Here is a 143,606-nt window from a genome sequence, read left to right as displayed (position 1 = left end):
CGAGATATGGCCTTCCTGTCTTGAAGTTCACGTTCTAGAGAGAGGAGGAGCCTGATAAAAAACAAACAAAGCAAGAAAACAACAGGTACTGAAAAGTGCTATGCTAAACATAAAATGGTGTTACAGGTGTCTGAGGTGACACACTTACCACAGAACCTGGCTTATGGGTGCTTAACGGTTCCGTTCCAGCTCTCTTCCCTGTCCAGACAACCTGTATGATCTCTCTCTTCCCCATGAGTTTCATTCTTCTCTCCCTTTTTGTCTTGGAGTCTGGAGTCAGAGAAACTTGGGTTTGAATCCCAGTTCTGCCACTCTAATGCGTCTCTGAGCACTTTGCTTGATGAACCTGAGCCTTAGTTTCCTTATCTGTGAAGTGGGTGTAAGGACAGCACCTGCCCCTCAGGACTGAAGTGAGGACAGTACTTACACAATGCCTGGCATATATTAGGCACTGAGGAAATATTGAAGTGAGTGAATGATCTGAATCCTACTTGTGCCGTCAACTCAAGCCTCACCTCCTCTGTGGAGCCTTCTGGTTGCTTCCCTGCACCCCATCACCACCGCTGCACAGTGCCTTTGCCATTCTAGAGCCAAGCAGTGTATTGCTGATTTATTGTACCTGCTAATCGTCAGTCTCACCAAATCTAAGCTCCTTCGTGTCCTTTGCAACCCTGACTCCCATGTACCTAACACCCCTCTAAGCCCTTGACAGGCAGGTGACACATGTTTATGGATTGCCAACGTGCACACACGTTGATTTTCTTTGTGCTGATGCCTAATCATTTTCTGTAGACCAGGTGAAGGGGAGACCTGTGTGTCCCGGTGTTAGCGTCACATTTGAAACCCCCTCACTTCTTATAATGATGCTGACACCCACGTGTATAAGGCTGTTAGGACCATAGTCCTCAGATTTACAAAGACTGAAGGCAGTGGATAAAACCCACCCTTCTTGCATGAAGGAGAAATAAAGGATAATCGCACGGCTTTCCTCAGCTCCGTGTGTGTGTGAGCAGCGTTACACTGGCAGTAATTACAGAAAGGAAAGGAAATGGAATAAGTAGCAAAGGAAGAATTAGTTGTACTCGACCTAATTAAAATCCTGTAGGAAGAATTCTTCCCTTATTTGCAAAGGTGCTCTAACATGACCTTGAAGCCATTGTATTAACCACTGTACTTTTCGTTTTAAGGGGAAAAAATGGCAGAAAGATCACCTAGGAAAGGCAACCCTTTACTTGCATTTCAGAAATTAAATGACCTTGATTTCTGAACCACTTCCTCCCAATGAAATTAAATTGCATTGAGCCCTGTCAGTGAACCAGGGAAAGATAATCAAACCGGAAGAGGAGCTCATCCAACAGATTCTCTGCCAAGAGGTGAGGCCTTTGGGGACGAGAAAACAAGCAGGGAGGTGAGGGCCTTGGGCCCTTGGTCAAAGTTGATTGAGCTGTTTCACTTTGTTTAAAAAACACACTTTGAAGAAACAAAGCCTTTCTTCGCAGGTAGTGTTTATACTGTATCACGTGTCTTCGTGGTAGAGAGGTATTATTCTACAATCTACCACAGTTTAGAAAAGTTCCAGGCAGATTATCTGCGCAGAGAGAAGTTGCAGTCAGAATATGACAACCTCCAGCACGAGAGCTGTCATTTGTGTATTTTTTATCATGTCGAGCCTTTTGTACACATTATCTTATTTAATTCTTACAACTATTCATACTAGCTGCTAGTATTCTCCCTGTTTTGCAGATAAGAAAATGAACACACAGAAATGTAAGCTGCCCAAGGTCACACAGCTTAACTGAACGGCGGGTAGGGGCTAGAATCCAGGCTTGTCAGATTCTGAAACCACTGTGGGTCTTTTGTCCCAACTAGGCCATGCCTCCTACAGGAGTGTTTTTCTCAGGCAAGATGTCAGAGGCCCTTTCATCCCATATGGGAGGTGTCTTTGGCCCACATTGCTCTGGTTTGGTAATGGTGGTATATTCTGTAACCTGTACTCTATAGCTGTTTATGACTGTGTAAATTGGCAGATGTCTGAGAAATGCCTTAGGTAAGGTCACAAGAGACAATGTGAATCTCGCCCTCATGGACTGATAAGAGCTTGTCCATCCAAATATGGAGAATGGAGCTAACAGCTGAGGTAGCTAAGGAGACATAGCAGCACAGTGCGGTCATTATGATTATGGGCCCTGGGGTCTAACTGCCTGAGTTTAATCCTGGATCCACCACTTTGTAGTGGTGCCACTTTAGGCAAATTATTTAAGGTCTCTGTGACTCTGCTTCTTAATCTTCATGGAATGGAGAAAATAACAGTACTTACCTTGTAAGGGAATCGTGAAGATTAAATGAGATAGTTATATATCTAGCATACAGTAAGTGCCTAGTGTATATTAACTATTAAGATAAATTTGGTCCCTGGTCATGGGACAGCCTGAGCTTCTGGAAGAAGACAGAATTGGGCTTCCCTGGTGGCACAGTGGTTGAGAGTCCGCCTGCCGACGCAGGGGACACGGGTTCGTGCCCCGGTCCGGGAAGATCCCACATGCCGCGGAGCAGCTGGGCCCGTGAGCCATGGCCCTGAGCCTGCGCGTCCGGAGCCTGTGCTCCACAACGGGAGAGGCCACGGCAGTGAGAGGCCCGCGTACCGCAAAAAAAAAAAAAAAAAAGAAGGCAGAAGTGGTTAGTTCACTGGAAACTTATCACCAAGGGAGACTTGTTTAGGGATGAATTGAGCTGGCAGGAGGAAAAGAGAACTCGGAGCCAGGAAGTGGAAGGGTTCAAAGGACTTGCTACATTCTCAGTAGATGTCCCAGGTAGGTGTCCATGGAGAGAAGGCCTTGCTAGGAAAGGCCAGGCCAGAGGGAAGAGGAGAAAGCAACTTAGGAGAATCCCTACATTCTTCCATCCTTCAGTCCATTCATCCTTCCATCTTTATCCTTCTATCTTCTACTCTTCCATCCATCCATCCATCCATTCCTTTCATTCCAGAATCTGCAATCCTTTCTAGACTTCCATCCATCCCCCAATCTTTCTCTGCTTTTGTTATTCCATCTGTTCATCCAACTATCCCTCCTAACCACCTATCCTTTCACCCTCGGTATAGCATAGTGGTTAAGAGGCCAGAACGTGGAGATCCAGAGCCTGGACTCCAATCTTATGTTATTTACTGCTTGTATGACCTTGAACAGATTTCTTAACCTCTCCGAGCTCCACATTCCGTGTTTGTTGATTGGGGCTGTCTCCTGAAAGCAGAGGGGAGTGACTGGAAGGTTTTGAGCAAGGAGTGACACAATCATATTTGTGTTTTGGAAAGTTTGCTCTGTCTGCTTTGGGGAGAATGGAGTGAAAGAGGGCAAGACCAACAAGTGAGAAGTCACCTGGAAGACGTTGCAAATAAACACGGCAAAAGATGGTGTGAGCGTGAACCAAGTAACGATCGCTGTCACTTCTTATGTGGTTAGGAGGTGTCGTAAGCAGTGCTGCCTGCTTTGCCTGAATTACCTCACTGAACTCTCCTAGTAACCCTAAGAGTTAAATACTGTTTGATTATTTCCATTTTACATATGTGGAGAATGAGGATTAAATGTTTCAGGAACTAACTAGGATCAGACAACTGCTAAGTAGCAGAGCTGGGATTTGAACACAGGTCATTTGACTCTGACATATGCTCCTCAGCTCCAGGCTGCCCCCGGTGCAAGGACAGTGGAATCAAGGATTAGGAGGAAGGGGCTACTTCCAAAAGACACTGCTGCTGCCCAAGCGGCAAGATGACTTGATCAACAGATTGCCTGAGGCACGGGTATGCTAAGCTGGCTCTCTGGGGGGAAAAGCCCTGGTTGGTAGCTTTCACCAATGTATATGGTATAAATACTCCCACCATGGCCAATTTGAAGTTACTAATGTGATGTCACCGAATGTGGAGCTGGGAGAAGACAGTGGCTGTAGGAGAGAAGAGCCAGGAAGGCCTTGGGAGTTTTCAGCTTGTGGTTGTGTGCAGGGAGGTGCGGTTAACTGTTGCAGGTGGTTTCTAATTTCCCTTGAATCGGACACAGTTTTCAAAATCCCCTGAAACCTGGGAAACTATTTCCCAGAAAATTGCTTATTGTCCCCAAATTCTCAAAGCATTTCAGGGTTTTCATTGTTATACCAAAGCCCTTATACTCCATTAAAAAAAAACCCAAAATCCCAGTGGCACTTAATAAATAAATCAGCACTAAGCATTTATTTAGCTTTCATATTTGTGGCTTGGCTGGGGTCCAGCTGATCTAGGCTGGGCTTGACTCAGTGCGTCTGCCATGTGTCTCTCCTTCTCCACCTGGGACCAGCAGGCTCGTCCAAGCATGGTCACATGGCAATGGCAGAAACACAAGATGGTAAATAGAAATGTTTAAGGTCTCTTAAGCCCTAGGCTTGTAGCTGGCAGCCCGTCACTTCCACATTATTCTGTTAGCCAAAGCAAGTCACGTGTTCGGACTCAAAGTCAAGGGGTAGGGAAATATATTCCGTCTTTTTAATGGAAAGAAGTGAAAGTCATACGGCAAAGAGCCTGGATACAGCGAGGTGTTGGGGCATTGAGGCCGATGATTCATCTACCACTGGAGCATCTCTCCAGGTGAGCAGAGCAGACTCAGTGCCTGAGGACCATAGTCAGACCTTACCATTTCCTCCCCCAGGGTATGCCTCTAGCCTCTACACCCCTCTGTTTTTCCTTTACCTTGGTGAGGAGAAGATGGGGGCCCCTAGAGGCTTGGGCCTCCTTGGCTTCCTCCTCTGCTGCTGGGAAAGTGGGTTTTGTCCTGCAGTTTAGAGACCTGAGCATTACATCATCCCTCCTTTGCCACTTTGACAAGCCAAGCTACTGTCTCCTCACTTAGGGTTTCGAGCGAGCCCTTCAGAAAGGTGCTGCAGATGCAACTTTTCCTATTGCATGTTAAAATTAGTGCCCTTTTTTAACAAATAGGCCTTAGTTATACCACGCACACACAACAAAAGAAGGAAGATAATTAGGTGTACACACTGCAGTCAAGCGTATTGGGTTCGTTGCAATCATTAAACTTAATTACTTTCACTTGTTATTCCTGGGGGCTATAATATCGGTATTAAATGTCAATGGAATCTGCAGTATGTTTGATTTAGCTGAAACAAGGATTTGGTAATTTACTGCCTCTCTGAGAGATATTTATCAAAGCGAGGAACATGTTGAGTGCTTCCTCTTGCTTTTCATGGGGTCTGCTGGAAAACACCTTTGCTGAAGACTGGGAGGTTGCCTTGCTACCTTTCTCAATGGCCTGAGAGATTCTCTTCCTTTGAGATTCCTGCCCACCTCCAAGTGAAATTAACCCCAAGTGCTAACCAATGGGCATATCTTATTTAATCCTCATAATTTCCCCATTTTGCAGAAGAGGAAACTGAGATTCCAAGAGCTTAAGTAATTTGCCTGAGCTCACACATCTTGTCAGAGGCAGGTCCAGGACACTGGCTAATGGGGAAAGTTCCCGAGCATGAGATCAGTGTAATCACTTCTTTTGTGGTTCCCAAATCTTGGTATTGATTTCTCTTCCAACTTCTTGGTAAGTCTTATCAAAGACTTCTTGATAAGTCTTATAAACCCTCCCAACCTCAAATTCTAATAAAAACCAAAGTACATGAATGTCTGTCATGTGCCTGTCATTGTACTAAGAGCTTTAACCACTTTATCTCATTCAGTCCTCCTGACAATGCTGTCTATAGCATATGCTCATTGTATTTTGTCATTCTCGCTCCTGTTACGACTATACATTAGGCTCATGTCGGCATCTGTATCAGTCAGGAGTTTGTTCAGATGCAGGTAATAGCTGCCCACAGTGGTTTTTACCAAATAGAACTTTATCGTCTCACATAGCAACAAATCCTGAGAGGCAGCCCCAGCTGTTACGGCTGTTTACAGCGCCATTAGAGACGCAGACTCCCTCCGTTTTTCATCTCAGTCGTCCTCAGAGGTCGGCGTTTTTCCTTCACGGCTGCAGAACGGTCGCCCCACTGCCAGGCATGGCATCTATCATCAAGAGAGCAAAAAGGAGATTACGGACCCGAGGCAAAAGCTCCCTCCTCTGTGGCTCCCCTTATTATCTGTACAGGGTGACTCTCTCTGATGCCTACTCCCAACATCTCACTGTCCTGGGGCCGCTCCTCACTCAGGAGAGCCTGGGAAAGACATTTTATTTGGGTTGCACGCGTGGATGCCATGAACAAAAGCAGGGTTTCTATGTAAAGTGGAGGAGAACAGATATGGGCAGGAGAGGGAGAACAAGCCATGTGTGGCACAACGACCTCTGAGGACTAGATCAACAGGCTTTGCTTATCGAACCAGGTTGAGGTTTTTCCCCTTGCAAAAGCTCCTTTTCACTATTATTTTCTGCAATCCTCACACAACCTTTTGAGGAAGTTGGTCCACTTTCATTCCCAGGTGCTCAAAAACATTTTCCTAGTCCGTTTTTTCAGCCTCAGAAACGAGCAGCAGGCGGAGGGGGAGGGGCTGCCCCGGCCGAGGACAGACCAGAGCAGGGCTCATATCTCCCCAGCAACAAGCAGGATGGCAGGCCGGGAGAGCCTTTTGAATTGGGAACTGGGATGGAGGATGGGTGGAGATTTAATTATGCGATTAGCTAGGCTTGGAGTCAAACCTCTCAATATGCTCCTAATTAATTGATCAGATGCACCACCTGCCAACCTTCTCTCCTCTGAAGGCTCCCAGAATGCACTGTGGGCACAGGAGGGAGCAGAGTCTGCTCGCACTTGGGGAACTGGGGACTTCCCCATGAAGTGGGTGTGCAGTCAATGAACATATGAGCCCAGGGACCCCCGGAGCATGCCTTTTAATGATCAATTAGGGTGAGTAAATGAGGGCTGCTAGGAAGAGGGAACTTAATTCATTGATTATGTGCATGGGGGGAGGGGGACATGGTATACAGTGAAGATTTCCAACAGCCATTTCCGGCACAGGTAAATCCCGTATTCCAAGCAGCAAGAGAATGAGAGAACAAGAGTAGCAACAGAGTTCAATGATAACTGACATATGACATGAGGGTTTTTGTTTGTTTTGGTTAAGAATTTTTAATTCTAGGGCTTTCCTGGTGGCGCAGTGGTTGAGAGTCCACCTGCCGATGCAGGGGACGCGGGTTCGTGCCCCGGTCCGGGAAGATCCCATGTGCTGCGGAGCGGCTGGGCCCGTGAGCCATGGCCGCTGAGCCTGCGCGTCCGGAGCCTGTGCTCTGCAACGGGAGAGGCCACAACAGTGAGAGGCCCGCATACCGCAAAAAAAAAAAAAGAATTTTTAATTCTAAAAATCACGTATGCTAAAAATAATGTAGAATAACATTTCTTGAGTGATTACTATGAATGAGACACTGTGCTCAATGCTTTAGTTACGTTGTTTCATTTACTGCTTATAAGAGCTTATGAGAAAGCTACCACCCCACCTGCATTCCAGAGGAGGAAAGAGGGGCTCAGAGAGTTGAAGGCAGTTGCTCGTGTCACATGGCTAGGAGGTGGAAAAGCAAGGATTTGAAGCCAGTTTTGTCTGACTTCCGAGCTTGTACCTTTAAACACTAGTCATTCTATCTCCAACTCAAGCATTTTAGGAAAATTGGACCATGCTAACGTTATAAAGAAAGTAACTGTTCATAATCCCAGCACTGAGGAACAGTCTGTACAAGCTATACTGTTCTTCTCCCCCAACTGTCTTAGCCTCCAGCCCCATTTTCATTTCCCTTTCATCCACCTCACTCCCTTTCACTATCACCAGCAGTGTTTAAACCAGGGGTAAATAGGTGACTCAAGCTAGGCCATTCACATCTGTCCATCGCAAATTTAGAATAGAGTCACAGAGACTGTTAGCTGGGAAAAGGAGGGTTGCAGAACAGCCGAGGTACCTGGACCATTGGGGCCTCCACGATGGATCTTGTGGAAGGAGATGAAAGCACAAAGAGCTGTTCTGCAGGGAGTGAGGCAGATTTGAGGGAGCATGTAGTTCTGATAAAGAGCTAGCGGAGAGAGTCGCCAAGATTACAGCTCTTTGAGGGCAGCCTGAGTTGTCTACAGTTGTGTCCATAAGACCAGCCCTCTTTTAATTTAGTTTCCTTGAGTGAGTTTCTCTTCCTGGTAGCCAAATGCTCCCTGACTATACAATGATTGTTAATATTTTCTAGTGTTTCCTCCTAGTTTCCTTCCTTCCTTCTTTCCTTCTTTTCCTTCTTTCTAGTGTGTATAATCTCAGATGCAAAGACCTGAGTTACTCCTACTTCTGGGGTCATCATTGGTCTATGCAATGCCCCTCTCATTTTACTCATCGCCTCCACCCTGTTCTTTCCCAGTCCCTCTTCCCACCCCCTCCCTCACAGGCACCTGCTCTGATGTTTTTGATATATGTCTCTAATGCATGTTTACCTGTAAAATGTTCAGGGTTGTTTTCTATGTGTATGTGATTTTAATATACTTAAATGGTGGCCTGTGATAAATCTTCATCAGTTTTCTTTTTTTTTTTTTTTTTTTAGTTAGCATTACATTTTTTTTTGTTTTTTGTTTTTGCTGTACGCGGGCCTCTCACTGTTGTGGCCTCTCCCGTCGTGGAGCACAGACTCCGGACACGCAGGCTCAGCAGCCATGGCTCACGGGCCCAGCCGCTCCGCGGCATGTGGGATCCTCCCGCACCAGGGCACGAACCCGTGTCCCCTGCATCGGCAGGCGGACTCTCAACCACTGCGCCACCAGGGAAGCCCAGCAGTACGTTTTAAGCCATTTTCCCCTTATGTATCTTCTCATGGTTTAATCATACTTCACATATAATTTCATATCCACTTTTATTTATTTAGCACTATAATGAGAGGGAGTTTTATTTATTACAAGGTCAGGTACTTAGCTGTCCACAATACGCCTTTCTCCTAAGAACTCATATTGGAGAATAGCTCACAAAATACCCAGTTTTGTGAGGTAGTCTTTTCTTCAAGTCATACAAGGAGACACGTCTCTCAACTTTTTCTTTGAGTTTCACTGAGGAAGATGATGGAGTGAATTGACAGAGAGGATTCTGGGGCTGAGACCAAGTGAATTCTTTGCTTTGCTGCCTGAATGGAGAGCTGGCGAGCTGGAGGGGATTTTAGGCTTACCCAAGTCTCAGCTCCAGCCTCTAGGAGCTCAGGGATAAGACTGGTGGATGTACTAATTAGGACTCTTTTGACTGAAATAACAGAAACCGAATTCAAGTTAGCTTAAGCTAAAAAGGGCATTTACTGCCTCCTGTATTGACAGTCTGCGGTAGTGCAGGTTTGGTTCATGGCTGTATCCAGTACTGAAAATGAACTGAAAAGGGTGTCAGAACCAGGTTCTTTCCATTTCTTGGCTCAGTTTTCTCTTTGTTGACTTTGTTCTACGCCAAGTTCCCCCCAAAGAGAGGCAGAAATGGCCAAGGACAGCTTCAGGCTTACACTTCTCCTCCTTAGCAACCCCAGCCAACAGAGAGCAGCTGTTGCCCGGCAATTCCAGCAGAAGGCCCCACATTCATTCCAGTTGGGCTGGGTTGGACCACATGCCCATCCCTGAATCAGTCACTGTGGCTGTGCTTGCCTAGGGTTGGGTCACGGGAGTGGGATCAGCTCCATCTGAGCATGCGGATGGAAAGAGGGAAAGGGATACCAGGGTTCCACTAAAAGAAGAAAAGGGAATGGGTGGTAGGCAGGCAATGACCAAAAGAGTTCCAGCAGCATGGACCGAGGGCAACGCAAGCATTTCTTCAAGTGTGTGTCTAGGGAAGGGGAAGAGTAGGAATAAGGAGTTGAAGCAGGTAAGTAGGGGGATCTTGAAGTGTATCAGCTTCCCAGTGCCGACCCTGCATGGAAGCCCATGCCCATCTTGAAGGCCACAGTAAAACAGGAACCAGAGAATAAAGCACAGTCTTTAGATTCAGACAGACCTGGATTCAGATCTCTCACTGTTTGATGGCCAATAGGCACGTGGAAAGACGCTCAACATTGCTAATTATTAGAGAAGTGCAAATCAAAACTACAGTGAGGGGGCTTCCCTGGTGGCGCAGTGGTTGAGAGTCCGCCTGCCGATGCAGGGGACACGGGTTCGTGCCCCGGTCCGGGAGGATCCCACATGCCGCGGAACGGCTGGGCCCGTGAGCCATGGCCACTGAGCCTGCGCGTCCGGAGCCTGTGCTCCGCAACGGGAGAGGCCACAACAGTGAGAGGCCCGCGTACCGCAAAAAGAAAAAAAACAAAACAAAAAAAACAAACTACAATGAGGTATCACCTCACACCAGCCAGAATGGCCATCATTAAAAAGTCTACAAATAACAAATGTTGGAGAGGGTGTGGAGAAAAAGGAACCCTCCTACACTGTTGGTGGGAATGTAAGTTGGTGCAGCCACTATGGAGAACACGATGGAGGTTCCTCAAAAGACTAAAAATAGAATTACCATATGATCCAGCAATCCCACTCCTGGGCATATATCCAGACAAAACTATAATTCAAAATGATACATGCACCTCTATGTTCACAGCAGCACTATTTACAATAGCCAAGACATAGAAACAACCTAAATGTCCTTCGACAGATGAATGGGTAAAGGAAATGTGGTACATGTATACAATGGAATACTACTCAGCCATAAAAAAGAATGAAATCATGCCATTTGCCGCAACATGGATGGAACTAGAGATTATCATACTAAGTGAAGTAAGTCAGAAAGAGAAAGACAAATATGTGATATTACATATGTGGAATCTAAAATATGACACAAGTGAAACTATCTATGAAACAGAAACAAACTCAGAGATATAGAGAACAAACTTATTGTTGCCAAGGGGGAGGGGCAGTGGGGGGAGGGATGGATTGGGAGTTTGGGGTTAGCAGATGTAAACTATTACATATAGAATGGATAAACAATAAGGTCCTACTGTGTAGCAGAGAACTATACTCAATATACTGTGATAAACCATAATGGAAAAGAATATGAAAAAGAATATATATAGACACACATAAAACTGAATCATGTTGCTGTACAGCAGAAATTAACACATTGTAAATCAACTATACTTCAATTAAAAAAATCTCTCACTGTTTGACTCAGGCAAGTCCCTTCCCCTCTGTGAGCTTCATTTTCCATAATTGTAAAGTGGAGATACACATGTAAATACAAGACGGTGTAATAAAGACAGCACCGTGCCTGGCTCATCATAGACTCTCAAATGTTATGGTTATTGGCCTTTCCAATCACTTACACCACTTATCACAACGTGTCAAAACTATATATTTGTGTATTCAGTTCCCTCATTCTAGTGTGAGTTCTTGAAAGGCAAGGGCTGTGGCCAATTCATTCTGTCCTGCCATGCTCAGAACATAGCAGATGTTCATTAAGTATTAATTAGATAAGTGAACGTTGTTGATTTGGGGTCTGACTCAGGACTGATTAGATGAGTGGCTAGTGATGGGAATGACCCGGAGACCACGATTCCTCCAGAAATTCCCACTTAACTTTCCTTCTCACCTTGGCCAGAGCTTCGTATCGTCACTTTAATCCAAATCTAAAGCCTACCCTGAACATCTAATGCTGAGTCCCTGGTGGATTCTAGCGAGACCTTGAGGTTTACATAGAGAAAGATCCCCCCCATAGTGAAACTGGGGAGGGTTTGGACGTAAGCAATAGAGTAAGTGGTATTTTATGAGAACCCATGTAGAGACGAGCACTCTTTGTAAATTTAGCATGGCAATATTTTAATAAATGAGGCCATTGGGATGTGTGGGGCTTTAGGTATCATGCCCTGTATTTATATTCCTGTCAACCTTCCTTGCTTAAGCAATGTATTTATTATAGTCCATTTCACCATGTCTCACAAGATAGGCACTGTATCATGTCAGACAGAAATAAGTGAGGTGGGCTTGGGTCTGAAATAATGAAAAGGCCAGAAGAAAAATTTGGAGCAGAGGGCACGGGAGTAGTTTAAGCTTTATAAAACCGTTCTCCTTTTTGCTCAAGCAAGTTGCAGAATGGTGGGCCTGGGTGCCTTGTTGTGTGGTTCCTCACCCCTACTCCCACCCCCAACTCCTAGTTTGGGCCTCAGTAAATGAGAGGTTTGAGGAATCCTCTGATAACCTGAGAAAAGTTAAGGACTGCTTGGTTCCCCTAAAATGTATACAGCATTTTACACCCAACTTGAGAACATTCCTGATGCCGGATTGGTCTGGCTCGAATCACGTGATCTTCCTCCAGACCAATCAGCTGTGAGGCCAAATTGCAACCAGCGCTGTAGACTACGGCCATGTTAAGAAGGCGGGGATGGGAGGGAGGATTGACAGGTTTTTAGAGTGAGAGGAAGGGGCTTTGCTGGGAGGATATAACCCTCTAGGCATCATACATAAAGTGTTTTTGACCATTCTCTTCCACCTCTCCCTCTCCCTCTTAGCCCTTGAAAACACTTCCTTACCATGGTTTCCAAGGTGCGTAGTGATCTGACCCTCACCCACCAATACAGACATGTCTGTCTCCACTTCTTGTTTTGCTCTACGCTCTGGACTTGCTGAACTGCCTACCTGCAAATCCCTGGACCTGACATTGTCCTTCATGTCTCTAAGCCTTTGTATGTGTTGTTCCCCAACCAGAAATACCTTTCTTCTTATTTGCACATAATGATCGTCAAAATAGCTAATGGATTGCCTAGTTCAGAAAGCTTTCCCTACCCTTGTTCCCCACCTCAGTTCCCTCCACCAAGCTGAGAAGCTGTTAGGTTTTTCCAAAGCATCTTTTTCATATTCATATTCTCTCTCTCTCTTTCCCTCCCTCCCTCCCTCTGTCTCTACCCCCATCCCCTTACATGCACACACACCATATATCCTTTGAATTGCAATTACCTGTCTATTTCTCTGTCCCACCTTGTGAGCTTCCTGAGGTCAGGGACTATCTCTTGTCTCTGTATGTTCAACACCTAACCCAGTACTAAACATGTAGGAGCTCAAGAACTGTTTATTAAATGAAAGAAATCCCTCTAGAACTGAGCCCTTCACAGATCATAGGGGAAGGTTTACAATTAGAATTCAGAGCTAGGCACCTAGTGATGCAGGAATTATGGCCCTGTAATATTTAGTGGAAAATTTTCAACAAGAGCTTCTTTGGTTCCTAATTAGGGGAATTATGTTAATAAGCCACCTTGCAAAATCCCTGATAATCATGTTCCAAACTTACCCCACTGGGTCTCATTTAGATTTAAAGGATAACAGAAACATTCTGGTGATGAGCATGATTTCTGGCCTCAATTAGCACGTGCTGCCCTTATTGTACCCCGAGGACCTCCTATCAGCTGGACACAAAGAACAAACTCAGCAACCACAGCCTTGGGGCTTTTCCAAGTGCACTGTTACCTTTTCCATTGCACAGGTGCTAAGTTTTCCCACTCTTGTGCCTCACTATGTATTTAGTCCCCTGATCATTTTTACGGTATTGTCTGACATTAATGTCAAGTGTTGATTCTTTGACTCTGCTTCGACAAATGTTCACGGAATGATTTCAGCATCTGGGGAAATAGGAATGGGATCACATGGAGGCTTTAGCCTTCAAGATATTGACACGTGATTATTAGCCAGAAATGCAAGATGATAGGTAAGGACGTGCAAAGTCACTTATTCATTTACTTTATCTGTCTTTACGTCATGTAGGAGGCATCTATGTTTACCCACTTAGTTTTAGTAGAATGTTCTTACAGCACCCTGTCTCCTTGACCACAATTGCTTAATTCAAAGTGGGCATTGGACTTCCCCAGGAGCTGTGATAGAGAACCAGTCTCTTTCCAACTGTGAGCATTGTAAAATGTATAATTCAGGGGCTATCACATCGAGAAAGAGGTGACGGGCAAAGAGAGCTGAATTGAAGATGGAGGGAGAATCTGTCCTAGTTCTCCTTGTTCTGAGGCCCGGAGTGTCCTTGCCTTTCATGAGGTTTGATTATTAACCATGTTTTAGGGATTATGTGAAGCAATAAATTGCCCACCCTTGTTCAAGGTAGTGATAATTTTCTCCTAATATTCATTCTGGCTTTACTCTTTATGACCCCTGATTTTTGGCTGTCCATGTGGCCGCCCAAATTAAAGACCATATTTCTGCCTGCCTCCTTACAACTGGGTGATGACATGACAACGCTCTGGCCAATGGATGCAAGCAGAATACAACTTCTGGGTTGTATCCCTGAACAAAAGGGATAAATCTTCACCTGCCCATTTTACTTTTCTCCCTTCCTGCTTACAGGAATGTTGATGTGCCCATAAGCTCCCTTGCATCATAAAGATGAGGGCAGCACTCAAGGGATGGTAGAGCAACAAGACCAAAAGAGCCTGGGTATGTAACATCATGGAGCTGCCACGTCAGCCCAGGAATGCTTACACCAAGACTATTACATGTCAGAGAAAGAAATTTTTGTTTTATTGAGGGTCTGGTACTCTGGCTCTCTGGTACAGCAGCTGAAGTTATATTCTAAATAATATGGTGAGTTTCTGTTGCTTGCAACCCCAAGAGTCCTAAATAATTCCACTATTTATTGAACATCTGCATGCTGGATTCTGGAGGATACAGCGAAGGAGGAAATAAACCTTGTCCCTGCCTTCATGATGGTTACAATTTAGCAAGGGGATGTAATGTCAATCAGTTAATTATACGAAAAGCGTTATAATTACATTTGTGATCAATGTGACGAAAGAATGAGTATTCTGAGAACAAATACCAGAAGAAGCGGACTAAGTCTGGACACAAAACATTATATTTGAGAAAGGGAATATTTCCTGCCATATCAGTAAACAAAGGATGTCACAGTCATCAGCAACTGCAGCCCTCCAGTGTGAGCTGGTGAGTCCTGAGGGAACTCAGGAAGGAAAGAATACCTGCCATCTAGCAGCCATCAGACGGCAGCCACTCCCTATGGTGAGCCCTGAAGAAACTCAGGATGTGGGCTTCCCTGGTGGCGCAGTGGTTAAGAATCCGCCTACCAATGCAGGGGACACGGGTTCGAGCCCTGGTCTGGGAAGATCCCACGTGCCACAGAGCAACTAAGCCCATGTGCCACTATTACTGAGCCTGCACTCTAGAGCTCGTGAGCCACAACTACTGAAGCCCGCACGCCTAGAGCCTGTGCTCTGCAACAAGAGAAGCCACTGCAATGAGAAGCCCGCACACCACAACAAAGAGTAGCCCCCGCTCACCGCAACTAGAGAAAGTCCACAAGCAGCAACAAAGACCCAACACAGCCAAAAATAAATAAATAAATTTATAAAAATAAAAGAAACTCAGGATGTGAAAATACAGGATACTGACCCCAGATAGCTGAGATGCATATCAAAGGCATGATTTCAGTGAGCCCAGACTCTTACATCTTCCCACTGATAGGAAAGTGTTAAATTCCTTAACTTGGGATATCTGGTTTTCTTTAATTAACAATAATCTTTTGATGTTCTCGACTACCTGCCCTTTGCTGCAAAACGTCTATATAACCTGGCTCCCCCCTCACCTCCTCAGAGCAGTTTCTCAGAGTTTTCTGAAACCCTGCCTCCCAGGCTTGAAGTCCTAAAAATTCCCGCGGAACAAAATATAGCTCTCAACTTATTTATTTATTTATTTTTGCGGTACGTGGGCCTCTCACCGTTGTGGCCTCTCCCGCTGCGGAGCACAGGCTGCGGTCGCGCAGGCTCAACGGCCATGGCTCACGGGCCCAGCCGCTCCGCGGCATGTGGGATCTTCCCGGACCAGGGCACGAACCCGTGTCCCCTGCATCGGCAGGCGGACTCTCAACCACTGCGCCACCAGGGAAGCCCTATTGTGCATTCTTATAGGAAATAGAAATACGTAGTATTCATGCCAACAGTCCTTGTTTCCTTACCTATGGCAGACATCACTAATCAATTGTACTCTTCCTTCCTGAGGAGTCCAGACTCAGTACTTTCAGGCATTACCAATCGATCTGAGTTGGTTGGGTGTGGTGAGATTTAATGGCCTTGCCTACCACGTGCCGGACCATGTGTGAAGCCCTTGTGTTAGTTTTCTGTGGCTGCTATAACAAATTGTCAGACTGGGGGACTTGAAACAACGGGACTGTATTCTCTCCCAGTGCTGGATCTTCTATGTTTCTTGCCTCAGCATCCTCATTTGTAAAGCGGAGATGGCAGTACCTTCGTCATGGAGCTATTGTGGTATTAAATGGTAAGTGCCCAATGCATGGTGGCTACTACTGTTTGGTGGTGCTGGGCTCCTGGGGGCGCCCCTGGGAAGTTGTTCAGGGAAGTCAGTCTGATAAGGCGCCCCCAGTTGTCTCTCACGCCAACAGTTCCAGAGAGAGGTTGCGGAAGGCAGGTTCCAGTCTTCTTCTCCTGTACAGAGCTTCCATTATTAAAGCATTCTCTGGAAGCAATCAGCTCTGGGAGTCTTGGAACTCCACCTCCATGTTCTAAAAGGCCCTTTGTTCAAGTTGGAAGTGGGGCCACTAGGACACTGAGGAGGTCAGTGGGGTGACAGAGGCCCTGGGCCCTGGCTCCATTTCCTTTCCTCACTCTTCCTCCTCTGCCTCCCCCTCCCCTCCCCTTCCCCTCCCCCTCCTCCTCACTCTCCTTATCCCCCCTCCTCCTTGCCCACCAGGGAGCAGCTGGCCGAGCTGGAGATCTGAGCATTCTCTTTGCATCTGCCAAGCTGAGGCAGCATATCGATGATTGCTTGCAAATGTGAAATAGATAGGAAGTGTTTTGCGCGTCAGCGGCATAACAGGGGTTATTCCTCCATGGATGGCGGAGGATGGAGCTGACACTTCTGCTGGGATGCAGAGGAGGTGAAGGGAGGCTCCCACTTCACCTGCGCCATTCATGATTTCTGGGCACTTGTTGTGTACCTACTGTTTTATGGTATTTTGTATAATGGCCTCCACACACAGGGACACCCCCCAACCCCAGGAAAGAAATGGTCATCCTTAAGTTTACAGATGAACTGAAGGTGCTGCGAGACGATACATCAGAGTGGGGATTTCAGCGCAGATGTATTTGATACCAAGGCCTGAAGGTTTTCCGCCACCCCACCTGGGCTTTGGAAAGACACGCTGATGGAGGTGGCATTCGGCTCGCTCAGGGAGTGCCAGGTGCCATCTCCTTCTGGTGCTAGACCAGGGGCCAGCAAACTTTCTGTAAAGGGCCAGGTGATAAGGATTTAGGTTTTGCAGGGCATATGATCTCTGTTTCAACTACTCAACTCTGCTGTTATAGCAGGAAAGTAACCACAGACAGTAACTAACAAATGGGCGTGGCTGTGTCCCAGTAAACTTTATTTATAAAAACGGGTGGCCAGCAGGTATGCAATAATTAGCACATCCCTGAAGTAAATCCCCTGAGCTTGACTCGCCTTTTCCAGTTACCAGCTGTGTGACCGTATTTAACCCATCTGTGCCTCGGTTTCCTCATCGGTAAAGTGACACTAGTGATACCTCATAATAATCATCATAATTTTAACACTCATGAGGTTGTTGTGAGGATTAAATGAGTTAAAGTAGGAAGAACTTTTACAATAGCGTCCGCCGTAGCGTCAGGGGTCAGTGCCAGTTGGCATCCTCATCTTCAGCATAGTTGAAAGGACCTGGAGCTAGAGAACGGGGATGGCACCTCCTTCACAGGTTTGCTGTGAGAATGAAGTGAGCAAATATATGCAAAATGCCTTAAGTTATGCTAGCACGTAGCAGGTGCTCAGTGACCCCGCAGGTGAATCCCCAAACTCTCATCAGGTCTCCTCCAGCTAGTTCTATAAACCTCTTCCTGGTATAAAAAAAAAAGAGGGGAAAGACCCAGTCACACTCTATTAGGCTGCTCAAGTCTTAGCTGGGAAAGACAAAAGTGTGGGAAAGATTAAGGGAAACTTCAATCACTAGGCAGAAATTCAGGGCTGCAGAGAAGAGAGGGCTCAAGCCCAGGGGAGGGGATCTCCCACTGGGAGATGTAACTCGCCCCTTCTCCTGATATCTTGCCCTGGTTCCTGCTCTGGTCTTCAAGCTCCTCAGCCTTTGACTGAGAGGAAATGACTTCATTCATAGGTGCTAACCCATGTAAATTAGGCTGATGTCTTGGCACAGAAAATCTTTCCTGCCCTCTTAATCTGTTTCACCATATGCTCTGCAGATTCCGTGACCTGGTGTTCGTAGCAGAGAACAATGTCCTTTTGTGGCCATGTCTATGATGAGTAAGCCTCACCCACCCCAAGCAGCCCTGGGCTCCCTGAGGTCACACACCAACCAAAGGCTTTGGGTCCTCGGCTTCCAGGCCAGATGTCGTTCTCACATTAATGCATAACATTTCAGAAGAGGGATTTTCTGTTCCTGCGTAGTCCCAGGTACCACTCCTGCAGCCTCCCTGGGTGGACCATGTGCTCTAGACGTGTCGGGGCAGCCGACTCAGTGCTTGGGAAGTGGAGCTTCCTAGGGCTGGGAATATCTGAACCCATGACGGCTCTTCTGACCTCAGCGCCTCCCACAGACAATGGCTGTGAGTGGGTAAACTGAGGCAGCACTGAGCTGGCCGATGAGAGTTGCTCCTCTAGTGAAAGGCCCCAGCTGAACCCCAGTGAACACCTGCTGCCTAAATACCAAAGAGGAACACTCAGTTGTAGATCGTTTGCCAACCTGTTTCTGCCCAAACATGTCTTTCCCTCACTGGCCAACATCCAGTGTGTGTCCTCTGTCAGTTATTTTATAGGGGATGTGTGGGTGTGGGAGGATTTCATCTGCAGAACTCATTGGACGTTGTTAGATGTCTCCTTAAAAGCGACATCAGCTCTTATGTATTGGAGTGGGGCAGCTCGGAGGTCAAGGCATGCTTTACCCACCCAGGGCATCATGGGACACACCACAAGACCTCAGCAGCCACCCTGACAAGCAGGAAGGCAACTGACAGTAACAGTTAAAGTCTAAAATGCGTGCAACGTGAAGTCTCTGTAAAACTTCTGATCACGCCACCTGCACTGTTACGAATGTTCATCAGCGACTCATCATTGGAGCAATAAGATCACCAACGAATAGCCAATTCACATGCTGACATATCAGTGCCAGGATGTGAATGGGAACCCAGAACATCAGAAGAAAGACAGTGGAGCAAAGTGTTTAAAAACCAGGCAAGCGTCGGTTCAAATCCTGACTCTGCCACTTCTGAGATATATGACTCGAGTTAGACTCTCTTCTCTGAATCCTAGTTTCCTAATCGGTAAAATGGAGATGATGACCGTTTCTTCCTCACAGGACTGTTGTGAGGTTTATATGAATTTGTGATTATGAATTCCTTAGCATTGTCTCAGCAGAAAGTAAGCTCTGAATAAGTAGTAAGTGTATAAAAAGAAGAAGAACCTGCACAGTTCTTCCTTTTGTGTACATTTCACAAGAGCTGAGGCGAGGCTGTGTGTCCTTGGAGGTGCTCCTTTACCACAGAGTGAACGTTTTAATCCAGGCTACCTCTCTTGCTGTTGCCTCCCTGCTTGTTCAAGGTGCTGCCGGTGTGTCTCATGATGTGTTGGGCGTGTAAAGCATGTCTTGACCTCAGAGTAGCCCCACTCAATCAGTAAGACTACAACTTACCAGGGCCTTCTATTAATGGGCATGGTAGGCTTCAGCTAGTGGAAAGATGCCCCTGCATTTTCTCCTTCTCTTCTGCATCTTAGACTCTTGTCTTAGATACGGATGATGGTATCAAGGGCTCAGAAAGGTGGCTGAGCCCTGCAAGACCGGCACACGTCACAGTGAGATGAAGTACAATGTAACCTAGTGACAGGGGCATGGGTCTGGATTCCAGCGCAAGTGGGTTTGAGTCCCTGTTCAGCCACCAACTGCCTGGGTGAACTTCAGTGAGTCATCCCGTTTCCACGAACCTCCATCTTGTGGAGAGAGTTGGAGTATTGGAGGAGTGAGATACTCGTCTAAGGTCACCCCACTAGCAAGCCAGGAAGTTTAATTCAGCCCTAGGACTGTGTGACTCTAAAACCTAGCATCTTGCTCCAGGATCAGACTATTCAGTAAAATCTTTCACTATTCAAGTATGACAAGGCCAACAGATCAGGAGATTGAACAGATTGAAACATATTGAACAGATTGAAAAGACAGTTTGTTACTCACAGTCTCCGGGAGCAGGGGGTCTGCCACCCTATGCAGGGCCACGTGGGGTAGTACCAGGGTCAGTCAGGAGGCAGTGGAGCAGGAGGAAAGCATGGCCTGAGTTGTCTAGTACCTGGCTGTGGGGTGATTAAGACAGGAGAATATGGGCATAAGTATAAGAATGCAATAGAGGAGGCGGTTGGAGGGTGGGTAGTTTGCATATGAGAAGTGCTCCCAGGAAAGCAGCTTGCTGTCTCCAGGAATCAGCTAGCTCCGGGAGGGGCAGTCTTTCCCAAGTCAACAAGCCCTCTAAATGTCAAAGCATAATAAAATACAGAAAATAAAAACCATGATTAATACAAGTATCCTTGGTGAACTTCCCAAGCCACACAACCATCCTTATACTAGTGGGGCTTCCAGAAGAGTTGGCATGATTTATGTCTATTTGTAATACAATTGCAACTATGAAGTACAGTGACATGGTTTTAACCACCAAATAACCACCTTCAAAAACAATTACACGTATAAAATATACTCTAAAATTCCCCGTAGCTTTTCTATAGATCAGTAAAAATTAATAATAAAATTATAATAAAATTCTGAGTACAAACATAAAATATCTCGATATAAATTTAATAAGAAATGTGCTATTCTATGTTGTGTGAAACTGCAAATCTTTATTGAAGGGTATAAGAGATACATAAATGGAATCTATGTTTTCAGTATTAGATACATGCCAATTTAGCCCAAATTATATAAACATTATGTGATATTAATTAAAATATTAGCAGAATTTTTATTATTATTTGACAAAATAATAAGCTCATCTGGAAGAATAAATAACTGAAAACAATTCAAGGATTTTCTGAAAAAAGAGGAGCAGTGAAAGGATTTCTTCTAACAAAGTGTGTCTACCTAACACAAATATGTAAGTAGTTTATATATTATAAATGTATTTCAAATCAGAGGGAAGAGTTAATGGTAAAATGAATTAACTTTATGGGAAAAAATAAGTTAGATCCTTACCTCATACCTTATACCAAAATAAATTTCACATTGTTTAAATACTTATATAAAAATAAGCAAATAACCACAAAATTTCCATAGAAATAGATAGGTGAAAGCTCTATTGTCTCAGGAGCGGGGAAGGCCTTTTAAACTTTGAAATCAACACCAGAAGCCAGCAAGAAAAAACCACTGATATGTCCATCAGCAGATGAATGGATAAAGACGATGTGGTGCATATATACAATGGACTACTACTCAGCCATAAAAAAGAATGAAATAATGCCATTTGCGTAATGTGGATGCAACTAGAGATTATCATACTAAGTGAAGTAAGTCAGAAAGAAAAGACAAATACCATATGATATCACTTATTTGTGGAATCTAAAATATTACACAAATGAACTTATCTATGAAACAGACTCACAGACGCAGAGAACAAACTTGTGGTTGCCAGGAGGGAAGAGGAGTGGAAGAAGGATGGAGTGGGGGTTTGGGATTAGCAGATGCATAGTATTATATGTAGAATGGATAAACAACAAGGTCCTACTGTATAGCACAGGGAACTATATTTAATATCTTGTGATAAACTATAATGGAAAAGAATATGAAAAAGAATGTATATGTATGTATAACTGAATCACTTTGCTGTACAGCAGAAGAGGTGAATCAACTATATTTGAAAAAAATAAATTAAAAAAAAAAAAGAAAAGGGCTTCCCTGGTGGCACAGTGGTTGAGAGTCCGCCTGCCGATGCAGGGAACATGGGTTCGTGCCCCGGTCTGGGAAGATCCCACATGCCGCCGAGCGGCTGGGCCCGTGAGCCATGGCCACTGAGCCTGCGCGTCCGGAGCCTGTGCTCCTCAACGGGAGAGGCCACAACAGTGAGAGGCCAGCGTACCGCAAAAACAACAAAAAAAAAACGCTGATGGACTTTGTTACACACAAGTTAAACTCTGCACAGCAAAGGAGAACAAAGTTAAAGGACAAAAGGCACATTAAGAAGAGTACTTACAGCATACAATCTTTAAGATTTAAAATGGCAGTATATCAAGTTACTCCAATGGGAAAAAATGAGCAAGATACCTAATATACAAATTCATAAAAAATGTGTTTAATGAACATTTAAACTTAATATAAATGAAATGTATTAAAAATGACAGTAATGTGATCACCATTTTTTTCTGCCATCAGATTGTCAAAAACATAAAGATGGCTCATACACAAAACTGATAAGTTTGTAAGGAAATAGGCAGGGTCATGCACTGCTTGTGAAAGCAAATTGGTCCTTTCTTTTCTTTTTTTTTTTTTTGGTAATGTGAGTCGAAGTCTTTAAAAGACCCATATCCCCTGAAACAACAGTTTCACATCAAGAAATTTATATGAAAGAAATAGTAAGAGAACACTCATCTTTCTGTGGAGGGATAATCACCACATCTTTAAATTATTTTTTTAAATAATAATGAATAAGTGGAAACAACCTAAGTGCCCAGTGATAGGGGATTGCTTAATTACTTATTTCTGGTACTTTTTTACAATGGAATATTATACAGCCATTAAAAATTATGTGCATTAGACAAACACATACACACACTCCCACACAAGAAAGATCTCCGCACTATAATTATAATTAGAAAAAAGAAGTTTGCAAAATAGTTTGCATAATACAATCCCATTTTAGTAAGAAGAAGTATAATCCTTTTTTTGGAAAAAGATCTAAAAGATTTGACATCAAATTGTTAACAATGATTGTTTCTGTGTGGTGGATTAAAGGTGGCCTTTATTTTCTTCTATATACTTTTTCTATATCCTGAAATTATTGCAAGGGATATGCATTTTTATAATCTGAAAAACACTATAAATCTATGAAAAGGTGATTTCTCAGCTGTTTTTCCGCTTAACAGGAGCCTTCAGATGGTTGGTAGTGGAGAGCATGGAGGGTGAAACTGGGTAAAAGAATTCTGTTTCCTGCTCTCCATTCTGCTTGCCGTAGATTGAAAATCAGGAGAGAAATTCCTCTGCAGAGCATTCATTGCTCTGACCTTCACTGTTGAATTAAATTAGAAGGCCTGTTGAAAAGAGAATGTTTTCCCTCCAAGTTTGCTATAAATATTTAAAGTGGAAAATATGGATTATGTCAAATGTGGTTGAGGAAACCAGCAGAGAAAGCCCAGGATCTGTGCAGACACAAGCGTGGGGAGGAGGGTAAGTGAGGGGCGTTGGCTGTCTGAAGGCTCCGCTGACTTGGGGTTACTTCCAAAGATCAATGGTGCTGATGTTGCAGAAATGACAAGCCTTGCTGTACAGCCTGCGTCTTCTTATGCTCCACCATTGGGATCCAAGCTTTGGGCTCAGGGGGGTAGTTCATGATTTATTTTGTTTGAAATACAAGCAGAAAAGGAGGACATCCCCACTGGCATAATTATGTTCTGGGGCCCCTAAGAGAGTGATTCCTGCTCATTAAGTGGCATTTGCTCCCCGAAACAAGCCAGTCTTGGGTGGCCCTCTACCATGCAGACATATTAGCACATCCTTGGGGTCTCTCTCTGCTGCTTCTCATCCAGGTAGGTGCAGAGATGTTAAACAGCTCTCCATCCTCACCAACCCACCCAGTGTGTTTATAAATCAGACATTCACCCCAATTTCCAGCTAAACCAGATTTCTGGGACTCTGGGTGCCATTTTCCCCCTTGGAGAGCTAAGATGCTGGGATGTCGGAAGCAGAATCAGAATAGTGAGATCGAATCACCATCCATCCCTCCTCTCATTAGATATTTATTGAGCATAGACGATAAGCCAGGCATTAGAACTCCAGAGATGACTGTGGTGTGATCCCGGCCCTCAAAGAGTTCACAGTCTAGTGCGGGAGATAAATATGTGAACCAGTCATTGTAGTACCACACGCACAGTAGGTAAAAGAAAGACCTACAACATGTCATCAACACCCAGAGAAAGATGAGGCGAAATAGCTTTGGAAAAAAGTGGTGTCAGACGAGCCTTCCTAGTGGAAAGGATTTCGACCTGGATCTTGAAACAAGAATAAAGAAGTACATGCAATAGTTTGATACACTGAAGTCCGCAGCATGTTTTGAACATTCCAGAAACCCGATAAGCATTTGTTGAATGCATGACTGTGCAAACAAAGAATTAATAAACGTGTGCAGGGAAAGAGGTTAGTGACGAGGAAGAAGAGTGTCTCAGGAAGGGGTTTGGAGATTTGAGGCTGGAAAGGAAGCTTAGGGTCAAGTTGTGAAGAGATCTAAGTATTTTCCTAATGAACTGGACTTTTCCTTGTTTGATGAGCTTGAGCTCGTGTAGGGTTGCAGGTAGATGCAGCCTCCAGCATCTGGAGGTGGGGAAGCCACAGCGGGTCATGGCTCTTGAAGCTCTGGACGGCGTCCACCTGAAGTGGCACAGCTCACTTCCACGCGCATTGTATTGGCCTCTGCACGTCAAAGAGCCTTATGGAGACAGAGAAGCAGAACGCTATTTTGTGCTCAGGGGGAAGAGAAACAAAATACTGGTGAAGAGCACCACAGATGGCCCCAAAAGCAGAAGAGTGCTTCCCACTTATTATTTCCTACTAATAAGGGTTATTTTAGGTAAGTCACTAAACCTTTCTGAGCTGCTTTTTTTTTTTTTTAAGTAAAAAGAAGTATAGAACTTAAAGAGCTCTAGAATTCTATTCTATTTCTCTTCCTCTCTTCTTCTGTCCTTCCCTCTCTGATGATAAGGATGGGGTGTGACATGACTGGGTACAAAAGGGTCAGGTTCTTTCACAGAGCACAAGCAGACATCCCAATGAGCCCGAGAGCAAAGGACAAAACTTAACCTCAGAGTCTATAAAAAATTTACAGAATTGCAGAGTGCCAAGCAAAAATATAAAGGGTTCTCGTTCTCTGCACTCCGGGAAATTATTGAAGCCATAAAGATTCCTACTCTTGCAGAAGAGGCAGTCGGTGTGTGGAGCAGAGCAAATCAATAATGTCATACTTCTCATCCAGATCAAAATACTCAAGGAAATAACTGCAAAGTAAGAGGGGGACAAAGTCTGTCTCAGTCGATCCCTGCACTGGGCAATGCCGTAGCAGAACACAGCCTAATAGTCTGGCCTGGAATTTTAAAAGCCAGGAAAATGCTTAATCAAAATTTGGAGCCATTGTAGCTCCTAACGGATAATTACTCAGCACTTTGGCAGAGGATAGTCTTGGAGAAAGAATCTGATGGGGGTTGTGCATATTAAAGTGAATGCTGGTTTCATAACTATGAAGGATTCTCAGGAAAGAAAGGGGCAAAAAGAGTTGCCTTTTGGAGGACTGAGAAACTAGGCATCACAAGGTGATAACTATAAGAGATTACATGTGCCTTGTTCACTGTTGTGTCCTCTGCCTTACAAGGGGCCAGGCCCATCCTTTCATTTTTGCCTCTGACATAATTTATTAAACATCTACTATGTGACAGGCACAGTTTTAAGAGCTGGAGTATAGCAATGAACTAGACAAAGTAGGTGTCTGCTTTCCTGGAGCTTACATGGTATTGAGGAAGACAGATAATAAACAAGAAAATAAATTTGATCCTAAGATAGTGGTAAATGCTATGAAGACAATAGAGTCGAGTAGTGAGCAGGGGGTCTAGGATGCCCTAGGGGGCTGAGGACTCTTCTGAGAGGAGCTATTCAAACTGAGACTGGGAAGATAGAAGGAGTCAGTCCTGACATATAGAAGGAAGAACATTCCAGGCAGAGGAAATGGCAGGCCCTGAAATGGGAACAAACTTGGCATGTTTGAAGAACTTCAAGAAGGCCAGTGTTGGGAGGCCAGTCGTGGGAGCAGAGGGCAGAGGGGTGGGTGTGGAACCAGAGGGTGTATAAACTTATAGGCTATAGGAAGACACATAGTAGGTGCTCAATAAGTGTTTGCTGAATGACAGACTAACCAAATGGCTGAAATGATTGAGTGTAGCAATTTATCCTGGGCTGTACAGATATTTGATAGTTGTGTTGAGACTAGAACTTGAGATGCAGCCCCAGGGTTTTACATAAGATCACAATAATCCCTGGTAAAGGGGAGTAGTAGGGAGGAGTAGATTTTGGCGTGATAAATACACTATCTTATATTTATTGAGCCCTTATATTCACACATGTTTAACCTTCCCACATCTCTGTGGATAACTGTTATTATTCTTTCTTGATAGATGAGGAAATGGAGGCTCAGAGTTTGACTTCAGTGATCACCAGCAGAGAATGGTCAATGGATTGGTGGTTTCCTGATAGAGAGTCTTTATTTTGTTCACTGCTATATCCCCAGCTCATAGCAACCAATCAATACATTTTGTTGAATGAACAAATAAAACCATATTTTAACAGAAATGAAATCGTACTATACGAATTGCTTCTGAACATACTTTTTCTCATTGTGAATGTTTTTTATCATCAATAAAAATCTTCATTGTCTTTTTTTTTTTTTTTTTTTTTTGCGTTACGCGGGCCTCTCACTGAGGTGGCCTCTCCCGTTGCGGAGCACAGGCTCCGGACGCGCAGGCTCAGCGGCCATGGCTCACGGGCCCAGCCGCTCCGCGGCACGTGGGATCTTCCTGGACCAGGGCACGAACCCGCGTCCCCTGCATTGGCAGGCGGACTCTCAACCACTGCGCCACCAGGGAAGCCCCATTGCCATTTTTAATGACTACATTGTATATCATTGTATAGCTGTATCTCCAATCATTTTACCAATCCCTATTATTGGATATTGGGTTGTTTCCATATTTTTGCTATTGCAAATATCTCTGCCAATAAAAAATCCTTGACATGACAGCTTTACACATCTGTCTGATTTAGTGCTTGAGATAAACCCCCTGAAGCAGAAATGCTGGATGAAATAGATGCACGTTTCAGAAGCTTTGCATACACAAACCCAAACTGCCCTTTGGAAAGGCTGGGTCTATTTCAGCATGTTCTGTTTGGGATGCTACCCTTAAGGGGCATAGGTGTAAACTACTGTGTGTTCAGAGAACAGGATCCCAAAGTATGCTTGCCATGTTAAGGGCATAACGGAAACCACACTTTATGAAAAGTAGTCAGTGTCAAGCTTAAACGGTAGAGGGTCTGGGAGACTAGGCTGGGAGTACTCAGCCACAGAGACGTTCCTGCAGAAGAAAAGGCCTCCTGGAGCAGCCATGAGCTGAAAACATTTGTCATGGAGTCATTTCATGAGTTGGCTTTGTATTTTTTTTCCCATTTGCTTTTGTTTCTCTGGGTAACAAACTGGACTTGTAGAATGAGGGTGATCTTTGGAGATGCCCAGACGTGAGTTTGAATCCAGACTGCATTTACTTACTGTATGTCCCTGAGTGGTTTTCAAACATTTCTGAACCAGGTTAAGCCCCTTATGTCCCAAATTTGTCTCCTCAGATATTTGTGAGAAGTTCTTAGGGGACCCTCTGAACCTGCAGGGTTTCTCCTGTCTCCCCTTCATGTTGCCATGCCAAAGCCCCTTAAGGGTCAATACTCTGGTGGCCAAAACTGTCCTCTGCTGCTGAGCCCTGTGTACTCTGGCCTCAGCGATGGGACACCATTCTCGTTCATTCATTCAACACATATTTATCGAGCACCTACTACGTTCCAGGTACTGTCCTAGATGCTCGAAATTGAAGAGTGAGAAAAATTGAACGTGGTTCCTGCCCTTGTGGTATTTATTGTCTAGTAGGGGAGAAAGATTCTGATCAAACAATCCCATGAATAAATATGTAATTACAAACCATGCATATGATAATTCAGGGATTATGAGAGAGCATAGGAAGAATCTACTGGGTCTGGGGGGTGAGGGTTAGGAGAGCCTGGGAGGGTTTTCTTGAGGAAGTGATATTCTAGATGATAGGTCAGAGTGAGCACGAGTGTACAGGCAAAAGGGGCAGAGGCAGGCATTCCAGGCTGAGAGAAGGTGTGTGCAAAGGCCTGGGGCAGCAAGGAATGTGGCATATTTGTCAGGGTCTGAAGGAAGGCCAGAGTGACACGTCTACTTCCTAAGTGTGGAGCAGTTACTTTGCCTTCATTTCCCCAATAGAAGAGGGACCAGGATTAGCTATTCACAGGCTTTTATGACAGCTTGGGGCTAGTTGAGAAGAAAGAAAATAGAGAATAATTAGGACCGAACAGGTCCAGATGTGTCCTCCGCTTCTCTGGACTGCCTGGCTTTGGGTGTCCCTCTCAGTATGGCTTCACCATGACTGGGCCCAAGTCCCCCCCTTCCCTCACCAGAAATACTCCTGGCATCTCTACATGGTGGGGTCCAGACCCAGCTGACCCCCAGTTCACAGAGGAGAGACCACTTTCCATCCAGCTCATTTAAGGTCTGTTTTCAGAATCCTCATTTCCTGCTCCAGGGCTGGCCGCCCTCCAGGAGGGCTGACTGCAGGAGCACCCCTTCTTTTCAGGGGAAGCTCCACAGCGCCTCCCCACCCCCAGGGCTGTGACCTGTCCCTGCCACACATGTGGGACTATCCTACATCCCGTCCTTTGGGTTATTTTATATTAAGCAAAGTTGGAAATGACGCATGCACATCCCAGTCCAGGTGAGGCTGCACCTCTCTCAGAGCATTTCATTTTCAGCCTTTTCTTATCATAGGTTCAAAAATCTTGGGGCCTGGTTTCATTTAGAATCACCTGATATGACACATATTACTGGTGGTACCCAGTACCACCATTCGTTATCTTCTGTGATAGAATTAGAACCTCTGATTTCTCACTGGGTCTATCCCACCTGGATTAAAGATTACAGTTTCCAGCCTCCCTTGCAGTTGGGTGTAGTCATTGGCTAAGTTCTGGCTAATGGGAAATGTGCAGCTATGCCGTCTATAAGTTCATGTCCTTAAAGGAAAGGGGCATTCTTTTTCTCTAGTCCTCTTCCTAGCTGGCTGGAATGTAGCAATGCACCATCTTGGACGAGGTGAATGAGGGCAACACCTAAAGATGGCAGAGCAACAAGATAGAAGGAACCTGGGAATTCTGACATCCTGGAGCTCCCATCCCAACCCTGGACAGCCTACTCCTCGACCGTTAAATGAGAGAGAAATGGGGAACTCTGTTTTAGCAACCAAACTTATAACTTAATTATATAATTTATCATTGTGTGAGATGTATGGCACATAGTAGGTGCTCACTAAATTGTAGCTCTCATTCATTTTTAGAGTTCTCCAGCTGACAGTGGGGATGAAATTGCAGGCACTTAGGAATGTTCTTATGGGGATAACCTTTAAATGAGGTACCTTAATGGTGATGGAGCAATATTGGATTAAGATAGATCTTTACAGAAAAAAAAATGCAAAAGACAGTAATACCTTTGGTAAATCTGTGTGAATGCATGAGACATATTTTATGAGGTAATGGGGATTTAAATGTGAATTTCAGCTAAAACAAAGTGAAAGCATTGATTCTCTTGCAGGGGATTGGGGCTGGGAGGGAGGAAATTGTGGAGTCTCGGGAGGCTGTTTAACTTGAAGGTGATCAGCATCCTTTGTGCTGCATCTGACACCATAGCCCAGAGCATGCCCTGCTTTCTACGTTTCTGTCTGACCTCTGTTTATCAGTCTGGGGAATAGTCATGGTGAGAGCTAAGACTTTTCTTATAGGCTCAATGACCCTCAGGGAAGGAGACAGGGAGAGGATTAGGTAGGGATTTGAGATTTTCACTGATTTACCCACATAGTCAAGCACACCAGGATGGCATTGAACCTCCTGAATGGCTGAGCCATCACCCCATACTATCGCCTTCTGTCCTAGAGGTCTTTCTTGGTGGCGTGGGCAGAACCCCAGACTTCCAGTAGAATCCTTGAACCCAGGCAAAGCTCCTTAACTACACCCAGAATTCCCTCTCGGTAGATTAGTGTATGGGTTTTGGATTCAGGGAGACCTGAGATGAATTTGTACTCTGCAAATTCCCTACCAGGTGTGAGAACCTAGACAAGTAAATTCAGCTTTTTGGAGGCTGTCTTCACTTGTAACATAGGATTCAAATCTTATTCACATCACGGTTGTAAGTGCTTATTATTAACCTCCAGCTTGGCTTGGAAGAATAGTCTCAGGATGAACTGATCAGCTCAGCGAAAATAAATATGCAAGCTCGATAGAAGATATGAAGTTCAGCTGCACAGCAAAATCTGTCATTGATCTGCCCTGTGAGAAATCAGGTGGGAATGGGCACTGGACTTAGCAGAGGGAATGGTTTCCAGACCTGGCTCTACTGCTCAGTGTTCGACATTAACTGTGTTCTTCATGTCCTCTGGGCCTTCGTTTCCTCATCTCTAAAATCCCTTCCAGGAGAGAAGATGAGCCTCACCTAACTTCTTTGCAGTTAACACTTAATGCTTTGGGGTCCTTTATTTGGCAGGAAGAGTTGATAAAGTGAATAATAAACTAGTTTTGGATGATAAAAATTTTTTAAAAATAAAATCCCTTCCATGATCTCTGTTTGTCCAGCAAAACCTAGACATCAATGGTATGACCTGGCCACAGTCCCAGTGAAAATCAGTAAAGGCCGACGTGGGACCAGAATCCCGGCCTGGAGCTTTTCTCCAGGGCTTTCAACATCTTGAGAATGCCAGCTTAGCACTCACTGCCTGCTCGGTGCGGTGGTAGGTGCTGCGGGAACAAAGATGAGGAAACAAGGTCCCTGCCCTCAAAGGGCTTAGTTTAGATGGTGAGCAGACACAAACAAGGTCATTGACCGATGCCCCCCAAATTCTTCTCCTACTCATCGTCACTTCCCTTGTGAAGGGAAGCCCTGTGAGCCTAGGACAGGCTCAGACCTTGTCTCCTGCGGCTCTGTTCTCTCTGCACCTCTGGGCTTTTGCGCATGGGACCCTCTTCCTTCTCATCTGCTAGCTTGGCTCACTAATGTTTACTGGGCACCATACCATGTTAAGTGCTTTATTTTAATGATCTCTTTAAAGCCCAACAAACACCTTATGAAATATGGACTATTATTTTTATTCCCACTTTGCAGTTGAGAAAACTGAGGCACAGAGAAATTACTTGCTGAAAACACATAGATAGGAAGAGGCAGATCTAGAATTGGAACCCAGGGAGCGTGGATGGCTGTGCTCTCAGTTGTTAGCTACTCAGCAGCTATTTCCTCTATGTTTCTGCCAGTCTCTTCTTTGGGTAACCCGGAGAGGTCCCCAAAGCTGAGGATTTAACGAGGTCGTTACTGACAGTGGTGATATCTATTTCACTGGCTGTTACCCCATCTGTGTAATAAAGCCCTTTGGGCTCTGCCGTCCCAGGTGAGGTCTCACCCAGGTTTTGCTACGAGTCCCAAAGGGGTTTCACGTGAGCTCTGAAATGATTTGCTCAGGGTGTGTTTGCCCCGGCCCCTCTCTAGTGGCCACCTCTCGCCAGCTCCTGCTGGAACCACCTTGACACCATTGATGTATATGTTAGGGTGGTGTCGCCAAGTGCTCCTGAAAGCTGGAATTCTTTAACAACAGCAACATCAAAAAACCAGCCAGCATTGAGCAAACCCTCTCTGTATACCCAGATAAGCATTCTGCATGTGAGAACTTACTTATTTCTCATGGCAGACTTAGGAGGTTTTCATGATTAATATACCCATTTTACAGATGAGAAAAACAAGGCTCACACAGGAGAAGCAACTTGCCCAAAGTTTGTTAGAAAGAAACAGAGCCAGGGTGTGAACCCAGGTGGCCAGCCCAGGGCCTGCAGTCTGCCCCACGTGAGGGGCCACATTCCCAGTCTTTCCTGAGCAGAAGCCACACTGTGTGCTGTGCTGACATGAGTCAAATGCTGCCCTCCCCCTGCACGTGCCCCACTTTGTCCCCTGGTCTCCAAAGCTGTCATGTCAGGGCCGCTTGAGCCTCAGAGATGCTCCTTTGGCATCTCTCTCCTCAGGGCTCAGACCCCAGCCTTGAGGCCCGTGAGATCCCCACATCTTTCTCCCACGTTAATCAACTCCTGCACGTGGATTGCCTTGGGGTTGCTGACCTCTCAACCTATCTGCCCTGCAAGATAGCCTGAATTCCCTTTTTCTCAGACAGAACCTGTTACATCAAACAAACAAACAACAAAAATTCCTATGAAATCTTGACTCCCCTGACTTATCATTTTTCTCAGTGTCCTCTCTTTGCAGGGAGACTGGAACCCATCAGAAAGGATATTTGCTTATCCAAAGCTTTGTGAACCTCTGCTTTTGGTCTGCTTTTCTTTCTTCTTCTTCTTTTGAATGGGCATTGTTCAATCAGGAACATCAGAAATTAACTTTTGAAGCCAAAATTGTATCCTAGGATGAACTCTGATTTCATGCTACAAAAGATCTCTAAGGAGAGGAGCCGGGAGCTTTTCATTTTCTCATGGGTGGGATGGAAGCTGACATGGTCCAGCCCGTGAGGTTTCCACCTGAAGGTTGACTCCCTCACTGGGTGAAGTCTTTGAAACTGAAGCACAGCAGAGCAAAGCACAGCGTCAGGTGGCAAGGCAGGAGGTGAAAGCCTCAAAGCTTTCTGTAAATTCCACCTGCAGCCTCGTCATCGTAGTTATGAAGTTTAAAACCTGAAGCAAGGATGTGGCAGGATGCACCTGGCAGGACCTGAGATCTCGGTGCTGGAGCCCAGGTTTCAAGGCCTCCACAGCTGGGAATGGTGACAGGGTGTCCAGGACACTTGGAAGGGGCCAAAATCTCACAGGGACCAGAGATACGTCTGCACAGCTGTGGTTGTCTGTGATCACTTCACCTCTTGCTTGGACCTCTCAGTGGTAAAGAAAGTGTGACTCCTTCCCACATGATTCTGCCCCAATCAATTTCATCAACTGTTCTTCTCTCAAGCCTCTGCCAAGAAGAGAACTCTTTAGAATCACCGGGTGAAAAATGAGGCTCAGTTGTTAGTCTGAAGGCTGGCACATTTCACCATCTCCCCACAGACAATACATCAAAGGCAGCTACAAATGGGACTCAAGCACAGGCGCAATGAATTGGCCATGCACTTAGGACTTGGAGCTGAGCTTGCAGCTCAAACTGAGTTTTATATGCATTTTTCTCTACCATGTTTGGGGCATTTTCTTACAAGCCTAGGTGGAGACTCCAAAAGGAAGCCGTGTCTTTGGACTCACAGGCTTATCGTATGGCTCAGCAATTTCACTTTTAGGTGTCTACCCCAGACATTTGGAAATAGACGTCCACACCAAAACCTGCGCATGAAAATCATGACCACATTCTTCAAAACAGCCTAAAACTGGAAACCCTACAAACGTCCATCAACTGGCAAATGGATACATAAAATGTGGCACAAACGTGCACTAGAATGCTACTCCAGAATGAGAAGGAAAAAACTACTGACGCGTGCCTGACATGGGTGAACCTAAAAATAATTACGAAACATTGTGGAAAAAGCCAGACAGAAAAGACTACATAATGTATGATTCCATTTATATGAAATTTCTAGAAAAGGCAAAATTAGAGAGTGAGGAAGCTGTTCAGTGGTCGCTTGGGACTGGAGCTGTGAGTAGGGCCTGGCAGCAAATGGGCAAGGAGAGTGATAAAAGAATTCTAAAACTGGATTGTGGGGATGGTTTCCTAACTGTGGAAATTTACTAAAACTCACTGAACTGTACACTTGCAATGGGTAAATTTTATGGGATGTAAATTATACCTCACTAAAGAGACACGGCAACTAAAAAGAATGCTCTGGACTTCTTTCTGTCCTTCCTTCATTCCTTGCTTTCTTCTCTCTCTCCCTCTCTCTGTTCCTCCCTAAACATTGGCTCAAAAATGTCCCTGGCCCAGTACTAGGCACTGCAGTCCTTCATTCGTCCACTCATTCTGCAGATATTTATTGAGCGTCTACTATGTGCCAGGCACTGGCGTGGGGACTGTGGAGAGAGCAGTGAATAAAATCAATCCCCTGACCTTACAGAACATGCATTCAGTGGGACAGACAGACTGACAAATTTAGACATCACGTTAGGAAGCCGTGATGCTTTGAACAGAGGACTAGAGAGGGATGGTGACGGTCATTTTGGATGGGGGCCGGGAAGGCAGCAGCCTGAATGACAGGAAGGAGCCAGCCATGCGGCTCCCTGCAGGAAGAGCAGACCGCAGGCCCAACTGGCCAGTGCAAAGCTCTTGGTCCGTGAGCCAGAGGAGCAAGGAGGCCAGTGTGGCCAGAGAAGGGGGCGAGAGGAAGAGGAAGGCATGGTCAGTTCACGTGGGCCACTTTTGCCCTAGTAAAGTACTGTGGATTTTACATTAACAGTGATTGGAAACCACTAGACGGTTGAGAGCAGGATAAGAGCCGATCTGACTTCTGTATTGAAGGATCCCTCTGGCGGCTGTAAAGCACAAACTGAAGGAATTGGGCACAGAACACGGAGGCCGGCAGGAGGCTAATGCCCAGGTGTGAGAGGATGGTTGCTCAGCTGGCACTGTGGATGAGTTGCAGTGCGCTCGGAAATGAGATCTGTTTTGAAGGTTAAGCCTGACAGGATTGCAAATAGAGAGCTCAGAAGCTCAAAGGAGCTAGTAATGTAGTGGGGGAAACAGCTGTAAAGGCAAGAGCTATAGTGAACACCTAACCCGCTAAACACATCTTTTAATCTTCACTATAACAAGGAGGTAGATGTTATGATTATCACCATTTCGCAAATGGGAAAATTGAGCCCCCCCCAAGAGATAATAAGTGGTAGAGCTGGGATTTGAACCCAGAGCTACACAATTCAGGCCCTACTTTCTCAATCACTCTGCCATGCTAGCTATGTGCACTGAGTGCTAGAGTAGAAGCATGCACAAGACGTGTGGATGCAAGTTTTGGATGAAGAAGGCAGAGAGAGCTTCCTGGAGGGGGAAGACTTGGACTGTGACTTGAAGGAAGAATGGGAGTTCTCCAGGGGCAGGGTGCAGATATTATTCCAGGCAGCGGTACATGTACTGGGGAGCACGTACAGTCACTGCGGCATGATCAACCTAGGCACAAGCCTAAAAGAGCACAAGAGTCCAAAAGCCTGGAGCGTAGGATATCGGAGAAATGAACGTGGAGAGGGAGGCAGAAGGTACATCCTGGCCAAGAAGTTTGGAATGTCTGGAAGCCGGTGTTTCCCTAAATAGCAGATGCATGGTACAAGGGCTAAGCAAAATGAATATAGGTGATACACAGGCAAGCATTTTCATTTCAACAGTTATGGATTACTTATCTATTTATATTAATGTCAATTTGAAAAATATACATTTAGTCCATCAAACCTGTGATTTCATAGATATCGCTTAGTACAGAAGCAAAGTTTTAAGAAACAGTTGATTGAGAGAAAGATGTTATTTCACTAATAGTATAACTGGAGGAATATTCATGCTGTATTGTTTGCAATATAAAAAGAATAGGAACCACCTAAACGTCCATCAATTGGTTGAAGAATGGGGCAAGTGAATACAAAGCAGACTTTAAAAATGAAGAAGATTTTATATTCTGATATAGAACGAGCTCTAAGGTGTATTGTTAAGTTATAAAGGCAAGTGGCACAACGTTATGTCTGATATGTTTTCTTTGTGTTTAAAAGGGTGTGTGTGTGTGTGTGTGTGTGTATTTGCTTATATATGAATACACTTTCTCTGGAAGGACACAAGCAGCTAATAATGGTTGTCTTAGTCTGCTCAGGCTGCTGTAACAAAATACCATAGACTGGATGGATTACAAACAACAGAAATTTATTTCTCACAGTTCTGGAGGTTGAGAAGTCCAAGATCAAAGTACCGGCATGGCCACATTCTGGAGAAAACCCTCTTCATGGTTCACAGCTGAAGCCTTTTCCATGTGTCTTCATATGATGGAGGGGGAAACAGAACTCTCTGGGGTCAGTTTTATAAGGGCACTAATCCCATCCATGGGGGCTCCACCCTCACGACCTAATTACCTCCTGAAGGCCCCCCCTTTTAACCCATGACATGGGGGTTAGGATTCCAACATATGAATTTTAGGAGGACACAAACATACAGACTGTAGCAATGGTGGCCATCTCTGGGAAAGGGACCTGATTGACAGGGTGGTTGGGAGAGTTTTTGCTGTATACCCTTTTATAACTTCTGCATTTTGAACCACATAAATGCATTCTAAGTGAAGTTCAATTATTTAATATTAATGAGTGCAGGTCATCTATATGATGAAGATTGTCATGGCAGTACATGAAAGGCGTGAGTCTGAGACCTGCGTGCAGGCAATGGGGAAGCAGGGAAGAGCAAGGCAGCTAAGGAGAGTTGCACGTGGATCTCCTATGTTAACCAGCTGTCTGCAGTCTTGGCACCATGTCTTTCCTTTCACCCTTTTACACATCTGTGTTCTCATTGTATTTTCATAAGAATCCTATGGGAAGGGGGCCCTCTGCAAAAGTGAGACTGTTAATCAGAACATGTGTCTGTGATTCAGGCCTGAACGACCCTGTTGTGTGCACATGGTCTAGCTGACTGGCGTGGCCCGGAGCACTTCAGGCCAGACCTGGGTCCAGACTGAGCTCTGCCTCTTCGTGGATGAGGCCAATCAAGTCATTTCCTTCCATCTCTTGAACCTCAGTTTCTTCTGTAAAACTGAGATGACGGCACGACCTCTGTCCCAGGGTTACTGTGAGAATAAAAAGAGGCAAGAGATGTAAAGCATTTTGCACAGTTCACGGAGGACATTAAGGACACGACAAATCTCAGCCCTTTTGGGTCATGGCAAGTCAAAAAAGTTTCCTCTGAATCAAGAAGCATTTGAACACTTACTGCAGATGCTTTGGATATGTAAGAGAGACCTTATCCTTGAGGATTTCACAGTTTTGTTAGAGATCCCTAATATCCTTCTGAAAACAAAACATGAAAAGTACAAACAAAACATATATGCAATGTTTGTACCGTTAATGGGACAGCAAGTCCCATTAACGTGGGACAACTAGTGAATAACAGAGTGACCATATTTCCCCTCACATGTCTTCGTTGGTCTTTCTGATGTGCCAGGAAGGATGTCTCAGTTAGTGCTGATATGTCTTTAACATCCTTCTGAAACTGGCCAGTCTCCCTTTATCACAAAGGAAGAGTCATAGCGATTACTTTTATTTACCTTTTATTTAAGGCAACTCTAGATGGGTATTACCTGGGTATAGAGAAGGTCATGAAAGTGGGATCTGAATGACAGGAAATAAGATCACAGTCGGTGCTGGAAGAATGGGGCGTAGAAATTCAGAGCATGGCCGGAGTGGTCAGAGTTGGTCAGGGTCAGGAGATGTTTCCTGGAGGGGGCCGGGCTTGATCTAGGGGTTAAATAGATGAAGGAGAAAGTTCCAGGTGGAGAAGCCAAAGACTTGGTGTGCTGTTTCCAGACCTCCTGGAAACACCTCTTGGTGTTTCCTTTCCCACTCTTGGTTCCAGGGCCCTGGTCCAGTGTTACTTCCTGGGAGAAGCCTTTCCTGTAGCTTTGCTCCCTTGTCACACGCTCCCTTTGCCTTTGCCTCTTTTTTATTTTGCTCAAAACATTTATCACAGTTTGTAATTATGTATCTATTTGTGTGATAATTGGATTATTGTTGGAGTCTGTCCACCTCTCCCACCCTCATTACACATAAGCTTTTCCAGGAGAGAAACTCTGCCTATTTTTGTTACTGGGACACCCCTGGTGCCTAGTAGAGTGCTTGGGACAAGGTAGGGACTCAATCATTTTTCTAATCAGTCAATCCATGAATTCATTCATTAATGGCTGTTTTCTACCGCAGTTGTCCAAAGGGCAAGGAAAGGAGAACTGACCTCCTAGGGTCTGAGACTGGGGTCTGAAGCTCCCAAACGCAAAATGTTTTTGAGCTTTTCTTTTATCTTAGAAGTGTATTCTGTACCATAATATATCTGTTTGCTTAAATCTAATAGCCATGTTTTCAGTTACTCATTGATGAAATAATTTAACTTTTTTTCCCCTAAAACATCTTCCGGTAAATTGACTTTCCGGGAAGACAAGCATCTTCCTCCTGTGGCTTCTATCACCCACACGGCACACTCTGTTCTGAGAAGCACGTCCTTGGAGCTTTTAAATTTTTCAGCAGATTTCATGGCTGCGATGCCAACAGACCCAGGGACGAGGCTGAGGTCGCCTCTTGATTCTCTGGGTCTCTTCTCCCATCCCTCCATTTTTCCCCCCTATCGTACCCACGCTTTCTCCTGCTCTTACCCAGTTCCTTCATCTTGTTCCTCTGATGCACACAACCTAAAAAGAAGAGGATCTTAGGGCTGGATCCTATAGCTCCGAGGTTCTCAAACTTGAAAGCACATCAGAATCACCTTGAGGGCTTTGTAAGAACCTAGGGGTAGGACAGGAATAAAGACATAGATGTAGAGAATGGACTTGAGGACGAGGGGAGGGGGAAGGGTAAGCTGGGATGAAGTGAGAGAGTGGCATGGACATATATATACTACCAAACGTAAAACAGATAGCTAGTGGGAAGCAGCCGCATAGCACAGGGAGATCAGCTCTGTGCTCTGTGACCACCTAGAGGGGTGGGATAGGGAGAGTGGGAGGGAGGCACAAGAGGGAGGGGATATGGGGATATATGTATACATATATTCACTTTCATATACAGCAGAAACTAACACAACAAGGTAAAGCAGTTATACTCCAATAAAGATGTTAAAAACAAACCCCAAAAAACAGATCGCTGGGCTCCACCTCCGAAGTTTCTGATTCAGTCGGTCCCCATGGGCCGAGATTTTGCATTTCCCCAGTGATGTTGCTGGTTCAGGGACTACATTTGAGAACCACTGTTGTCATCTTAACCCTGGGTGCATAGCCACAGCTCTGGCTGTGTAGGCCACCAGATGAACTGAATCAGAATCTCTAGAGGAGAGGCTGAGTTGCTTGTGTGTTTAAAGTTTCCCTGGGAATTCTAATGCTCTAAAGCCCAGAGAGGCTGGGATTTGCCCAAGGTCACACAGCAAGGTGAGGCAGAGGCAAGACTAGAGCCCAGGACTCCTGGCTGTCAGAACAGTCTTCCCAACACATCATCATGTACTGAAATTGCTGGGCTCTCTTAATACATCAGCATAGATAACCCTCACTTTACAGATGAGGAAACTGAGGCAAAGACCCCTGCCTACGGCAGCAAAGGTGAAGCTGGCCCCAGGGCTGCCTGCCTTCAATGCTACCCTCTCAGGGGACAGTATAACAAAGGCCTGAGCTTTGAAAGCAGAAAGAAACACCTGGACTTACCTTCTGTTTCTACCACTTGTGGAACTCAGTGACCAAGTGAACTTGGATACCTATCAACCCCTCTGTAAGCCTCCGCCCCTCATCTGTAAAATGGGTTTAATGGTGTCTCACCCAGTGGAAACGAAATGTTCTGCTCCTGCGGGACCCCATGTTGGCCCTGTGGCCTCACACACTCGCTTCCTCACACCCTCGGTGATGTGTCCTCTTCAGGCCCCCAGACCCCATTCCATTCCCTGCCCCGGACCCTGAGTTCCTAGGAGAAATCCCACTTAGCCCCTTTGCACATCGGGAATTAGAAGACAGGAGTCCTTTAACCTCCCATTCACACATCATCTCATTTAATCTCTACAGCCACCCTCCGGGCTAGTCATCCCCATCCCCGTTTTCAGAAAAAGACACTGATACTTGGAGGTTGTACAGCTCACAGGGAGCTGGACAGGAACAGAAGCCAGGATAACCTGACAGCAGAGACCATGCAGTTAAGAGGCAAAATGACCAACTGACTGCTGTGTGCAGACAAATCTGCTCATTTTCCAAGTAAAAGCAAAACTTACTCCTTTAAAAAAAGCAGGGCTTCTCTGGTGGCGCAGTGGTTGAGAGTCCACCTGCCGATGCAGGGGACGCGGGTTCGTGCCCCGGTCTGGGAAGATCCCACGTGCCACAGAGTGGCTGGGCCCGTGAGCCATGGCCACTGAGCCTGCGCGTCTGGAGCCTGTGCTCCACAACGGGAGAGGCCACAAGAGTGAGAGGCACGCGTACCGCAAAAAACAAACAAACAAAAAAAAGCAGTTTCCAAACCAAAACAGATAGCAGAAGGCTGGCCTCCGTAGGCTGTTGCTAGTTAGCAGAGCTTGCCGCCTTCTCCTCAGTTGCTGCCCTCTCCCTGACGCCCCTCGTCCCTCCCTGCAGGCCTGGCTCCCACCCACGGCCTCCCAGCCCCTGGTTCTGGTCCTGATGCTGGGGAGCCACACTGGCATCTGGTGTCTGGGAGTTTCTTGAAATCTCCTAGCTGCGCAGGGCACCTGTGCTCATGTCATCCTCCCCTGTCCCTCTCTCCTGGAAAGCTGCGCTCTGTGTCAGCTTCTTGCTTTGCTCGAAAATGTTCCCCCTCCCTGCCCCCTGCACTCCCAGGAAGCCAGACTTTGGTGAAGTTGGAAGTGCCTGGGCGGGGCTTCTCTGGACTGTCCAGGTGGGACCTTTGGTGAAATCCTGTCACCCCTGGACTAGAGAAAGGAGAACTTCATTACTTTGGAGCCAGGATTTCTTGCTCACCATTCCTTCCCTCCCTTCTTCGTTCCCTTCCTTTCCCCCTCCTTCCCTCCTTGGTTTCTATCTTCCTTCCTGGCTGAAATCAATGACAACCTGCTCACCCCTGACGCATCCCCCTGAACTTGTACTCATTCAGGAATTCTCCTTCCAGGACCCCACAGGGGGCGTGGGTAGAAGCGATCTTCAGTCTCTCACCAGCTTCATTGCCTTTCTTGCCAAAACCTCTTATGTCTTTACGCCAAGGTAGCTCCCGTGCCTGGCCCTTCTTGGACAGGAGACTCAGCTCAACAACTGTACTTCCACTGAGGACTCTGGAGTCAGAGAGTCCTGAATTCAAATCCCAGAATGGTCCTTGACGTTTGGTGTGACCTTGGCAATATACTTAACCTCTCTGAGACTCAGTTTCTTTAACTGAAAAATGGGAATAACATGACCAGCATAGTTGTTGAGATCACATGGGATAGCAGAGGGCCTGGCACTGCTCAAGGCTGTTCCCAGGTCACCACACTCACCAAAACCCCTTTCTATCAGGCTGCCTCACTCAGGTATGACTGATGATAATTTAAAATACTTACATAATGATTTCTACTTTTAAATATACTTTAATTTCTATCATCTCACTTTACCCATACTCACCATACCCCCTTGTATTATTATTTCCCCGAACAGTGCTTTTTGGAGGAGGAAACAGTCGCAGAGAAGTTGTGTAACTTGCCAGGTTCAAAGAGCCAGTGAGTGGGGACTGAGCGTTTCACCTGAGGTCTGGGCGCTCCAGGCCTGAGCCTGGTAAGAAGCTAGCACATGGCCCTGCCCGGAGAACTTGCATTTTTGTAACAGTTCGAAGGAGTGGACCCTCTAATGGCCTTTCAGACCTTCTTGCCTGCTCAGTGGAAAGGCCTGTATTGAGAGGCAGGAGGGGATCCCATGGGGTTTTTCAGTCATACCAGAAGGTGACCCCACCCCAGAAAGCCAACAAGAAAAAAGTCCTGGCTTTTAGAGCTGGAAGGAGCCTCAGAGAAAATCTAGTCTCTGCTGCCATTTGCCACATTTTGAAGAGGAGTCCTGGAAAGGGATTTGAACCCATGCCTCGGGATTCCCTCTGCAGGTTCCTTGGCAAGATTGAGGGGAGGAGGTGACACTTGGCTTCTGTACCCTTGATCCCTAATGACAGTAGCCAGGAGGCTCCCCCAGCTCTCAGGGAACCCTGTGCTCCCTTCTCACCCCATCATCAAAGGAGCTGGGAGGGAAGCAGAAGGAGCCCCTCCTATCCCGCCCTTGGCCCAATCTCTGGGGCAGGATGTGCAGTACTCAGCTGTGGGGCTCTGGGGACCCCTGTCATCACTCCAGGAAGCTCTGGGGAGTGAGGAACTATCCTCCACCCTCTCCCCACACTCCCCACTTCAGGGGTGAAAGAGGGGGAGGGAGCTGGCAGTGACTGAGAGCTCCATCCAGCGCCGAGCATCGATCTGGCTCTCAGCGTTGTCATGGCAACGGTTCTTCCACTCAGGAGAGATCAGCTCACCAGCACAAGGAGACCTTCTTTAGCCTCCTCCCCTCTTCTTCCCAGGCCACCCCTCCCTCTCCTCAGCCCCCATGGCTCCCCGCCCCCCACACTGTCCTAGTCACCTTTCCATCTGCTCTTGACAATCGTCCTGTGCTGCCACCGTCCCTCTCCCCTCCACTGTGCTCCCCCACCCTTCCCCCTCCTCTCGTCCTGTCCTCGCCATCTGTCCTCTCCCTGCACTTGGCCCAACCCCCACTGGCCGCTCCCTGCTCTCTGCCCACCAGCCGTCACCCCGGCAGGCCTTGGGGCCACCTCTCTTCTGGGCACATACAGAGGTGCAGGGACAGGAGAGCATGAAACCTCGGAGCCACGATGCTTGAGGCAGCCTCTTGCTCGTGCAAGCTCTTCTCCCTGCTGCTCCCAGCCTGCAGCCTCCTCCAGGGGAGAGCTCAAGGCCACTAGGCCATTTTGTCTGCCTGAGCGAGCCTAGACAGGAGCTCAGACGTACTGTCAGGCCCATCTGGGCTCTAGCCCCTGCTCTGCCACTTTCTTTGCAACTTCTGGCAAGTGGCAACTTCTCTGAGACGCAGCCTCCTCAGCTAAAGAAGTGGTAACACTATCCTCCTAAACCAGTTGTTGTGAGGATAAAAGGAGACGCCAATAGCTGCTCACACCGACTGAGCCCTGGCCGGATACCAGGCATCGTGCTAGGCGCCTCACGTGTGTAACCCAGTCACGTGAAGAGGCCACATTCGCTGTCTCCAGCAACAGACGAGGAGCTAGTGCTTAGAGAGATGAGGTGACTCACCAAGGTCACCATCACGGTGGAGAGCTGTAGGCGGTCTTTGATCCCAGTGAGACCACAGCCAGGGTTGTTGGGTTCAAGCTCTATACTTTCTCGTCCCCGATGTTGGCGAAGCAGCATGCAGGGGGCAGATATATATCACACCCTACCCTGACAGTTCATTAATTAAATCATTTATTATGTGCCTAACATATCCCAGGTGTTAGAAATACAATGATAAATTGCACACAATCCTTGTCCTTGAAAAGTTTAAGAGGCTGTAACAGGAGACACAGGCAGACACGGGCAGTGCGGTGCAGGGGTTTGAGCCCACACCCGAGTGCAAATACCACCTGCCCAAGGTACCAGCAGGCGCTCCTAGGCTCGTGACTGTACCCTTCTGGATCCTTGCCTCCTCGTCCACATACTGGGGCTTTCAACAGAACCTTCCTAGAGTTGTGAGCAATGACAAAGAGAATGTACACACGACCCAGCACAATGCCCAGGATAAATTAATACCCTATAAAAGCGTTAAGTCAGTATTTTTATTATCAACTTGCTTACACTGCAGCCCGGGGGAGAAGGGGGTCCGTACCCTTTGGAGGAATCAGGAAAGGCTTCCTGAAGGTGGTGAGACGCTGGGAGCATCTTGAAGGAACACTGTGTGTCAGGCAGTCCAGGAGGGGCAGGTCATTTGAGGCAAAGGATTAAACCTTGGGGTGAAGACAGTCTGGGGGTGGGTGTGAATAGCAACAGCGGCATTTCTGGAGTATTTGCTGTGGGCCTGGTGCTGCTGTAGGTCAGTGGTTCTCCCTCCTGGCCGCACGTTAGAAAAACCTGCAGAGGCTTGTTCTTCATCTGTTTTAATATGAATGATGGGCCCTTTTCCCTGAAGATTCTTAGTGACTTGGTCTAGGGTGCCCAGCCATCAGCATGTTTTCATTTGTTTTGTTTTGTTTATTTTGCGGTATGCGGGCCTCTCACTGCTGTGGCCTCTCCCGCTGCGGAGCACAGGCTCTGGACGCGCAGGCTCAGCGGCCATGGCTCCCGGGCCCAGCCGCTCCGCGGCATGTGGGATCTTCCCGGACCGGGGCACGAACCCGCATCCCCTGCATCAGCAGGCGGACTCTCAACCACTGTGCCACCAGGGAAGCCCATCGTCAGCATGTTTTTAAAGCTCCTCAGGTGATCCAGGATTGTGAAGCTCTGGTCTAGGTGTTTTAGAAGTATTAACTCGTTTAATCTCCCTGACAGCTCCATGAAGTTGGTACCAAAACTCAGAGAGATTAAACAGCTCAAAGTTGTAAAGTTGAATCAAGGCAGATCTGACTCTAGGACTCTCTTAAGCATTAGGCTGGGGATGGAGAGGAAGATGTTGGGGGAATGTTAGGGGAAAGCAGAGATAGCAAGATAGAGAGGATGGTAGGTGGGTGGGTGGGCGATAGGCGCCGTGTGGCAGCTACACTGATTGTCAGCGTTGTGTCCCCATCTCCTTTGGCACCAGGCGTGGCTGCCATCTCCCCACAAACATCTGCATGTGCTTCTAGGGGTCAGGGCCTGGGCCACCTCATCCCCAGCCCCAGACCTTGCTGAGCGAGTTGGGCACTCAAATTGTAACCTCTGTATGCTCCACCACAGGTGGGATCTTATTAAAGTGCAAATTTTGATTCAGTCGGTCTGGTGGAGCCTGAGATTCTGCAGTTCCAACAGACTCCCAGGAGAAGCTAGCGCTGTTGATCTGTAGACCACACCCTGAGTAGCAAGTGGATAAAAACACAAGAATAACTGCCTACTCTATCTGTGAGAGCCCACGTATCCCTGAACTTGGAGACAGCTCCCTTCTTTCTGCTCTAGGAGTGACCTCTGCACCAAATGACTTGCTTTATTCATGCTTCCCATAGGTAACACACAGTATTAGCTCAGTAGTGGTTCCCAAACTTTAGCATGCATTAGAATGCATTTGGAAGGCTTGTGAAAATGCAGCTCACTGGGCCTCATCCCAGAGTTTCTGATTCAGTAGGTCTGGGGTGGGGCCTGAGAATTTGCATTTCAATCAAGTTCCCAGGTGATGCTGCTGGCCTAGGGGCCACAGTTTGAGAATGGCTGCATTACAGCAGTATCTCTAGGACAGCATTTTCTTATCATGCCCATGTGGTTAGATGCACCGGATTACCTACTATCCTTATGTAAGTGGCGTTTGGCGTGGAGTCAGGATCCCTGGTTTCAAATCCTGGCCGTGCCACTAGCTCTATCAGTGACCATATCAGTTATGGATTAGGTTGGCTGCATATAATGGAAAATCCAGATAACAATGGCTCATACAAAATAGGGGTCTATTTTTGTCTCGTGACATAAAACACACAGAGGTCAGTGATCCGGGGCTAATGTGGTAGGTTCTGGATGTCATCAATATCCCAGACTCCTAACTTTCTGTTCTACTCCCTCTAACTTGTGGCTTCTGTCATTGAGATTGCCTCCTGGGCACAGAATAGTCCCCTCAGCGCCGGCCTTCGTGCTTGTGTTCCAGAAGAAGGAAGGGGGGGAAGGCTAAGGGTATGCCTGCTAAGTCAAGCCCTCTTTTAAGAAGATTTTCTAGAAACCGCATCTAACAATGTCTGCTTACATCATTGGCCAGAACAGTTACACGACCATCCCTCCCTGAAAATGAGGCTGATAGATGTAGTATTTATTCTTTATTTATTTATTAATTTTTAAGCTGGGCTTATCACCGCCAACAACAAAATCTGGGTTCTGCTTATAAGGATGAAGAAAGAATGCTATTGCTCAGGTAACTAGCGGTCCCACCCAACTACAGTAACCTCCGGCAGGTGACTTTCACTTTGGGGCTCCATCTCTGCAAATTTAAAATGAAGTTGATTTTCCATTTATCAGCTTGTTGATTCTCAATGATCGAAGAGGTCCCATTCAGCTCCAAGGTTATCAGATTTCATGATTCTGAACCTAAACTTGCTTATCAGTTATGTCCAGGAAAAAGGAAAGAGGCCTGGTTGTTACCCTCATTCAGTCCTCCAAGTGTCCTCAGTCTGATGAAATGTCAGAACATATCCTGTGCCTGTCTATCCATTCACCCACAACACCTATTAAAAATATTTTGGGGGCTTCCCTGGTGGCGCAGTGGTTGAGAGTCCGCCTGCCGATGCGGGGGACGCGGGTTCGTGCCCTTGTCTGGGAAGATCCCACATGCCACGGAGCCATGGCCGCTAAGCCTGCGCGTCTGGAGCCTGTGCTCCGCAACGGGAGAGGCCACAGCAGTGAGAGGCCCGCGTACTGAGAAAAAATATATATATATATATATTTTTTGGGTACCTACAATCTGCTAAGTACTAAGGGTAGAGTAGTGAATAAGACAGGTGTGGTCCCTGCTCTCCTTGCCCTCTTAGAGCTTACAGTTTAGCTAAGAAGATAGACATTAATAAATAATGCTGAAAATGTTCAACAAAGTACTATAATGAAAGTGGATATACCACATGAGTGCCATAAAGGAGATATAGCGGGTGTAACTTAGATGAGGGAGGCAGAGAAAATTTCCCCAAGAATTTATTTTGAAGCTGAGACCTTAAAGAAAAGGGGCCAGTTATGCAAAAAGTCAGAGGAAGTGCATTCCAGACACAGAGAACAGCAAGTTCAGACACAGGCCCTGAGGCAGGAAAGAGCTGGGCTCATTCTAGGAAATGAAAGATGGCTGAGTGTCCAAACATCATCAGCGAGGAGGGGGCTGACACGGGACGAGGATGGAGTGGTCAGCAGACACCACAGCTTGTTGGTCGACACAGGCCCTGGGAAGGAATTTGGATTTTATTCTAAGGGCAGTGGGAAGTCATTGGCCTGTTTTAGACAGAGGTGAGTCAAGGCTGATCACATCTGCATCTTTACAGCATTCCTCTGGCTGCAGTATGAATAACAGATTTTAGGGGGGCCAAAGTGGAGGTGAAGAGCCCTTTAGGAAGCTATTACATCTGTCTGAATAGGAACTGATGGGGGTGGTGATGAAAAGTGGTCTCACTGAGAGTTCCCTTGTATATTCATCCCTCTATCTATCCATCCATCCATCCACCCACCCATCCACCCACCTATGCTTTCAACAAATGTTTATAAAGTATCTTTAAGTGCCAGGGTCTACACTAGGTGCGTCGGGCGAATAAGATGGTTCATTCTCTCTAGAAGTTCACAAGTTAGAGAAGTAGAGAGAGACACATAAATCATCATAGTTCGGAACAGGCCATAATAGTAGTGAGTTCCAAGAGGTGTAGGAAGAGGCTCTTATCAGTGGTGATCTGTCTGTCTAGTGCCAACGGGAGGCGAAAAGCCACAATATGATTCACCACACTGGCTGCAGAGGGTGAGGACTTTTCTAGGTCACAGTGAAATAAACACATTTGAGGGTAACAGCAAGACAAGGGGAAGTTTGGGGGATAGACAAAAATCCCAGAGGCTACTAGGAAGTAGACCCACCCAGAATGTAGGGAGCCATCCCATGAATCTATCCTGTAGGGTTTTTCTGCATGAGTTTAAAGCCTCCCTGTTGACAGCCCACTGGTAGTCTATCGGCTGGACTCCAGTGGCTATCAGTGAGAGCAGAACTGGCTATCTCTGCTCCAGGCACAAAACAAACGCTTCAAACCAGGAAGCCGAGGCTCTGGGAGCAGAGAAGCCATGGGGCCAAAAGCAGATGGGCTCAGACACACACGATGGTCAAATGATGCAGGCTCTACAGCCCAAATGCCTGGATTCAAATCCTACTTCTGCTGTCTGCTAACCGTGTGACTCGGCAGTTGTTTAACGTCTCTGTGACTCGGTTTCCCATCTTACAGGAGAATGCAATTGTACTTTCCTCGCTAGGATTAAAAGACTTAATATGCTATGGTGCTTAGGGCGGTGCCTGCAACATGATAAACACTATGTGTCTGTTGTTAACAGGATTGTCCCTGTCTTAGTTCTTCTGTTCAGTTCAGGGTTAGACCATGTGCCCTCTGCCTCCCAGGGGCTGAGACCTGGGAACTGCATACCAGGAAGTAACCACGGAATGTGCTGATATCAGGTGTTGTGTCTGGGGGAAATCTTTGTTCCATTAACCAAGGCTCTTTGAAACGGTTGTCCCAATGACCTTACTTCTTGTTCCTAACAGCTTGTCACTCATGCCCACGACGTCCATCTGCCTGCCCCATGCTCCAGTGGATAGAAAAGTATACTGTAGTAGAAAAACTTGGGTTTGGGAGTCAGACTTGTTTCAAACTGCTCAGCTCTGTGCAAGTAATTTAACCTCTCTGAACCCCAGTTGGTTTAACTTCAAAATGGTAAAGAGTGCTGAGCTTGAGAAAGGCTGGAATAAAGTAGTTGAAGTCCAAGTTCAGTGACTGGCCCATCGTTAGTGGAGCAGAGAAACTGAGGGAACAGAAGCAATGAGGGTCAGAAAGGCAAATGACGTAATGACTGACAGTGTGGACCCTGGAATATTACCTCCTTGGCTTCAAATATTCCAATTTTCTCTTCTTTTCTGTTCCATTTGAGTCTGGAAATCCACGTGCCCAAAATTTTGGCTCCCCGGCTGGGGCAATGCCGACCGGTTCTCCTTTGACCATTGCTCCTGGCCCTTCAGAGCATCTTATCAGGCTCTTGTCTCCAACAGAGGAAGGGTTATCATCCTCCCTTAGATGTGGTAACTGGGGCCCAAAGGAATAAGGAACTTGGGCCACGCCGGTGCATTCTGCTACAAAGTCCACCCAACAAAGAGACCACTCTTGGAAGAGTGCAAGGTAGATGAATGCTTGTATATTGGAGTTCATATCCCTTCGTCTGATTTTTCTTGAATACAGAGTACATGTTGCAAAGATAACAAAGTCAGAATTTTGGGATCCCTGTGAACCAAGAAACAGGATGAGAGTTGGCTCATTCAAGGTTTATAACTAGCAATTTCAACAATTTCCTTGCCGTTCTGTGCCCAAGTAACCTGGATTCCAGTCCCTGCTCTGCCTCTTTCTAGCTGCCTGATCTTGGACAAGTTTCTTAACCTTGTCTATATTTTCCTTGTATGCAGATGAGCTACACAAATAATACCTGCCTCATGAGGTTGTAGTGAGGAGCTAATTTGTTTGCCTTTGTCAAAATGCCTAGCCCAAGGCCTTGAAATCAGTAGAAACTCAGCAAATGTTGTGTCCTTTCAAACAGCCACAGGTACGATCTCCAGACTTATCCATTGACAGTAGCAGATGATGGACATCTTTGTTTAATTCTGCCCCAGATTCTCCTTGCCCCACACACATAAGCGCAGCATATTAATATGACCCTTAGCAGTTTTCTTTGTTTGTTTGTTTTTTGCAATACGTGGGCCTCTCACTGTTGTGGCCTCTCCCGTTGCAGAGCACAGGCTCCGGATGCACAGGCTCAGCGGCCATGACTCGTTGGCCTGGCCGCTCCGTGGCATGTGGGATCTTCCCGGACCGGGGCACGAACCCACGTCCCTTGCATCGGCAGGCGGACTCTCAACCACTGCGCCACCAGGGAAGCCCCCCCTAGCAGTTTTTAAGTTTTGTTTGGCTTGGCTGGGGATGGGGCTGGAGTTGCAGGGGAGCCAGTTCACCAGTGGTTATGAAGAGTCTTATTCAGACAGACCTACATGGTAAAACATTTCCAAATTCAATTACCAGCTGAGCAGTGGTGGCGTTCTGGACAGCCAGGCTCAGATAAGTCTTAGTTGGAACACACTTCTACTGTCTGTTCTCTTCTCAACTGTGTCCACCGTTACCTGACTCTCCTCCCCAGAAATGGGCCTTGGGAGTCAGGCAAACCTGAACTTGAATATTGTCCCTGGAACCTACTGTCACATCTCATTGAATCTAAGATGACTTTGATTATAAAACACATCATTATATGTATCACCAAGAATAAAAGAATGGTGCCTACAAACTATGTCATGCCATCAATTATAACAGCTTCAGATATCATAAAATGTGCTTTTTAGAGTCATTTCCCCCTTTCTAAGAAACGAGGTGAGGAAACTAACATTTGGTAAGCACCTACCATATGCCAGACCCTTATACACAACACACAATCTCATTGCATCCTCATAGCATCCCTGGGAAATGGGTTTTATCATCACCATCCCCGCTTTACAGAATAAGAAATTGAGGCTCAGAAAAGATTTCTGAGTTTTCCAAAGTCATATATCTTATGACTGACCTTGGAATGCCCTGATATGCTGCCTTATCTGGGCCGCCTTATAGTGAGTTCTCCATCACGGAGGGTAATCAAATATAGGGTGGATGACCACAATGATGATACTGGAGAGGAGATCTAATCAACAAATGACTGGCACAGCCATCCATATACCTGTAAAATACAAGCATGAATCCCTATTTTTACAAAGGGAAATGCAGCCTCAGACAGTTTTAGTGACTAACACGAGGTTGTCGTAACGCTAGTAAATGGACGAGCTGAGACTTGAACTCAGGTCTGTCTAGCTCCAGAATTTTTCTTTCACTGAGTTCAGAGTCTACTGGGAGGAGGAGAGGAGTTGATGCAGGCGATAAGTAAGCAGACAGGTAGATAACCAAAATTGTTATAATTATAAGAGCTGTGAAGGAATAAACCAGGTGCCGTGATAGAGAGGCAATGGGTGGGGGGGAAGGTCTCTTTCAATCGGGTGATCATCAGGAAAGGACTCCCAGAAGGGAGGGAAAAATTGAACCCTCAAAGCATTCCTGGTTTGAGGATTAAGTCTGGTAATGCATGATATTTGGCACCAGGAAGTTCCCAATAATTGGTAGCTGTTATTAAGAAAAGTAGAATACTTCCTCAGAGATCATTGTGGAATCAAAGGGGCATTGTGTGCTTTGTCCTACCTCCAAAATCTAGATCCTTTCTCCGATGGAACAGGAGCAAAGAAGGAGAAAACTCGGGGCAGTGAGGGGCTTGGCAAACGGCGGCCTTGGCGGCTCAAGGCTGCAGCGCCCGCGGGCAACCGGCTCCTTCGGGCTGGCAGCTCCCACGCAGAGCGGAGAACGCCAAGGGGTGAAGAGTCATCTCCGCTCGCCGAGCAGTACCAGTGTGACCTTGGGCGAGTCACGTCTCCTGTCTGGGCATCTGTTTGCTCATCTGTAAAATGAAGGTTTGGGTCTGCAAAATGAAGGTCCCTTCCGGCTCTGTCTTTCTCATTCTGACCGCCGCCTCCCTCCTTCTTTTGGTTATGTTCCCACAGTGCCCTCTATTGGCCATTCTGTAGAGAGCAGGGACTGCGCAGCCCCAGGGAGATCGCTGCTCCCCTGGGGGCCTGGGGAGACCCCCACACACACACCTGCTAACGGCCCCTCTCCTGTGGGGAGATTTAGACCCCTTGGGGGTAACATACGGATCAGCACACAGCAGAATGAGCCAGGAAATCTGACTTCCCGGAATCATAGAATTTGGGAAAGAGAAACTCTTTGTGGTGGTTGTTTTTTCTTTTTGGAAGGAGACTATTTACTGCAACAACAGCAATATGAACTAACATTTGTTTAGGGCTGGCTATTTACCAGGCTGGGCTAGATGCTATGCATGAAGTGGTGAGCATAACAGGCACAAGCCTGCTTGAAAGGGGCGTATAGGATGAGCACTTGTCCATCCTTCACCTGGAAAGACTAACAGGCCAAGAGAATAGCATGTGCAAAGGCCCTGAGGGAGGCAAAGGTCTTGGGGTGCTCAAGGAAGTGGAGTCAATAGTCAATAGTCACTAGATACTGGAAGATAAAGAATCTTGGGATGTTAACAAAAAGCATGTCAGGTATAAGTGCAATCACCTTGGAAAAGTGCTTGGTAGTAGCTACTATCGCTGAATATGCACACTTCACCAGAGACGGGTACCTGTGCTCACCCAAAGCCAGGAACAAGAAAGTAGCACCCTTCGCAACAGCTGATACCTGGAAACAATCCACATGTCCTCAACAGTAGAAGTGATGAATAATTTAGGTTGTATTCTTCCTACAGAATCATGTCGGCAAGTAGGATGATCCAACTATAATTAAACACAACATGGATCAAGTTCACAAAGACAGTGCTGGTCAGAAGAAGCCAGGCTCAAAAGATAGACGTTGTGTGACTCCTCTTAGATAAAGTTCAAACTCAGACAGAGTTACTCTGTGGTGCTGGAAGCTGGGACAGGTGTTGCATCTGGGAGATGCAATAACCGGAGGGGCAGGGAGGGGGCTACTATTTCTTGAGCTGGGTACTACTTACATTGGAGGGCTCATTTTGTTAACATTTATCAAGGTGCATAAGTGAGAAATGTGCGTGATACGTGTATTATACACCAATAAAATATAGTGAAAGCATTCTGTGGCGATAAAGTGACATCACCTTTTCATTACAGCTGCATTACTGTCACACACAATGCAACACAGCCACGAGTATTTTGAGGCGGCCCTATGTGCCACCTGAGAAGTTCCAACTGGAGGGGACACTTGACAAGGTAAACCAGTTCCAGTGAGTCCCCAGAGAGCGAAGAAAGACCAGCACAGGAGCTGGCCCACTGGTCTCTTCAGAAAGAACTTGAAGGAATCAAGGGAGGGAGCATTTTCTCGCACGTAATCTCCGAGTTCTGAACTGCCTCCCCCCCTTGCATTTCAGGACCAGAGAGGTGCTCTCCCAGGTTCCAAGCCAACCGGAGGGTTCTGAGGCCAAGTTTACCACTGGGAATGTGTCTTGAGACAGCCCCAGGTTGGATAGAGAGGGCTATGCTGGGGCCAGAACATGCGACAGCCACAGCCTGTCGAAAGCAGAGTCATAGATCATTAAGTGCAGTGGAAGAGGTATTATTTTCTTAATTTACAGATGGCCCAAGGGAAGTTAAGTGGCATCCTTGAACTCACATCAGCAGAAGTCAGTCTGAAATCTGAATTTCTTGATTCCTGGCCCGGTGCACTCTGCGCGTCGGTTTTCCTGGGCATCTCCCATGTATACAGGAGGTAGACATGTTATTAAACTTATGTTTGTTTTTCTCCTGTTAATCTTTTATTATGGGGTGTGTGTGTGTATCTGGTGCGGGGGGTGGGGGGGGGTGTCTCAGCCTCTACCTATAAGAATAGAGGGAAAATTATTTTTCCACCCTTACAGCTGCTATGTGTGTTCAGTTCTGGACTTAGTCTCCCAATCTCTTACGTGCTTGGTTTTTATGGGGTTTTTCTTGTGTGTGTTTTTCCCCCCTGCTGTTAAGTTATAATCACTCTTCAGCTCTCTCAATTTGTTCTCCACTAATAACCGCTCTATCAGTTTCCTAAGAGCCCTCCTCAATGAGAAAAAGAAGAAAAAAAAATACTCAGATTTCCAAGCAACCTCCCCTGAAGTCACAGAAGATGGGAACTAAAGGGAAAGAAAAGCAATCCTTGCTAGGATTGACTGACACTGGGATGCAGTACACGTTTGGGGTCGAGCCCAGAATTCCTGTTCCCATTCTGAGTTGGCGCTTTCATAATTATCCCAGTGAGAAATTCTTCTTTATTTTTGATATTAAGCTCTTTCTTCCTCTCCTGGAAGATGACAGCATGATGCAGCCTGTGTCTTCATTTATAGCCAGTAATGTGTGACTATGGCAAAACCCCTGTCCTTGAGGAACCAACAGTCTAGGGTGGAGGATGTGGGATGAGTATAAACAGATCACTTCAGATTCAGATTATGCACAGGAGAATGAGGTTCTGGAGAGAAGGGCTCACAGAACGGAGTGTCATCAGCTCTAGACTGGGGAGCAGGGACAGGAAGGCTTTCCAGGAGAAATGACCCTGAAGTTAATTAGGGCCACATCCCCAGCATGGGAGGGGCCTTCCAGGCAGCAAGACCAGCACATGAAAAAAGCAGCACAGGTGAAATGGAACAGGTGGAAAATTCAGAGAAGCCAGAACAGGGGTATATAGGGGATACGTATAAGATCTGAGGCTGAAGAGACCGCCAGGGCTCAGGCGGTGGGGACTTTGTCTGCCAGCTAGGACGCTGACCTCATTCCATAGAAGGTAAAGAGCTGCTGAAGCGGTTTCAAGAGAGAAGTGAATGGCTTTATATGCTGACTAGCTGCAGTGTAGAGAGTGGATTGGGAGGGGTGAGGCTAGAGACAGACCAGTTGGGAAGCTATTATAGAGGTATGAGAGGACGGTGACTTAGAAGAGATCAGCGTCAATGGAATTGAAGAAAAGTCACAGAAGATCACAGAACCTTCTAAGATCCTCTCCTTAGAAGGGAGAATCTACTGTGATGAGGAAGGGAAAGAAGAGGGTGATTTCCAGCCCTTTGTAAGAGAAAGAGGTGGAAGAAGAAGGAGGGGGTTTGGAGAGATTATGAAATGACTTAGGTTGGGTGGGATTTATCCTTTAGGGTCCTCATTCCAATTTCCTTCAGGGGACCACTTTCCCCCTGCCCCTCATGCCCAGCTGGTCACAACACGTCTTCTAGTGTCCCTTATAGAGTTAAGAATGGACATGTGACTTCTCTTTTGGGAACCTCAGTTTCCAACTGGAAAATGAAGGGACTAAACTCTCTGGGCTGGGATACTTCCTTCTTCTCCCAGGCTGAGTTGAGCTCTCCTTTCTCCCCATCTTGCAGCAGTGTCTGTGTCAGTCTTCCACTGCCTGGCTTTGGCTGCATGGAGTCTGTATGCCCTGCTTTCCCAAGTCGACTCTAAGGTCCTAGAGGGCAGGGCTGCCCAGTTCTTCTCTGCATCCTCCACCACTGCCACGAGGAGGTACCCCACGCCCCGCCAGGACAGAGACATCAGTGTTCCTGATACGGGTCAGGTTCCTTCTCACTGTCTCCATCATCTTTCTACTCCAGATGCTGAGTCTAGAGCCTATTTTCACTGTGACCCAGGTTGGACTTCTTGTCTCAGTGCCCAGCTGGGCAGGACTGGGGATGGAGGAGAGGAAAACTAATGAGAGAGGAGACATGGTTGGAGTCCTGGCTCCTGGGGAGTTGGATCCGGGTCCTGTATGCACATGTATCTATGTGTGCTTGTGTGTGTGTATAGCATAGGATATGTTTCTTGTTTTATTTTTTTCTGTACTAAGGTGTGTGTGTCTGCATCTACATGACCACGTACAAGTCAGTGTGCACATTAGCATCTGTGTGTCCATTAACGTTCATGTCTGTGTATGTGTGAGGGTCTCTGTGTAGGCAAATGCGTCCACACGTTCCCATGTGCCTGTATGCACACGAGTGGATGCATGTATATATAGTGGTACATGTGTGAATATATGAGTACCTCTATGTGTGTGTGTGTGTGTGTGTGTGTGTGTGTGTGTGTGTGTGTGTGTGTGTGCTTTGTATATAAAGAGAGGCAGCATAGAGTGTCCAATCAAGAGCAAATGCCCCAAGTTCAGGCTACCTGGGTTTAAACCCTGAATACAGAATTTGAAAGCTATAAGCTCTTGGGCGAGTAGTTCTTTAAGCCTTGGTTGACTCATCTCTAAACTGGGGGCCATAAAAGTACATATCTTCAGTACCTAACGTGAGGGTGGAATGATACAGTGTCCACAGTGCATCTAGAGTGATGCACAGGACATGTTAAAATGTTAGCTGTTACTAAGTTATTCATGGCAATAAACATGTAGGTGACTGAGCTTGAGGGCCCAGGTGAGGAGCTCTGTGTGTGACATGTATCTCTGAGCACGTGAAGTTGACACGTATATCTGTTGCAAGTGTATGTTGGTATGGGTGTGAGTTCTGGGCCTGAGGGTCCGTGGGAAAGTGTGTGTGGATGTGATCTGCCCGTGCACGCCTCTGTGCATGTGTGTGTTCCACCAGATTGTCAGCGTCTTAGGGGCAGGGACTGTGTTTCCTTCATTATTTTACCCAGGCCCTTGGACCGGGGACATAACAACTGCTCCGCAGATTAGTGTTGATCGAATGAACGAAGTAGACTGACTATTCGGTGGCTGTTGCTTGGAGGGATGCCCATTCATAGAAGACAAAAAGCTGTAACTACCTTGATGATAGCAGACAGATGGAGAGGGAAAGAGAGACTAGGAGCTAGATGGATAGCTAGCTAGCTAGATAGATGATATATAAATAGATGTTAGACAGACAGACAGACAAAGGGCGTCAGTCTAGTTAAGTGGAATCCCATGTGCTTCACACCGGAAGAGATATTAGAGGTTGTATGTTCCAGGGAATTCCAAAATTTTGCCCTTGGTAACCCTGTGGGTTATCATGGAGTTTCTTTGGGGGTTTGAGGAGGGCAGCACAGAACGGAAGAGGTAACCCCCTACCTGACATCAACAAGAGTCTATTTGCTTTTAATCTCTAGATATTGGATGTTCATGTAGACTTGTACTTAAAGAAATAGCTCCACTATAAATGTTGTGAATCTGGCTCTAGCCAAGCCCCCTTTTTCTACAGAAGGGAGAAGATGAGCCTCAGAGAGGGGAAAGATTAGGACCTCTGACCTCCTTTCAGGTCCACTCCTAGCATGACACCTCCCTTGGAATACAGTAGTTGTGAATCCTCTAACTTACCGGGAAACAGAAAGCAATTCCTCCTGGGAAACCCCCTTTCAAAGAAGCCACTATCATAGTGGTCTTTTGGGATATCTGTCCAAGGAACACCGCCATTTATCTGAGACCTGCCCCCTCAGGTCGTCCCCACTGGCTCTGTGCTAGATGAGCCCGCTCGCCTGCCCTCGATGATTGGACCAGGGGAAGCATTCATACCCACAGGGAAATCAGATTCCCCGGGTGCAATTTGGATGTGGAATACCAAGATGCCAGTTGGTCTCTGTGGTCTCTGAATTAAGAAGTGATACGAAGCTGCAATGTCCATATTTAATCAAGGATGATGAATGAACGGGTAAAGCTAGTTTCACAGAGAGAGGGGGGAAATGAAGGGAACACACAAAGATAAGCAGATGTAAGGGCTGCAAGGTTCTAGGAAGAGTGACAGGTGGAAAGACAGACAAACTTCAGTTTCTCGTGCTTCTCCTTGTGCAGTCGGCTGTATCTTCTGTCCTTGGACTTGGTGCTCCTATATCCTTATAATTAATTCCCCTTTGGCCTGAGTCCATTGGAGTGGGTTTCTCTTTCTTGCAACCATACCATCTCTGAACAACGTGGCACTTTGGAAAGTCTCCTCCTGGCAGATGAATAGGCTCTGCCTCTGGTCGCCTAGCCCTGATCCTGTCACTTTCCCTGAGGCTGGCTTGGAGAGCCCTCATGCATGGCATTCTCTATCTGTGGCATCTTCATGGAGTCTTTGTGAGGGTTCATTCAAGGTTTCCAGAAAGGGACTTCACCCATCCCCCAGGCTCTGCTGCTACATCCCCATGGCAGAACTGATGCATCATTTTATACTGGGACTCCCTGCTTAACCCTTCAGAGCAAGGGCATCACTATTTACAGCTAGAGGTGTGCTCTGGGGTGACAGCATCTCTGCACCCAAACTGAGCATTTCCTCTAGCATCCAGGTCCCAGGGGTAGGGGTTTGTGTAGTTTTAGGCATGTCAAAGCATGTCTGCAGTGTGGTGGGGGACAGGGGAGCAATGGGCACCAGTCTTCCCCAGAACAAGGTCTCCAAAAGTGGCCCCTTTACAACATGTTCCCATGCATATTGTTGAAACCGGGATGGAAGTACACCAGAGGAAGTGGGGTGAAAGCAAACATTGGTCTGTTCAATTTACTGGCAGTCAGAACAGGGGGTGTCTGGGAAGTCTGTGGGAGGCATCTTTTTACAAGCAATTCCCTCGCCCCTTCCCCCCATTGACATAGCCCCTCTTCCCTGAAGTTATAAACGTGTGCTATACTTGTAGCCACAGAAGCACATCGCAAATTTGCTTTCAGGATCCTGCTAATGAATGAGGAAGTCAGGCCAAGCCAGGTGGCAGGGCACCCACCTGAGAAAAAAAGGAATACAAAGGCACTGCGAGTGTTAAACAAGCGAAACTCTTCTTTTTCTCAAAACGTAGTCAGGCCTGGAGACTGTCTATGTGATTTGGTGAGAGAATCAGCAGAGCTGAAGGGTGACTGGAAGCCATCGCCAGAGGGAAGAACACGAGCTTCAAGGCCAGATGCCAGCTGAGCTCTCAGAACAGCCCAGCCAGGAGGACAGGCAGGAGAAGCACGGGCCAGGCCACCAGGAACACTGAAACGCAAGAGAGGACTGTCAGGTGGGCTTTGGAATTCAGCAGCCAAAATGAGGTGGCATCCCTATCTTCTGTCTTACAAGGATGACAAAGGCAGAGTATCCTTAATATTTATTTTGGGTTATAGCCCCTGGGAGGTGGCACAGGGCCATGTGGTAGAGGCAAAGCTGTCTCACCACCACCAAATAAACTTCATTTTCCTCTGAGCATGCTGGAAGGCACTTTTCCCCACCTCCTTTGCAGGTAGGTGGGACCATATGACTGAATCTAGCCAGTGGAATGTGGGTAGAAGCTGCTTCTAGGCCCGGTCCTTAAAACCTCCTACATAATTCTCCCTGCTCCCTCATCCATCATCTAGGGACCAGAAGCAGAGGATCCAGGAGAGGACTTGTGGGGGACAGTAGAGTTGCCAGAAGTTACCAGAAGGTAAGAACCTGAGTTCCTAATGACTGCAAAGGCACTGAACTGCATCCTCCAGTGATTTAATGGGAAATAAACTGTTGTATAAAAGCACAGAAAGATGGAGATTGTTTGTTACAGCAGCTAGCATTACTTACTGTGACTAATACTGAAGAGGCAGAAGGACAGGGAGGTTAAAAAGCACTACTTCTGTTGCTTGACTACTTAGCTTAGAATCCTAGCTCTGCAGCTAGCTGTGCAGACCCAGGCAAGTTATTGAAGCTCTCCAAACCTGAATTTCCCTGTATGCAAAATAGAAACATTACTAGCAGCTATTACTGCGTGAGATTTTTGTAAGGCAAGTGAGTGAACTCATAGCAAGCATTTAGAACGGTGCCGGGCACATGGTAAACACCATGTAAGTATTGATTTTGAAAATCAGACTCTAAGATCTGGGAGGTTGGATTCATATCTCTTCTAAACATTACTGTATACTCAGGGTTAAAGAAGGGCTTGGATCCTGGATCATAGCTGCCTCATGTTGGAGGACCTGGGAGAGGTATGCACCGCCCCCTCCACCCAATACCAGATTATATCGGCTCTCTGTCCCCTAAATTTCAGAGTAACTTGCTGATGTCCTTAGGAGGGAGGGGGAGAAGAATATCATAATTTTCAGAAACATATTAGTATATGACAATCAGCTTATAATTATGAAACATAGGTTGATGTTTAATGAATTCTAAAACATCAAAAATGCTTGTGGGAGATAGCAAGCAATGAAACCATAGGTGCCCTCTTGTGGTACTCTGCTACCAGGTCACAGTAACTCCCTCCATTTTCAGAAGGCTCCAGAATCCACTACCCACCGAGAAATTAGTCAATTTGGCAAAGGCTACTGGGAAGCCAGGCTGCTCCCGGCACTGTGCTAACCTGAAGGACTGGAAGAAATGAACGAGGTTGAGGTCCCTGCTCTCCAGCTGCTTTTGCTCTGAGCTCTAACCCCCCTCTCCAATGAGCACTGCTTTTCTGAGTGTTGTCTGAATGTTAGCACTGAGCATGGAGAGGACAACTTGAGATTATCTGGAAACTTTTAGACTGTTATCTAGTTGGAGATTTGAGGATGGGTAGAACTTTTTCATGTCTGGGTTCACCAGCATAGCCCATTTTGGGGGATAGTGAAATCTTAATAGCATTGCTTTCCCTTTGGGCCAAAATACATTTCTTAGATTTGTCTTCCTATTGAGCTCCAATTCATCCATCAAAAGCCCTTTCCGATGTTAACACATGCAGAAATTCTCTCCTGACCTTATCCAATACAGTTAATTACCCTTCTGTGTGCCCCTTCTGCACTACCTACTTGCTTGTGATTTATCTGCTTATATGCCTATCTCATTTTTGCAACTGGCGTTCATTTGGCCTACAGGGCTTATTCTGCTAATATTTGCACACCTGTCTCCTTTTTCTCATTTAGTTCAAATATCACCTCCTCTGAAAAATTTTCTGACCATTTATCCATTCTGATATTCATTTTCCTTCCTATCTTGGTAATAGAGCCATCACACATTGGTTGGGCACCTGGCCACCCAGGATAAAGACTACATTTCCCAACTTCCTTTGCAGCTAGGTGTGGCCATGTGACTAAGCACTGGCCAATGAGATGTAAGTGGAGGTATAAGGTGTCAGCTTCCAGGATTGTTCCTTACAAGTCATTGACTTCTTCCAAGTTCCCTCAATCCTGGCCTAGATATAAAGATTGGTGCTCTGGCTGCCATCTTGGACCATGAAGGTGATGGCCACACCCTAAAGATGGTAGAGGGGTGAGATGGAAGGAGGCTGGATTCTTTTTTTTTTTTTTAGAACCCAATCCCAACTAATGTGTGTGGCATGAGTAGTTCCCATCATAAGGTAGCAAAATAATTGCTAAAATGTTCACCAATTAGTGACTCAAGAGAAAGTCCCTGTTGAGGGGGGAATTCTCTGGCCAGTACAATGATTCAGGCCTTTAAGTACAGGGGAACTGGCATTGGTTAATTATTACTGCTTTATAGTAATGCCCTACTGCAGAAGGATGAGTAACTGAGGAGTTTTCATTGTTAGGGCCAAGTGAGGGAGCCAGAGGGTCTCTTTGGTAGTTAGTTAGCTTGTAAGAAGCCCTTATCTACAGCCAATAGGAGAGTGGATACAGCTGAAGAGCAAATTTGGACTCAATATAGTTGCCAAGCTTAAATGATGGTTGAATGGTCTGTCTAGGCAGCTTTGCTACGACGTCAGAGCTCTGGCTGGAAAAACCTGGGGACTGAGGAACATGGGATGAGATCATCTGGATAGAGGCTCCTAAGGACTGTGATTCTTCTGGTAGCCCGGAGCCAGTGCCCTCAGAGCCTACCTCTCTTTATTAGGAGCTAGCCTTCCCTCATCCATACGAAGTGAGTCTGGATTCTTGACGACCTCATGGTGCTGCCCTGCTAGCCCTGGATTGCTTGCCTTGTGGACTTCATTTATGTGTGAGAGAAATGAACTTCTGTGTTATCTAAGGTGGTCATTTAACCCTAACCCATGCTGGTAATTTTCTATCACATCACTCTCCTCTATTTCTAAACTACATTGTTAACTTTCTGTTATCTATTTCTCAACTGGAACACAATCTCCATGAGGACAGGCGTCTGGCCTGTATCGTTCACCATTATAACTTCACTGCCTAGAGCAAAGCCTAGCACACAGTAGGTGCTCAACAAACAGTTCCTGTCTAATGACTGGCTCTCCTGCTGCACTGTGAGAGCTCATCTCTAGAGCCAGTCTAGGGTCTGATTTATATCACGGTCCACAGTTCTCGGCACAGGGCCTGGCACGTAGAAGAGGCTATAACTAAATATTCACTGAATTAAAAAGAGGGAGAGTTGGGAGGGAGGGCTGTGGGAAAGGCAGGAGAAAATGATGTACCTGCAGTGCTGGTGGTTCCACTCATGACACCAAGAGACTGGGCACCTGGAGACAAGAGCAGAAGGTGAGGGTTTCCGTAGTCATGCTCCACTGACTGACTGTGGCACTGTAGCCATAGTTGCTCCAAGACCTCCTGGACCTGGCCATCACAGTCACGGACAATCCACATTGTGGAAGCATCTATTATCATGCATATGAAACTTAATCCTCCTGACAGATTTGTGAGGAAACTGTTCTCATCCCCATTTGACAGATGAGAAGACTGAGGCTCAGCAATGTCTGCCAGTAAGCGGAAGAGCTTGGATTTGAACCCCAGTCTGTCTGGTTGCAAAGTGGAAGTTCCTAGCACCTCCTCCCCCCTCCCCTAGCTACCCTGTGACAACACATGAGGCAATAAAAGGACAGGACAATTCCAGGCAGAGCCTTCTTCAGGAGACAGCCTGTTTACTCATCTGGAGAATGGAAGTGGTAATAGCGCTTACGTCCTTAGACTGTTGTGAACATCTCATGTGACAAGGCATATAAATGTGTTTGGTATGGTGCCAGGCACAAAGTATTATTATTACCGTTACTGTTATTACTGTTATTAATGTTACTGCATCCTAATTTCTCTAGGACAAAAAAAAATGTTTTCACTTTCTTGGATTTCTTGATTCTGCCATTCCAGTGTGAATAAAAAACATGACTAACTACCACAGGTACTGCTAACCCACGGGATGGAGGGATGAAAATTTGAGGAGCACTTGGAAAGCTTCTCCTATGTCATGCCCCAGAACACTGTAACTGGATTTTGAGAAACACAGTCATTCCTCAGAAAACAAAGTTGGTCTAGGACTTAGACTGAGTTATGGGGACCTGGCAGGAGGGAAAAGGCAAAGGACACACGCTTTGGAATCAGACCGAGCTGGGTTCAGCGCTAACTCCAGCTGCTCGTGAGTGGGTGATCTTGGGTGAGTCACTTAATCTCTCTGAGCTTCAGTTTCTCACCTGTAAAATGGAAGCATCTGGGGAGGATTAAGTGAGTCAGTGCATGCTGAGAGCTTAGCCTGATCTCTAGCGCACAGCACATGTGGCAAAAGCAATTATCATTACCCAAAGCATCTCCTGGAAAGATGTATTCACCAGTGGGGGGCACTGAGGAAGCAGAAAAAGCCCTGGGGTGTTAGGTTGGTGACCCCAGGCATCTGCAGTTAACTGTCAGCACCTGGCCAGCTGGTGTTATCACTAGGACGTGGCCCCTTCTTACCTCTGCGAGTGATGGGTCCCAGATCTAAAACACGGGCTGGGTCAATAGCCACTCCTTCACTGCGGAGTTGATTTCTCGAGCAAGACTGTGGGGATGGAGAATTCTCATTATGTCAAAATGTAAAGGCACGTTCCTCTCCAGGCTGCTTCTGCAATGGGCAGCTCCGGCCCAAGCATGGAGCCCCACCCCCTCTATGATCCTAATTCTGATGTCTGGTTTTCTCTAGAGAATTCTCACTGTCATGTCAAATGAACCTGGGTTTGAATCTCTTCTCCTCTTTTAGCTGTTTCATTTGGGACAGATGACTATACCTGTCTACTATTATTAAATAGTATCTTCCTGGTTGTGAAGGTTAAAAGGAAGTATGTCTGCAGCACACAGGCACATAGCAAGCACTCAAGAAATGCCACCTCTTAGCAGGCAGTGCTAAATCTGGGTTAAGAGCATGGGCACTGTAGTTACACCTCAGCCAGGGCATACCCCAGCTCTGATACTTTCTAGCTGTGTGGCCCTTGGGCAAGGGACCTCTCTGAGCTCAGTTTCCTCATATGTACAATGGGGTTGCTAAAAGAATCTACTTAAAGGGTTGCTGTGAGAATTAAATTAGATAAGGCATATAAAAGTTTTAGTACAGTGCTTGACACAGAGTAAGCACTAAAAGAAGTCAACTATTATTAAAATCATTTAAAATGTCCTGGGCCAAGGAAACCTAGAGGACAGGCTCTTTCATCTGATATACTTCCTGGGGACACAAGGATTGCTTACCTGTGGGCTTTTGGAGGCTTAAAGTACATCCATTCATCCTTCTTTTGTCCCTCTCTTCCTCTTTTTCTCCTTCCCTCCCTTCCATCCATCCACCCATCCATCCATCTTTCCATCTCTTCATCCATCTAACTTCCTTTCCCTTTCTCCCTTCCTCTCTCCTTTCCTCCCTCCCGTCTTTCAATCCATCCATAATTCCAATAAATATATATGGAGGTACCAGGCCCCATGTCAGGCACTGAATAGCTGTTCAGTCCAAAGAGATACTCACCGGCTGGCACTGCTCTTTAAGGGAATTGCAGAGAGAAATCTCACAATGCAGGAAAACTAGGTCATAATTTCCAGCAAACATGAACATCTGAACTGAGAACCGGCTTTCCGATGACACCCCATTCTCTTCCACGTAGATAGTGGAATCACGTTTATTTGGGCAGCTGGGAGGGTGACAGGCACAGGGATTTAACTTCTAGAGCAACTCAGGGGGCCTGAGGCCCTTGGCTGCATCTTTAATTTGTACCCAGTATAAAAATAGCATCAGAGAGAATTAAAGAGCCTCCCCACCTCCCGCCAAGTGTTTTCTCCAACCTATAACACAGACTTTTATTCCTCCAGGTTTCCTCCACAATGTTACCCATAAGCCCACACGGTTTAAGTTGGGGGGGGGGCACAGTCCCTGGAACGAGACAGACTGATTTCAAATTCCAACCCAACCCACTTTCTAGTTAAGCGATCGTGAGCCGATTACTTTACTGAACCTCACTTTTCTTATCTGTAAAGTAGGGACAGGAATATGCACTTCCTAGGGTTGATGTGAGCATTTAATGAGATAATCCTTATATTCTGCCTAGTACAGTGCTTGGCATACAGCTAAACTCTATGGTAAATGTTAACTAGTATTATTACCACGGTTTGAATCATGATCTATAGATATGCATTTCCCTTTGTTTTTGCTAGTTAACAATATTCAATAATATTTTGTCCCATAACAGTTACACTATTTTCATGTTGTTCAGTTAGAGTTAACATCTGTATAAAAGTCCCCTGTTTTTGAATTATGAACCTATCGCCAACGTTATAAAAGGTACTGAAATGAAAAATAATTGGCATTTCTTTACCCTGCCCACCTATTTTGTATTAATCCTTTAAGGCTACAATCTCAGGAGTGATATTTCTGGGTCACAGGGTATGGTCATCATATGTAATACCAAATTATTTTCCAAAAGAGGCAAGCCAAGTTACCCAACTGCCAGACAGGGATGAGGTGATCATTCTTCTCCACCCCAAACCTCATTTAGGCCAAAAGATAACCCCAGATTGTGCGGTACCTGTTTCTGATGATGAAATATCTCACAGGGTCATTCATGTCTCCAGTGGGCGTGGCATAGCAGTTCCTCAACACCAGGTTAAATCGGGACGTGTCCCCTCTCTCCAAGATGGCGCCCACATAGAGCATGGATTCAACAGACAGCACGACTGCAGACCCTTCATAAGGAGATGTGTAGTTCTGGTCTTGGAAGAGGGCCATCCTGACAGTGAACTCTCCCTCCCCGTCCACACTGATGTTCAGGGAACTGAAAACAGAGAAACCACAAGAATGGAAACTTCAGGTTTTGACCAGTGAGAACAAAATCAATCAAGTCCCACACTTGTGTTGGGTTATGAAGGCAGAGGCACATCTTTGATTCCTAAATGAACTATTCAATCAGTTATTTAAATCAAGCATTTACTACCTTCTAAACTTGACAAACACATGAGTCTGGCTCCAGGATTCCTACAAATTCTCCCTGCAACAGAGAGCAGACATACCTCCTTCACTCAAAGAACACCTCCGTCTTCTAACCTGTAGAATAGGGCTTGGAACCAGTTCTGTGGGCTCACAGTTTCTAGCAGCAGACCTCTTCCCTGCACCCCATAATCTTCAATGAAACACCAATTTTAACAAGATAAATAAAATGGTTTTAATGTTTATTTTTTATGAACCTTGGGCCCCAACACATTACAGACTGAAATCTAGAAATTGAACCAGAAGATTTCTAATCCTAACCCTGCCATTCTGTGAGCCCAGGAGGCAATAAGGGAATGGGAAGGGCACCTTGGGTTTCTGATACCCCCAGAAGGACCCCCAGCAAGTCTAGGAATGCTGAGGAATTCCTTCAACAGGGCCCAGTCCAGGCACAGCCATACAGCAGTGAACAAAAGACAAAAGCCCCTGCCCAAATTGAATTCCATCCAAATTGCTATTTGGTTCTATTTCTGGTGAGTTACAGGCGCTGTTTATCCAATCAAAGCTGATCTGGCTTAAATCCCACATTTGCAGGGAAGCCTTCCTGCCCCCAACTGTGCTCCCCAACCAAGATTAGGTCAGGGACCCTTGCTCCCTGATCCCACAGCACTCCGAGCCTACCCCACACTGCGTGCATCTCACTTGTAAATAATTTTTGATATAGTTAGTTGTTAATGCCTTTCTTCCTCAAGATAAATGAAATTGCTGTGCATTTTTGTTCCTTAGCGTTTTTTTTTTTTTTTTTTTTGCGGTACGCGGGCCTCTTACTGTTGTGGCGTCTCCCGTTGCGGAGCACAGGCTCCGGACGCGCAGGCTCAGCGGCCATGGCTCACGGGCCCAGCCGCTCCGCGGCATGTGGGATCTTCCCGGACCGGGGCACGAACCCGTGTGCCCCGCATCGGCAGGCGGACTCTCAACCACTGCGCCACCAGGGAAGCCCTTCCTTAGCGTATTTAATTAACACTGTTTCATGTTGTTGTATTGTTTCATAGTAATAATCTTTAATATCCACAAAATATTCGATGCCTGCCTTGTTCATGCCGAACATCCCCATACATAATCAACAAATATTTGTGGAGTGGACGAGCGAATGAACGGAAGCTCCTGGAGGAGGCGGGCGCATCCTGTGGACGTCCTAAGATGTCGTGAAGTCAGTCAGGGTTACGGGTCAAAGGGTAAGTAAGGGTCAGTGCCATACCTTACGATGGGCTTCAGGGCAGTTTGGAGGCTGACTTTCATGTCCAGCGGGTAGGCACACTGGAAGTTGATGCTGAGGATGGTGTCTCTGATGATGAAATCGTTGACCAAGAAGAGGGTGTTTTTGTAGATGGCATGGGTTTGGTTTCTCTTTGGCATAAAAACAAGACCACACGTATGTTTATGTGGATGAGGGTACAAGTGTATCTGGGATTCAGGTCTGTGTGACTCCAGAGTTGATGCTGTCAGTCAAGCTGACACCCTGCCCTCTGACCTCAAGGAGGCAATGGGCCTCCTCCCGCTGTGGCACTGACACTTTACGGGAAGGGGACTGAGGACCCCAGATCAAAAACTACAACAATAAATTGCTGACCCTTGGGAACAGTCAGGAACCACCATGCCTGGTCCTCTGTGAACCTTTCCCACCTCATCCCTAAGTGAAATAATCATAATCATAACTTACATTTGCTGAGCTTAAGATCAAACCTATTCTCAGCTCTCTCCTGGACAAACATGTGTAAGCTCACATACCTCTAGAGGCCCATGGAGGCTAAGTGACTTGTCCAAGGGCTCCCAGTTACTGAGACAGGCCCCACCAGCCCAGCTCCCGCACTCTGGCAGCAGTGGGATAAACACCACTCACCTCCAGAACGTTTCCGCAGGCACCAGCCTGGGCAGGGCTGGTCACCGATATCCAGTTGTTCTCCTCTCTTTGCATCATGCTGCTGCAGTTCCAGTTCTGGTCCCGAAGGTAGGCATGGACCTCGTCCCCGAAACCCAGGCCTCCCAGCAGACACTTGTCCAGGGACACTTTGATCTCCTTGGCCTGACAGTCCAGCTGGGGCTGCAAACTGTGCACATCTGGGAAGTTGGGAGAGGGAGGGAGGTAGAGCGGACAGAAGGCTGGAAGTAGCGGGCAGAGCTCACATTCTGCCCTTTGACAAAGCCACCTTGCCCACGGGAGGCTGGGGAGACTGGAGGGGGCCTGGGACCCACGTGGGATTCACACCCAGGCTTGTGGTAGGCGGAGTTGGCAGAGATGCCCCTGGTCCAAGCTTTCCAAGCATTTTGTGTGCAGGCTTGATGAAGGTTCTCGTGTCTGGTTCCTGTTGAGCCCCAGAGCAGGTCGCCCCAAAATATGCTTAATGGTACATTGATTATTTTGAATTAAAGTTACTTAAGGTACAGCTGATGCAAGAGGGACACTGTGACCCTCCTCTCTGTCTCCCTGAAGGCAGGAACTAAGTCTCCCCTGTGAAAGGTGCCCTCCCTGCATCTGGAGTAGAAGGACACCCCTGTCGCCAGAGATGAGGAACTCGGGCTCCTTCTTGCCCCTCTGCTTAGAACACTCTCTCGTCTGCAGCGACTGGGAGTGTGCTCACAGGAAAGCAGGCCTGTGCCCAAAGCAAGCGTCGGAGGCCCTTGTTAGAGTCTCGGAGGGAAGGAGATCATCTCAGCGGGAAGCTCATCCAATCCCCACCCAGGGCTTAGGGCTCATCTGTGGCATGTCTACCCGTGGGTCACCTGACTGTGTTTGCTTACCTACTGGGATGAACAAAACATCACCTCCAGAGCCTGCCCATTTGGACTGCTCTGACTGAAGTCTCATAAAATCCCTGCATTGTGGGTATTTTTTATTATTATCTCATCCCCATTTTACAGATGAGGACATTAAGGCTCAGAGAGTGTAGGCGGCTTGTCCCAGGCCCCAGGCCCCACCTGGCCAATCCAGGCCTGGCACAGGAGTCTGCCCCTGTTCCTCATGTATAGACTCTGCAGATATTTGGACACAACTTCCACACCTGCAGAGTTCTCATCCTTTGTCCCTCATGGGTCAAGCCCACTCATTCCTGAGGCCACGGTCCAGTGGCTGACCTGGAAACGTGCTCCATCCCTGCCCCCAATCCTTGCAAACTCACTGGCTTCATGCACTCTCATCCCCTGACCTCAGTTCCATCCCTACTGACTCTGGTCCACACCTTGTCCAGACCCTCTGAAGTTCCCTCCCTCCTGCCCTGCCCACTAGGCCAGCCCAATCCCAGCGCTCACCAGAGATATTGAGGTCCTGTCTGCAGAAGCAGTCCCAGGTGCCGCTGACGAAGCGACACTCCTCCTTGGAGCGGCAGGTCCTCTCACAGTTGTGCTGCGTGGTGGCGGGGTCTGGGGTAAGGTGCAGAGGAAGAGGATAAGATGCAGAGCAGGGTGGACCTGAGGCCACCAAGGCCAACCTTGTCATTCTACAGGGCACGGAAGACTTGTGCCACGCTTGGTGGAAGGGTCAAGCCACAAACTCGAATTTCCTGACTCCTAATCCAGTGAGGTGAGAACCTCGGAGGTGCATCCTAGTGCTCTTACTACAAGGCAGACGCTGTTCCCAGTACTTTCCATGCATTAGCTCGTTCATTTCACGCGGTGACCACATGGGGGTGGGGGTAGCACAGCAGTTAAGCATTTGGATCGTGCAGCTGGGGTGCTAGGCTCAAACCTGGCTCTGCCACAATTCCAGCTCTGTGATGTTGGGAGAACTGCTGAACCTCTCTGTGCCCCAGACCCCTCATCTGAACTAACTATATAGTGCATGTCTCATGAAGTTGAGGAGAGGACTAAAAGAATGAATGGTTTCAAGTGTTTGGAACAGGAGCAGAGGCACTGTAATGCATGCTGTGTTGCTGTTATTTTTGCCATTGTCCGTTTTTTTCAGATCAGAAAACCCAAACTCAGAGAGTTAAATTAAACTGCCCAAGTGAAATCTAAACCTCAATGAGTCTGAGTTCTTAATATTATGCCACACACGTGGATAGACGTACCAGGAGATTTCACCTTCAGATCCGAATTTCTGGCTTTACTTGAAATGCTGGAAGGTCTGGCAGCCCTTGGGCAACATTCCCATTGGGCAATAACTGACAGGCACTGAGTCGAGGCTGTTCTGCTGTTCTGGTCCTCCTGACCCGCTCCACTCTCTCTACTGACCCTGGGCACTTCACCGGGTAGCCCTGCTCCCCTCACCTGTGCAATATCTCAGAGTACACTGCGGGGTGCCCTCCAACCGGTACACGTGGTACTGGCCCGGGCAGGCCTTCACCAGCACCTCCATCTTCCAGAGGCAGCAGTTGCCACTCCAATGGGCACAGGCAATACGGTTGACGATGCCCTCCCCGACGGTGGGGTGGGTACCATTCAGCCACACGGGAGCAGCCGTCTGGCAGTGGTGCACGGGGACGCAGTCCTCCGGCATCCTCACTCCTCCGTCTCCCACAAATCGGTACCAGCCGTGCTTGTCCCTGTCACATTTCTCGTCTTCTCCCGTGTTCTCTGTGCTTCGGGAGGGTTCATCCAGTAGGGTGTAATTCTGGCAGGGGTCAAAACAGAGCTGCGCCTCTGGGGTGCCAGGGGCTCCACACTCCAAGCCCTGCTCGTAGGAACTGGCACTGGTGGGGTTTCTGTAACCTGGAGAGTAACAGTATGCTTAGGTTTACAGAGAAACCCCAGAGCCTACAGCGTTTTTATCCCCGACACACTTTGTTTTGGAAATGCTGGGGGCCCCAATGAGGACAAGCAGAACATGATCCATTCATTGACCACCAGCCCTCATCACCTTGGGGTCAGAATAATCCTGAGGCCTTTGTGTGGTACATTACAGGCATTAAGAACATCGGGGTCATTAAAATGAATAAAGTAGAAATGAAACTTGTCAGAGTCCATTGCATTCCCAGAAATAACCATAAATTTGTTGTACAGTCTTTAGACCCTTTCTATGCATATGTTTAAAATACAGTTCTTTTTAAATAAAAATGGGTTTAATGTTGTAGAGCTTATTTTTTTCCACTTGCATCTCTTTCTTTCTTTCTTTCTTTCTTTCTTTCTTTCTTTCTTTCTTTCTTTCTTTCTTTCAACATTTTTATTGGAGTATAATTGCTTTACAATGGTGTGTTAGTTTCTGCTGTATAACAAAGTGAATCAGCTATACATGTACATATGTTCCCATATCTCTTCCCTCTTGCGTCTCCCTCCCACCCTCCCTATCCCACCCCTCTAGGCGGTCACAAAGCACCGAGCTGATCTCCCTGTGCTATGCAGCTGCTTCCCACTAGCTATCTATTTTACATTTGGTAGTGTATATATGTCCATTTCCACTTGCATTTTTTACTTAATATATCATAGACATTTGTCCATTATCAGTAGAGGAAGATCTAACACAAGGTTTCTTAACCTCAGCACTGTGGATGCTTGGGCTGGATAATTCTGTGCTGGGGGCTGTCCTGGGCACTGTAGGATGTTTAGCAGCGTCCCTGAGCTTTTCTTACTAGATGCCAGGAGTACTCCTCCCCAAAGCTGTCTCCAGACATTGTCAATTGTCCCCTGAGAAGCAAAATTACCCCCCACTGGTCTAACAGGACCATTTCTGATTGCTGATCTCATGGCTTTTAACAGATTCAGGGACTGTGATGCGTGAAGAGGCAGACAAGTAAAGCAGGGGTGGGGTGGGGGGCGGAGGAAGCCAACAGGCTGCTCAGTCTGGGTTTAAACCCAGCTCTGTGCCTGCTGACTGGGTGACCTTGGCAGATGGTTTAACTCCCCTGAGACCCTTCTGCAAAACAACACCTGTGAGCTAATGGTGCCCAAACTTCATCCATTCCCATGCCTCAGGTCATGACGTTTGCCACACGTGTGTCCACCTGTCCTATTACTTATTTCATGTGTTTCTTTCAATGACTCTCTTTATAAATTCGTTTCATCCTAAGGAATAATAGCTGTGATACCATAGGTATGATGTACTAGTTATTTTGTTTAATACCCATGAAGAAAAGTATATATAGCTATCAAAAAAATTTTTTTTTGGCTGTGCCCCTCGACATGCAGGATCTTAGTTCCCTGACCGGGGATCCAACCCGTGGCCCCTGCAGTGGAAGCTCAGAATTTTAATTACTGGATCACCAGGGAAGTCCCCAAAAATTCTTTAAGAAGTTCTGCACCCTCACAGTCATTTCGGGATAGGCATGCCCCATTTGGGAAAATAAAGCTTTAAAGGATTGTTGGCTGGTTAAATGAGATAGTAGGTGCAAAATGCCGCGCACAGCACCTGGGGCCTAGTAGTTTAAGCGAATTCTCTCCTCTAGTTCTGATATGTTGAACAGTGTGAGTGCCTTAATGATGAATTAAGTATATCCTACCAGGGTCACATCACATCCCTTTTTTTTTCCCTGATGCACAAGCTACTTAATGGGTGACTGTGTGCCCAGCACCGATGCGCTGATTGCTAAGGCTCTGTCCATCCCCACAAAGCTGGGATCATATTAGAGGGAATTTTTAGAAAAGACATTTTCAAGCCTTGCTTATGCACATGCTTGTTTTAAGGAAAGGAGTCACTGCACTTGTTATTCTTGGATTCTTTCCTGCACACACTGTATTTTCCCAAGGGAGGCCATGAGCTGAGTCCCTCTAGCCCCCTCCACAGGTGACACAGGCAGAAATTTTCACCCTTGTGTTGAGCCTGAGAACCCTTCCTACAAGCTTCTAGGATGCCCAATCCATGGGTCTTTGGAAGGACCACAGAGAGATCACTAAGCCTAGTCCTTTCATTTTACAGATGAGCAAACTGACTCAGACGAAGGAGAGGCACTTGCCAAAACAAGGCACAGAGTGCCTGGGTGATTCGTGTCCTCGTGAACCCCGGGCTCTCTGATCGCCCCCATATCCGGGCACGGGAAGTTATGTTAACTGGCTTCCACTGTCCTTGAGGGAGAGTTTCTGATTTGGCTCTCTGAGAGACTGTGACTGATTCCAGCTTCTCTCATCTTGTTTCCCTCGACTTTCGGCTTCTGAACCTTTGCTTTAGTCATGCCCCTGTCTCCTCAGTGACCCCGAAGCACCTTCTCTGCACTTCCCTGCTCACTCTCCAGGTATTGCAGGGCGTCTGAGATGCCAGGTGAGCAGAGCACTCACCTTGCTGTTCTGTAGATGCCAGGGTCAGAATGCAGGAGGCCAGGGCCAGCCACAGGACAGGAGCCATCCTTCCCATGAACTGAGACATGCGGTCACTCAGTGGCCCGCAGATTATCCATGCAGCGGGGGGCGTTGCGGGAGGGAGAGACCCAGATACGATCAAGGAGACAGAGGTTGTTCCCTTGGGTGCATGCAAGGGTAAGAAGGGAACTCACATCAGTTAGCACGTGTACTAAGCCCCTTGCATACCTTAGCTCATTTAAGGCACCGAACCACCCTCCAGGGAGAGTATTATTATTCCTCCCATTTTACAGATGAAGAAGCTGAGACTCAGAGTAAGTTAATCCCAGAAATACTTATTGAGCCCCTCCTGTGTGTAAGCACTGTGCTGGAAGTGAAATAGCTTGCTCAGGCCCATATTCTTAGAAATGGACCGATGGCTTCCTTCATGAAGGGCTGTATTGCTTTAAAGCAGGTATGACTTGAAGAAAGGAGGTAGTATAACAGGAACAGGAGACTTGCCAAGTGGGTGAGATTGACAGCAAGAGAACAAAAGGCAAGCTTAGAGCCAGCCAGGACTGCAGAATGTCCTAGAAGGTCTCAGGGTAGTTCCTACTCAGGTCAAGGTAGTGGCTCTTGGAGACTGGATGGAGGGGGGTGGGTGACGGTGCTATGAATACCTACCGACAAAAGTAACGGCTTCCCTTTCTCAGTTCTGTGCATCAGGCACTGTGCTAAGAGAGCCCAAAGTGTCCTCTGTGTGTGTAGATGTCTGTGAGACCATGTCAGACTGAGCCCAGTCTCGCTCCTTGCACACTGTCTGACGCACAAGAGTTGCTCGATAGGGGTTTGAGGGATGAATGAATAATAAATGGGGAGGGAGTGGATAGAAACAAAGAGCTGTGAAGAGCCTGTCAGCACTCAAATAAATAACACTTCCTCTTCTGGGAAACTCTCCTCAAATGGAAAAATCTTTGGATAACTTCATACAGCCTCTGTAAGACTTCAGTTGAAGATAGAGGTCTGTTTCTGGAAGGGATAGCGTGAATCTGTTATGAGAGAGAGCCCGGGACTGGTAATTCTTAGAGATAAAATCCCAAGTAGAGGGACTTCCCAGGTGGTACAGTGGATGAGACTCCACGCCCCCAATGCAGAGGGCCTGGGTTCGATCCCTCGTCAGGGAACTAGATCCCACATGCATGCTGCAACTAAGAGTTCGCATGCCACAACAAAGGAGCCCATGAGACGCAACTAAGGAGCCCACCTGCTGCAACTAAGACCCAGTGCAACCAAATAAATAAATATTAAAAAAAAAAAAATCCCAAGTAGAGGCCTGTCTTCTCGGTGGGGTGTCCAGGGACAAGGGTGAGGGGCACCTTTAGCCCTGGAGCAGCCAGCAGGTGCCTGGAGTCATGGCTGAACTGGACATAGAGTGATATCTGGAGCCCTTGACAAGGGCCAGGGTGCAAACTCCTTGCTGGGTTCTGAAAGCTTCCAGAAACAAACAGCCCTAGCAATTCCAGGGAGTCAAGGGTTGGGGGAGGCCCCCAGGATCAGGAGAAAGACTGCTGGGGCTTGAAGCAGGACTTACCTGGAAGTGAGAACACAGAGAGTTCCTCCTCCTTCTCTGGCCATGGGAACGCAAGCCTGCTGTGGACCTTCCTTTTATTGCAGTTTCCCACCCATGTGGCTCTCCACGATTGGTACAGAGGTGTGACTGGAGTTAGCCTACCAGGCATACACTGGGCTGGTTGGGTGCAGGTAAGATAAACAATTTACCACAAAGGATGGTGAAGGAAGGCTCCTTTGTTCTCCCCCCATCCCCCCAGCAGTCCCTCCTTCATGCAAATGCTTCATGCAAATGCAGCACGTACTGAAGGCTGAACACACTGGGCACCGCCGAGTGCTTTGCACCCACTACTTCTCACATTTAATCCTCACGATAAACCAATGAAGCTGGTACCATATTTATCACCAGAAACCAAATGCTAATCGAAAGGAAGGATTTGGATATTAAAGGATTAACATCCAAAGGGAAGTGGAGAGAAATCAAACACACACTTGTTTGCTCAAGGGATTTTCAATTGTACCTTGTGTTCCTAGCTAATCACCTTAAAACACTTCTGCTTTTGTCTGGATGCCACTCAGCTTGAAGTCAGTTAGAGCAAGGGAGTAAGTAAGGAAGGGGGGGATGGGTGTTTCTGATTTTTGGCCCATAGAATCTACCCAACTTCAGATGCTCAATGCTGAGGAGTCTGGGAAGGGCCACTCTGGAGATGTGTGAATCGCGGGCTAGCAAAGGATAGCCCATGCCCTCGGACAAAATAAGCATCAGAAGAACCTTTTGGTATGTGGGTTACCCTAGAGATTGGAAGGTAGAAAACTGAGAGGAAGCTGAAGACCTTGGACTTTTAAATTCCAGGCTTGGACCTGGCTTTTGTGGCAAGGTAGATATTACAGAATTAACAAAAGAGTCACAGCTTTAGCAGAATAAATAGCCATTGCCTTTTCTGTTACTCTGGGCCTCTTTAAGGAGGCAAGGCTACAGGGTCGGGGAGCATGGGGGTCTTGGCGTTGGTAACACCTTTCAGGAAAACCTCAACATGGACAAGGAAGAGATGGTACAAGCCACCTTCTCTACTCCTAGTGCATTTGGAGAAGAATCCCCTAAATGTGAAACTTATAACAACTACAAATGCTGGATTCAGAAATTCATCTGAGCCCACAAAATAGCCCGCTGATCCATTCATTTTGGCCAGGTACCCACCCTAGTCTCCCCTATGGCCATTCTCAACCTTCTCCATCCTTTTAAACAGTCTTTGCAGCCATCACTACCCACCTACTCTCCCCACTTCCTCCATTCTCAGCAGGTGTCTTGCATTCTACCTCAAGAAAATTTAAGTCATCACACTTGACCTCACTCAACTTTGTGTTTCCTTCCCCTAGAAACATATAAATATCTACCCCCATTTTCCAGTCCCTCCCCAACTTCTGATAAGATGATCTTTCTTCTTTTCAAAGTCAGTTCCTCCATCCCTCTCTGACTTCTCCATTTCAATCTGAGGCATATGGCTAAGGTTGCCCTGCTAAGGTCACCTCTTAAGCAAGTCCACTGGGCATTTTTTCTGGCCCCTTGTCAATGGATTTTTCGCTGCTTTCTTCAGGCGCTCTGTATTTCCTTGACTCCCCTGTGCCATTGTTTTCTTGATTCTCCTCTACCTCTCTGGATACTCATGCTCTATCATTATCATTATCATTGTCATCATAATTATTCTCTTCCTCCAGCTGTCCTTGAAAATGCTGGTAGGTTCCATTTTTCTTGTCACTCCACGGACTTTCCCTGGGAGGTGTCAAGTTATCTCATGGTTTCAAGTACCATCCACAGGCTGGTGAGTTCCAAATCTCTATCTCCCTCCCTGACCACTCCCTTGAACTTCAGATCCACCTACCCAGATGCTTGCTGGACTTCTCCACTTGGACTGAGATGCTCGAGGCACCGTGAACCTTAGCAGGTCCAAATCCTAACTCATCAATTCCCAGAGATCTCACCCTACTCGTTGTATAACCTATCTTAACCAATGGTACCACTGCTCACCTGGTCACCCGAGCTGGAAATCTGGCTCCTTCCTGTCTTCCTCAGCCTCACGTTTCCAATAATCATCAATCTTTCAAATATTCCTGAACCTGTCCTTCCTCCTCATCCCCACGTCATCAGCCTTAATTCAGGCCACCATCATCTCTTAGGAGGGTGATTTTAACAGCTGCCTAATGGGTCTCCCTGCTTTCGTTCTTGTCCCCTTTGATTCTGTTATCTCCCTGCAGCCAGAGGCCACAGTGTCACCTCTCAGCAATATGCCCTATCCCACACACACTAGGCTTCCTGGGATCTGACCCCTGTTCACAGCTCCCATCTCATGTACAGATTTTCCCCACATGCTCTATGCTCCAGCCTATTTGTGGTTCTCTGAACTCTTCCCCCTCCACACCTTTCCATGCGCTATTCCCTCTGCCTGGATTACTCTGTGCCCAGCCTCCTACTGCTTAGCATTCAGGTTTGCCTCTTCCAGGAAGTCCTCCCTAAATTCCCCAGACTGGCTTGTGCTACTCTTCTGTGCTACTAGGCCTCTCTGGGCTGATTACGGTCACACTCAATTACCCACTAACGTATCTGTCTCCCTCTGAAGGCCCTAAGATCTTTGTGGACTTGGATCCTGTCTTGACAGTTCTAATCAGCACCTAGTAAGTACTTGTTGGGTAAACAAATGGACAGAAATCACGGTATGTATGCTCAAGACCCTTTCCTGTGTGTAATGCCTCAAACTTATGGTGCCCAAGTCTTACTGAGAGCTTGGTGGAAAGACACAAGTTCCCGCCTCAGGGCCTCTGCACTTGCTGGCCCACTGCCTGTAATGTTCTTCCTCAGATATCTCCCTGGTTCATTTTCTTACTTCTCTCAGTTTCGGCTTATCAGAGAGACCTTCCCCAAGCATCCTATGTAAAATAACACCCTCATTGCCTTATTACCCTCGTTTCCCACCCCCTCCCTTCTGAGTGCTTGTTACCACCTGACATATCACACAGCTATTGTTTACATGTATCCCCCTTTTAAACATAAGCTCCTTACCAGCAAGGGCTCTGTTTTGATCACTGTCAGTTTCCCTGCTGCCTATAAAAGCGTCCGGCCTTGAATTTATGCTCAAAATCTCTGTTGAATATTGAGTTGAATAACTATCTGATAGCAAGCAAAAAAGGAAAGAAAGGGCTTCCCTGGTGGCGCAGTGGTTGAGAGTCCGCCTGCCGATGCAGGGGACACGGGTTCGTGCCCCGGTCCGGGAAGATCTCAGATGCCGTGGAGCGGCTGGGCCCATCAGCCGTGGCCGCTGAGCCTGCGCGTCCGGAGCCTGTGCTCCGCAACGGGAGAGGCCACAACAGTGAGAGGCTCGCGTACCGCAAAAAAAAAGAAAGAAAAATAAAGGAAAGGAAAAGGAAAGGAACAGAGGGACAAAAGGATAGATTCTGATGTGCTTTTTCCTCCTGGCTCTTGCCTTTGGCCCTTGTTTTTGTTTTTCTTTATGTTCTCTTGTACCTGAATCAAAGTATAGATGATTCTGCACATGTCTAGCCAGGCCCATCTGACCATGGACGTCCTCCCACGTAAAGCTCTTACATAAAGGCAGCAGGCATGGGGATTCAGTGCGTGTCTGCGTGTGATAAGAGGTTCCTTAACTTGAGATATGCTGTCCCCACAGTCCCCAGTTTGCTGATACACACGTGTGGTTTTCCCTGGGATCAGAGGTTCTAATAATGGGTCAGGGCCTTGGTCTCTCCTGAATGCCATGGCTGGGGTCCATCCAGGGAAGCAGCTGGCATCAAGGTGGACGTTTCCCATCGGCATCAGCTTCCTTTGGTCCACTGGTCAAAGAAGTCCAGAGCCCCTTGGGATATCCAAGTCTCCTGGGCAGCCTCTGGCTGTGTGTGCAAGGAGCCTCCTGAAGGCCCCCCTTGCAAAGCATCCCCCCTCAATGGGGTTAGTGGTCCGCCTTCTGCTTCTGCTGCCTAGTCCCTGTAAACAGGTCTACATCTTCTACATTGGGAAGGAGAAGTGCAAAGGATGGAGGGGTCCCGACGACGTGCCAGGTATGTCACCTATAAGGATTGTGAGACTCCAGAAGGCAGGGGCTGTGTCTATCTTATTCACGTCTGTCTTTCCCCAGCACCTAGCACAGTGCCTGGCATATATTAGGTGCTCAAAGAAATTTTTCTGGAAAACTGAATGAACCCTGTGAGGGTATCACTATTATCCCCATTATGCAGAAGCAGCAGCCCCCTGTTACACCCTCCATTTCTGCAGTGCCTGACACACTTATCATTCCTTGTTCAAGTTCTTTTTCCCCTGCCAAACCTTAAGCTCCAGGAGGGCAGGGCTTGTTCTCTGCTGTATCCCCAGCAGCTAGCACAGTGCCTGGCGCATAGTAAGTGATCAGCAAATATTTCTTGACTGACTGACTGAATGGATAGATAGATGGATGAAGCTCAGAGACATTGTGTATTTTATTTAAGCTCACAGAACTAGAGTTGGACCCAGTCTCAGTGACCAGACCATGAAGTCCATGACGGCAGGGATGGAGTCTGGTTTTTCTCATCATAGGATCCGTAGCACCACGGACAGTGCCTACATAGAGCAGGTGCCCAATAAATACTTATTGAGTGAATAAATGACTCACAGACTGAACTTTTCAAAATTATTATTTTGTAACACTATTTAAGGAGATAGGGGCCTCATGTGCAGACATATCACAAGTCCCATTTTGAGAGAAGGCAGCATTTAAAGACACAAGCTGTTTTCTGGTAGCAAGGATTAAAGGGGAGAAAACAGGAGCAGAGTGACTGAAATGTGGCCTCCTTTCTCTGTGAGTAGAGTGCTAGCCTGCATCGCCTCACCAGTCAGTAGGAAGCGAGTTGGTAGCCACAGAGCACAGGGTTTCCAGCCACGGATCACTGAGACATCTGGGTCAAGGTGGCCGACAGAAGCAGAGGCAACCAGACCTTCAGGAGCCCTGAAAGGAAAGTAATTACAGGGCTGCTGCTAGCACTGATGTGCACAGTTTATGTGCAAAACTAACATGAACTGCTTCCTCTAAACTGACCAATAGGAAAGGACACCCTCTCTGGGCTGATCAGTTAGAAAAAGGAAGCTTTCTCTTTATCTGTCCTGAAAACCAATTAGAAAAAGGTGCCCTCCCAGGTGGGCCAATCTGAAAAGGGCAGGCTTTCCGCAGGCACTAGCCTTGGTATCCCCTCAAAAGGGCACTTACTCAACCTTGGTGCCCTTGAGGGATATTCGCAAAGGGTAAGCCTCTTGGGGATACCTTGACTCTCCAGCTCTGAGCTCACTGATACTGGGATGAACTAGCTCAGGTCAAATACTAGGTTGGTGTAACAACCTGCTCGGATCTAGGTGCCAGGAGCCAAGCAGGACACGAGTTACACGGATTCACTTTTCGTCCAGATTTTCAGTCAATTCAGTGGCCATAAAAATCAAGGGCCGTGAAAATGCTACCGGTCCCCGGCCTTTGTGGTCAGAGGAGCAGAGAAGCAGAAAAACAGCGTTTCTTGTTTTTCTGCTGTGTTCATCCCGGCACTAAGCATCCTGAAAAAGGTGTCAGAGATGAGCCTTGAAGCTTCAGGAAGTGCCCAAGGTTCAGATCTAGAGTGTGTGCTTGTTCACTGTGTACAGGTGCGTAACAAGCGAGTATGTGTCTGTATATACAGATATGCACACATGCGGCTACAGCTGTCACGCACCTCTGTGTGTGAATGTGAATATGTGCACGTGACCTCGCGTGTGTGTGAACGTCTGGGTGACTTCTGTTCTTGTGCACCTGTCTGTGCCTGCCTGCGTCCATGCACACTGTTGTGGGACAGCATGGCTATGTGTGCAGCCCCAGGTCCAAGACTTTCCGTAAGTGCCCTCACCTCTTCAGAGCTCAGCTCGAGCAGGCCAGGTACTCCAGCATACCCTGGGCCCACAGATAAAAGCCCCAGAGGAAGGTTCTGGTGCAAGTCCCTGTGCAAAGAGGACCTGAACTTACCCGAGCTACTGGGAGCAGCCCTTGAGACTGTGGCCTGGCTCCCTGTGGGAGGAAACAGAAGGATCAGTGCATGGGGAAGCCTGGGTAAAGTCCCTTCCATCTGCTCTTCCTTCCAGCTAGAGTGGTCTTTTTGAAACCCCAATCTGATCATGTCACTCCCCTGCTTTGGACCCCTCAGGGGCTGCCAGCTACTTTCAAGAGAAAGGCCCAAAACCTTAGCAAGAACCACATGTCTATTATATTTCAATTAAAAGGAGGGGGAGGGGGAGGAGGGGGGAGGAGGAGGGGGAGGGGGAGGGGAAGGAGGAGGAGAAGAAAGAGAAGAAGTACTTTAAGGACTCACATGGTTTGGTCCCCAACCTGCATCAGCTCACCCTCCTCCTTCCAGCCTGCCTGGCTTTATCCCAGTTACTCTAGCACGGTAGGCTCCCTCCTGCCACAGGCCCTTTGCCCATGCTCTACTCTCTCCCTGGGATTCCTCCCTCTCCTCTGCTTCTCCTGACCCCTCTTAGTTAATCCCTTCTCAATTTCCAAACCTCAGCTCCATTCTTCCCCAACCCTCCTCACTAGGTCTGCTCCCCCTGCCGTAAGAGCTCAGAGTTCCTGATCCATTTTCGTGACTGCACTTATCGCAACTGCAGAGATACATGATTATTTGAATGATGTCTCCCCTCCTGGTCCGTAAGTGCCACATGAGCCAGCCTCGTACCTGTTGCTGTTCATCCTGAGACCCTAGCCACTAGCACAAGGCCTGGCACAAGGCAGGCATGAGAAGCCAGCTGTGCAATGAATGAATGAATGAGAACCGGCAAGAGGAAGGCAGCTTATAGTCTACCTCGCCTCGCAGGATTTACTTGCTCCAGTTCTTCAGACCCCAGTAAGACCCCAAGTGCCAGGTTCTGTCACCCCTCCTCACCTCCAGAGAACATTTCTTGCCAGGAATGTGGGGAAGGGAGGGGCCCTCTTACCTTTCCGTGTGATGGGACCCAAGTTTAGGACACGGGTTTGGTCTATGAAGCCCCCCCTGCGGAATCTGGTCTCGGAGCAGGTCTGCAGGGAGAGGGTGACAAAGAAACCTTTCCACAAGGGAGACTGCATGTGGCCCTGCCAGGGGGAGTGGGCCACACCCTTCACAGGAGCAACCTCCTGCCTCAGGCCGGGACTTGAGGATGGTAGAGGCAGGGGTTGTTAGGGGATCGGTATACGTGGGCTCATGTCCCAGCTCTCCCATATGTTAGATGTATGATCTTAGGAAAGTCACTGAGCCTCTGCGCCTCTCTCCCCATATAGAAAAAGGGACTGGTAAAATACCTCCTTCCCAGAGCCGCTGTGAAGTATTAAAAAGTTTACACACATAAGTCGCACTCAGTGCTTAAAAATGTCAGTTTCTGTTATTAGAACACAAGCTTGCAGGTAAGCCAGAGGTCCTGTTGCACTGCCCTGACCCCACCTGACTTCCCCACAGCCTAGGTCTCCTGCCCGGCTACAGCAGCCTCATCTTATTGCTCTGTCTACCCCTGTACTAAAACAGAAACATGTCTATATGTTTTCTTTGAACCTGTGGCCAAATGTCTTCGGTTATGGGAGCTGGGCGTGGCGGAGGACGTGGCGAGCAGGCTGAGGGAGGGGAGGTGACTCACAGGTTTGCACTTTTCATTCACGGTGTCGCAGAGGTACACTTCACAGTGCAGGTAGACCAGGTCATAGTTTCCAGCAAAACGGAACATCTGGACAGAAAAGCGCCCCTGAGGGGACTCCCCATTCTCCTCCACTTGGATGGTTGAGTCCTCCGTGAGTGGACATCTGGGAAGTTTACGTCATATAACATGGTTGGTTAAGCAAACACTCTGGGGCCAGACTTCCTGGATTTAAATCTCACTCCACCACTTATTAGCTGTGTGACCGTGGGCCATTTACTTAACCTTTCTGAGCTTGTTTCCCTATCTACGTAGGAGGACTAATAATTGTAGCCCACACCATAAGATAGTTGCAAGGATTAAATGAGTTAAAATTACAAAGTACTTATTACAGCATGTGACGTACAATAGGTGATACATATATATGATTCTAAAGTAAAAATGTCATCGGTCCAGAGCTGCAACCATCCTAAAGTCAGCACTTCCTGATTTCCCAGGAAATGGCATGCAGGAATCATTACCTACCATTTATTGGCTGTTCACTGGTGCCTGGTGTTAATTTTAACAGTGGAAACGTCTGAGCACTGAGGGCCACTGACCAAATGGGAGTGTGTGTGCTCATCTACACACATACACAACGCACCCGAACACATGGATAGAAACTCAAAACCGCATGTTCGGAGACTCCCACGGGTGCTGGGCTGGAGCAGTACTCTCGGCAGGCAGATCAGGTACCCTGTCTGCCCTTTCACATGATCTGCTCAAAATGGATTTAGAAAAGGGGCTGAAGGATGATTGCATAGGAGAAGCGAGAAAGGAACTTCTGGGGGTGGTGTTCACTCTGCTCTGTGTCCCCTACAATTCAGATCCGACTTCGCTTGGCAAAATAAAAGCCCTGAGGTTAAGGGGACCCACCTCATGAAAGGCAGAGAGAGTGGCACCCAGCACTGCCCTCGGCAGCCCCAGGCACCCAACCCAAGCAAGGCACCTACGTGTCTCCTCTAGCTGCCCATGGTCTCCCCAACTTGTCTCCTCTTTACACACCCCGTGATATTCTGAGCCTCTCACAGACTGGCGGTCCTCAGCCCAGCTCCCACCCATGCCACGGCAGAAACACAGGGCCACAGCCAGCATTTCTTCATGCTTCTTTTTCAAAACTTTCCAAGCTTCCCACAATGTACATGCTCTACCTTTATACTCAGACAAAAAAAAAAAGCTTAAAAAATCCCTGCATGGTAGGTTTTATTTATGCCTATTTCACATATGAGAACATGAATATCCAGAGAGATGAGCTGACTTGTGTCTCAAACTAAGAAATAGCGAAATCAAGATATGAACCCCAAGTGTCCATGATGCCCCAATCGAGGTCATGCCAGCATTTTCCAAATTTCAGTTCTTTTTTTGCCTTATCCAGAAACCGTCTCCATGAATGCTTTCCTGTTTCCCAATATCTGTATTATTATTTTACATTATTATAGTATGATTACTATTTTTCTTTAAATCTACACACCGTTTTACTGAAATACATCTATTTTTTAGAAGATCACAACCACAAATAGCAAACCAGTATTCGTTGCCATCTATAAAACGTGACCATACTAATAAATATAAAGTAAAACAGTGCTCTTACATTTTACTTAGACACTGTTGACTGGAAAAGGCCCCAAACAGACTTCTACTCTCCTTTCTTTTCGTTGCAAAGGGAGATTAGCAAATAACAGAAGTGTGAGCCTCAGATGAGCACCCGGCTGAGACTTCCCCCCTTGATTTGACCATGCAGATTCTAAGAGAACTGAAACAGAAATAGGTCAGGGTCTCCTGGGAGTGCTCTCTCTGATTGTTCTATTAAAATGGCAAATGCCCTCCCCTTTTCCTGCTTAGGTTTTTTTTTCCATAGCCCCTTCATCATTAATCTGCCACGGATGTCACTTTTGTTTAATTGTTGGTCTCCCTGCTTAGAATATCAGCTATATGGGGGCAGAGATTTTTGTCCCTTGTATTCACTGTTGGGGGCAGAGATTTTTGTCCCTTGTATTCACTGTTATTCACACAGCCTGGCACACGTAAACTTCCAAAAATATCTGTTCAATTTATGAATGAAACTGTGAGCTACTTTCTCACAGTGTGGTTCATGGTTCTCTAATGCACTTGAGCCAAAAGCAGCCCATCTGTGTCCTGCCTGTTTCAGTTGGCCCTTGGCTAACCGTACCTTCACTGCACTCCTCCCAGCCAAGTGCCAGCCTGCTCCTGCCTGGGGCCTGCCTCTCCATCAGGTTTCTCATCCTTTTCTGAGTCCTGGACCCCCTCCACCATCTGGTGAAGCCCATGCTTCCCTCCTCAAAAATAATGCCTTAAATGCATAAACTAAATTACATAAGATTATAAAGAAAACCAATTAAACATAGCTCTTAAAATATTAAAACTTTTGATACATGCATTATATATTTACATATCTATTATATAAATGTATATATATTTACAAGTGCATGGATTTGATATTACATCAAATAATATCTAGTAGAAGTTCTAATACCATAGTAACTAAAAAGCATGATGTGTGCAAATGTTTTCATATGTCCTGCTAATATTTCTGTGGTTTCTTGCCTATATCATAAGGAATGGCAATGCTAAACTTCAGCTAGAGGTGAATGAATATAAAAATGTACTTTGTACCCATCCAAGTCCAAAGACCCTCCCTGCTCCCAAATTCCATCCATGGGCCTTACCTGTCCTGGATGATGAAGTACTTCAAGGGGTCTGTGGCATTGCTGCTGGGTGTGGCATAGCAGTTGGTCATCAGCAGTGCAAACCGGGACAAGTCGCCCCCATCCAGCATGGTGCCCACATAGAGAAACGCCTCGGTGGACAGGGTCACGGAGGAGCCTTGGTAGGGCTGCACGTAGGCAGGGCTCTGGAAGAGCGCCATCCACACGGTGAACGTTCCGGTCCCACCCATGCTGATGTTTAGGGCGCTGCGGGAGGAGAGGGGCTGGTGAGAGAACCAGAGCTGAGAACAACAACAGACAGGTCATCCCTTCTGGTCTGCATTCCTAAGCAGGTCCTGCCAGTTACTTGCATTTTTATCCAGCAATAGGACTGGAACCCACCAACCATTGCTCTGTAAACTACACACAGGTCACTTAGGGATCTTGGTGAAATGCAGGTTCTGGTTCTGTAGGTTTGGGGTGGGGCTCAGGGTTCTGCTTTTCTAACGAGCTCCCGGGTGATGCTGCCGCTTCTGATCCATAGACCGTATTTTCTGTAACATGTCCACCCCCTCAGGTGTGGCCCCTGCGTTCAAGAAGGGCCGCGAGCACTTTCTCTAGGGAATCACCGAGATTCCGTTTTTGGTCTTAATCCAGAACAGTTTAAAAAGATGGGCTATGAGTCCTACAGGCCTTAGTCAGAGTTCTGGCTCCACCTACAGCAGAAGATTGGGGGTTGTAAAATGGGTTATTTTAAATCACATTAAAAACAGCCACACTGACGTAGACTCCATGGGATTATCCTACAAAGGACACTGAAAGACTGATGCCCGAGGAAATGGGGTACATGAGGAATAGTCATGTGGAAGTCCATTTCAGAGGTGAGAATGGGGTTATTGGTTTGGACTTGGTTAGACTGGAATGAGATTTCTAGCTCAAGCCAGAGAGAGATCTGCATACAGATGTGTTGTTCCCTGCAACCTACCAGGCCTGGGACATGGCCACGTTGTTCCAGGGCACTGCTTGGCCAGGTGATACTCCACACAAAGGCAGACAATGAGTAACTGTCTTCCTTCAAGTCAGCCAAGCACCCTCATCAGTGCCCAGTGTCCTTCCCCAAGTCTGGTTGGCCCAGGGAACATGTGACCGTGGGCAAGCTTCAAAGAAAAGGTCATGGTAGATTGGGGACTCTATGCCTGACAGCCTGGGTTTGAATCCCAGCTCTGTCATTTACTAGCCTCTACAACTTTGGACAATTTACTAAACCTTCTTTGACCTTCAATTTCCATATCTGTATAATGGGAATAATAATAATACTTACACCTCCTGGGGTGCGCTAAGCTTTCAATGAGATGTTCCATGGAGAGCACTTAGCACAATGCCTGACATATGGTCAGCTCTCAGTAAACACTTGTTATTATTACAACTATTATTTTTTTCCAGTATCAGCTTCATTGGCTTGTGATTCATCCTATTCAGAGATTTTCAAGTTTATTCAGCAACAGGATCCTTTTATTTTTTTAAATAATAAAACTGATAAAGATGTGGTACATATATATACAAAGGAATACTACTCAGCTATAAAAAAGGATGAAATAATGCCATTTGCAGCAATATGGATGCAACTAGAGATTATCATACTAAGTGAAGTAAGTCAGAAGGAGAAAGACAAATACCATATGATATCACTTATATGTGGAATCTAAAATATGACACAAATGAACCTATCTATGAAACAGAAACAGACTCACGGACATAGAGAACAGACTTGTGGTTGCCAAGACTCACGGACATAGAGAACAGACTTGTGAGGGGGTTGGGGAGGGATGGAGTGGGAGGTCGGGGTTAGCAGATGTAAGCTTTATATACAGAATGGATAAACAACAAGGTCCTACTGTAGAGCACAGGGAACTGTATTCAATATCCTATGATAAACCATAATGGACACAACATTGTAAATCAACTATACTTCAATTTAAAAAATAGGAAAAAAATAAAACCTCATGTGGCCCTCAACGTGGGTGGAAGTTTTCTGGTTCCCACCCCTAAATCACCTCGTTAAAGACCCTCACACTCCAAGAAGCATAAATTGTAAACCCCTCTTTATTCAAACTCCTTCCATTTACAGAGAAAGAAACTGAGGTCCAGATATGGGGTACAGTTTGCCCAGTCCCATAGCAGGTCTGAACTGAGACCTCTCCCTCCTTTCCTCTGGTCCCACCACCCTACCCCTCTGATAAGCCAGGGACCCTAACGTCGGTTTCACCTCTGCAGAGCACTTTTGTGCTTCTAAGAAAGACAGTCGAGCATTGCCACACCCCTTTCACATATGAGAAGACTGACACTCGGAGTGGGCCATCAACTTCCCAAAGCCATCTGTGGGATGGAGCCAGGATTTGAAAGCAGCCCCCTGACTTCCTAGCTGGGCTCCTTAGGGGCTCCTTATGGAGTCCAACACTACCTCCCAGCCACCTCCCTCCACCCAGCTTCTTATGGGCGGCAGTTGACAGGGAAGCTAAGGGCCTGGTGCCTAAGGGGTTGTGGGGTGGAGCCGGCCAGGGACGTTGGGGACCCTCTCTGGCCGCACCTGACCATTGGCTGCAGGGAGGTCTTCAGGCTGACTTTCATGTCCAGGGGATAGGAGCACGCAAAGTTGATTTTGATGTTGCGGTCACGGATGATGAGCTCATCTGCCAGGTAGAGAGTGTTGCTGTATGTGGCATGAGTTTCATTCCTCTGTGTTAGGGTGGGGAGGTGGGGGGAGGGAGGGTGGGAAAAGGGGCATAGAATCTGAGTAAGATTCAAAGCCAAAGGTGTTGAAACTGCCCTCCCAGTTTCCGTGAGCACGACTCATGTGCTAGCCCCCTTCCCTCACCCCAGCTAAACTCTCATATTGCATCATTGCACTGACCATGCAATGACCCTAAGAGGCAAGGCAAGCACCTCCCTGCCTCTTGAAAGGAGACAGAAGTTCATGGGAACTGCGTGACTTGCCCCTGGTCCGGGGGCTCTAACAAGCCTGGACTCTTCCCATCACCCCATGCTTCCTCTCGCAAACACTACAAAGACTGAAAACCACGTACCGAGTCATCATTAATGGTGGAACTTCAAAAAACCATATCTGGCAAATGACAATTTTTTCCTTGTTTCTTTTGTCCTCTTTCTTTTTCTTTTGGGGGATGAGGGAGATGGGAGGAAGCAGAGCCCACTCACACAAGTGTTTACCTCTGGGTCCCTTTGGAGGAGGCTTCTATAGCTGAGGTCCTGGGTCTACAAACATCAGTGATGCAGACCCTGCCTCCCAGGATGGCCAGAGACAAACAGATCTGCTTCTGAACTCAGCGCTGATACCTACTGGCTTAGAACAGTCATTGCACTGTCTGGGCCTCACCTTTCCCATCTGTAAAATGGGGAACTATCACTATGGATCATCCTCTTATTTGCAGCTAACATTTACCGAGCACTTATTATGTGCCAGTCACCGTCCTAATCATTTCACACACATTAACTCCTTTAACCCTCTTAACCCTATGCAGAAGGTACTATTATTACTCCATGTTACAGCTGAGGAAGCTGAGGCACAGCTAGGTTAACTAAGTCACCCAAACTCACACAGCTAGCAAGTGGTAGGGCTAGGCTTGAAGCAGGCAGTGCTCTGACCCTGTCCCACGTTGGCCAGAACGTACCGTCATCACCGTCCCACAGGGCCCATCCCTGGCTGGGGTCACCACGGACATCCAGTCCCGGTCGCCCCTCTCAGGGAAGCCCGAGCACTGGCTGTCCCGCAGGTACATGAAGACCTTCTCAAAGCCCAGGCTCTGGACCTGGCACTTGCCCAGGGACAGCTTAATGTCATTGACCCCACATTCCAGCCTGCGCTCCAGGAGGGAGAGATCTGAAATGATTGAGAAGGCAGGATTGGAGGGAGGTCTGGGATCACAATTCAGGGTACGGCACATCCCCAGGGCCCAGGCCCAGCTAGCCAGGTTGGCCACCAGCTGGGGGTACTCAGACTCGCTTCGGTCTGCCGCTGTGGTCTCCCTTCTGAGAGACATGGAGACATGAGACTGGATTCCCAGCTCACTGGATGGATCCACGCGACCAACCACCAGACCATGTTACCCTAAGAGTAGGTTGTATACAAAGAACAGTATTATCTTTGGGTCGTTCACTGCCCAGGCATTAAATAACATTGAATCCCAGGAAAAGAAAACAAAACAACACAACAAGCAAACAAAAAAAGCTGATAAGTTAACTGCAATTTCTTTCCATCCTTTCTACATCAAGGAGACAGTCCTCAATAGCTGCTAATGTTTTCAGTGCCCTACACTTGGTAATTTTCCTTTGAAACAACAGAGCGCAGACCTCTGGCTAAGTATTTGCAGCACATAACAAAATACGGTTGGACTTTTTAAATTGAAGTATTTACACAGCTGCTGAAATTGAATAACTTTCTTTCATCGTATTCATTTTTACTGTTACCGTCTACGTAGGGTAAGTGTTACTTCCCACAGACAGACACAGCAGTGAACTTCGATGTCCCAAGTTTACTTAAAAGAAGGATGTGACTAAAATCAGGACTGGAATTTGGGAAATACTAGCCTGCTTCAGTCATTATACATATGGGGAAACAGGTTTAGAGATGGCCAGGGCCCAGCTCAGGGTCCTCAGCTGGTCAGTGGAGGGCCGGGCCCAAGAAACTGCAGACTGCGGGCCACGCCTGCATTCTTGTGCTGCAGGAATATGGTTCAGGTAGCCTCGGGCCAACCGGTGGCAGCCACCTGCATATCCACTGTGGTGCAGGGGGCCTCAGAAAGAAGGCTGGGGGTGAGGTTGTTGCCCAAGCTCTGGGAGCCCAGAGAGCTTCTTGCTGGATTAAATGGATGTTACCGGACCGGCTTTCCACTCAGATTGGGTAATAAGCATTCCCTGGATCATCCCCACAGGCCCCCAGTTCCCACACAGAAATGTGTCCCTCCCCTGGTCGCTGACATTTCTCAGCACCTCCCCTCCTCCCCGCTGGCCTCACCAGTGATGCTGAGGTCCTGTTTGCACTGGCAGTGCCATCTGCCATTATCCGATTTGCAGTCCTCGTCTACACTGCACTCCTCACACGTCCCCTCCACGGAAGCGGGGTCTGCAGGGTTATAGACAGACAATCAACAAAGATGCGCTCCAGTCCCTCGGGGCGCCCACGCGGCCCGGTGGCGGTGGCAGGGAGTCACCCACTCACCTGTGCAGTAAGCCAGATGGCACTCGGGGGGCGCCGTCAGGTTGTAGACATAGTAGCCGCCGGCACAGGCCTTCACCTGGACGAGCGTGTCCCACAGGCAGCAGTGGCCGCTCCAGTGCGCGCAGGCCCTGCGGCTCACGATGCCCTCGCTGCTCGACGGGTGCGTGCCATTGAGCCACATGGGGGCGGCCGTGTTGCAGCGCAGGACGGGCACGCAGGTCTCGGCCAGGCGCACGCCGCCCTGGCCCACGAAGCGGTACCAGCCGGCCACGTCGGAGTCACAGGCGTAGCCCGCGCCGTACTGGGCGCTGCGCCAGTACTCGTCCAGGATACGGTGGGCCTGGCACGGGTCGGCGCACACGAGCGTGTCGCCCTCGTGCACGCAGTCCAGGCCAGGCCCGCAGGAGCCCGGGGAGCACTCACAGTGCCTCCCGTCCCCCCAGTAGCCCGCGGGGCACACGCACGAGTAGTTGCCCTCGCTGTTGACGCAGGAGGCCAGGGTGTGGCAGTGGCTGAGCCCTGGCTCTGCACACTCATCCACGTCCGTGCAGCCGAGCTCGGAGCTCAGGCGGAAGCCTTCGGGGCAGACGCACGTGTAGGAACCTGGGGTGTTCACGCAGCTGCTGGGGGCGGAGCAGTTGTGTGTCCCAGGAGTGGCGCATTCGTCCAGGTCCTCGCACTCGAGGCCATCGCCAGTGAAGCCCGCCTGGCAGGAGCACGTAGTGGCAGCCCCATCCTCCAAGCAGGTGGCATTGCTGTGACATTCAGAGCAGCTTCCTGCGGACAGAAGAAACCAGACTCAGAGTGGAGGCCGCTAGGCCACTGGTCACCCAGAGACTCTTCCCGTGTCCCTTAGGGTACCCACGTTCTTTAAGACTTAGCTCATAGCCGACCACCTTCGAAAGAAACAAACCAAACTCCCCTGATGGTGTCTAAGCATTGCCTTCAAGCTGTGTCTTCTTTTCAAATGTCCACCTTTCCACCTCCAGAGGAATAATGCAGAGTTCTTGACCTTTGGTAGCACTTAGGTGACCCTGTCACCCCTTCCCCGACTTGGTACACTCTATGCCTTTTGCTCAGATCTCCTTCCCTGTTTCCTCTCTCTATCTGGTGGTGGCAGTCACACTTTGTTCCTCTGTGACAATAATAATAAGATCGTATGGAGAAATCCAAACGAACCTTCTGGCCAACGCGATAACAGTAAAGATAGTGAGCTGTTGTTTATTAAGCACCTAGTATATGCCAGACGCTGGGATAGGCACTTTCTATTCATTAGCTCATTGAATCCTCTCCAATGGCCCTGGGGAATGACTTTTGTATTTGCCCTTATTTTAAAGGTGAGGAAACAAGATTCAGAAGTTTTAAGCCACTTGCTCCACTGGTGAGCAGCAGAGTTAGGACACAAACCGAGGTGGCAGGACCATAGAGTGTGTGCTCTTAACCACGACAACACGATGGTATTTACTCTCTGTCCCAAAGTACCCCAGCTGGGGATTGTGGGGTGGTGGCCAGCTCCCTTCTCCAAGGAAAAGCTGGAGCAATGGTGCAACCCAATGGAATGGTCACTTAAGTGTTAAACGGGAGGTATTTGGGAGCCACCTGGGTGTGTTCAAATCTCCTGTGTGGTTGAATATGTTCTTGACCTTCCAGTGAAGTGCCGGGGGCCTTAGTGATGTTCTAGACTTTAGTCTCTCAATATGTGATCCAAGGACCACAGCAGCAGCATTATCTGGGAGCTTGTTAGAATGCAGAGTCTCAGGCCCCACTCTGGACTTACTGAATCAGAATCTGCATTTTAGTAAAATTCCTGGGTGAGTCCTATGTACATTATAGAGTAAGAAATGAATTTAGAATAAAGACTGTGCAGATCCCAAGCATAATAGGAGAGGGATCGAAACCGCCTCTGCTAACATGGGCACTGCTCACTGTACGCACACAGCACTTACTCGCTGCCGAGGTGTCAGAGACTGCAGCTATGACGACCCAAGAGGTCACCACCACTACCATCCACATTAAGGTCGAAGAGAAGAGCCACTTCATCTTTTCTGCTCTTCTCAGCTACTTCTGGTCTGGGGAGACTTTCCCAAAGGCAAGGAAAGGTTGGCCTCTTGGGGTTTCCAACTTGTCCTTGACACCTGAAGTCCTGTGAACAGAGACGGATGGGATAAACACATGATTTAACTTCCAGCCCCACAGTTGGGAGGAGTACTTTGGTTGTGCACTGCGTAAGTCCAGGAGATGCCATTTATGTGAACCACAAAAAGTGTGTATTGCTGTGGCCCTTGCTTTGGCGGGGTTTTCCTCTCTGTGGCTCTACTCTTAACTCCCACTCACATCCCAGCATCAGCTTCCCCAGTTTCAGCGCATTTGGAAGAACCAAATCTCTCATCTGGAGCAGGAACCAGCAAGACGGGGGAGTGTTCTGGACTCACCATCTTACTGGAGGCAGCTTTGGGTCTTAACAGCCAACTCCTGATCCCCTGATGGGAAACTTTGAACTTGCCCAGATACGTTTATTCATTCAACAAACATTTATTGAGTAGTTACTATGTGCCAAACAGGGAACTATGCACCAAGGTGACAGACAAAGTCCCTGACTTCATGCAGCTCACATATTGTAAAGAAGTGGCTTGAGATAAGCAACTTGAGAGGTGATTAACCTTCGTAATGTATTTTAATGTTTCCAGAGTGCTCACTTATTATTTCACCCACCTGGCAAAATAATCTACTATTACCCCAATTTTTACAGCCGCAAAATAGCGTAGCATGGTGGTTAAATATGTGGGATCTGGAGCCTGCAACCAGGATTCAAATCCCTATTTTACCAATCACTATGATTGGTAAACTCATAGTGTAACACTGGGCGATGTATTTCAATTCGCTAAGACTTAGTTTCCTCATCTATGAAATAGAGATCAGTGCTTGCACAAATTGAGTGACGACACTGCATCGGGCTCACTGTGAAGAAGTCCCCTGTCGTCAAAGAACCTGTGACCTAGAAAAGTGTTTTGCAAGCCTTTGAGACAATGATCTGCTATAAGGAAATTAGTTTATGCCATGACCCTGTACAGCTGCTTGTACACACACACACACACACACACACACACGCACATGCACATGTGAAACGAATGTTTTATAAAACAATTCTTACCATTACGGTGTGCATTCCTTGATGACATATTCTATTGTATTTAATTAAAATAAAATTCTGAATGTAATCCACAAATGGTTTCATGATCCACTAATAGGTTGTGACCTATAGTTTGGCTAATAACCGCCTGCCTATTGTGGTCCAGGGATTAACTGAGATGAGATGTGCAAAGCAGGCTCAGAACAGATACTCTTGTTCACTGCTGTATACCCCACTGCCTGGCACATAGTAGCCACTTCACTAATAGGAATTGAATGAATGAAAAAATTGTTATTAGGGAAGCACAGGCTGAAAGAGAGGGGGATTGACTTACCAAAGCTCACGAAGCCAATGGTCAGCAGAGTGAGGACTCAACCTAGGTCTGACCCAAGTGTCCAATCTCCTCATTTCTGCTCCCCCCTCCCTCAAACAGAATGGAAATCAGCAGAAGACCAGATGGGGAGAGGTGGCTAGGAGAAGTGAGAGCTGCAGATAGCCTTACCTGAAGCCAGAAAGGTAGAATTAATCCGTTTACAAGTGTGTGCCTTCTATATATATATGTATATATATATACACACGTCTGCCCGCCACTGGCACTCTCTCCTCCAGTTATTCTCTGGTTCTATTTCTTGATTGTTTTCCTGGGGGGTGGAATACTTTCTCCCTTTGGCACAGTGTTTTCCTTTCCTAGGCTGTGAGGTGGTTGTTATTCTTTTTCCTAATTGGTAGAGACCCCAAATGATTGACATTGGGGGTCACACTTGTGCCCACAGTTACAAGCCCTCTGTTTTGCACCTTTTGGAATCAAGAGATTCCTTAGTTAGAAATTAACTGGGAAAACAGTGCCAGGTTACTGGGCTTGTTCTTGGTCACTCAAAAGGACGAGGTGGAGCCAGCAGAGGTCAGAATCTGAAGCCAGGCTGCTCCAGGAGAAAAGAGTGTTCGTTGCCCATACTGGGACACGTACCTGTGGTCACTCCGGTTCCAAAGCACACTGCATCCTCATGGGCTAAGCCAGCTCCCCGGGGGTCCAGATGGGAGCAGGAAAGGAGCTGAGAATGGCTGAAGGTCAGAGCCAGAAGATAACTCAGACATCGTTGGACCAGACTCACTTTATGAATGAAGAAATCTGAATTCCCACAAAGGAAGGTCCCTTGGGAGGTGGATAACTTTGTGATTGAACAAACTAACTTTGGAGTCAGTCCATCTGAATCCTCATCAGCCATTGCTGTGTGCCAGTAGGCTCATTTCTTTCCTTCCTGAGGTCATTTTCGTCATCTAGAAAATGACAATACCCATCTCCTAGAGTTGTTACGGTGATTAAAGGAGATGATGCAAGTAAAGGCATGTAGCAATGATACCATCTGTGGAAGTCACTGCCGATGCTGCTTTGCTGACGTACAGACACGGGCTAGAAAATGACAGAGCCTGGCTGGGTCCAACCCCGTGTCTCCTGACCTAATTCCATGCTGACGGAAATCCCATACTGAGAAAAATCAGATGTGTGTGAACTCAGGCTGCGCAGGAAATATGACAATGGCCCACAGCACTTACTTTTTCAGGGCTTTCTTCTTCCGCCTGGTTTAGTGGTTGGGCGACCATCGGCAGCGTCACACTCACCTCCTCAGGGGAATTTCATAGGTGTGACATTACTGGGTCAAAGAGGTGGCACAGTTTTAAGAATTTTGATACCTCTTCCCAAAAAACACCCCAGAGAGATCTTTAAAAATGAGTTTACAATCCCACCACAGTACTCACCCACCCTGAGCACTAACTTTCATCTTCGTCGAAAAGTGAGAAATATCTCATTGTTATTTACTTTGGCAGTTCTTCGATGAAAAGGGACGTTATTATCTTTTCATTTGTTTACTATTATTCTTTTCTGAACTGGCTGTTTGTATCCTTTTCCTTTTTTTCCCCCATAAGAATATGTCTTTTTTTCCCTCTCTTTTCTATAGCTTAAGAAGAAAATAAAAGTTCTTAATATTCTTTTTCTCCATCCTGGATGGTGAATAGCATTTCTGGTTGGTGCACATGAGGCTCTGTCAAAATCCGAGTTTGGGTGTCTCTCAAGGATTAAAGATGGCGCTCCAGGTGGCTCTTGGAGTTGTTTGAGCAGAGATCCTGGACAGGAACATGGGGAGTTTGGGCTGGAGACTATTCATAAGTCTAACAACCACATAATTCTAGTTTCTGTATTTGATGCTTTTACACCTTGAGACTTTGCTGACTTTGGAGGGACTACCCCACGGAAGGCAAACTAACGCCTAGAGATAGCAAGGAATATCTCACGATGTGTACCCTTGCCATCTCTAGGAATATCATATCCCTGAGAGCATGACTTTCCTGTGCACAACTGCCAGTCCAGAGTCCATCCCCCAACCCCTCCTCTATCAGGCTCACACTCAGGGCCACATTTTCCCTGCCCTAATCATCCCAGGGCCAGGTGCCAGACAACTAGGGACAACTCCCAAGTCCCAGAGGCTGCTGAAACTATTCAAACTAGCCAATCCTAAACCTGCTTACCTTGCCTCTTCTGTTCCTTCCTATGGAAACCACAATGAAGGCTACAGTTTCAAATTATAGCTAAAATTTCCCCTTGCTTTCTCTGCCTCCTGACCAAGCCGGTACTTCCCTGTGTGCCCCACCCATGGCATGGTGTGTACCCTACTCTTGGGATCTGTGAGTATAATAAACTGTCTTTTCGATGACAGTTATCTCATCTGTTGGCCTTGCCACACCTGAATGATAATCAAACCTACATTTTAAAACAATAAGCATCATCCTCACTCAACACAGCTGGATCATCTTGTGAGTTTTATCTAATTGGCTATTTTTCCACTCTTTCTTCTTCCTACCCTCTCCCCAGTCCCACACACTTAATGACATCATGGCATACTTCATTGGAGTAACTAAGCCATGCCTCCTACATCTTCTCCATCTACCTGCCTCTGGACTCATCTCCCACATCCCCTCTCCTGTCATGATGGAGACAATATCTTTCTGCAAAAGGCCTTTCTCTCCCTGTATGCTCTGATGACCTCCCAACAGAGGGTCATCACCTGCGCCACCTACCCATACTGTTTACCCCAATCTGAGCCCCTACTTCCTAAGGTCCCAGTTGCATCTGGGGAGCCTGCAGGTAGCACACCCGTTTTCTGGCTTGTGGCCAGTCAGGGGCTCTGTTCCATGTAATTTAGTTCGAGCAGCCCCCGTGGACCCCTCCTGCTTAAAGCCACTGGCAGCCACGTGGCTTTAAGACTGAAGCAGGTGAGCCTCGCATCGTGTCCTGAATACTAATACCTGCCCCTGTCGGGGCAACTGGTTCAGGTGAGTTCCAGGGCCCCAGGCTGTTCCCTGCTTGGTCTGGTTGTGGACAGGCTGGGTTTGGGGGAAGAGAGACAGGGACACCGGCTCCGGAGGCACAATCAGCCTTTGTGTTACATGACGGGTAGAGCGTGGAGAGGCCCAGATGGCGTGTGCAGACCTTGGTCCCTAAAATATTATGCCCTCCTTTTCCCAAGAGAAGGTTTATTATCACCTGACTGAAATGAATGTTACACACCAGCGGCATGAGTCTGAATGACCTCCTAACATGTCTACGTCCTAATCCCCAGAACCTGTGAATGTTACCTTACGTGGCAAAAAGGACTTTTGGGCATGATTAAGTTCAGTATCTTGAGATGAGGTTACCTGGGCAAGCCCAGTGCTATCTCAGTGGCACTTATGAGAGAGATGCAAGAAGAATTGGAGGAAGTAGGAGACGTGAGGATGGAAGCAAAAGGTCAGAGTTCTTTGAAGAAGGAATCATGAATGCAGGCAGCCACTAGAAGCTAGAAAAACAAGGCAGTACTGCGAGCCCTCACGGCTATGGCTTTTTAAAAGATCACTTTAGCATCTTTAGGGAATATGGATTTTGTGTATCGTGTGTGGGGCATGGAGGTGCAGAGTGGCAGTTGAGGGACCAATTAGAAGACTTCTGTGGCTGAGACTGGTGGGTGGAGATGGAGGGCAGTGGGAGGAGTCATGTGTTTAGGTAGAGTTACCTTTATGGTAATAAAAGGAAAGAGGGACCTTGAGGGTTGGCCCAGGATATGACTGTTTAAGTGAGTGGGTCATTTTTGAGATGTGAAAGACTGGGGACAGATCTGGAGTTGAATCTCTTTCTTACTGTGCTAAAATGAAACGTAAAAACATCAGTCCACCTCTTTGAAAGCATCAGCCACCCTCTGGGGACCCCAACTGATGGTGGTGGTGTGTGCATAGTGGTTAAATGCACGGTCTGTGGAGTGAAATTGCCTAGGGTCGTATTTCAAGGGCTTACTAGCTGTGTGATCCTGCCTGGTTGCTTAACGTGTCTTTGCCTCGGTTTCCTCATCCGTAAAATGGGGATGATGAAACCTAGCTCCCAGTGAGGTTGTGAGAACTAAGCAAATGCCCACCATGTGTAAACACTCATTAAATGTTGCTCTTATGGCTTCCCTTGCAGCCCTATGTGAATTCCAGGCCAAGCAACTCTTCTAAGGCAGCACCAGCCAGGAAAAAGAGGTAATGAATAAAACAGGGCCAAAGACATTGAGGGGCTTTTATTATCCAGCCTCCACCCACCCACCACAATTATATATAATTTTATTTGGAGTAGATCCACTCAGAAATTGATGCCCGGACCTGGAAAATGGGCACGCTCTCTCCTGGTTTTGGGGAGGCTACAGTTCTTCCTTCACTCTTGGCTTCTTCTCCTGTCCTGGAGGTCCCTCTGGCTCAGCTACCTTTTCCTCCTCCTCAGCCATTTCTTTCTGCCCAGCTGGCCCTTCCCGCTTGGTCAAGTTCTCCAGCTCAGGCAACTTCTGTTCTGGTAGCTCTTTCTTCGTAAAAGGTATCTCCTTTTCCTCAACTAATACCTCCTTTTCTGTCACTTCACTTTGCTCAACAGACAGTAGCTATTCAAGAAAAGAAGAGTGGGAGGGACAGAGGGAAGAAGGTGGAAAAAGAAACAAGAGGCAAGAATTATATGATAATTATTGTAATTGCCAAGCTGCCTTTCTCTGCTCTGTGCCCACAGTGGCGGCTGTCCCAGGCCTGGCTACTGAGATCCATTCCCGGACGTTTGCTAGGACTAAAGAGTAGGGACTTTCTTTCCAAGCTGAGAGGGTGTTAGCTGAGAACTGAGGAGCAGTCATTGCCGCTCTGTGGGGAAATGCCTACTTGGGAATGAAGCCAACACAGAGGAAAACAGAGATGGGGAGACAGAAAACAACTCTGAGCTTCAGGGTCCACCCACATCTGACGTTCTCCCAGTTACAGGGGATAAATTCCCATTGCTGCTTACGCCAAAGAGTACTGTGGTTTCTGACATCTGCAACTGAAAGGGTCCTAACTAATACAGATGACACCTTCCAGCAGATGGCCTCACTGAGGCATGAACAGAATTAGGAGAGAATGGAGATTGTAGAATGATGCCGGAGGGCAAGACCCCATCAAGACATGAGGTTACCCAGTCGGGAACAGTGGACCCAGGGAAGCAGCCTTAGGAGCTGTGTGAGACTTCAGAGCGTTTGCCCTTCTCAGTGTTTCTCAACTCCACCTTTCTGGTAGTAGGTGTCCTTGAAATAAAGTCATCCAAACTGGATTCATCCTCCATTCTCTCCAAAGTGCACAAGATTATGGAAATCTTGGTACCCTCTTTCCTAGTCCATTGAGTTCCTGATGGTTCTGTGTGGGACACAATAATCTAGGGTACTGCTGTTTCGCCTTACCTCATCTTCGTCCTCTGTCTGGATCTCGATTTGACTTTCCAGGAAATCAGAAAAGCCCTTCAGGGTATGTTCGCCCTTATATAGTACAGCCTAGGAAGAAAATGGAGCAGGATCGAAATGGTAGCCCCTTCTTGCAAAATACTCAGGGATTCCTGCACAGGGAAATCCAGACTCAAATTCCTAACAACCTAAGTGCAGTAAGCAAGTTCCTTAACTGCTCTGAGCCTCCATGACCGTGGTTCTAACATAAGCATAATGAAACGTCCTCCATCACAGGGCTGCGATGCAGTGGTTCAGAGCAAGAATTTTGGAGCCACGCTATTGGGGCTCAACCCCTGGCTTCATCACTTAGCCGTGTAGTCTGGTGGCTTCACCTCTCTATGACTCAGTTTCCTTAACTGTAATATGAAGATAATAACAGTCCCTACCTCATGGTGCTGTTATAAGGATTTAATGAGTTACTATACGAAAAGCCCTTAAAACAATGCCCGACTCGTAGTCTGCACTATATATATTTGCTATTATTATTATTACTAAAGAATGAGAATAGTTATTTTACAAAGTGTCTGGCCTCTGTTCTTGCTTAGCCATCACTAGCTTCCTTTCCTCTTGCAGTCTTTAAGAAGATTAGGAAACGCTTACTGCCCTCTGGCTGTCCAAACTCCTTTTCAGATAACTGAAGATCTGTGCCAGGTCCACCCTTTCAATCTGGGCACATGCATCTTTTGCACCAGGAGGATGACATCTCGTTCACCTTTCTGCGGCCGGCCTTCTGCCTATGCCCTTGTTCATGTTATACTTCCTACCTATACTTCACACCCTTCTGATTTAAATCCCCACCATTCTTCAAAGTCTCATGGCTGCATGAAGACTTCCAGCCACATCTGTCCTCCAGTATGTGCCCTATCCAATTCCAGTTGCATTTGGAGAGGAGCCCCTATCCTGACTTTTCCTCCACACTCAGTCATACTCTTCTTAGGAGCAGGGACTTTGGCTTGTGATTCTTTGATTGACATTCTTCCCCACATGCCAAAGTGGCATGAAGAATGTGTCGCATGAACACTGGTGATGTTCGATGACTCTAACACCAAAGTGTAAAATACTTAATTGTCTCTATTACGCATTCTTTCTTCTTCTGATAGCACTCCGCCCCCAATACTCACACGGTGACTCCCCCGACCTTATTCCATATAGTCTGAATCAGGCTCAGTCCTAATACCAGAGGGAACCACTTGACCTAGGCCTGACCATCAAAACACCCACATCACCTTGACTACAATGACTGGGTCAGGGGGGACCCAATCAGACTGAGTCTTGGGACTTTTGTGAAAGCTAATGGAAAACACTCTCTAACTTGAATATGAGAAGATAGTAAGGGCTGGAGCTGAGAATGAAGCTGATTTGGTAAAAGGCAGAGCTGGAGACAGGGAGAGACTGAGTCCATGACAATAATGTAACAGTTCCAGTTACGTGACTCCCAAGAGCCCCTCACTTGTTGAGAGTCAGCGGGGAAGAGCCTGAAGATGGGGTACCGGTCCAGGTGCGTCAGCTGAACGTCATTTGCTGTGATGTCGATCTTGGCGATGGTGACTGTGGAGTGGTTTTGATACTTTCTACCCAGCTCTTCTAACACTGGGAACAGCGCTCTGCACTTTGGGGACCAGGGTGCATCTGGAAGAGAAGGGCCGTCACTCAGGCTCACACTAATAAAGACCCTGAAAGCCACACTCCCACGTAGACACGGTCACTGCGTTCCACTAATGGTCTGTTGCCATGCAAATTGCAGCCCCCTCTCTTCTAATAGTATGTTAGGTTACTTTACATTTCAACCATAGTACCTGATCATCATGAACTAAATTAGAAAAACATAATAACCTAGCCCCCTTCCATTCAGACACTAAAACTTTTCACATGTTGGGACGTTTTCTACTGTTCTCTGAAAATTTTCCTTTCCACTCCAGCTGAAGAGGAAAACCAAGAAAAACATTTATGATAGATGATTCCTCATGTTCTGCCAGAAGTGTGTGTGTGTGTGTGTGTGTGTGTGTGTGTGTGTGTGTGTGTGTGTGTGTGAGATAGCATGAGAGTTTTCCAACAGAGGTTAAGCTCACAGCTCAAGGTCACTTAGTTAATTAAGCAGAGGAAGTGGGGTTTGCAGACAGGTTGTTTTGAGCTGTGACCATGGTATCACACTGCCTTTCAGTCCCGTGGAGGAGAACGCACCCAGGAAGTGAACATGAGGTTGTGACAGGTACAACTACCCCCGGGAAGGGGACACTGGACTTCCCCCTTGAGCTCTTGTGTGTGGCCCAGTCACGGGGACCTATGGAGAAAAATCTGGGACCAGCTCCAACGTGGAAGGGAAACAACCTTGCCTGCCTGTTCCATTAAAATTGCTGGCTCTGTGGGAGGCGTGGCGTCAAAGGCCCCAGTTATTACATTTGGATGTTCAGCCCATTTACACACCAAGGGCTTCTGTGACCATCTGCTCTCCCAGCTGAATCCCCGAATCTCCCTGGGAGCCCAATGGGCCCTAGGTTGGAACACGAGGGGGCCTAATGGCGGCGGTCCCAGGGAGCCAATCTGACAGCCCTGCTTCCAAGAAAATGAAGCTGCTTTTGCTTTTTACCAGAACTAAGTGGGCATTCTCACGACTCCCAGTGTCCGTGAGTACAGAGAGTCCTCCCTAGCCTCTCACTTAAAGGCAGCAGGTCATGGTAATTCAGCCATGCAGACTTTAAACACCTGGCTCTGTGGATGAACGTCCATTTTAATGAGATTTTGAAAGGCCTGCGTGATGTAATCCAGCCCTTGTTTCACCCTCCAGGCAATGATGGCATCGGAGCCGGATTTGAACTTTTTGCCTTGCCATTTATTTGCTATGTGACCTGGGGTAAGGTAATTAACTTCTCTGAGGCTTGGTTCCCTGATCTGTATCATGGGGAAATCCACTGGACCTTCCTAAGAGGCTTGTTTAGAGGAGGAAATGAGAGCAGGTGTATAAACTGCAAACTCATAAGTGCACAATAGATAGTAACTCCTCCTGTTAAGTAAAAGAGATGTCTGAAGTCACTGCATTACCACCCTTCTCTGTGTCTCAGGGTGGAAGAGAAGGTCCCTGGCTTTGGCTCTCACATGCAGATCAGAAACAGTGAGGGAAGGGCAGTAGTTCCTGGCTGAGCACTGGAAATAATTATAACAACAGGGAAAATAATAGCAATAATACCTGTCCTTTATCAAATGCATACAAGATGCCAGACACTGTTGCAAGTCTTTTACATGCATGATGTGGGTCTTCAGTTTGGCTGCACCAACTCAGGTATGTTAAGTGTGGGCCATCTGAGAAGTTACTTAACTTACACTGGTCACTGGTACAGCAGTTACTAGAGTAGGCACTGGATTCAGGCTGACTAGGTTCCAATCCCTTACTTAATGAAGTTCACATACTAGCTGCCTGACTCTAGTAAAGTTTCTTTACTTCCCTGGGACTCTGTTTACTCATCTGTAAGGTGGGAGCAATAAAGCAGCCACTTTCAAAAGTAAGGTGTGAGGGTTAAATGAGATACACAGGCCTGGTTTATCTAGCATTCAATCAGCCATCAGCATTACTGTTGTTACAAATGGTAGCAGGCCTGATTCTGAGAAGGTATTCCACACATTCCAAGAATTTGATTTGGGGGGAGAGTTGCTTTGTAGCTGATAGCATCTTTTTTTTTTTTAACATCTTTATTGGAGTATAATTGCTTTACCATGGTGTGTTAGTTTCTGCTGTATAACACAGTGAATCAGCTATACATACACATATATCCCCATATCTCCTCCCTCTTGGGTCTCCCTCCCACCCTCCCTATCCCAGCACTCTAGGGGGACCCAAAGCACCGAGCTGATCTCCCTGTGCTACGTAGCTGCTTCCCATGGAATTAAAAAAAAAAAAAATGGTTCTGAAGAACCTAGGGGCAGGACAGGAATAAAGACACTGATAGCATCTTGATCCAAACTCTTTGGATGTCTGAAGACCATTCTTGGCACGGTGCTTTGATAGGTTTTGGAGATTCTGGTACCCAAGAATTCAGGAGCTACACTGAAAAGTAATGTTGAAGCCACTGCCTCCAATGGCCTCTGCAGAGATACTTACAGAACATCACAAATACGTCCCTTTCCTTGTCAAAGACAATGACGTTGAAGTTCTTCCCAACAAGCTGCTTAACCGGCCCCTGGTCCCAATATTTTGGAATTTCTTCACTGGCTTGATGTTTCTAGAAAGCAAATTTGAGAGATTTTAACGGTCTCCAGAAAGGGATTGGCATTTGGGGCTCCCCACCCTGACTGGAAACAATGGAAGACTTTCTCCTGTTCTTACAACTGCCTTGGGAAAGAGTTGGAAATGCTGAGATAGATCATGAGCTAGATGTGCAGCCTAGATTGTCCGGGGCACTGGAATCAGAGGGCTGATGAGGCGGCAGGGCTCCAAACCGGGGTGGATTCTAGCATTTCAAATACATGATTGTTAGAATTCTTAGATGAGGGTGCGTTTCACATCATTAACAACTAAACTAGTTTGTGTCCCTTCTCCCAAAAATATAGCCACCCCCAGCTACCCCAAGAATCACACTAAGATCATTTTATGTGACCTATAAAATATTTGTCACACTTCGTTTCTTGACACCTTCTCCAAGCTCATCGCCATTCTTCCCTTGCTTGCTTTCTTCAGCCATGCTGGTTTGTTCACCCAAAGGGCTAGCCTTCCACCCACTTCCTCACACCCACACTCCCTTCTCTATCAGATTTATCTCTAACTCAGATTTATCTTGCAGAATGATCTCAGAGGAGGACTTCCCTGACTCTACCCCAGACAAGGTCAGGCCCTGCTTTCATAAATTCTCATAATACTTGGTACTTTTCCTGCATCACTTATTTATCATTTACATTTATTTTTCTGGTTATTTGATTAATGTATCACTATCTCAATGAATGGAAAGTCACAAGGGACTTTTTCCTCCCCCATCATTAAGTACAATTGAGTACCAGCACATCATGAGACCTCAGTCAATGTTCTGTGAATGAATGAAAGAATGAACCCAGCTCTTGCTTCTCTTTGAAGAAAGTGGTGAAAATCTCAGAACATATATTTTTCTCTGCAACCATTATTTTCTGAATATCTCTTGAATTCACACCCTCATCTCTGCCTGCACTGCTGCTACCCTTGGCCAGGTAGCTTGCATCTCTCGTCTAGGTCACTGTGATAGCCTCCTGCTGTTCTCTCTGCATTTCCTCCTAACCCTCACCACACCTTTATTCTCCTACAAGCGGATTCTACCTTCACCAGACAAATCTGGCTTCCCACTGCTCTTAGGCTACCAAATCCTTAATATGCTTACAAGTCCTTGCTGTCTGGCCTTTGCCCAGCTCACCAGCCTTGTCTCCCACCATAGCTTCCCTCATCCCCACCCCAATCTCTGGAAAGGACCTGAAAATTCTTTGTGAGGGAGCGTAAAAAGTGTGGGGACTGGATATGGGAGACGGGGAATGGAGAATTAGAAATGGGCCAGATCAGGCACGTGACATATTATAGGTCATGCGAAGGATGCCCATCCTCATTCCAAGAACACAAGAGGATGTGCTGGCCCTTGAGAGGAAGATAGACACCTCCTGAGATATAACCAGAGGGAGAGAAAGAGGACAGGCAGAGCTCCAGGGAGGTTTGTAGATGTGGTGATAGAAAATGAGGGGCTCCTGTCTGAAGCCTTCTGTTTTCTTAATGATATATGATTACAGTACTCAGTTCAGACTGCAAGTAGGAATGGGGTTGGAGGAGAAACAGACTCCGAGATTAAGAGAATGAACAAAGAGAAATTTATATAGAAATGTCAGGGCATTTCTAAGAGCCAACAGGATATTTGGTTTGTGATTCCAGGAAGCCAGGCTGCCTCGTGGTGAGGTCCTTTTTCTCCAGGATTGGTCTGGAAGCAGTAGGGAAGTGAAGTTTGGGTTCAACAAGAGTGGTGATTTTGCCTGGTAAATACTACAGGGTGTAGAGGAGGTGGAAGGTGGAAGGGATTGAAGAGTTAAGGGAATCATCATCAGAGCGGTGAACCGTGGAATCCAAGTTCATGAAGGAGGGCAATAAAGGGATGGTGAAACAGGATCAGGAGACTGGAGGCCATGAAAAGGGTTAGGGATTGTAGCAATGTGGCTACTAGAGAAAGGAACTAAGAGGACGGGAAGTGTGAAATCAGGCTTGCAGAGGGGCTGCCACCTCTAGAGTATGGCCATAAGAGCAGGTGGCTGAGAGGGCATGGACACACCATTACCGGAGAAAAGACCAGGGCTTTGGATACTGACATCTCTGTAAATGAGGGCAGAGTAGGGGTCGAGGGCAGGTCTGGGACGAGGAGCTTAAGTCCTCAGAGAGCGAAAGGGAAGTGATCAGAACAGCAACGGGAATCAGGAGCAGGTGGCCGAAAGTCCAAAGGCGTGGAATCCAAAGAATCTGGACTTTCTGAAGGCAGAGGAGGAGAAGTGGTTTGGAAGTGGCATGGAGGACACCAACCTTACCAACTGGCCTGTGATAATGTTGTCCGTTAGACAAAAACCAGCTTTCATCAGAGAAGGCTGAGGGGAAGCAGTGTCTGTGGGGGGATGGACAGAAGGTAGTGGGAGCCCTCCAAGGTAAGGTGACCATACATTCTGGTTTGCCTGGAGAGTCCCAATTTATTCCTGCCATTTCAGAACACTTTTTAAAATCGCTTCCATTACTCTCAAAAGTGTCCCCATTTGGAAAATAAATAATATGGTCACCTAGCTCAGAAGGACATAACTCAGCAGGGTGGTTGAGGATATAGCAAGAGCTAAATAAACAGCAGGTGGTTATGTCATGGGGCTACATAGTGTTATGTAGCCATCCTTTTGCAGCCGCTCCTCCCTGGTCCCTAAAGCCTTTGAGGTTAAATCCTGACTGCTTCATACATGAAGCAGTCTTCCACCCCATCTTCTCCCCCAAGCAAGCATCTACCCTGGGGCCAAGTAAATCTTTCACATTAGAGTCTGAAAGAAGGAGAAGAACCTACTTTCAGAGGATGCCAGCCCTGGGAGTGCCTGTATTTCATTCGGAGATTCCTACAAAGAAAATGCCTTTACTTTAAGAATAAAGAATTAATGGTGGAATTATAAGGTCAGGACAGATCAAAGGTTAAATTGATTCGAGGTGGGGAGATGGGGGTATTTCCTCACAAGAACCATGAGGTTGACCTTTCTTCTGCCTCCCCATTCAGATGACTAAAGCCATCAGAATTACAGAAAAAGAATTATTTTGAGGCTCTGGATAAACCTTGTCCGAGGGTGAGCTTACCTTGGCCTTCCTATTCAGGAAGCTCTGGCCGAATTTCTTGAGGTTTTCATAGGTTATTTCCTCGAAAGGCATTTTGTACCTTGCATCAGAGCTTAAGTTTAGGATTTGGACACATGGGATTTCCGCCTCTGCGATCCGGAAGTATTCCAAGACACGTCCATTTCTGGGCTCGTCTGCATCCACAAGGATGAAAAGGATCTGCCAAACCAAATGAAACCTGTGTCTCTCTGGATCGGAGGCATGAAAAAGATAACGACCCCCTTACCGAGGGAGAGAAAGTGTTGGGAATCTGTTGCGGGGGGGGGGGGGGGGGCACTAATGGAAAGCAAATAGCACACAGTCTATGGAGCACTTCTGAAAGCCAGGACAAAAGCTCCTTTTCATCAGGCAGGTGCAGCCCTGTGTCTCGCTGCACAGACAGGCATCAGCTGTCGTCCTGGTTTCACCATCCTTGTGCAGGATACCATTCACACAACTGCAGGAAGTCAGGAGGTCCTGAGCTTTCATCCCAGTTCCTTGGGCAAAACAGTAACTTCCCCTCTCTGTGCCTCAGTTGCATTTTCTGTAAAGTGGTGATTATAATAGTACCCACATTATAGGGTTGCTGTGAGAATGAAACAGGACGCTGTGTATAAAAGGCTTAGTTCAGTGACTGGGCGGTATAAAATGCTCGGAACGTTTCACCTCATTATTATTCTAAATTATTCTTCTATCTAGGAAACCCACGACCTCATTCAATCATGCATTCAACACCTATTTGTGGAGTGGCTACTAGGCATTTTGCTAAGCACTGGGGATATAAGGCAGACAAAATCCATGCCCTCATGGAACTCATGTTCTAGTGGAGAAGACAGGCAAGAAATGAGTAAAGAAATTAGTCAATCAGATAGCAATGAGTGAGTGCCAACCAGATGATGGAACAGGGCACTGTGACTGAGTGGCTGTACAGATGGGGTGAGATAGAGGCTCAGTATTAGGTAGGAAGGCCAGGAGGAGTATCTGAGGAGGTGACATTTGAGCTGGGACCTGGGTGATGAGTAACAAGTCAGGGGAACATTTATTTAGGCAGTGGAAACTGCCACTGAAAAGGCCTGGGCGTGGGGAGGGGGGACACATAGAACGTTATAGAATAGAGAGACAAGGCCAGTGTGGCTGCAGTGCCAGAGAGGGTCATGGAAGATAGTGAGAGATGAGCTCAGAGCTCCAGTAAGGAGCCAGGCATTAATCTGAATGAGACGGGAGGTCACTGAGGATAAAAGCCAGAGTGTGACATGGTGATAATTTTTAAAAGACCACTCTGGTTGTAGAGAAGAAACAAGCATGGAAGGAGACCAGCCAGAGTCTCCTGCAGACCCTGGATTTGGATACTCTCAGGTCATTCATCTATCAAAATATTAAGAGCCCTACTATGTGCCAGACACTCTTCCAGGTGCTAGGGAGATTGTGAAAAACAAAGCAGACATATTAAAACCAACCACGTATACTTTCAATAAACATTTGTTAGAGGTGAACAAGATAAGATATGGGGGTATGACCTGCTGGAATAATATTCATCCAACTGTTTATCTTTGGCACGAAAATGGAGCACGATCAATAAATGGCATTCTAGAAGTTTGCTAACTGGGGTAAAGGCAATCTACAACCTAAACCCATGATATATGCCAAAATAAGTTCCATCTAGATTAAAGAGTTAAATTTAAAAAAATAATCTAGAAGAATTATGGCTAAGCATTGACTATTATAATAGAAATAGCGTGGAAGCAATCAGATTGTAATCAATTTAATTACATCAAAATTCTTAAAGTTTAAAATTGAATAAACCAGGAAACGTATTTACAAGAGGTGTTTCTGTAATTAGAATAACTTTCCTGGAGAAAAATGAGGTGGGATGTAGCAGACGTTAAATATGCTCGTGCCTAGTGGCTTTATTCTGTATTTATTTGGGGTTTCACAGTTTTTAATTGTTTTGCTTAAATTTCAGAATAATTTTCTTCAAGAGAAAGAGAACCTACCATTACCTTACTTCTTATAAAAATAAAGAGAAAAGTGAACTAAATAGCCCCCAGAGTCCAGATGGTGCTAACTCTATAAATATAGGTATAATACTTAGGAAAAACTGATGTGTTTCTTTTTTTTGAAGATTTTTTTTTGATGTGGACCATTTTTAAAGTCTTTATTGAATTTGTTACAATATTGCTTCTGTTTTATGTTTTGGTTTTTTGGCCCAGAGGCATGTGGGATCTTAGCTCCCCGACCAGGGATCAAACCCGCACCCCCTGCACTGGAAGGCGAAGTCTTAACCACTGGACCGCCAGGGAAGTCCCCTGAAGTGTTTCTAATGATAATAATAACCAAAAAAATAAGCACTGTTTATTGTACATTTGCTCATTGCTTTACATATAGCACTTCTAATTCTTGCTATAACTCCCCATTTTACACGGGAGGTGACTGAGACTGAGAGGTTAAACTCACCTAAGACAAAATCACTTGTAAGAGGAAGAGAATTTGAACCCAGGTCTGTTGATGCTGAAACCTGAACTTCAGCAACTGCTTGTCTGTGCTGCTTTACACCTTCAGGCTTTTCACACTCCTTGACCTCAGGCAGGAGTGGTCTTTCCTTCCCCTCACCTCCAAGCCAAATGCTAGCCACACTGCAGTCACCTACTCTTAGTGGAGCATGGTCCATTGAAAAAGCAGCCAGACCAGTCATGTTCCCATAGTAGACTTCTCAAAATGATGAGGGAAGAAGGAGCAAAGGTTTGGTGAGAAAGAAAGAGACACTGGGCAGGAAGAAGAATGCAAATCAGGAGATTGGTATGCAAATGAATACACCAATCCTCCCTGGATTAATTTATAATCGGTAAGGCAGATGGATCGCATTAGGGTCTATAGGTCTTGGATTCCTAAATAAAGAGCCCCAAGGAGCAGTGGCAACTTCCGCAAACCTTGTTTTGGAATTCCTTCGATGCCAATTTATAATGCTGCATTGTCATACGAAATGACTTGGAGCTTTTGGAGACGAAGAGCAACATGTGATTCAGGATGTGCAATTCATAAATCAGATCCTTATTCTGAAATTAAAAGGAAAACAGGTCATTCCTTGCACACAGCTGCCCCAGCTACCCTTCTCCCGGGACCCTTTGCTCACTGACCTCAGTGTTGTATTCAATAACAAAATCTGTGAGGTGCTGTTTTATAAGTTGATTGAGGATATGTTTGTTGGTACTGTCATCGATAAGCTCCTGGCGGTTCACGATTTTTCCCTTGGACAAACGAAGAAAACCATTAGAGGGCAGTAGCATCCATGATGTAGGCACTTAACAAAAGTAATAGCACAATCTTCCCCTTGGATAAAAGGAAAACACCATGGTAACAGGTGTAATACATAATCTAGATACTTAATAAATATGGATGGCTGGGCAGATTAGCCTGAGGGTGGAATACGGGTATGTGGAAGCCATGAAATCCTCCAGCCTACAGACACAGGGAGGATACTTGACGGACGGCACCAGCGGTCTTGCTCTGAAATCCATCAACGTATTTGTGCTGTTGCTGAGCAGTTTCTCACACGCTGCTCCTAACCAATGAATTTGTCAGGGATACTAAGGCAAGCCCATTTCTGGGAGATACAGGGCTTCTCTTATAGGGGACTTTGATGAACTTTCTTAGAAGTACGCTGCAGTCAAGGACTCTTCCATCCCACCTTCCTTCCTTCCAAAGGGTCAGATCTATTGGTACCTCATGGTCTGATAAGTTTCCCCCAGCTCCCTCTCTATTTTCCTTCAAAGGCCTTTCCCCTAGTCTTTTGCATGATTAATCCTGCCTGATGACTGCTTCTCAGAAGGACCTGGATTAGCACAGGAAATGACATAATTCTCTGTAGCCCAGGATCAAAGTCTGTGGGGGAAGGAGAAAGCAGCAGCTATCTCCTTATTTCTCTCTCCTCCATCTCCTTCTCTTCATCTATGCCAATCCCACCCTCTAGTCCAAACCTAATCCTCGGACTCCTGCAAACGTCTCCCAATGGTCTTCCAATTTCTCCCCCTGCTTCCCTTCCATCTATCTCCTACACTTCAGCCAGAGTGATGTTGTTAAAATGCAACTCTTGCTTAAACACTTCATAGGCCCTATTGTCCCCTGGATAAAGCCTATACTCTTTCCTGGCCGTAACAAGAGTTTAATAATCCTAATTAGACTTATGGAGAGCTCATGTTATACCAGCCACAGTTCTAAATATGTTATATGTATTAACTCATTTAATCTTCATAACATCTCATTGTGCTATATACTATTATTTTGCCCATTTTACAGTTGAGGAAATTGAGGCACAGAGAAGTGAAGTGACTTGCCCAGGGTTGCTAAGGTAGTAAGAGGTGAAGCCAAGATTCCAAGCTAGGCAATCTGAATCTAGTGCCCATGTTCTTGACCATTAACAGAGACCAAATCTCTCCTAAATGCATTTCCAAGTTTGCTATTTGGTTTTTGATTTTGTGATTGGGTTTATTCTGCAGAATTTTAAAATTTTTGTATGATCCAAAGTTATCAGTATTTCTTTTCATACTTTCTGGGGTTTCTGTCATGCTTTATAAAGGGGCTTTCCCCCTCCCTCCAAGGTTAGAAAGCAGTCTCTCCCATGGCATCTTCTGGTCTTTCCACAGTTTTATTGTTATATTTTTAAATCAGGGATCAATCTGGAATTTAATTTGGTGGAAGGAGTGATATATAGATTTAGCTTTAGTTTTCTTCTTTTAAATGGCTACCCAATGCTAGTCATTGAATAACATGACTAGCATATTGTATACTATTTTCCCTACTGGTCTAAAATATCATCTTTATCATATACTAAATTTCCATATGCATTTGGATCTATTTCTGGACTCTATGTTCATTCAAAGCACAAATCAGCTTATTTTATTCTCCAACTTAGAATCTTTCAATGACTTCCATGGGCCTAAGTAAAACACAATGGCTCACAGTCTTCTCTATGAGAAGACCTCTCTGAGAGTCAACCAGCATCTGGATATCACTCCACCTACTTCCTGTGTGGCCTTAGGCTAGTAACCTAACCTCTCTGAGCCATGTCTATAAGCAATGTGGTTATTGTAAGGATTTAGCTTTGCGTGGCGAGGGAGTAATGCATGTTCCAGGAACCAGACCACAGTGTCTAGAGTAACACCGTTCAATAGAATTTTCTGTGATGATGGAAATGCTCTGTAAATCTGGAAATGCTATTGAATACAGTAGCCACAATCCACCCGGTAATAGCTAGCTTGATTGAAGAACTAAAATTTTAATTTAATTTTAATGTAAACAGTCACATGTGAGTAGTGGCTGCCATATTGGACAGCTCAGATCTAGATCCCAGAGGGAAAGAGGAGGAAGGTTTGTAATAGAGGTTAGACTGTGGAAGGCTTCGTGGGCCTCATCAGGGACTTATCTTTATCCTAAAAATTATAGGAATCAGTTAAAGGGCTTTCAGTTGGAAGGAGGAAAGCGACCATCAGATTTTAATTTCGGAAAGATTTTTCTTTAGAGGACAAGATAAAATGTGGTAGACCAGTTGGATGTACGTTGTATTAGGCTATGGAATATGAATGGTCACTTGATCTAGGATGGTAGCAGTAGAAAGAAATGGATAGATTCACAGGATATTTTGGATTTAGAAATCAATGGGATTGGGCTGATGGATTGGTTTTGAGGGAGGTGTTAGAATGATGCCTAGGTGTTGTGGCTTTGCTTACAGAGGAGCTGGGAGAGATGGTGACACCATTCATTAATAGAGAAAAAACACTAGAAGAGGATCTGGAGGGGAGATTATGACTTTAGGCATGGCCATGTTGAGACATCTAGTGATGGATATAAAGGTCTGGAGATCAGAGAAGTCTGGCTGGAGACGTCATGGGTGATGGGGAAAGGGAGATGGACCAGAGGAAAACTCGAGGCAGAAGATTGAGCCTTAATTAATGTCATTTACTGGTTAAGGAAAGGAGGAACTCCCAATGGAAAATGGCTAGAAAGGCCAGAGAGACAACAGGAGACTCTGACTTCCCAGAAACTGACTAGTCCAATGCCCCTTAGTTCACAAGTGCAGAACCAGAATTTATACCCAAAACCCATACATACACACATAGTTCATTATTTTGAACTAGAGCCCCCTCACTAGCAATAAGACCAAAGTCCTACCTTTCTGAACACCAGAACACTGTCAAGGGTGACGTGGAAACGCCCAATGGCATTTCTAATCAAAATCACTCCAAACGTTAGTTCTGGGAAGTCTTTGATCACATCATAGAACAACTCTGCTACTTCTTCCTCTAAATCCTGTTTGGGGAGAGATGTCTGATGAGGCTTTGGTAGGAAGCAAAATGCCTGGATTTTTTAAGGACAGGGTGAAAATAGTGACTAATTCATCTCTTCACCTTTCCAAGTTCTGTGGTTTTGCTGGGCCACCTAAATCCACTTTCATGGATGTTTCATACCCAGAATACTTCTATGGCTATGACTAAGCCCAAAATAGGCAAATCCACAGAGATGAATGGAGAGAATCGATAAACTTGACCTTTCCCAAGTATTAGAGTGAAGGCTGTTCTAACACAGGTGTTAAGACTTTTTAACATTTATTCCTTAATTGCTTTCAGAAGAGGCTATTGATTTGACCACATGTGGTACCAAATATGAACTTGATATCACGATACGGTTGTAGTTTCAGCCTTCTTCTTTAGCTTGAAAGAAAATTGGGGCCAAAAACGATGTCAAAATGTAGGATGGGAGAGAAAAAGGTACAAACTCTCCCCTTGTATAAATATAATCCCAAAGTTCTGACTTCTACTCAGAGAAGGGGAGGAGTCATCAAAGTTATAGGAAATGAGTTAAGATGTATAAGAAACTCATTCTCCAAAAGCAAGAGCAATTTGCAAATCATTTATCATTCAGTGATATTCTAAATGAACCCCAAAAAAGATCAGTTATACTATCAAAACCACTTCAATATATGTCAATCTCCTCTCCTCTCTTCCCATTACTGTCCACCTTTGTAGTTAGCTTCTCTTACCATTTCAGCTTCCGTTTCTTCTTTATTTTTTATCCTGCAGTTCCCCCAGAAAACCAGTTCATTGAAAAAGGAAGAATGGGCATGGAATTAACCTAAATGAGAGACCTCTCCTCACCCTACCCACCCTCTCCTCACCCTACCCACCCTCTCAGACACAGGACTCCCCATCAGTTGAGAAGCCACCTCCCACCTCTTGAATGCAGTACCTGGAAGAAGCCGATGATGACCAAGGGCCTGGAATTCACAAACTCTGCTATCTCACTGGTGTCAGAGAACAAAAATGCTTTCTGGCTAATTTGTCTTCTCAACCAAACAACCAAGGCAGTAGATTCAACCACTCCTGGAGAGAGACATACAATTAAATGGATCCCACAGAAGTTTCCTCTTGAACTGGAGCAAGTCCTGTCTTCCCCAAGTTAAATGAGTAGAAACCTCTTGTCTTGGATTCCCACCCCTTGAAGTCCAAGGTCAGTTTCTCCTCTCCTCCCCACCTGAGCCCCAAAACGTGAACATTAACAACAGCAGCTAAACTTGACTGAGCACCTACCAAGGACCGGGCACCGGGCTGAGCATTTTGCATGTCTTACATCCCCACAATAACCCTATGGGATACATATTCTCCCAATCTTGCAGATGAGGAAATTGAGGTTCAACTTTGCCATTGGCCACTCCGCTAGTGAAGCTGGGAATCAAACCCGGGAGGAAGCATGCCCAGCTGTGTTTTCTTATTCACCCTTCAAAGTGACAGGAGGATGGATTTATTTTTTTAAAACATATAGTTTTAAAATGTAATTAAAAAGGCCAGCTAGCTCTGCACCCTTGGGAGAATTCCATTATCTCCCTGTGTCTCCAGTTCCTTAGCTGAGACCTAGATGTCCATGAGGTCATACACCCTGACTTCCATTTCTCAGCTATCATATGGGAAGTGCCAAGCACACAAAAGGCATCTAAAATCGGGACACATGTACCATATCTGGGGAGACATAATGGTGTGCCAGAATGTACTCAAGGCTACAAATGGACTTGTGTTTGCTAGGATCATCAGTTTCATATGGTGGCAGGTAATGTAAAATATTATTTTCTGTCAAGGCCTGCTATAGAATATAATGGATCATTTAAAATGAGTTTATGAGCTAAAGCAATGTTTGTTGTGAGTAGCTTTGGACAACATATTGGGTTGGCCAAAAAAGCCAATACAAAGGCCTTTATTCTTCACTCCTTCACTCGTTCATTCATTTGATAAATATGCATTGGGTGCCTATTACGTTACTGAATGCTGTGCTTGGTCCTGGGGATAAAATGGTGAGCAGAGACGAGACTATGCAGCTCTCGTTCTGTTGAGGAGGACAACTATCCAATAACTGCACAAACAAGGGTAAAATCACACCCAAAGTAAGTATTCAAAAGCAAAGTTCTATGAACCTATATAAAAGATACACGACCTAGACTGTGAAGTCAAGAAGAGCTTCCTGGAGGAAATCACTTATGAGCTGAAAACTGAAGGATACATAGGAGTTAACAGGAAGCAACTGGAAAAGGAAAGGCAGAGAAAACATCCTGTGCAAAGGCCCTGTGGCAGGACAAATTGCTGCCTGGGGCTTGAGGAATGCACACCGAGTTGCTAAATCGACTGGAAAGGGCACTATTTTCAGTATGTTTGCTTACTTTTCCTAAGAACATAAGGCCTTTTAAAAATTTATAATGCAGTATGTTTACATGCATAAAGGTATACAAATTATAATGTATAGTTTGATGAATTTTCATAAAATGAACACACATGTATAAATATCACCCAGATAAAGAAATTGAACGTTATCAGCCCCTCGGAAATCTCCATGGTGCCCCCTCCCAGCCACTACCCAACCCTCACCTAGAGGAAACCATTATCCTAACTTCTAACCTGCTCTTGAACTTTCTATTGAGTCATACAGTATGTGTTTAGGATCGGGCTTCACTATACGTGTGAGATTCCTCCATGTTGCACCTGTAGATTCGTTCCCCCTGCTGTGTAGCATTCCATTGTGTGAATATTCCACAACTTATTTATCCATTCCCTGTTAATGGGCATTTGGTTTGTTTATAGTTCGGGGCTATTAAGAATTAATTCTTGTGCATGTCTCTAGGGGCACATTGTATGCACTTCTGTTGGGTACATGCCCAGGAGAAGAATTTCTAGTCATGGGGACGCTGTGTCCAGCTTTAGTAGATACAGACTAGACCATTTAAAAAGCCACAGTGAATCAGGCCTCTAAAAGTTGGTAAGAGGATGATGTGGTGGTCTCAAGGCAAAGAGTGGGCGGGGGAGGCTTCATGCCACCCTCAGACCATGGCTCTCCACCCACTGCAGTCACTCCCTCCTCCTGGACACCAGCCCCAAGGCTGAGTTTCTATTTTCACAGTCGTCCAAGCCATCTTTTAGGAAGAAAGAGACACATATCATGAAAACAAACTTTCTCTTAAAGGCTTTGCCTGAAAAAGTTAGGTCTTAAATGACCTGAAAGGAATTGGTTTAGAAATTCTGAAAATACCAAAAAAAGGTGAATAAAACCCTTCCACATGGGTTTGAATTACAGGTCCTCAGAACCACTGCTCTGATTTCCCTTTGTGCTACTCTCTCCCTCTGTCCGCACTCCAGCCATATCCTTTTCATCCAGCACACTGGGCTTGGTATCCACCAGTCCCTCTGCCCGGGCTGTCCTTTCCTCTCAGCTCTCAAGGGCATCTCACCCTGCTTATTTAATTCTCAGTTTGGTCTTTTCTTACTCTCCCCTCAATCATTCTCTATTTTATGACCTGTTGTATTTTCTTCACTGAGTCTGTTTCTGAAGCTATGATTTTTTTCCTAACTTTCTCAGTAGCTCCTGAGGGGGAACAGAATATGCCACCTCAAATTCTACTACTTTGGCATATTATTTTGAATTAAAGTTACTTGAGAAATAGCCTGTGCAAGAAGGATGTCTGACCTTCCATTGTCCCTTCGAAAGCAGGAAATAAATCTCCCATGTAGAGGTACCCTCCCTACACCAGGACGGTAGACTACATCCTTATCACCAGACATAGGGATTTAAGGTCAAGAAGGTTGTATAAAAAAACCTTGTTACTTCCTCACTAATTTGCTACCCCAAGCCCAAACACCTTTGCCTTGTCAATTCTTCACAACTTTATTGTTTCTTTGTCTAAAAGTTGCCTGTTTTGGTCACTTTTTTGAGCCTCGTATCTTTGGGACTCCTGTACGTTATCAAATAAATTTGTTTTTCTTCTTTTACTCTTTCTTATGTCAATTTAATTATTAGACCAGCCAAAGAACCTAGAAGGGAAGAAAGGAAACATTTTCCTCCCCTACATCCTGTAGTGTCTGGCTCACAGTAGGTGCTCAGGAAATAGTTATGGGATGAATGGATGAGGGGAATGAATCATTAGATAACTCGGTTTGAGGGGACTTGATCTTGGACCCTCTTCTCTGGGATGGATGAGCTCCGTTTGCCCTTCTGGACCCCATAGGACCGAGATAGCTCTAAACTTGGCAAACAGCTTGTTTCTGAGTTCCTGCCAATCGGGCACTGTCCCCACTAGGCAGGTCCCTCTCCTGGTGCTCGGCTCTGAGCCTGAGGACACAGCGACAACCGAGGTATGAATGCCGTGTCAATGATTGACTGGGGCCAGAGGCCAGAGCTCCGCTGCATATTTCCAGGCACAAGCTGTGAATGCAGCATTAATTGAAGGCCTGGAGGCAGCCTGAGTCCCCCTCCCTCCAGGGAGATGGCCAAGGTCAAGTCTCCCACCATCAGTCCTTGGAGACCAGAGGAGAACCTGGACTTGAAACAACAACGACTAAACCCCACCTGCCTCTGAGGGAAGTTTTCATAAAAGTCACAGTGCAAGAGGCCAGTAAAGTACTGCCGCTCCCTTAGCTCAGGAAGTCCTGTCAAGTGGCAGAACTGGCATTAGTCATTCTTTTTAGGAAGTGAGAAACAGAGGCTGCTTCAAGCTCTCACAGCTAGCGCTCATCCTAAACTCTGGGCTCTGGCTCCGTCCCGGCATCCCACTGCCTCTTTCCATGCTTGGGGGTAATACTGAGGAAGAAGGGGATGGTCAAGCCCAGTACAAATATGGGCTGGCTCCTTAATTGTGGGGCCCTTGCAATTCCACCCCATTCAAACTCAACATATGCATTAAAAACCTAAGTGTTCCAGGCACTAGACTAGGGTCAGGAAACTAATAGTTTGAGGATAATAATAACCACATCTGCCGTTTACTTAGAGGACAGCACAGTGTACAGCAGGGATCAGTCAACTGTAGCCCATGGACCAAACCTGATCTGCCAACTGATTTTATAAATAAAGTTTTATAGGGACACAGCCTCGCCCATTTGTTTGTGTATGGCTCCTTTCTCACGGCATCAGCAGAGTTAAATAGTTTCAACAGAGATTGGTTTGTCAGGCCTAAAATATTTACTTTCTGGTCCTTTAGAGAAAATATTTGTGGATCCCACTGCTACTTAGCTGGGGAGCCTTGAGAGTTATTCCACTCTCTGCACCTCAGTTTCCCCATCTGTAAAAGCACCTCCTGTACTGTGTTATGACATCTGAGAAGGGACTAGAACAGTGCCTGGAACACAGTAAATGCTTCAGACATGTGCAGACTTATTCTTTCTTCCTAGGAACCCTTGGAGGTAGATGCCTTTACCATCCCTACTTTACAGATGAGAAAATCAGAATTCAACAGGAGGAAGTGATTGTTCCTCAGGTATGTAGTGAGGATTTGAAGCTGAGGTGTCCACCAGCTCTGGCAGCCTTTTAGGAGACCCCAGGAAATGAGGTGAGATTGGCCTCTGCCCTGTGCTGTCAGTTGAGTAGACAGTGAGGAAGAGATACAATTCTGTGAGATGAGATCTTTGAGGGGGAAGCACAGGCGCCGTGGGACCACAGAAACGGTGCAGGCACCCCGACCCAGGCAGTCAGGGGAGACTTCCTGGAGGAGGTGATAGTGAAGCTTCCTGAATGGCAGAGGAGGTTCCAGGCCTGGCTCCCAGCACAAAGGGAGCTCAGACAGTCTGGAAGTCGCTATGCTGTCACCTTCTTACCTCTAAGTGGAGTTGGACCTCACCTGTCCTTCAGGAGGCGAAGGCATCCCAGAGCCTGAGCCACTCCATGAGGAGATATGGACTTTGACAAAGTAACTTGGGGCTTCTGGTTTCTTCACAGCCCTCCCCCAAACCAACACATCACAAAGGGCTCCTCGCTTAGGGTCAGTGGGTGGCCATTGAGGGTTGTCACTCGGTGCATAGGAAGCAGCAGTTTTTGTCCCTTCTCTCACTCCTGCCCTCTCTCCCCATCTCTTTCTCTTCCCCTTGCACACACCAGCCTCATACAAACCAGCTGGGAGCCTCAAGGCTCCAAGTCTTTTATGCAACCTGCCCTGAGGCTGGCTCTTCAGCGAGTCTGGCCTGTGTGTCTCACACCCCCTTTGTGTCCATTCTGAGAACTGCAAGGCATCCTGCAGCCCCTGTACATGGTGGCCCTCTCCCCCCTGTCCCTTTGGTTCTTGTAACAACTCTCCAACAGGCTTATTGCAAACCTGCTAAACGCCAGGCCCTGAAAAATACAAACTCAGTGTTCTGAGATTCAATCATGCAACATACACAACGGGAACATTCTACTAACATAGTAAGGGCTGTGCTGGGCACTTCTGTGTTCATTAGTTTTATTCTCTCCATCCATCTATCCATCCGTTGTGCATACGTTCATGCAACCATATATTTAACACTCTTTAAACTTAGGACCTGCTATGTGTCACACGGAAGCACAAAATTCTTCAAATTTCCACAACATCAGGATATGACACACGGTAGGTTCTAAATAAAAGGGTGTGGAATAAGTAGTGAATGAGTTAACTAAACGGAGGATGACAGAGCAGAAGGGTTTGGTAGTCACCCTGTCTCAAGCCCGTCTTGTTCTAGCAACTCTCAGTCTCCGTTTCGAGGAACCAGTGCTTCCTCGGCCTGGGACCCTGTCAAAATCATTCTAAAGTGGAAGAGTGCGGTGGGAGTGGGGGATAGGTGAGTGGGGACCTCACTCTCTGGTCTCTATAGTTTATAAGCCATGTGCATCCCTATCCCACCTCATGGTGCCTCCAGAGCCCACCAGCTGAGATGCAAGCTGTGGTGGAGGCGGCTACACGTGCACCGAAATCTTTTACTTCCTTTAGACATAGAGCAGGGCCGTATTTCCCAGCCTTTCTGTTGGGTGGAGCGATATTCGCCATCTCCAGGCCTGGGCCACGGACACCACTGGTGGCGCCCCTTTGCCTCTCGGCACCAATAGCTGGCCAGATACAGAGGGAAGGACAGGAAGCTCGGGGGTCCTAGCGGAGGACAACGTCACAGGCTGGAAGGGAGCTGGGTCCTTGAAAGACTGTGGGGAACAGAGTCCCCTCATCTCCACCCTCTGGCTGCTAACTGGGCTCCGTGCAAGCAAGAAATAAACTTGTAATTCTGCTAAGCCACTGAAATGCAGATGTTTGTGTTTCCATAGTTAGCGTTACCTTGATTGACACGGAAGTACCATTACCTTTGCAGCTGATGGGCTCCGATCTATTGCCCTCAAAAAACAGCTTCAACTCTGGGGTCTTCTTGACATCAAACTCCTTCCAAAGTTCCTTCTCAACCGTGATGTCCACTTTGCCAAAGCCAATCCCGTTCTTGCCTTTGCCCATGATCTCCACGGCTTTGCCCAGCTCCTCAGCTAAGTCCCTGGATTGCTCTGAGGATGGGTTGTCTGAAAGAGGCAGTATGAAGACAGAACTCACTAGAGCTTTTCCTGCATCCCTGTCTCCCAAGGAGGAGGTTTTGTCTGGCCTGCTTAGCTCCGGGGCTTTTCTGGTGCCCCACTGCTAGTGGGTAGATTCAGAAATGTGACAAGATGTGAGACACACAGTTCAGGAAATTGGTCAGTTTGGGAGACACACATCAGGTTTCTTTGGGTTCGGTAACACTGGAAACAATACAACCTTGGGCAACTTAATCTATTGAAGCTCCAATTTCCTCATAGATAAAGTGGGGAAATAGTGACTACCTTGTGAAGTTGTCAAAAGATTTATTTTACAATCAGTTGTATTGTGCTTATTACTTTCTAAGAGTTTTACATGGATTAAGCCATTTAATCCTCCTAGTACCTTATGGGATAGGTACTGCTATTATTATCTCAGTGTTATAGATGAGGAAACTGTTGCACAATTGAAATGACACCTACTTGCCCAAGGGCCCATGGCAGCAGGAGGTATAGCAGGATGGGACCCACTCGCTCTGGCTCCAGAGTGCTTGCTCTCTAACCTCCACTGGGCATGTCCAACCCTTAGCACAATGCCTAGAACTTGGTCAGTACATAATGCATTCTTACTAGCACCATTATTATTGTAAAATTTCTATCAGAATTTATAGTGAGGGGGAGAGAAAGAGAGAGAGAGGGAGGGAATGAGGGAGGGAGGGAGGGAGAAGAGGGGAGAGAGAGAAGGGGGAGAGGGAGAGAGAGGGAGGGAGGGAGAGGGAGGGAGGGAAGGAGGAAGGGGGAGGGAGGGAAGGAGGAAGGGGGAGGGAGGGAAGGAGGAAGGGGGAGAGAGAGAGAGAGAGAGAGAGAATGCCATCTAGTGGAAATTCCTGGACCTAACAGGCCAGTTTGGGCCCCTCCAGTTGCCCTGTATCTGCATGTAATACAGCAGGGGATTCTCTCGTGGAAAGAAGGCCAGATGTGGGAAGGGTAAGGATGGAGGGAGGTTATGATGACCTCCTACGCACTCAGCCCATCCCCTTGGTCTGGGGTGTTGAAGAGATCTGACACTATCATATTGCTGGGCAGCGGGGTAGCATTTGGAGTGAGGAGCCCTTTTCTGGAAAGAGCCTCAGGGGCCTGACATGTGATCCCAGCAGCAGGAGAGGTCTTCCTGGCCTAAATGGGGGGGTGGGGTAGGGGCTAAAAGGCAGGCAGTTTTGCCTCCCTTCCTCCTGAGAGGATTGTGAAACTGCAGGCCCCTCGCTGGTCCCTCACCGACTGGTGTCTGCAGCAGGTGGGCCGAGCCAGGGCAGGGGGTCATTAATTCCCTTTCAAGCCAGAACAGTTTATCTTTTTCAAACTCCCTTGTCCATCTGGAGCATTTTGGAAAAAGTGCAAATCACTTCCAATGCTATGGGCAAGTTCCAAGTCCCACAGAGAGGGCTTTTGTAAAGCAAAACCCAGAAGGCTAGGCCTGGGACAGCTGGCACACGCCCTACTGCCAGTCAGCACACCTGCTCCAGTGATGGAACCCGAAAGTGAAAGATCGTTTTCATTAAACTCCCAATCAATGGACAGGAAGTGGGAATTTTTGCCTCTCTTGTAGATCCATGCCTTTCCACTGCCTGCTTTGTCACCATCGTCGCCTTCGATACCCCCATCCATCACCACCAGCAGGGGCTGGCCTGTTGCCAGCCACTCCGGCCTGCAGGCTTCTCCTCTGCCTCCCTCGTGGAGTCGGCAGTGCCTGGCTCAGGGCATAGCATCCAAATCAGAGTTTCTAAGGGTACGAGCTTGGGGCAAGGGAAACACTTGTCTAAACAGTGGAGTTTTTGAGGTTCCACACACAGCCCAGTGGTCTTCAGTGTCCAAAATGGAAGTGAGAGATAGAAGTTGTGACAGCTGGGATCTGAGCGCTGGATGGGTGGGACCTAACAGTCACAGTAATGGGATTCATTCACTCATTCATCTGACAAATCTTTTTTAGAATCTTCCATGTGCCAGGAAATGTTTTAGGTATTGGGGACTTAACAACAAACAGATTGATAAAAATCACTGCTCTCATTGGAGAAGGAAGAAAATAAACAAAATAAAGAAGCAGACTATATTCTATGTTAGATGCTAAGTGCTATGGAGAAAAAAGAAGCAGAGGTGGAAGTTGGGAGTGTCAGGGGAATGGAGTTTAAGTAGAGAGGCGAAAGGAGGCCTCACTGAGAAGGAACGTTTTAATAAAGACTGAAGAAGATAAGGGAGCAAGCTGTGCGCTTGCTTACAGGAGGGAGAGAGTTCCAGACAAAGGAGCCATACGTGCAAAGGCCCTGAGGTGGGAGCACGTGCAACAGGTTTGAGGGATGACAAGAAATCCATTGGGTCTGGAACAGAGTGAGCTGGGGTGAGGTCAGGTGACACAGGCCGTGTAGACCACCAAATAAACTTTGGCCTTTCCTCCAAGGGTTGTGGAAATTACTGGAGGGTCTGGAGCCGAGTTAGATGTGATGACTTACTCTTTTACTGGATTGTTCTGAATGTTATATGGAGATTAGACCAAAGAGAAAAAAGGAGTCTAGCTGGAGCCACTGTAATAATCCAGGTGAGACATAGTAATGGCTTGAACCAGGCGAGCGGTGAGAAATGGTCAGAGCCTAGAGGGATCTTGGAAGAGTTGACAGGATTTACTGACGGATTGGAGGTGGAGTGTAAATGAAAGAAATCAAGGATGACTCTGACCTTTTGACCTGAGCAACCAGAAGGATGATGATGGTGATGATGATGGTAGTAATGACAACAAGATAACAACGTTTATTGAACACTTACTATGCCAAGTGCTTTGCTAAGTGTTACACGCATTATCTTGGTGAATCCTCAGAACAACCCTATGAGTCATCTGCTGTTACAGGTGAGGAATGTTAGACAAGGAAACGGAAGCCCAGAGGTCTCACAGCTAGTAAGCATTAGGCTGAGTGCAGCTCCATGGCTGACTGACTCCGAGATCCATGCTCTAACTGACCTCATAGGTAAGCTGGTCTGAAAAAATGTTCCTTTTTTCCTGGAGGGGTGGGTTTCCCATCTCCCCTGCTCTGAGTGGTTCTCATCAAAGCAGATAGACTCTGGAGAGCCAAATCCACTCTTTACAATTTACAGTCCTATTTACTAGTTTCTGTCTTTATAAAATTTGCCTTTAGGGCTTTGGAGCCTTGAATCCTGAGTGTGTAAAGGTGAAATGGATGCATACACCCCTCAGGTCTTGGTGCCTGTCTCATGAGGCATGGAGACGCAATTCAGCTGTACATTCATTGGAACCTGGGCAAAGCAGTGCCCAGTGGACAGTGGACAGGCAGGGAGCCTTTCACTGGGAGGCTGAGAGCTCCTATAGGTATAGCCCTCCTCAGGTTCTAACTCCACCTAAGGTTCATCTTCTGGCATATAGTGGGTACTCAATTAACATGAATTCCTTAGGTTGTCTCATAAAACAGAGACAGTTATGGTGGCTTACAGCACCGGTGGTCCAGGCAAGGTGCTTTTTAAACATCTCTGCACTTCAGTTTCCTCATCTATAGAATGGGGGTAGTAACAGCTCCCATACCTTAGAATGAGCCTACATAGTAAGACAAGGTAAGCAAAGCTCTGGCACAGAAGTGCCCGATAAACATTAACTATTATGATGACATGGGGGGAATCCTTGGTCTTGCTCTGACCAGATGCTCTCTGGGGAGGGAGAGTCCTATGGAGATATCAGGATCTTCAGCAGATCTTCTGGTTCTGGGGGAAGGAAGACAATGGTGACCAGCACCAAGTCATCCAACACAAGGCTGAGGCCTATTGTGTGGCTCTCCCGTGGGTTTTCGGGTAAACAAATGGGACCCAGGGTCACATTAGCGTTGTCAGTGGCTCTCTGACTGTCTGCTTGGTGTGTAAATGTGTTAATGGCTAATGGACCTAGATCAATGTTTGCCTGGGTCTTTAGTAGATAACCCCAGTCTCCCTTTTCTGAGCAGCCAATGTGGGTCACGGTAGGGACTGATGGATGGGGGAGCTGTGAGTGTAGGGACTGGAGATTAGCTCCCAGCACAGGGAGCTTGAGTCTGCATGTCTTTAGACTGTGGTTCTCAACAGGGCACATTTGGCCATATCTGGAGACATTACTTGTTGTCACATCTGGAATTCTACTGGCATCTAGTGAGTAAAGGCAAGGGATGCTACTAAATACCCTACACTGCAGGGACACCCTCCTCACATCACACACACACACACACACACACACACACACACCCCAAAGAATTAGCCAGCCAGGCAGGGTCTTGGTGCTCCGGCCGGGTGTCAAGCCTGAGCCTCTGAGGTGGGAGAGCCGAGTCCAGGACATTGGGCCACCAGAGACCTCACAGCCTCATGTAATATCAATCGGCGAGAGCTCTGCCAGAGATCTCTGTCTTAACACTAAGACCCAGCTCCACCCAACGGCCAGCAAGCTCCAGTGCTGGACGCCCCATGACAAACAACTAGCAAGACAGGAACACAACCCCACCCATTAGCAGAGAGCTGCCTAAAGTCATACTAAGTTCACAGACACCCCAAAACACAGCACCAGGTGTCGCCCTGCCCACCAGAAGGACAAGATCTAGCCCCAGCCACCAGAACACAGGCACAAGTCCCCTCTACCAGGAAGCCTACACAAGCCACTGAACCAACACCAAAAACAATGGGAACTACGAACCTGCAGCCTGTGAAAAGGAGACCCTAAACACAGTAAGTTAAACAAAATGAGAAGACAGAGAAACATGCAGCAGATGAAGGAGCAAGGTAAAACCCCACCAGACCAGACAAATGAAGAGGAAATAGACAGTCTACCTGAAAAAGAATTCAGAATAATGATAGTGAAGATGATCCAAAATCCTGGAAATAGAATGGAGAAAATACAAGAAACGTTTAACAAGGACCTAGAAGAACTAAAGAGCAAACGAACAATGATGAACAACACAATAAATGAAATTTAAAATTCACTAGAAGGAATCAATAGCAGAAAAACTGAGGCAGAAGAATGGATAAGTGATCTGGAAGATAAAATAGTGGAAATAACTACCACAGAGCAGAATAAAGAAAAAATAATGAAAAGAATTGAGGACAGTCTCAGGGACATCTGGGACAACATTAAATGCACCAACATTCATATAATAGGGGTCCCAGAAGAAGAAGAGAAAAAGAAAGGGTCTGAGAAAATATTTGAAGAGATTATAGTTGAAAAATTCCCTAACATGGGAAAGGAAATAGTCAATCAAGTCCAGGAAGCAGAGAGTCCCATACAGGATAAATCCAAGGAGAAACACACAAAGACACATAATAATCAAACTATCAAAAATTAAATACAAAGAAAAAATATTGAAAGAAGCAAGGGAAAAGTAACAAATAACATACAAGGGAATCACCATAAGGTTAACAGCTGATCTTTCAGCAGAAACTCTTCAAGCCAAAAGGGAGTGGCAGGACATATTTAAAGTGATGAAAGGGAAAGACCTACAACCAAGATTACTCTACCCAGCAAGGATCTCATTCAGATTCAACGGAGAAATTAAAACCTTTACAGACATCAAAAGTTAAGAGAATTCAGCACCACCAAACCAGCTTTACAACAAATGCTAAAGAAACTTCTCTAGGCAGGAAACACAAGAGAAAGAAAAGACCTACAAAAAAAAAAACCCAAAAATAATTAAGAAAATGGTGAAAGGAACATACATATCAATAATTACCTTAAATGTAAATGGATTAAATGCTCCAACCAAAAGACACAGACTAGCTGAATGGATACAAAAACAAGACCCATATACATGCTGTCTGGAAGAGACCCACTTCAGACCTAGGGACACATACAGACTGAAAGTGAGGGGATGGAAAAAGATATTCCATGCAAATGGAAATCAAAAGAAAGCTGGAGTAGTGATACTCATATCAGACAAAATAGACTTTAAAATAAAGACTATTACAAGAGACAAAGAAGGACACTACATAATGATCAAGGGATCAATCCAAGAAGAAGATATAACAATTGTAAATATTTATGCACCCAACATAGGAGCACCTCAATACATAAGGCAAATGCTAAGAGTCATAAAAGGGGAAATCGACAGTAACACAGTAATCATAGGGGTCTTTAACACCCCACCTTCACCAATGGACAGATCATCCAAAATGAAAATAAATAAGGAAACACAAGCTTTAAATGATACATTAAACAAGATGGACTTCATTGATATTTATAGGACATTCCATCCAAAAACAACAGAATACACTTTCTTCTCAAGTGCTCATGGAACATTCTCCAGGATAGATCATATCTTGGGTCACAAATCAAGCCTCGGTAAATTTAAGAAAATTTAAATCGTATCGAGTATCTTTTCCAACAACACTGTGAGACTAGATATCAATTACAGGGAAAAAACTGTAAAAGATAGAAAGACTTAGAGGCTAAACAATATGCTAGTAAATAACCAAGAGATCACTGAAGAAATCAAAGAAGAAATTTTAGAATACCTATAAATAAATGACAATGAAAACACAACATCCCAAAACCTATGGGATGTAGCAAAAGCAGTTCTAAGAGGGAAGTTTATAGCAATAAAATCCTACCTCAAGAAACAAGAAAAATCTCAAATAAACAGCCTAACCTTACACCTAAAGCAATTAGAGAAAGAAGAACAAAAAATCCCCAAAGTTAGCAGAAGGACAGAAATCATAAAGATCAGATCAGAAAGAAATGAAAAAGAAATGAAGAAAATAATAGTAAAGATCAATAAAACTAAAAGCTGGTTCTTTGAGAAGATAAACAAAATTGATAAACCATTAGCCAGAAAAAAAGGGAGAAGACTCAGATCAACAGAATTAGAAATGAAAAAGGAGAAGTAACAACTGACACTGCAGAAATACAAAGGATCATGAGAGATTACTACAAGCAACTATATGCCAATAAAATGGACAACTTGGAAGAAATGGACAAATTCTTAGAAAAGTACAACCTTCCAAGACTGAACCAGGAAGAAATAGAATATATGAACAGACCAGTCACAAGCACTGAAAGTGAAACTGTGATGAATGCAAGAATTCTTCGATATATGCAAATCAATCAATGAGATACACCATATTAACAAACTGAAGGATAAAAACCTATGATCAGGGGCTTCCCTGGTGGCAGAGTGGTTAAGAATCCGCCTGCCAATGCAGGGGACACGGGTTCGAGCCCTGGTCTGGGAAGATCCCACATTCCACAGAGCAACTAGGCCCGTGAGCCACAACTACTGAGCCTGCGCGTCTGGAGCCTGTGCTCCACAACAAGAGAGGTCGCGAGAGTGAGAGGCCCGTGCACCGCGATGAAGAGCGGCCCCCGCTTGCTGCAACTAGAGAAAGCCCTCGCACAGAAACAAAGACCCAACACAGCCTAAAATAAATATAAAAATAAATAAATAAAAATTAAAAAAAAAAAACCTATGATCATCTCAATACATGCAAAAAAAGCTTTCAACAAAATTCAACACCCATTTATGATAAAAACTCTCCAGAAAGTAGGCACAGAGGGAACCTACCTCAACATGATAAAGGTCATATATGACAAACCTACAGCCAACATTGGTTCTCAATGGTGAAAAACTGAAACCATTTCCTGTAAGATGGGGAACAAGACAAGGTTGCCCACCCTCACCACTATTATTCAACATAGTTTTGGAAGTTCTAGCCACGGCAATCAGAGAAGAAAAAGAAGTAAAAGGAATCCAAATCAGAAAAGAAGAAGTAAAACTGTCACTGTTTGCAGATGACATGATACTATACATAGAGAATCCTAAAGATGCCACTTTAGGATTACAGAAAACTACTAGAGCTAATCAATGAATTAGGTAAAGTAGCAGGATACAAAATTAATACTCAGAAATCTCTTGCATTCCTATACAGATAAACCCACGCACATATGGTCACCTTATCTTTGACAAAGGAGGCAAGAATATACAACGGAGAAAAGACAGCCTCTTCAATAAGTGGTGCTGGGAAAACAGGACAGCTACATGTAAAAGAATGAAATTAGAACGCTCCCTAACACCATACACAAAAATAAACTCAAAATGGATTAAAGGCCTAAATGTAAGGCCAGACACTATAAAACTCTTAGAGGAAAACATAGGCAGAACACTCTATGACATAAATCACAGCAAGATCCTTTTTGACCCACCTCCTAGAGAAATGGAAATAAAAACCAAAATAAACAAATGGGACCTAATGAAACTTAAAAGCTTTTGCACAGCAAAGGAAACCATAAACAAGACGAAAAGACAACCCTCACAGTGGGAGAAAATATTTGCAAATGAAGCAACTGACAAAGGATTAATCTCTAAAATATACAAGCAGCTCATGCAGCTCAATATAAATAAAAAACAAACAACCCAATCCAAAAATGGGCAGACAACCTAAATAGACATTTCTCCAAAGAAGATATACAGATTGCCAACAAACACATGAAAGGATGCTCAACATCATTAATTATTAGAGAAATGCAAATCAAAACCACAATGAGGTATCACCTCACACTGGTCAGAATGGCCATTATCAAAAAATCTACAAACAATAAATGCTAGAGAGCGTGTGGAGAAAAGGGAACCCTCTTGCACTGTTGATGGGAATGTAAATTGATACAGCCACTATGGAGAACAGTATGGAGGTTCCTTAAAAAAACTAAAAATAGAACTACCATACGATCCAGCAATCCCACTACTGGGCATATACCCTGAGAAAACCATAAGTCAAAAAGAGACATGTACCACAATGTTCATTGCAGCACTATTTACAGTAGACCTGGAAGCAACCTAAGTGTCCATCAACAGATGAATGGATAAAGAAGATGTGGCACATATATACAATGGAATATTACTCAGCCATAAAAAGAAACGAAAGTGAGTTATCTGTAGTGAGGTGGATGGACCTAGAGTCTGTCATACTGAGTGAAGTAAGTCAGAAAGAGAAAAACAAATACTGTATCCTAACACATACATATGGAATCTAAAAAAAAAAAAAAAAGGTTCTGATGAACCTAGGGGCAGGAAAGGAATAAAGACGCAGATGTAGAGAATGGACTTGAGGACACAGGGAGGGGGAAGGGTAAGCTGGGTCTAAGTGAGAGAGTAGCATTGACATATATGCACTACCAAATGTAAAACAGATAGCTAGTGGGAAGCAGCTGCATAGCATAGGGAGATCAGCTCCGTGTTTTGTGACCACCTAGAGGGGTGGGATAGGGAGGGTGGGAGGGAGGTGCAAGAGGCAGGGGATATGAGGACATATGTATACGTATAGCTGATTCACTTTGTTATACAGCAGAAACTAACACAACATTGTAAAGCAATTATACATCAATAAAGATGTTTAAAAAAAGGGGGGGCATTAGCCAGTCAAAATATCAATAGTGCTGAGGACGAGAAACCCCACTTTAGAACAAGTTCAAGATCAAGCATGGAAAAGGATTCTGAGAATAACCCTCTCTCCATTCCATAGGGTGATTTATAGTGTACAGATGTGCTCACAAGTGATAAGGACTTCAGGGTGGTCTCCAACCCCTTCTAGTTCCTCAAGGGCCAGCCAACAAATTTCTCTGACCATTGCAGTGACCTACAAGCCCCTAAAGACTCTGCTCCTCACTCTTCTGATCTTATTTCCCACTACTTTTCAACAACTCAGCTTAGCCACCCTGCAGATTCCCACCTCAGGGCCTTTGCACTTGCTACTCCCTCTGCCTGAAATGCTCTCCTGGAGGTTGCTGCTTTACTGCCTTAAGGTCTTTGTTCAGTTGTCACCTTCTCAGGAAAGCCTTCCCTGGCCACCCTGGCCACAACAACAGCCGTACCTCCACCCACTCCTTGCACTCCCTAAGAGTTCTGCTTTTTCTCCATAGTACTTTTACCCTGAAGATATGCTACCTTTTTTACTTCTTTACCAGTTTATCTTGAGTCTCCCCTCTCTGAGATAGAAGTTCCATAAAACAAGGATGTCTGTCTGCTTTGTTCACCACTCAGTGCCTAGAATATATCTGGTATGTAATAAGTATTCAATAAATGTTGAGTGAATGAATGAATGTCTCAATTATCAGCACAGTTTAAGATGGATTGAGTGTTAGACCTGCTCTGAAATGTAAGACAGGGACAATGAGACCAAGCCCTGTGCCTGGAATACAGGTCTCAGTAAATGGTCGTCCCCATCATCACCACTGTGGTCCTCATTATCATTCTCATTCACCATCTACATCATCAGCTAACCTGCTCCCAGGGCACAATCTTGCCACCTCTGCTTTAGGGATGATTACTAATTACTAATTAATGAACCCAGAAACAGCCCTTGTTAAGTCTCATTTTGACCTCTCTCTGCTAAACGTAGCCTTCCCTTTTCTCCTGTCTCATTCATGGGGAACGTTGTGGGCCAAAGGAAAGCTCATTTATTCATTCAGCATCTCCTCAGGTCTGCCACGCTCCAAGCACAATCCCAGATGTTAGCAGTCAAGAGATGAATAAGGGCTTCCCTGGTGGTGCAGTGGTTGAGAGTCCGCCTGCCGATGCAGGGGACACGGGTTCGTGCCCCGGTCTGGGAGGATCCCGCATGCCGCGGAGCGGCTGGGCCCGTGAGCCATGGCCGCTGAGCCTGCGCGCCCGGAGCCTGTGCTCCGCAACGGGAGAGGCCACGGCAGTGAGAGGCCCGCGTACCGCAAAAAAAAAAAAAAAAAAAAAAAAAGCATTTTCAATACAGTGTGGCAAATGCTATGAAAAGGAATGTGCAGAGGGCTGAGTGAGCATGGGAGGGCCTAGGTGGGAGTAAGGTGGACACAGCCTCTTGACAGAGCAATTCCATGAACTTCAACCTCACAATCCAGGTGAAGAAGTTCAGGAAGAACACTACAAGTGGAGGGAACTGCAAGTGTAAAGGCCAGGAGGCCAATGCCAGGGTGACCTACCTGGTGGCCACACTCAGAGTGCAGAGCACAGAGTTCAAGTGGAGTGGAGAAGGAGGCCTGGTTAGGTCAAGCAGAGGACATTTTAGCCGTGTTAAGGAGTTTGGGGACTTAGAGAATCTTTGGGGGTTTTTAATCAGGGAGTGACCCAATCAGATTTGCATTTTAGAAAACAAAATTTCTCTGGGTACACTGTAGAGATGGCACTGGAGGGGGAAGGGAGACCATCTAGAAGATGCTGCAGTGGTTCGTGGCGGGGAATGGTGAGGCCAGAACTAAGGCCATGGCAGGGGATGGGGAGAAATAGTGATTGCAGAGGGCTTCAGGAAGTGGTTTCAACAGGATTTGGTGACGATTAGAGACGAGAGTAGAAAGGAGTTAAGAATGATCTTGGATTTCTGACTTTGACATCATGTGGATAACAGTGCTGTCAGTCAAGACAGGACGTGAGCAGAAGCTTGTCGTTGGAGCAAATCAAAGATGCTGAGGTCTATTTTGGACACGCATGGCATTGAGATGTGCGAGGGATATCCAAGAGCAAAGATCACCCTGGGTGTTGGCTCTTGAGCCTGGGGTCCTTGGAGAGCTGAGAAAGTGGGCAGCAGCTAAGGATTTGAGAGTTACCAGGGCAGTAGTTCCCCGGAGACAATATTGGAAAGACCTATTTGTAAAAAGCCATTTACTCCTGGAAAAAAAGCTTTTATAATGCTTGCCCCAAGTCATTCGTTTTTCCAGAGGTGACTTGAAAGGGTCTGCCAGCTTTTGAGAATTCATTTTGATTTAAACTGTGTATTTGAAGGCATCGAATATTCAAATGAAATGAGTTGGAGTGTCTTTTAGATAGCATCTCTGCTGGTGTTCACCGCTTTGAAATACTGCTGGTGGGAAGGCTTTAAATTTAAACTATTCAAATTGGTTGTGATCAAGTGCAATTAAAGTATATAAAATGGATTAGCTTCTTTGTAGCCCCAGGTTCGATGTCAATCCAATCCCTAAGTTACAAGACAACAGTTAACGCCCCAAAGAGCCATGAACTTGCCCTGCTGCCCTGATTAAAACACGGTAGTCAGGACTTCCCTGGTGGCACAGTGGTTAAGAATCTGCCTGCCAGTGCAGCAGACATGGGTTCGATCCCTGGTCCGGGAAGATCCCACATGCCACGGAACAGCTAAGCCCATGTGCCACAGCTACTGAGCCTGCGCTCTAGAGCCTGCGCGCCACCACTACCGAAGCCCCTCACCTAGAGCCCGTGCTCCGCAACAAGAGAAGCCCGCGCCCTGCAATGAAGAGTAGCCCCCGCTCACCGCAACTAGAAAAAGCCCACGTGCAGCAATGAAAACCCAACACAGCCAAAAATAAAAACAAATAAATAAGTTCATTAAAAATAAACAGAGTAGTCACGGGCAGAGCTTGCATTCTCACACGGACAGGATAGGTTATCCAGGCTTGGCGACCTGCTGTGCCATTCTGGAAGGGTAAATGAGTGTCGCGATGTGTGTTGTGTCGTGCAAAGTATGTGGCTCTAAATCCTTCTGAGGGTCTGAGGGTCTAGGATTCAGGGTTTAAGCCTGCAGCAAAAAAGAGAAGATGGCTTAGATGTCTGACCTGTGCAAACCATTAACTCATAATCCACAGCAGGTAGAGCAGCTGCAGAGTTCTCAATTCTTCTGAGAAAGCAACCATAAAACAAATGTTCAAGTAGTGGCCCAAGTCTTGGTGTGGATGAGGGATGCAGGGAACCAGCTGGAGGAGTAGTTCAGCAAAGTGGAAATCATGTCCTGCTCACAGGCTCATGTAAAGAAAATGGCCCAAACTGGATCTCTCCTAGGTCTTGCTCCATGGGCTTGAAGTAAAATTAGGCATGCATCCTGACACTTTGAAGGAAACAAACCATTAACAGCCTGAGCTGGATGGAAGTCAGAGGCTTGGAACAATTTTGATGGAACTTTACACAACAGCCATGCTCCACATTGGATGGAGGCAAAATGACCCAATTAGATTTTCCCTTCTGTGAACTACCAAGGTTAAGGGCACAACAAGAATGTTTTTGTTCTATGTTGCTATGAAGTAGCTGCACAAGCCAGCTGAGGAAGCACTGGGATCCCTGGTAACTGAGCTGCTGATACTGTCACTTACCCGACTCCCCCACTGAAGGGGCGTCACTCAGAGAGAATGTATCAAATGAGAAGAGACAAAGATTAAGGAAGGAGCTGAGAGGCCTGAATTTCAGGCAGGGGACACAAACTCAGATACCAGAGGAGTGAGGCAGGGGTGTGACTGTGTGGAATTGGCTTATCCAGCCAAGATGTGGTAAACTGACAAGTATGTTTTCTGATCAAAACGGGAAATCGTTATTCAGCTCCAGCCAACTGTCACATTGCAGGAATGTAAGCCAGTGCTTCCAGAACTTTTGTTTTTTCAAGAGCAGATGTAAATTCAATTTCAATTGTGAAATGTCCCAAAATAGGGAGACAAATAGTGGCGCCACACTGGGTCATTGTAAGGAGTATATGACATTTACTGGGCTATAAGGACAGTGCCTGGCCCACAGTAAGTGCTCACTATGTGACTGTTAGGAAAACCCCTTCTACCCTGTCCCAAGGCACAGACAGGTCTGTGCCAATGTCTCAGGAAAAAGAAGTCTGCTCTCTCTATCAAAATGCGGGCTGATGCAAAGCCTAAAGAATAAGCGTGGGCATGCAAACTTCAGACAGTAGAGGTGATGATCTAAAAGTCTTTCTCAAGAGCGTGCCCATAACTGTGTCCCAGCAACTTAACACGCGATCTTATTTAGTCTTCACAATCATCCAGTGTGGCCCTTATGTTCACGCCCATTTTACAGAGGAGAAAACTGAGGTTCAGAATAGTAAAGACACCTGAGGGTAAATCCTGGCTTCTTGCCTTCAGTGGGACAGAGGAGCCAGATACAAATCAAGACAAGAGTGGCAACATAGTATCTTGCAAATTGCTTAATTTCCCTGGACCTCAGTATTCTCATCTGTAAATTGAGGATGACATTATATATGTTATTTTTAAAATTATTATTAAAACGTGTTCTCATGTGTTTAGCAATATTTAAAACTCCTCTGGGGACTTCCCTGGTGGCACAGTGGTTAAGAATCTGCCTGCCAGTGCAGGGGACACGAGATCAAGCCCGTGTCCCGTGTCCGGGACACGTGCCCGTGTCCAGAATCAAGCCCTGGTCCGGGAAGATCCCACCTGCCATGGAGCAACTAAGCCCATGAGCCACAACTACTGAGACTGTGCTCTAGAGCCCCCGAGCCACTACTACTGAGTCCACGTGCCACAATGACTGAAGCCCACGCGCCTAGAGCCCGTGCTCTGCAACAAGAGAAGCCACCACAACGAGAAGCCCGCGCACCACAACGAAGAGTAACCCCTGCTTGCCGCAACTAAAGTCCGCGCACAGCAACGAAGACCTAGTGCAGCCAAAAATAAATAAATAAATAAATAAAACTCCTCTTGCTGCCAGGAGAAAGGGGGCAGGTCTCAGCCCACCCATCACCCACTGCCCAGGAGTGAGGGACACTCACGGAAGAGCACCATCAAGAAGCGGGTCTCATTCAGCATCTGGGTCAGGCCGGCAGGTGTTAGCACCATCAGGTTTTTCTCCACCAGAATGTGCAAGGGCTGGGACATGTTGATGCTGGCTTCCTTGACGTCCACCTCTGGTGAGCCCTGGACAGTGCCGACACAAGAGGCCACCAGCAGCAGAGACATCCAGAGCAGCTCCATTGCTGTCCTGCAGGGGCAGGAACAAGAACAAGAACCCTTATCAACACAGGTGGTGGGGCTCCATGTCATCACTCTCTCCCCATCTCCTTCCCTGCCAGGTCAGTCCTGATGTGGAGAACATAGCCTGAGCATGTCCCACTGCCCCACCTAGCAGTGCCCACAGCTCAGCAAAGCAAGCTGGCAAAGGAGAGGCAAAGCGTTAGGTTAACCTCAGGGCCCACGGAAACGGCGCAGGGTTAGTTCAGAGGAGCACGGTCCCACTTGCAGCAGCAGAAAGCCAAATCACATGCCAGCCACTCAAGCCCACTGGCTCCCCGGACACTAGGTGAGAATTTTTCTGATATGAAACCCAGTCCAGAATCCCAGGGTGAGCCTCTGGGTCTCAGAGATGACTGGTCCAATCCCTATCACCGCCTCTGCTTCATGCTCCTCCAGCTCCTGCTTGAATACCTCTTTTGATGGGCAGCTCACTACTTGACAGTGTACCCCATTGGATTTTTGAGCAAATTTTCTCAAGTGTAAATATTTCTTTTAAAAGTAATCACCATAGGGGCTTCCCTGGTGGCGCAGTGATTGAGAGTCCGCCTGCCAAGGCAAGGGATGCGGGTTCGTGCCCCGGTCCGGGAAGATCCCACATGCCGCGGAGGGGCTGGGCCCGTGAGCCATGGCCGCTGAGCCTGCGCATCCGGAACCTGTGCTCCGCAACGGGAGAGGCCACAACAATGAGAGGCCCGCGTACCACCAAAAAAAAAAAAAAAAAAAAAGTAATCACCATAATTCACACTTGTAAAAATTCCAAGCAATACAATAAAAAAATGTTAAGTAAAAAATAAAAATTTCTCCCATAACACCACCCCTGAGAAAGTGACTCTTAACAGTTTGGAATGAATCTTTACTGATGTTGAAAATGCCCGTATGAATGTATATTTGAATGTACATATGTAAACATAAGTGGAATTAGGTATGTGTACTGTTCATTGTTCCGATTGTCTTACTCAATGAGATGAAATATACCCCAGATACCTTCTGATAAGAGTACATATTAGATCTATAACATGATTTCCTTTCCTCTTTTTTTCTCATTCTTTTCTTTTTATTTATTTATCTTTTTTTACAATTCTTATCTGTTAGAATGGTTTGGGTCAGCAGCTGCCTCTCTGTAAGTTCCACTCTCCCTGATAACATAGGTTTTCCCTAATAATTTAAAGCATAGGATCACTGTCACAGATCTTTGCATGTTCTCCACAAGCATAGAGCCATTTTCCTGTGTAGCATACAGACTACCCAAGTGTTTTAAATAAGAAGACATATAGCAAGTTCAGATTAAACGTATAAGGACCTGAATTCCTTCGTTGAGTGCTGTATTCCTAGCACCTGGCATTTATGATAGGAAAATGAACATGAATGAATAGATACTTGACATTTCCCTGGGAAATATGTTTGGCACACTATCTGAGGATTTTTTAAAAGTAGATCTTCTAGGGCTTCCCTGGTGGCGCAGTGGTTGAGAGTCCGCCTGCCAATGCAGGGGACACAGGTTCGTGCCCCGGTCCGGGAAGATCCCACATGCCGCAGAGCAGCTAGGCCTGTGAGCCATGGCCACTGAGCCTGCGCGTCCGGAGCCTGTGCTCCGCAACGGGAGAGGCCACAACAGTGAGAGGCCGCGTACCGCCAAAAAAAAAAAAAAAAAAAAAAAAAAAAAAAAAAGTAGATCTTCTAATGTAATTTTTGGTCTAATATATAAAGAATTGTGATCAATTCTCAAGTGCTAAATTTTATAAATACCTGTAGCTAAACATACTTGTCATGTACCAGGTGCTGTTTTAATGCATTCCATGTCATCACCTCTCTTATGACAACTCTACAAGGTAAGTATGGTAATATTGTAATCCCCATTTAGTGAGTATAAAATGAGGCACATAGAGGTTAAGTGACTTGCCCAAGGCCACACAGCTAATAAGTGACAGAGTCAGGATTTTAAACAAGGCAATCTAGCTACAGAATCCATGCCCTTAACCACAATAACGTACTGCCTCTCTAGTGTCCCCCTGCAAAACTGATGTAGTGAACAGTGTTTTGAGACACTAACTGAGGCTTCCGCCCAACCACCACCCCTGGTATCCGCCATTCAATCACATCCTGTCTCAGAGGGGAGGACCGAGGCTGGCAAGAGAGAACAGAATCGGATTTTGGTTTAGGGCTGCAAAACAGGCCTTTGAAACTCAGCAGGGACAAGACACTTGCAAGCCAGAGCTCCAATTGCAAGAACTGGGCTTTTCAGAAAGAAAAGGGTTTTTGACTACTCAAAGGTTTATGCTATAAACTCTAGGTTTGGAAGAACATGTTGACAGAAGGAACAGTTACCTTCCCCAAAGGAGATAAAAGTGTGCCTTCCTGACAGGAGGGAGGAGAATGGGAAGGAGTGGCAAGAGCTTTGATGCTTCTGGGGTCCTGAGAAAGGGGTCCTACCTTCTGTCCCTTCTCTGTGCTGAAACCCCAGCCCTGTCTGTTTTTGCGCACCACTGCAGACCCAGTCCCCAGTCCCATGCCCGCCCACAGTAATAAATCAGTCACTACGTAGTGAGCTGGTATTTGAGCTTTACACTCATCCTCTCATTAACCCTCACAGCACGTCTGTGAGGTAGGTCCAATTCTGATGCCCACCTTACAAGGTGGGGACCCATCCAAGAAGAAGGAGCGAGACTTGAGCTCAGGTGTATCTGAGCCCCATGCCTATGGTCTAAACCAGGGGTCGCAAACTATGGCCTGCTGCCTCTTCTTATAAACACAGTGTTAGAGGATCACAGCCACGCCCGTTCCGTCACTATCGTCTATGGCTGCATTTACCGCAACCGCTGGGTGAAGTAGTTGCAACAGAGACCCTGTGTGGCCAGCAAAGCCAAAAATATTTATTATCTGGCCCTCTGCAGGAAAAGTTTGCTACCCTCAGGTCTAAAGCACAATAGCACACTGCCCTCATGCCCGTACCTCATATTCTGGACTTTGGAAGTGGTCACAGATGCTCAGATTTGCAAAGTCCACTATCAAAGCACAGCACCTCCTCTGCAGGATGGGTGAGTGTCCTGTATCCCAGAGTAGTTGTGAGGATTCATAAGGAACTTGTGCTTTATTAGTACTTCTTTAACTTGGATTCACATTAAAATTCTCTGGGGAGATTTTAAGGCAATACTGATGCTCCTCTCACCCTAGACTATTAATTCAAAATTAAAGAAGACATACAGATGGCCAAGAGGCACATGAAAAGACGCTCAGCATCACTAATTATTAGAGAAATGTAAATCAAAACTACAGTGAGGTATCCCACTGATCAGAATGGCCATTATCAAAAAATCTAGCAACAATAAATGCTGGAGAGGGTGTGGTGAAAAGGGAACCCTCCTGCACTGTTGGTGGAAATGTAAATTGATACAGCCACTATGGAGAACAGTATGGAGGTTCCTTAAAAAGTGAAAAATAGAATTACCATATGACCCAGTAAGTGGTATCCCACTACTGGGCATATACCCTGAGAAAACCATAATTCAGAAAGAGTCATGTACCACAATGTTCATTGCAGCTCTATTTACAATAGCCAAGACATGGAAGCAACCTAAGTGTCCATTGACAGATGAATGGATAAAGAAGATGTGGCACATATATACAAAGGAATATTACTCAGCCATAAAAAGAAACAAAATTGAGTTATTTGTAGTGAGGTGGATGGACCTAGAGTCTGTCTTACAGAGTGAAGTAAGTCAGAAAGAGAAAAACAAATACCGTATGCTAACGCATATATATGGAATCTAAAAAAAAAAAATGGTTCTGGTGAACCTAGGGGCAGGGCAGGAATAAAGACGTAGACATAGAGGATGGACTTAAGGGCACGTGGTGGGACGGGGAAGCTGGGGCAAAGTGAGAGTAGCATCGACATACATACACTACCGAATGTAAAATAGTTAGCTAGTGGGAAGCAGCACATAGCACAGGGAGATCAGCTCGGTGCTTTGCCATGACCTAGAGGGGTGGGATAGGGAGGGTGGGAGGGAGGCGCAAGAGGGAGGGGATATGGGGATGTATGTGTGCATATGGCTGATTCACTTTGTTGTACAACAGAAACTAACTCAGTATTATGAAGCAATTATACTCTAACAAAGATCTATTAAAAAAAAGTTGCTCAAGGTGGGGTCTAGATATCTGTAGGTTTTAAAAGCTCTCCAGATGATTCTTTTTTTTAACTTTCTATTTGGAAAATTTTGAACATACACAAAAATAGAATGCTATGGTATAACATACCCCCAAGGTAGCTCATCACTCAACCTGTTATTGTCATCACCAATCTTATTTCTTTTATACTCCCATCAACTCCCTGCCCTGGATTATTTTTGAAGCCAGTCCCAGGCATCATATTATTTCATCCATCAATATTTCATTATGAGTCTCTAAAACATGAAGATTTTATAATAAAACATAACCACAACACCATTATCACACTTAACAAAATTAACTACAATTTCCCATAACATCAAATATCCAGACAGTAAACTCCTCTGATTATTTCATAAGTTTTAAGTTTGTTTAAATCAGAATCCAATTGAGATCCACGTATTGTCATTGATTGTCATGTCTCTTAAGCCTTCCAGGTAACTCTGTCCTGCAGCCTGTAGGCTGAGAACCACACGGTCAGATAAAATCAATACAGAGAGAGTTGAGATAAGGATGAAGTCGGTGGAGAGCCTGGTTTTCTGGAAAGACAAGTGGTACATATATATGATTCACATCTGCATTTCAGCCAAAGGGCTCACTACTGCTGAGCCCCACGGCCCACCAGGTAACATGACACTCGTTAGTCCTGGGTAAGTCTGGTACAGCGCAATGACTATTAGATGGAACTTTTGTTTCTAATATTAATTCACCTTTGTTGACTTGGGAGAAAACGCACAGCATAAGAGCTGTGAGTTGAGCTTATTCAGTGTCTTGTTGAGGACTATAGCCTAGGGGGACAGCCTCTCAGATGGCTCTGAGAAACTGCTCAGAAGGTGTAAGGGGGGAGGTCAGTATATACGTCATTTTGGTGAAGGAGTACATGCAATCAAACACACATCTCGGCAAGGAACCAAAGCCCTAGTTATTGGTTTTAGTGCTTTTCTAAGTATGGGAAGATGCAAGAAATTGTGTCCATAAAAATTTCTCCTGAAAATATCTAACTATCTGAAGTCCTGTTCTGCCGGTTTTCCCAGACCACAGAGGGCCTCATTCCTCATCTTTGCCCTGAACTCCTTTCAGGGTGCGTTTAAGGTCAGCCGCCGCAGTGACTAATGACGTAATTCTTGTGGAACTGGGTGGCGAGTGCCATTCTCCGGTTGGCACCTGTTTATTTGTTCATTGAATCATTTACTTGCAAAAGAAAGAGTCATCTAGAAGTTCTTTGCCTAGATGGAGACATCAAAGTACTAGAGAGTTAATTTTATTTTACAGAAAATCACTAGAATAACCACTTCTCAGTTATGTGAACATAAGTTCTTTGCCTAGATGGAGACATCAAAGTACTAGAGAGTTAATTTTATTTTACAGAAAATCACTAGAATAACCACTTCTCAGTTATGTGAACATAAGGCAGTGAGGGCCACCCAGAACCTTCCTGCAACTGACTATCGGCGACCCCTTCCAAACCCCTTGACACACAGAATCTCTTGTTTGGCAGGGGCGGGAGGGATTTGCAAAAGTGCCAATAGGCCTTTCGGAAAGAAACCTCAAGACCTGAGGTTGTTAGACCCTCTCTGAGAGATCTGGATAACACTTGTCAGAGGGACGGGAAGCCTGGGCCTGGGGTCTCATCTCCAACTCTGGAGACCTGTGCTGCCGCGCCCTCCCCCCAACCCAGCGGGTGACCCAGCATCTGAGAGCAGCCGAGGCAGTGGAAGCTGCCCTACCACGCTCTCCCCTCACAGGTCTTTGACACAGGATTCCCAGGGACGCCTGGTCAATTCACGGGGAGGGAGAAGTACGAGACCCCCCGAGAGGGAAGAGCCAGGTTTCCTGCTGGCTGGAAACACTTTCAGAGCCCCAGGTCTCACGGGATGGAGCTCGAGCCCCTTGAGCTGTGCAGAAAGCCCTCCACCATCAGACTATGCCCACTTCAGTCTTCCCAACTCCTGATCATTCATTCATCCACTCAATCACTCATTCGTTCGTTTGTTCATTCATCAAACATTTTTTAAGGTCTTCATGTGTGCTAAGTGCCATTCTAGGTACAGAAGTGAACAAAACAGACAATAGTTCTTGCATCCATGGAGCTTATATTCTAGAAGAGGGAACAAGTGAATGAGATAGAAAGAATACTGAGTATGTCACATGCTGCTAAGTGCTAAGGAGAAAAAGTAAATCAGAGAAAATTTGAAAGGGATAAGGTGAGGGGGGTATTGACATTTTAAATAGGGTCACGTAGAAAGCCTCACTCAGAAGCTGACATTTTACTGAAAGGAGCAAAGAAGTGAAATATTTGCCTTTGTGGGAGCAGGTTGTAGATGCGGGGTGGCAGGGAGAGTAATCTCTCTGTCTCTGTCTCTGTCTCTCTCTCCCTCCTGCACTCTCTCCTGAAACTGACTGTGGCCACAGCGCCGTCCTACCTCATCACGGGGCTCCCGTCAAACTCCGGACCACATTCTGGCTCAACCCCTGGCACTGTTCCCTCAGCCCCACCTGGGCCCCTCTGTTCTCTGGGCCTGTGGACCTCAGTTCCCCCTGTACCTGCCCTTCTGGCCGGGCATCCCTTGCTGCCCCTCTGTGTCTCCTCAGGCACCGTCTGCCCCAGTCCCACAGATTCCAGAATCCTCCCCCCACCACCTACTCCAGGGGAGTGCTGTGATGGGAAACCTTTATTAATAAGACTGAGAATAAGAAGAGCTAACACGGAGGGGCTTCCTACCTGCCAACCAGTACACTGACCACTGAGTGTGTGCTGTCTCCACCAGCGTTCCATAGACAGGGCCCCTGTCCCAGCACCGCCGGCCCTCATCCAGCTGGAGCAGTAGCCTCCTTTCTGATCCCTCTACTTATTCTCTTTGCTCCCCCAATTCAGTCCTCACACAGCAGTTAGCAATTTTCTTTTTAAACATAATGTAGATCACATTGCTGTCTTACTAAAAGGTCCATGGCTTGTCGTCTCAGACAACCCAACCCTGTGTGTGTTCTCTCTGGCCAGCTCTGGCCTCCACAGCCCTTTTCCCCTCTGACGCTGGCACTGCATTCTCTCCCCCCACTCACAGGGCACCAGGCATGCTGGTCTCCTTTCCTCTCCTCAAGCACATCCTGCCTCAGGGCCTTTGCCTCTGCCTGGAACCCCTTACCTTATCTTCATTCAGCCTTTTCTGAAGTGTCCCGGTACAAACACCAGCAACTCAGAGGGGTCTCTCCAGGCCACTCTGTCTCCCCAACCTCAGCTTTGAGCACTGTCAGTTACATTACCCCTGCTTGCTTCCAATTTTGTATTATTACTTCTGAGTGCATCTTGTTTATATCTCTAACTTTTTAATATAAGAGCCTTTGTTCAGGGCTGTTTCCCCTCCTCCTAGAATGGTGCCTGGCCCAGATCTGGAGCTCGATGTATGTCGAATTAATGAATGAACAAATAACCTAAATAATCACACAAACCCCATGGTCTGTTTCAGTGGTTCTCAATCATGATTGTGCATTTCAATCTCCAAACACATTGGATTCAATTTCATTGATCTAGGGTCTGGTGAGTCTGGGCATCTTTTTCTTTTTTTTTTTTTTAAGCCCCCTTGGTGACCCTAATGTGTAGCCATTTATGCTGAAATTCACACTTAAATTTATAACCTTCTTGGCAGAAGGAAGGCTGCCAGGGCAGGGCCCTTCAGTCAGAATTGCCATTTTCACTCAAGCTCATACCTGCAGGAAGCCTGGTTTTTCTCAGGCCCACTGGGGCCAAGCCAGGGCCAGGGCAGCACACTCTGTGGCCCTTGAGGAGGGAAGTTCACGCCTGAAGAGCAGGCTTCTGGCTTCCCTTTGCGACCAGAGCAGGACCCGAAGGCAGCTGGGTGTAAATCTAGAGGCAGAAGTGGAGTCCCTTCCTGGACACACTGAGGCCAGAACATCCTCAGCAGCAATGTTCTGAGTTCTGGGGTTCTGGCCCTGGAGCAGAATAGGCCATTGTTGAGTAAGAGGGGGCCTTGCCCTGCCCATGCTGAGTGGGGGGAGGAGGGCTGGAGATCACAAGAAGGGCCAGAAACAAAACACACTATGGGGTCCTGGGTGTGGCATCAAAGGTGCCTACAGATTGGAATTTGGATGCCAGCTCTGTTCCTAAGCAGCTGTGTGGTCTCAGGCATGTCACTCATGCTTTCTAAGGCTCAGTTTCCTCCCCAGTAAAATGGCATACAACACCTAGGAGGACTGTTAGACGAGATGATACATGCAAAGTGAGTAGCATAGTACCTGCAAGGCAGGAAACCCTGTCCCAGTAATCATTTACACCATGCGCACATGTATCAAACCAGCACAACGTACACCTTAAGAATATACAACTGCATTTGTCAGCCATCACTCAATAAAGCTGGAAAAAATAAAAACATGTTTTAAAATATACTGAGGGCTTCCCTGGTGACACAGTGGTTAAGAATCCGCCTGCCAATGCAGGGGACACGGGTTCGAGCCCTGGTCCGGGAAGATCCCACATGCCACGGGGCAACTAAGCCCATGCGCCACAACTACTGAGCCTGCGCTCTAGAGCCCGCGAGCCACAGCTACTGGAGCCCGCACGCCTAGAGCCCGTGCTCCACAACAAGAGAAGCCACCGCAATGAGAAGCCCGCGCACCACGAGGAAGAGTAACCCCCGCTCGCCGCAACTGGAGAAAGCCACGCGAAGACCCGACGCAGCCAAAAATAAATAAATAAGATAAATTTATAAAAAGTAAAAGAAAACATACTGAATGTTAGAAAGTGATAAATCCTGGGGAGGAAGGTCAAGCAGAGAATGGCGGGCAGGAAGTGTCAGATGGGAGAGGGTTCCACTTTCGATGAGGCAGTTGGTTGAAGGTCCATGAGCTGAGCCCTGTGGGTGGCAAGGCAGTGAGCCATGTGGATGGAGCGTCCTGGCGGAGGAGCCCGCAAGAAGGCCTGAATCAGTGCTGGCTGGAGCCGGCCTGAAGGGCCACCTGAGAGGCTCTTAATATTCAGAAACTTTGCAGGCCGGTTGTTAAACTTTGATAAGTTGAAACTGGTAGGAATCAAAACTGGCCATGGTGGGAACTTTTAACCGTAGATACTGGCAAACACTACAAGTCACTTGTGCAGTTTTTGTTCTCAGAGAAGCACTTTACCAACAACCCCATCCCAAGCCAGGACTTCAAAGCCACAGGGAGACCACTGTGGCTGCA

The 143,606-nt window shown here is 46.4% G+C and overlaps 3 protein-coding genes across 4 annotated transcripts; all 3 read right to left on the bottom strand.

Annotated features, from left to right (window-relative positions):
- Window positions 1-57,898: 57,898 nt before the first annotated feature.
- GP2 (glycoprotein 2) lies at window positions 57,899-72,357 on the bottom strand. Of its 2 annotated transcripts, XM_030847129.2 has the most exons (10): window positions 72,270-72,357; window positions 69,333-69,773; window positions 68,376-68,486; window positions 66,970-67,187; window positions 66,328-66,476; window positions 64,672-64,917; window positions 63,618-63,780; window positions 62,585-62,669; window positions 61,339-61,383; window positions 57,899-57,998 (listed from the first exon to the last, which is right to left on the bottom strand). In XM_030847129.2, exons 1-10 carry the CDS (start codon window positions 72,355-72,357, stop codon window positions 57,940-57,942), a joined length of 1,605 nt encoding a protein of 534 aa, XP_030702989.1. In that variant the 3' UTR covers window positions 57,899-57,939. The 2 variants fall into 2 exon arrangements, with proteins under 2 accessions (XP_030702989.1, XP_030702992.1); XM_030847132.2 differs by lacking the exon at window positions 69,333-69,773 and having other exon boundaries at window positions 72,270-72,345.
- Window positions 72,358-78,611: 6,254 nt separating this feature from the next.
- UMOD (uromodulin) lies at window positions 78,612-94,214 on the bottom strand. Its single transcript, XM_060284991.1, has 11 exons — window positions 94,121-94,214; window positions 91,383-91,579; window positions 89,437-90,213; window positions 89,233-89,340; window positions 87,890-88,098; window positions 86,791-86,939; window positions 84,225-84,470; window positions 81,502-81,664; window positions 80,830-80,911; window positions 79,862-79,903; window positions 78,612-78,826 (listed from the first exon to the last, which is right to left on the bottom strand). Exons 2-11 carry the CDS (start codon window positions 91,474-91,476, stop codon window positions 78,765-78,767), a joined length of 1,932 nt encoding a protein of 643 aa, XP_060140974.1. The 5' UTR covers window positions 91,477-91,579; window positions 94,121-94,214; the 3' UTR covers window positions 78,612-78,764.
- A 3,058-nt stretch (window positions 94,215-97,272) lies between these two features.
- PDILT (protein disulfide isomerase like, testis expressed) lies at window positions 97,273-143,220 on the bottom strand. The gene is made up of 12 exons (XM_030847168.2): window positions 143,157-143,220; window positions 134,009-134,217; window positions 119,291-119,497; window positions 112,928-113,061; window positions 111,854-111,991; window positions 108,823-108,933; window positions 108,616-108,741; window positions 105,671-105,868; window positions 102,458-102,578; window positions 99,815-99,993; window positions 98,323-98,412; window positions 97,273-97,506 (listed from the first exon to the last, which is right to left on the bottom strand). The coding sequence occupies exons 2-12, from the start codon at window positions 134,208-134,210 to the stop codon at window positions 97,273-97,275; spliced, it is 1,740 nt and encodes a 579-aa protein (XP_030703028.2). The 5' UTR covers window positions 134,211-134,217; window positions 143,157-143,220.
- Between the last annotated feature and the right edge of the window lie 386 nt (window positions 143,221-143,606).

This window comes from Globicephala melas, chromosome 15 (genome assembly GCF_963455315.2).
Source record: "Globicephala melas chromosome 15, mGloMel1.2, whole genome shotgun sequence".
Taxonomy (NCBI): domain Eukaryota; kingdom Metazoa; phylum Chordata; class Mammalia; order Artiodactyla; family Delphinidae; genus Globicephala; species Globicephala melas.
Note: the sequence above shows the minus strand (reverse complement) of the source record. Positions and strands in the feature narration are given on the sequence as shown.

Coding starts and splice junctions, on each gene's coding strand:
- PDILT (XM_030847168.2), bottom strand. CDS start 134,210: ATGGAGCTGCTCTGGATGTCTCTGCTGCTGGTGGCCTCTTGTGTCGGC. Junction 111,992..112,927: donor TCATCATCGGCTTCTTCCAG/GTACTGCATTCA, acceptor CTCCCCAAACAG/GATTTAGAGGAAGAAGTAGC. Junction 102,579..105,670: donor TCCTGAATAGGAAGGCCAAG/GTAAGCTCACCC, acceptor TTTGCTTTCTAG/AAACATCAAGCCAGTGAAGA.
- UMOD (XM_060284991.1), bottom strand. CDS start 91,476: ATGAAGTGGCTCTTCTCTTCGACCTTAATGTGGATGGTAGTGGTGGTG. Junction 86,940..87,889: donor CCTGTGGGACGGTGATGACG/GTACGTTCTGGC, acceptor ACCCTAACACAG/AGGAATGAAACTCATGCCAC. Junction 79,904..80,829: donor GGGTCCCATCACACGGAAAG/GTAAGAGGGCCC, acceptor TTCCTCCCACAG/GGAGCCAGGCCACAGTCTCA.
- GP2 (XM_030847129.2), bottom strand. CDS start 72,357: ATGTCTCAGTTCATGGGAAGGATGGCTCCTGTCCTGTGGCTGGCCCTG. Junction 69,774..72,269: donor GGCATCTACAGAACAGCAAG/GTGAGTGCTCTG, acceptor GTTACTCTCCAG/GTTACAGAAACCCCACCAGT. Junction 68,487..69,332: donor TACTCTGAGATATTGCACAG/GTGAGGGGAGCA, acceptor ACCTTACCCCAG/ACCCCGCCACCACGCAGCAC.